At 37.4% G+C, this 144,179-nt stretch overlaps 3 protein-coding genes and 2 long non-coding RNA genes across 9 annotated transcripts; 2 read left to right on the top strand and 3 right to left on the bottom strand.

Annotated features, from left to right (window-relative positions):
• Positions 1-31,218: 31,218 nt before the first annotated feature.
• LOC125489406 lies at positions 31,219-40,066 on the bottom strand. Its single transcript, XR_007266962.1, has 2 exons — positions 40,012-40,066; positions 31,219-31,369 (listed from the first exon to the last, which is right to left on the bottom strand). It is a non-coding gene; the product is annotated as an uncharacterized LOC125489406 (long non-coding RNA).
• Positions 40,067-66,534: 26,468 nt separating this feature from the next.
• LOC125489408 lies at positions 66,535-67,994 on the top strand. The gene is made up of 2 exons (XR_007266967.1): positions 66,535-66,594; positions 67,551-67,994. It is a non-coding gene; the product is annotated as an uncharacterized LOC125489408 (long non-coding RNA).
• A 2,642-nt stretch (positions 67,995-70,636) lies between these two features.
• LOC105389239 lies at positions 70,637-71,663 on the bottom strand. Its single transcript, XM_011560331.3, has one exon. The coding sequence runs from the start codon at positions 71,501-71,503 to the stop codon at positions 70,907-70,909; it is 597 nt and encodes a 198-aa protein (XP_011558633.3). The 5' UTR covers positions 71,504-71,663; the 3' UTR covers positions 70,637-70,906.
• A 4,361-nt stretch (positions 71,664-76,024) lies between these two features.
• On the bottom strand, positions 76,025-114,389 carry LOC105389249 (E3 ubiquitin-protein ligase SH3RF1). 3 transcript variants are annotated; one of them, XM_038120269.2, is made up of 17 exons: positions 114,087-114,389; positions 112,438-112,562; positions 104,710-104,883; positions 97,482-97,570; positions 95,571-95,685; positions 94,858-94,957; positions 94,390-94,516; positions 93,544-93,619; positions 90,632-91,608; positions 89,892-90,040; positions 88,953-89,077; positions 88,508-88,601; positions 88,000-88,067; positions 87,461-87,639; positions 84,351-84,452; positions 78,668-78,772; positions 76,025-77,245 (listed from the first exon to the last, which is right to left on the bottom strand). In XM_038120269.2, exons 2-17 carry the CDS (start codon positions 112,549-112,551, stop codon positions 77,071-77,073), a joined length of 2,769 nt encoding a protein of 922 aa, XP_037976197.2. In that variant the 5' UTR covers positions 112,552-112,562; positions 114,087-114,389; the 3' UTR covers positions 76,025-77,070. The 3 variants fall into 3 exon arrangements, with proteins under 3 accessions (XP_037976197.2, XP_037976196.2, XP_037976198.2); XM_038120268.2 differs by having other exon boundaries at positions 112,438-112,559; positions 114,087-114,388; XM_038120270.2 differs by lacking the exon at positions 84,351-84,452 and having other exon boundaries at positions 112,438-112,559; positions 114,087-114,388.
• A 1,949-nt stretch (positions 114,390-116,338) lies between these two features.
• On the top strand, positions 116,339-133,912 carry LOC105389238 (ataxin-10). Of its 3 annotated transcripts, XM_038120271.2 has the most exons (9): positions 116,340-116,601; positions 121,625-122,490; positions 123,558-123,695; positions 124,288-125,131; positions 127,328-127,430; positions 128,470-128,511; positions 129,041-129,104; positions 132,932-132,993; positions 133,188-133,912. In XM_038120271.2, exons 1-9 carry the CDS (start codon positions 116,444-116,446, stop codon positions 133,311-133,313), a joined length of 2,403 nt encoding a protein of 800 aa, XP_037976199.1. In that variant the 5' UTR covers positions 116,340-116,443; the 3' UTR covers positions 133,314-133,912. The 3 variants fall into 3 exon arrangements, with proteins under 3 accessions (XP_037976200.1, XP_037976199.1, XP_011558632.2); XM_011560330.3 differs by lacking the exon at positions 128,470-128,511 and having other exon boundaries at positions 116,341-116,601; positions 127,328-127,472; XM_038120272.2 differs by lacking the exons at positions 127,328-127,430; positions 128,470-128,511; positions 129,041-129,104; positions 132,932-132,993; positions 133,188-133,912 and adding an exon at positions 127,067-127,187 and having other exon boundaries at positions 116,339-116,601.
• Positions 133,913-144,179: the final 10,267 nt, after the last annotated feature.

The raw sequence follows: 144,179 nt of genomic DNA, 5'->3' as shown, positions 1-144,179 counted from the left end.
TCTGTTATCAATTGTATTTCTTGGACAAATAAGATGGTTACAGACGGATAATTTGGTCAATGTTTTTAGTCAACCAAACATGTACGTGATCGTTTGATTCTTAGAAGGCGACCATATCTGTCATCAATCGTATTTTCTTGGACAATTATTTTTAGCCAACCAAACATGTACGTTATCTTTTGTTTCTTAGAAGGCGGCCATATCTGTCATCAATTGTATTTCTTGGACAAATAAGATGGTTACAGACCGATAATTTGGTAAATGTTTTTAGTCAACCAAACATGTACGTGATCGTTTGTTTCTTAGAAGGCGGCCATATCTGTTATCAATTGTATTTCTTGGACAAATAAGATGGTTACAGACGGATAATTTGGTCAATGTTTTTAGTCAACCAAACATGTACGTGATCGTTTGATTCTTAGAAGGCGACCATATCTGTCATCAATCGTATTTTCTTGGACAATTATTTTTAGCCAACCAAACATGTACGTTATCTTTTGTTTCTTAGAAGGCGGCCATATCTGTCATCAATTGTATTTCTTGGACAAATAAGATGGTTACAGACGGATAATTTGGTCAATGTTTTTAGTCAACCAAACATGTACGTGATCGTTTGTTTCTTAGAAGGTGGCCATATCTGTCATCAATTGTATTTCTTGGACAAATAAGATGGTTACAGACGGATAATTTGGTCAATGTTTTTAGTCAACCAAACATGTACGTGATCGTTTGATTCTTAGAAGGCGACCATATCTGTCATCAATCGTATTTTCTTGGACAATTATTTTTAGCCAACCAAACATGTACGTTATCTTTTGTTTCTTAGAAGGCGGCCATATCTGTCATCAATTGTATTTCTTGGACAAATAAGATGGTTACAGACGGATAATTTGGTCAATGTTTTTAGTCAACCAAACATGTACGTGATCGTTTGTTTCATAGAAGGCGGCCTTATCTGTCAACAATTGTATTTTCTTGGACAATTATTTTTAGCCAACCAAACATGTACGTGATCGTTTGTTTCTTAGAAGGCGGCCATAGCTGTCTATCTGTCATCGATTGTATTTCTTGGACAAATAAGATGGTTACAGACCGATAATCTGGTCAATGTTTTTAGTCAACCAAACATGTACGTGATCGTTTGTTTCTTAGAAGGCGGCCATATCTGTCATCAATTGTATTTATTTGGACAATTATTTTTAGTCAACCAAACATGTACGTGATCGTTTGTTTCTTAGAAGGTGGCCATATCTGTCATGAATTGTATTTTCTTGGACCATTATTTTTAGTTAACCAAACATGTACGGTGGCCTGCGCCTAAAAGTATACAGGCGGAATTTTGAAAATAGCGATCCCCGATGATGAAGGGACCAGCTACATTTGTTATAAATCCGGGGACGTGTTGTGTGTGATGTGTGTAGCAGTGGTGTTTATGTGGATGTGCTTGAGCAGCATGTGAGCTTGAGATCGCTATTTTAAAAACTCCGCCTGTGTACTTTTAGGCGCAGGCCACCGTACGTGATCGTTTGTTTCTTAGAAGGCGGCAATATCTGTCATCAATTGTATTTTCTTGGACAATCATTATTAGCCAACCAAACATGTACGTGATCGTTTCTTTCTTACAAGGCGGCCATATCTGTCATCAATTGTATTTTCTTGGACCATTATTTTTAGTCAACCAAACATGTACGTGATCGTTTGTTTCTTAGAAGGCGGCCATATCTGTCATCAATTGTATTTTCTTGGACCATTATTTTTAGTTAACCAAACATGTACGTGATCGTTTGTTTCTTAGAAGGCGGCAATATCTGTCATCAATTGTATTTCTTGGACAAATAGGATGGTTACAGACCGATAATTTGGTCAATGTTTTTAGTCAACCCAACATGTACGTGATCGTTTGTTTCTTAGAAGGCGGCCATATCTGTCATCAATTGTATTTTCTTGTACCATTATTATTAGCCAACCAAACATGTACGTGATCGTTTGTTTCTTAGAAGGCGGCCATATCTGTCATCAATTGTATTTTCTTGGACCATTATTATTAGCCAACCAAACATGTACGTGATCGTTTGTTTCTTAGAAGGCGGCCATATCTGTCATCAATTGTATTTTCTTGGACCATTATTATTAGCCAACCAAACATGTACGTGATCGTTTGTTTCTTAGAAGGCGGCCATATCTGTCATCAATTGTATTTTCTTGGACCATTATTTTTAGTCAACCAAACATGTACGTGATCGTTTGTTTCTTAGAAGGCGGCAATATCTGTCATCAATTGTATTTTCTTGGACAATCATTATTAGCCAACCAAACATGTACGTGATCGTTTCTTTCTTACAAGGCGGCCATATCTGTCATCAATTGTATTTTCTGGGACCATTATTTTTAGTTAACCAAACATGTACGTGATCGTTTGATTCTTAGAAGGCGGCCATATCTGTCATCAATGGTATTTATTTGGACAATTATTTTTAGTCAACCAAACATGTACGTGATTGTTTGTTTCTTAGAAGGCGGCCATATCTGTCATCAATTGTATTTATTTGGACAATTATTTTTAGTCAACCAAACATGTACGTGATCGTTTGTTTCTTAGAAGGCGGCCATATCGGTCAGTGTGAAGGAAAGGGTGTGCGGGACTTAGATAAATTTTCGATTTTTTTTTTACTTATAAATTTCGGTATTTTAATAATGGGGGGGTTACTTATTATGTTAATACAAACATATTATGTCAAATAAACTTTTCTCTGGAATGCGTATTGTCGACTCTATTGACACTTTACTTTTAAACCACACCAGGGACTCTGACAAATTTTTGAATGTTCTCAAATTTTTACATATTTACTCTTTTATTGATGAGATATGATTAGTTACATCATTTCATGAAATATATGTGAAATAAACTTTTCTCTGAGATTAGTAGTTTGCCTGTTATAATGTTTCAAAGTGTCGCAGGACTTTTTTTGTGATGTCAATAGAGTCGAAAATATGCATTCCAGAGAAAAGTTTATTTGACATTATATGTTTGTATTGACATAATACATAACCCCCCATTATTAAAATATCAAAATTAAAACATTAAAAAAAAATCGAAAATTTTGTCAGAGTCCCTGGGTCAGTTTTACCAGTAAAGTGTGGACTTAGAAAAATTTACGATTTTTTTTTTTTATGTTTTAATTTTGATATTTTAATAATGGGGGGTTATTTATTATGTTAATACAAACATATTATGTCAAATAAACTTTTCTCTGGAATTCGTATTTTCGACTCTATTAACACTTTACTGTTAAGGTAGATCCAGGGACTCTGACAAAATTTTCGATTTTTTTTTAATGTTTTAATTTTGATATTTTAATAATGGGAAGTTACGTATTATGTCAATACAAACATATCATGTCAAATAAAATTTTCTCTTGAATGCGTATTTTCGACTCTATTGACACTTTACTTTTAGACATAACCAGGGAATTTTTTGAATGTTTTCGATTTTTTACATATTTACTCTTTTGTTGATGAGATATGATTAGTTACATCATTTCAAGCAACATTTGTGAAATAAACTTTTCTCTAAAATTAGTAGTTTGGCTGTTATAATTTTTCAAAGTGTCACACACTTAATTTTTTTGAAAAACTACCTACCTATTTTGTTGTCTGATAAACCATTTATTATTATATTGTCAGCTGATTGACGACCTAATTACAAGCAATATTTGTCAAATAAACTTTTCTCTGAGATTAGTATTTTTGAAGATATAATTTTTCAAAGTGGATGAACCCGAAAATTTATCATTAAGATCGTCAGACACTTCGATTATCTCAGGAAAGTTTTACTTTTCATTGAAATACCACAATACTATGACGGCAACTGACAAATAGCATTTAATCAAATAACTATTACCTATAAGTATTTTTTTTTAAGTGGATATTTAACCCACAATTAATTTTATAATATAATTGACGGGAGACACGTCCGCGCTGAGTGCCGGATCGCGCTGGTGTGCCGGCGCTTCTCATACAAAGACTTATGTTTGCGTATGCGTTTAGTATTGTTTGGTGTTTAGGGTTTCTTTTCTTGTCGTTTTTACTGTAGGATTTATTTTGTTTTTAATAGTATTAGGTTTTCTGCTTTCTTTGTTTATATTTTCGTAGTTAGTTTATATTTAGGTACATAGTTAGTAGTAGTAGGCTTAAATAGATAGGTATTTAGTATTTTACTCGTTAGTTTACATTTAGGTAGGTTATATTTAGGTTACGATTAGATAGATAGTTAGGTGTTTAGTTTAGATTTAGGTTTTTGAGTAGGTAATAGGGTTTTATTTAGTTCAAAATGAATCCGTTGGATTTACTTTTAGAACGTAATTTCAACATCTGGAATTTCGGTATGGGAATTCCTAATAATGCTGCAGCAATCGAAGCGGCGAAAGCGTGGTTGTTGATTCCGTCTCGCCCTCCTCGATGCCCTAATTGCAGGGTACGGATGTGTAGAGAGGTAAAAGAAAGTTATAAGCTGGGCTACCGTTGGCGATGCTGGAGATGCACCAGGGCTAGAGACGAGAGGCAGAAGACTCTTTCGCCGCTAGCAAAAACTTTTTTTGCTAGGGGAAAGGTGAGCATGGTGGCGTATTTACGCCTCATGGTTCATTTTTTGCGAAGAGACAAAGTATCTCAAGCGGCGAAAGACGTGGGGGTGGCACGAAAAAGTGCTAGCCAAGTGTACCACTTCCTGCGGGAGGTGTGCGAGGTAGCAGAGGCACATGACCGCGTAAAAATCGGCGGAGTGGACGACGTGGTAGAGGTGGATGAAACGCACCTCTATACGCGGAAATACCACAGAGGCCGACTTCTGCGCAGGCAGACGTGGTCGTTCGGGTGCCTGAGTCGGAAAGACAAACATATTCACGTGGAATTGATCCCGGACAAAACACGTGCCACCCTTGACCCCATTGTGGAGAGCAATGTAGAGCAGGGTTCATTCATAATGTCCGATATGCACCGGGCATATATGGGGATTGATCAAAGGTTAGGGATGCGTGGACATGCTGTGGTCAACCACAGCATCCAATTTGTGAATGGGACAGTGGCCATCCCTGTAGACCCAGCCCTTGGGGACCCCATCCCCGGTACCGCCAACGTCCGTGTAAAGGTGCACACCAATACACTGGAGCGGCAGTGGCTGGAGCTGAAGCGCCACTGCCGCTCGTGCAGAGATGAACGGCGCCTTAAGTGGTACATGGGCGAATTTATGTACCGCAACAATGTTTTGAGAGCTTTGCCCAGTGATGCCGCCAGGTTCCGACGCCTCCTTCGCGACATCCATAGGGTGTACCCAGGATACGAGAGGCGCGGTATTAAAATAAGGCGATGCCGATGCCGCCCCAATTGCCCCCGACAATCATTATTAGCCAACCAAACATGTACGTGATCGTTTTTTTCTTACAAGGCGGCCATATCTGTCATCAATTGTATTTATTTGGAAAATTATTTTTAGTCAACCACACATGTACGTGATCGTTTGTTTCTTAGAAGGCGGCAATATCTGTCATCTATTGTATTTATTTGGACAATTGTTAAGGCCGTAAGGTTGAATTTTGCGTGGAGGATCTTTTGATTGAAAGACGTGCGAACCTTGTAATGATTTTATTTAGACTAAAAATTGCTTTTACCCTATTCGATATTTTAGTGGACTGTAATAGTAATGTATAGCTAGGTACCTATATGAGGTTTTGCGTTTGGACATTCCGCCCACCAAAGGACGCAGTTCTTTAAACAATTTAAATACAAAATCACTAAGTAAACACAAAATATGCAACAAAACTTGAAATATTTAAGTACAATATAAGATACCTAACTCAAGGAATAATAACACAAAAATAACAATTGATATTTATCTTTAACAATAACAACTCAGGTTTATGAACTTATGAGTTTATTATGACACAGGTAAGTATGTAACTAAGATTAATCTTATTTTGTAGGTATACACATTAGTAAGTTAATGTAGCATATAAGCAACAGGTAAGTATTACTCATCTAAGGTAAGTATGAAGGTAAGTACCTACATTAATTATTTTAGTTTATAAGTTCAAAGGTAAGTATTATAATCTAGTATATAAGTAGCTATAGGCACAAAGATTACATAATACTTAGGTAGGTAAAGATAGTTTAAGTAGTTATTTTTATAACTTTATGATATAAATTTACTCGGATAACTAATTATAGTAATTAGGTGCTAAGTTTATTTACAGGTAAGACACATATTTTACTCACAGGTCGTTTAAAGATGCCGTTTTTACACTTGACGGATACAACGCGTGTAATATTATCAGGACCGACATGTTTTTGTACAATTTTGCCTAAAATCCACTTGCTAGGTGGAACATTGTCTTCCTTTAATATAACTACATCATCGATTTCTGGCTCAGCATTCTTTGTGTTCCACTTATATCTTTGATTTAACGTTACCAAATATTCTTTATACCACCTGTTCCAGAAATCGGTGACCATTTTTTGAACTAATCTCCATCTTTCTAGGTGATTTGAATTACATAGTGTATAGTTCTCATCGCTCAAGTTTAATAAAGGTTCACCTATCAGAAAGTGGCCCGGTGTCAAGGGGAGGGGGTCATTCGGGTTGTCACTCAGCACAGTTATTGGCCGCGAATTTAAACAAGCCTCCACTTGGGATAAGACGGTAGCTAGTTCCTCGTACGTAAGTGTAGTGTCTGAGATTACCTTTTTTAGATGCGTCTTGGTACTGCGCACTCCACTCTCCCAAATTCCGCCAAAGTTCGGGGCCCGGGGGGGGATGAAATGCCATGTGGTGCGTTCTAAACTTAGTAACTCTGCTAACACACCTGGAAATGTAGATTTGGCGCTGTTGAACATCTCTCTCAACTGCTTGTCTGCGCCGATAAAGTTGGTGCCATTGTCACTATAGAGGTCATAACAATGGCCTCTTCTTCCAGTGAATCGCCTAAATGCTGCGATAAAGCCCTTTGAAGTCAGGTCCGTGACAGCTTCAAGGTGGATAGCGCGGGTCACCATACACACAAACAAACAGATGTATCCCTTGTAGGATTTCGAACCTCTACCGGGTGAAAACCTAATGTTGATGGGTCCTGCGTAATCGACACCTGCTGACTTGAAGGGTCTGTTGGGTTTCAGTCTCACTTCTGGCAACTGTCCCATCATTTGAGTTGTATTCTTGACAGAATATCGGATGCACGTTACACACTCTCGATAACACTTCTTGGATAGGTCCCTCGCTCTCATAATCCAGAATTTAGACCGCAAATAATTCAGCATTAGTTGGGGTCCTCCGTGCATTGTCTTGTGGTGGGCATCTACAATAATTAGTCTGCTAAGATGACTCGTAGCAGGTAATATTATAGGATGCTGTGTGTCATAGTCCGTATGCGATTGTTGGATACGACCGCCGACTCTTAATATGCCACTTTCATCAAGAAGGGGGCAAAGATTACGGAGTTTACTCTTTTTGGGGACACTTCCTTCAGACTTTAACTGCTTTATCTCGTCTTTGAATTCTATCTTTTGTGCTTGTTTTATACAACTTTCCAACGTTTGTTTTATTTCTTCTGCTGTTATAAATTGTGTATGTTTCTCGCGTTTCTCTTTAGCTTCTTTTAAGTTCAGCCATCTTCTGCAATAAGAAATAACTCTCAACATTCTCTGTAAGTTAGAAAATTTTGTCCAAATTAGCTCATCTTCTGTGTTTATCAAAGCGGTTAAAGTCTTAACTTTCTCTTCTTCTTGAGTATCTTCAATATCTGGTGTGCTGACATTGATGTCGTTTTCAGATAGCCAAGCGGGACCGCTCCACCATAATGACTGACTCGATAATTGTGAAGCTGGTAATCCTCTTGAGGCATAGTCTGCTGGGTTCATGTCTGTAGCAACATGACCCCACTGCTCGTAGTCTAATATGTTGAGTATAGTGGACACTCGGTTGCTCACGAATGTGCTCCATCTACTTGCTCCACCTTTCAACCATGCCAAGACGATGGTTGAGTCTGTCCACGCGTGCAGATTCTCCTTATTGATGTTCAATACCTGCGATACTTCTGAGATTAGTGCAGCTGCCATAGCTGCGCCGCACAACTCTAGTCGAGGAATAGAAATTTGCTTTTCCACAGGCGCAACTTTGGTTTTGGCAGTAATGAGGCTCACGTAAACGTTTTCGTTTTCAACGACTCGGATATAAACCGCTGCTCCATAAGCTGCCTGGGAAGCGTCTGCGAACACATGTAACTCCGTCTTCGACGTAGTGGAGTTGTGTGACCACCTTGGTATCGTGATGTGTTTAATGTTCCTCAAATCGTGTCTGTAAGTTAACCACTCTTCAAGTAGCTCACCCTCTACAGAATCATCCCAGTCTAGGCCTGTCTTCCATAACTTCTGTATGATCATTTTCGCCACAACGACGACAGGCGCAATCCATCCTTCAGGGTCGTACAGTTGGGCTACCTCAGAAAGAATATTACGTTTGGTAATCGGGTGTCTCGGCTCTAACATATTCAATGTGTATTCAAAACTATCTGTGTCCCGATTCCAACACACTCCTAGTATTTTCACCAAACTGTTGACCTTGAGGGGAACTTCTTGATCAGCTCGCTTGTTCTCACTTATGTATTTCATCACGTTCTCATTGTTGCTACTCCATTTTTGAAGGTCGAACCCACCTGCTCTCATTAAGTTATTCATCTCATTGTAGATTGTTAGTGCTTCTTCTTCAGTGTCGCATCCTGTCAAAAGGTCATCGATGTAGAAATCCGTCTTTGTTATCTCCGCAGCGAGTGGAAATTTATGTTTCTCATCGTCTGCTAGCCTTTGTAAAGATTTCACAGCAAGGTAAGGTGCACAAGCAGTCCCGAATGTTAGCCTCAAAAGTCTGTAGTGTTCAATCGGCTTGTCTGGTGCATCTCTCCACAATATTCTCTGGAAGTGAGTATCTTCATCAGCTACGCGTACCATTCGATACATTTTGACAATATCTGCTGTTATACTGATTTTGTGTGTTCTCCAACGCATCAAGATGTGTCGTAAGTCTTGTTGTAATTTAGGACCTACTAGGAGATCATCATTGAGCGACTTGTCATTCACACCTTTACACGATGCGTCGAAAACAACTCGAACTTTTGTTGTGTCTTTGTCATCCCTCAACACAGCATGATGAGGAAGATACACTGCTTTAGGATTGTCGATATCAGCTGCTTGCACCGGAACCATATGCTCTAATTGTATATATTCATCCATTACCTTATGATATTCTTCGCGAAGTTTAGTGTTTTTATTCAGCTTTCTCTCTAAGTACTCGAATCTCTTGGCAGCTACTTCTCTCAATCGACCATTTTGACACTCTGGGTTCTCGCTTTTAAATGGAAGCTTTACTACATACCTTCCTTCCTCGTCTCTAACTGTTGTAGTATTGTAGAACTCTTCACAATTTTCTTCTTCTCTTGACAATCTCTTTTCTATTTTATTAGGCTCGTTTTCTAACTCCCAAAATAGCTTCAGCATCTCATCTTCTTTAACATGAACATGCAAGCTTGTGATATTTCTCTGCGCGGTGATGGATTCTCGAGACATCCTTCCAGATAACACCCAACCTAGAATAGTATTCTGTGCCAGTAAGTTACCTTTTGGATGTTTGATGACGCCGTCCAGTAGAACGTCGCTGTAGATCTCCGCTCCAAGTAGAATGTCGATTCTCCCTGGTGTGGCATACCCTGGGTCAGCTAACTCTAAATTCTCGAAGTTTAACCCGTCAGGTGTGCTAAGTTTAGTAGTGGGTAAAAGTGTTGTAAGTGAACGTAGTACGTACGCTTCTACTCGAACTGATGCTTTGGGATTGTGGCGTGATTTCACGCAAAGTGAGACCATGTGTTTAATTCTCGTTTGCCCGTCTCCCAAGCTTGACACCCAACCACTTACTGATTCTCGTTTAAGATTAAGTAATTGAACGGTCGCCTCTGTGACAAATGATGCCTGTGACCCTTGGTCTAATAAAGCTCTAATCATATATTTGCAACCATTTTTACTCTCAACTATCACATTAGCAGTAGCTAAAAGTACACAGTTAGGTTTCATTTGCTCACTATAAAAATTGGTTACAATGTGTGTATCATTAGACATAGGCTTACCTCTCGACGACGACTCGCTCGAAATACCTGTAGATGTACTCGTAGTTTGACTCTCAGTGGGCTTCTCCGTGTTCTGCTCTCGCTCGAAGTGCAGGAGTGAGTGGTGGCGCCGCCCGCAGCGCCTGCAGCACGCCGCCTGCCGACACCTCAGCACCGAGTGGGACGGCGCGAGGCAGTTGAAGCATAGCTTGTTGGTCTGCACGAAGTTCTGTCTCTCGTTAGTAGGCATCTCTCCGAATTTCTTGCAATTGTAGATGTAGTGCTCTCCGCTGCACATTGCACACTTGATGTCGTGTGTTTTCACGTCTCTGTTCATGTTTGTATGGAAGGTCTTAGGTTTCACAATAGGTTTAGGTTGACTTGTCCTCTGCGTAGTGATCTTATTATTGTCTATCATCTCTAATGATCTGAATCTAGCTTCTAGAAAGTCTCGCAGTTCTGACCAGGTAGGCAATTCAATGCTGCTTCCGCTTAGATGCTGCTCCCACTGTCTCATAGACTCAGTATCCAACTTTGATACGACCAAGTAGACAATCAACAAGTCCCAGGTATCAGTTTGCACTTCCATATTTTTCAAAGCATTCAAACAGGTAGAAAAGGTGTCTACTAAATGTTTAATTAAACTCGCCGACTCCGTGTTAATTGATCTATGTGTAAATAATAACTTCAATAATGCATTGCAATTAAATCTCTTGTTGTTGTATCGCTTCACTAATAGGTTCCACGCCTCGGTATAGTTTGCATTAGTTGTAGTAAAATTGCGTAACATTGCTTCTGGTTCCCCAACTAAGTTACCCTTTAAGTAATGTAACTTTTGTACAGGTGATAAGCGCTTGTGGTTGTGTATGAGTGAAGAAAATAAGTCGTAGAACGTCTGCCATTCTTCATACTTGCCACTGAACTTAGGTATTTCGATCATAGGCAACTTAACTTCATCATCTAATGATTTCTGTACATTACCCATCGGTGTAGAAGTGTGAGGAGGTGGTGAAGAAGGAGTAGATGGCTCCAAGAACGGCTGAAGATGCTCCTTTAAGGTGGCCTTGTATTGTGTGTACAACTCTTCAAAGGTTTCATAGGTATTTTCTTCGAAATATGAATCTTCTCTGTCTTCTTGTTTAGTAATTTTCACAATAATACTCTTATGACCGTCTTTAAAGTCTTTCCACAGCTGTTCTAATGTTTCTAACCTCGTTTCTATGTAACTTCTCTTAATCCTCTCCTTAGGCGTCTTTTTGTAATTAGTTTCAGCTCTTTTTAGGGTCTCCAGAAGCTCGTGCTGACATATAAGTAGATCCTCCATTGTTAACTTGCTTTAAATATAACTTATATAACGCAAAACACTTTGTAAGTATTGTAGGTAAACACCGTATTGTAATAGCGTCGCAGGACACGCAGGTTATAATGTGTGTAGTGATTTAATAGCCGTTAAACCACGATGACTCGCTCAGTTTATTCATTAAAACACTGCAATCCGTTTAGGTACACTAAATTCTCACTCAGTTATAGGTGTTTATGCGTATATAGTTCACTGTAACTGTTTTAATAAAGTTAACAACATGTGTTTCACAAAGTTAATTTGAATGTCCAATAATTTATAACACTTATTTTTGCAATAAAATGTTCGTCTATTCAATCCTTATCTCACGGCTTTTGTTCTCGGCTCACTCGCGACCGGTCGGTGGCTCACACGCATGCGGTTCGGTTAGGACCATAATGTTAAGGCCGTAAGGTTGAATTTTGCGTGGAGGATCTTTTGATTGAAAGACGTGCGAACCTTGTAATGATTTTATTTAGACTAAAAATTGCTTTTACCCTATTCGATATTTTAGTGGACTGTAATAGTAATGTATAGCTAGGTACCTATATGAGGTTTTGCGTTTGGACACAATTATTTTTAGTCAACCAAACATGTACGTGATCGTTTGTTTCTTAGAAGGCGGCCATATCTGTCATGAATTGTATTTTCTTGGACCATTATTTTTAGTTAACCAAACATGTACGTGATCGTTTGTTTCTTAGAAGGCGGCAATATCTGCCATCAATTGTATTTTCTTGGACAATCATTATTAGCCAACCAAACATGTACGTGATCGTTTCTTTCTTACAAGGCGGCCATATCTGTCATCAATTGTATTTATTTGGACAATTATTTTTAGTCAACCAAACATGTACGTGATCGTTTGTTTTTTAGAAGGCGGCCATATCTGTCATCAATTGTATTTTCTGGGACCATTATTTTTAGTTAACCAAACATGTACGTGATCGTTTGTTTCTTAGAAGGCGGCAATATCTGTCATCAATTGTATTTTCTTGGACAATCATTATTAGCCAACCAAACATGTACGTGATCGTTTGTTTCTTAGAAGGCGGCCATATCTGTCATCAATTGTATTTATTTGGACAATTATTTTTAGTCAACCAAACATGTACATGATCGTTTGTTTCTTAGAAGGCGGCCATATCTGTCATCAATTATATTTTCTTGGAACATTATTTTTAACTAACCAAACATGTACGTGATCGTTTGTTTATTAGAAGGCGGCAATATCTGTCATCATTGTAGCCAGAGTAATGGGTCTGCGAATAAACCGACGCAAAACAGTCGATATGCGTATCAAGGCTAAAACCTCGGACGCCTTAACACTCGATGACCAACGCTTGGACTCGGTCGATGCATTTACTTACCTCAGAAGCACGGTCACCCGTCAGGGAGGAGCAGATGAGGATATAGAGAGCAGGATCAAGAAGGCGAAGGCTGCGTTTGCCCAGCTCAAACCTGTTTGGGACTCGAATGTGCTCACAAGGCGGATAAAAATCTCCCTCTTCGACTCCATCGTGAAGTCCGTATTGCTCTTTGGTTGCGAAATGTGGAGAGTGACGAAAGGGCTGACGAACAAACTGCAAGTGTTCGTCAATAAGTCCCTCAGGTCGATCCTACGCGTTTTCTGGCCGAAGACAATACGTAACGAAGATCTGTGGAAGCTGTGCCGACAATCTCCCATCGGCAAGGAAATTGCGAAGCGAAAGTGGAGATGGATTGGGCACACTGTACGGAGAGGAGCTACGAATGCCGCAACTATAGCCTTTGACTGGAGGCCACCAAATGGCAAGCGCTCCCGGGGACGCCCTGTCCAAACATGGCGCCGAAGCGTCGAAAACGAGCTGAGAGCCGCTGGACTAAGCTGGAGTGAGGCCAAAAGTACAGCCGAAGATAGGCGGAAGTGACGGACGTTAGTGGAGACCCTCTGCACCTCTGGGGTGCCATAGGACTGAACAATATCTGTCATCAATTGTATTTTCTTGGACAATCATTATTAGCCAACCAAACATGTACGTGATCGTTTGTTTCTTAGAAGGCGGCCATATCTGTCATCAATTGTATTTATTTGGACAATTATTTTTAGCCAACCAAAGATGTACGTGATCGTTTGTTTCTTAGAAGGCGGCCATATCTGTCATCAATTGTATTTTCTGGGACCATTATTTTTAGTTAACCAAACATGTACGTGATCGTTTGTTTCTTAGAAGGCGGCCATATCTGTCATCAATTGTATTTTCTTGGACCATTATTTTTAGTTAACCAAACATGTACGTGATAGTTTGTTTCTTAGAAGGCGGCAATATCTGTCATCAATTGTATTTTCTTGGACAATCATTATTAACCAACCAAACATGTACGTGATCGTTTCTTTCTTACAAGGCGGCCATATCTGTCATCAATTGTATTTTCTTGGACCATTATTTTTAGTTAACCAAACATGTACGTGATCGTTTGTTTCTTAGAAGGCGGCCATATCTGTCATCAATTGTATTTTCTTGGACCATTATTTTTAGTTAACCAAACATGTACGTGATCGTTTGTTTCTTAGAAGGCGTGTAGGGGAGTATGTGTCTCTTACTTTAATATTAACTTACTATAATAACTAAAACCTATATACCAATGTAATGTACTAACATAGCTATAATGTAAGCTCACTCAGTGTATACGAGTCAGTCTTGGAATATACTCCTAACAATATGGTCGTTGTTTTCATTTAATACTCCAACCTCCTTACATGGCGACCCGTGCCATACAAGTCGAGGTGACGCAGTTCGGTCGGTCGACGCGACGGTAAAAATAATTTATTGTAACACGTGAAATAAAATTAAATAATGGGTAATACTAAGTCAACTCCAAAACAAGAAGAAATAGTGACCCAAATCGGCGCCACAAATAGTTTTTCACAAACCCAAACGAACAACATCAGCTACCACCTGAGTAATTTAAGTGTTACCACAACTATTTTGGCTATTATTGCCTTGTTAGTTTCAATGTGGTTTGTGGGCAGACTAATGAGTAAATGCCTGAATGCAAGAATCGAGCGGCGAGCCAACGCGATTGTCCTAGCGCAGCAGAGGAACAGCAGGAGCGCGGCGTAGACCCGGGCCGGCGCCGGCTCCAGGAGGGGCTGTCCATGACAGTCTCCCGATGTTTCCAGAGTTTGTGTTGTATTTGTGAAAAATAGTGCTTGTGAGAGTGAGCTTACATTATAGCTATGTTAGTACATTACATTGGTATATAGGTTTTAGTTATTATAGTAAGTTAATATTAAAGTAAGAGACACATACTCATGTGATATGTCATCAATTGTATTTTCTTTGACCATTATTTTTAGTTAACAAAACATGTACGTGATCGTTTGTTTCATAGAAGGCAGCAATATCTGTCATCAATTGTATTTTCTTGGACAATCATTATTAGCCAACCAAACATGTACATGATCGTTTGTTTCTTAGAAGGCGGCCATATCTGTCATCAATTATATTTTCTTGGAACATTATTTTTAACTAACCAAACATGTACGTGATCGTTTGTTTATTAGAAGGCGGCAATATCTGTCATCATTGTAGCCAGAGTAATGGGTCTGCGAATAAACCGACGCAAAACAGTCGATATGCGTATCAAGGCTAAAACCTCGGACGCCTTAACACTCGATGACCAACGCTTGGACTCGGTCGATGCATTTACTTACCTCAGAAGCACGGTCACCCGTCAGGGAGGAGCAGATGAGGATATAGAGAGCAGGATCAAGAAGGCGAAGGCTGCGTTTGCCCAGCTCAAACCTGTTTGGGACTCGAATGTGCTCACAAGGCGGATAAAAATCTCCCTCTTCGACTCCATCGTGAAGTCCGTATTGCTCTTTGGTTGCGAAACGTGGAGAGTGACGAAAGGGCTGACGAACAAACTGCAAGTGTTCGTCAATAAGTCCCTCAGGTCGATCCTACGCGTTTTCTGGCCGAAGACAATACGTAACGAAGATCTGTGGAAGCTGTGCCGACAATCTCCCATCGGCAAGGAAATTGCGAAGCGAAAGTGGAGATGGATTGGGCACACTGTACGGAGAGGAGCTACGAATGCCGCAACTATAGCCTTTGACTGGAGGCCACCAAATGGCAAGCGCTCCCGGGGACGCCCTGTCCAAACATGGCGCCGAAGCGTCGAAAACGAGCTGCGAGCCGCTGGACTAAGCTAGAGTGAGGCCAAAAGTACAGCCGAAGATAGGCGGAAGTGACGGACGTTAGTGGAGACCCTCTGCACCTCTGGGGTGCCATAGGACTGAACAATATCTGTCATCAATTGTATTTTCTTGGACAATCATTATTAGCCAACCAAACATGTACGTGATCTTTTGTTTCTTAGAAGGCGGCCATATCTGTCATCAATTGTATTTATTTGGACAATTATTTTTAGCCAACCAAACATGTACGTGATCGTTTGTTTCTTAGAAGGCGGCCATATCTGTCATCAATTGTATTTTCTGGGACCATTATTTTTAGTTAACCAAACATGTACGTGATCGTTTGTTTCTTAGAAGGCGGCCATATCTGTCATCAATTGTATTTAATTGGACAATTATTTTTAGTTAACCAAACATGTACGTGATCGTTTGTTTCTTAGAAGGCGGCCATATCTGTCATCAATTGTATTTTCTTGGACCATTATTTTTAGTTAACCAAACATGTACGTGATCGTTTGTTTCTTAGAAGGCAGTCATATCTGTCATCAATTGTATTTATTTGGACAATTATTTTTAGTCAACCAAACATGTACGTGATCGTTTGTTTCTTAGAAGGCGGCAATATCTGTCATTAATTGTATTTTCTTGGACAATCATTATTAGCCAGCCAAACATGTACGTGATCGTTTGTTTCTTAGAAGGCGGCCATATCAGTCGTCAATTGTATTTTTTTGGACAATTATTTTTAGCCAGCCAAACATGTACGTGATCGTTTGTTTCTTAGAAGGCGGCCATATCTGTCATCAATTGTATTTTCTGGGACCATTATTTTTAGTTAACCAAACATGTACGTGATCGTTTGTTTCTTAGAAGGCGGCCATATCTGTCATCAATTGTATTTTCTTGGACCATTATTTTTAGTTAACCAAACATGTACGTGATCGTTTGTTTCTTAGAAGGCGGCCATATCTGTCATCAATTGTATTTTCTTGGACCATTATTTTTAGTTAACCAAACATGTACGTGATCGTTTGTTTCTTAGAAGGCGGCCATATCTGTCATCAATTGTATTTTCTTGGACCATTATTTTTAGTTAACCAAACATGTACGTGATCGTTTGTTTCTTAGAAGGCAGTCATATCTGTCATCAATTGTATTTATTTGGACAATTATTTTTAGTCAACCAAACATGTACGTGATCGTTTGTTTCTTAGAAGGCGGCAATATCTGTCATTAATTGTATTTTCTTGGACAATCATTATTAGCCAGCCAAACATGTACGTGATCGTTTGTTTCTTAGAAGGCGGCCATATCAGTCGTCAATTGTATTTTTTTGGACAATTATTTTTAGCCAGCCAAACATGTACGTGATCGTTTGTTTCTTAGAAGGCGGCCATATCTGTCATCAATTGTATTTTCTGGGACCATTATTTTTAGTTAACCAAACATGTACGTGATCGTTTGTTTCTTAGAAGGCGGCCATATCTGTCATCAATTGTATTTTCTTGGACCATTATTTTTAGTTAACCAAACATGTACGTGATCGTTTGTTTCTTAGAAGGCGGCCATATCTGTCATCAATTGTATTTTCTTGGACCATTATTTTTAGTTAACCAAACATGTACGTGATCGTTTGTTTCTTAGAAGGCGGCAATATCTGTCATTAATTGTATTTTCTTGGACAATCATTATTAGCCAGCCAAACATGTACGTGATCGTTTGTTTCTTAGAAGGCGGCCATATCAGTCGTCAATTGTATTTTTTTGGACAATTATTTTTAGCCAGCCAAACATGTACGTGATCGTTTGTTTCTTAGAAGGCGGCAATATCTGTCATCAATTGTATTTTCTGGGACCATTATTTTTAGTTAACCAAACATGTACGTGATCGTTTGTTTCTTAGAAGGCGGCCATATCTGTCATCAATTGTATTTTCTTGGACCATTATTTTTAGTTAACCAAACATGTACGTGATCGTTTGTTTCTTAGAAGGCAGTCATATCTGTCATCAATTGTATTTATTTGGACAATTATTTTTAGTCAACCAAACATGTACGTGATCGTTTGTTTCTTAGAAGGCGGCAATATCTGTCATTAATTGTATTTTCTTGGACAATCATTATTAGCCAGCCAAACATGTACGTGATCGTTTGTTTCTTAGAAGGCGGCCATATCTGTCATCAATTGTATTTTCTGGGACCATTATTTTTAGTTAACCAAACATGTACGTGATCGTTTGTTTCTTAGAAGGCGGCCATATCTGTCATCAATTGTATTTTCTTGGACCATTATTTTTAGTTAACCAAACATGTACGTGATCGTTTGTTTCTTAGAAGGCAGTCATATCTGTCATCAATTGTATTTATTTGGACAATTATTTTTAGTCAACCAAACATGTACGTGATCGTTTGTTGCTTAGAAGGCGGCAATATCTGTCATTAATTGTATTTTCTTGGACAATCATTATTAGCCAGCCAAACATGTACGTGATCGTTTGTTTCTTAGAAGGCGGCCATATCTGTCATCAATTGTATTTATTTGGACAATCATTATTAGCCAACCAAACATGTACGTGATCGTTTGTTTCTTAGAAGGCGGCCATATCTGTCATCAATTGTATTTTCTTGGACCATTATTTTTAGTTAACCACACATGTACGTGATCGTTTGTTTCTTAGAAGGCAGCAATATCTGTCATCAATTGTATTTTCTTGGACAATCATTATTAGCCAACCAAACATGTACGTGATCGTTTGTTTCTTAGAAGGCGGCCATATCTGTCATCAATTGTATTTATTTGGACAATTATTTTTAGTCAACCAAACATGTACGTGATCGTTTGTTTCTTAGAAGGCGGCCATATCTGTCATCAAATGTATTTTCTTGGACCATTATTTTTAGTTAACCAAACATGTACGTGATCGTTTGTTTCTTAGAAGGCGGCCATATCTGTCATCAATTGTATTTTCTTGGACCATTATTTTTAGTTAACCAAACATGTACGTGATCGTTTGTTTCTTAGAAGGCGGCCATATCTGTCATCAATTGTATTTTCTTGGACCATTATTTTTAGTTAACCAAACATGTACGTGATCGTTTGTTTCTTAGAAGGCAGTCATATCTGTCATCAATTGTATTTATTTGGACAATTATTTTTAGTCAACCAAACATGTACGTGATCGTTTGTTGCTTAGAAGGCGGCAATATCTGTCATTAATTGTATTTTCTTGGACAATCATTATTAGCCAGCCAAACATGTACGTGATCGTTTGTTTCTTAGAAGGCGGCCATATCTGTCATCAATTGTTTTTATTTGGACAATCATTATTAGCCAACCAAACATGTACGTGATCGTTTGTTTCTTAGAAGGCAGCAATATCTGTCATCAATTGTATTTTCTTGGACAATCATTATTAGCCAACCAAACATGTACGTGATCGTTTGTTTCTTAGAAGGCGGCCATATCTGTCATCAATTGTATTTTCTGGGACCATTATTTTTAGTTAACCAAACATGTACGTGATCGTTTGTTTCTTAGAAGGCGGCCATATCTGTCATCAATTGTATTTTCTTGGACCATTATTTTTAGTTAACCAAACATGTACGTGATCGTTTGTTTCTTAGAAGGCGGCCATATCTGTCATCAATTGTATTTTCTTGGACCATTATTTTTAGTTAACCAAACATGTACGTGATCGTTTGTTTCTTAGAAGGCGGCCATATCTGTCATCAATTGTATTTTCTTGGACCATTATTTTTAGTTAACCAAACATGTACGTGATCGTTTGTTTCTTAGAAGGCAGTCATATCTGTCATCAATTGTATTTATTTGGACAATTATTTTTAGTCAACCAAACATGTACGTGATCGTTTGTTTCTTAGAAGGCGGCAATATCTGTCATTAATTGTATTTTCTTGGACAATCATTATTAGCCAGCCAAACATGTACGTGATCGTTTGTTTCTTAGAAGGCGGCCATATCAGTCGTCAATTGTATTTTTTTGGACAATTATTTTTAGCCAGCCAAACATGTACGTGATCGTTTGTTTCTTAGAAGGCGGCCATATCTGTCATCAATTGTATTTTCTGGGACCATTATTTTTAGTTAACCAAACATGTACGTGATCGTTTGTTTCTTAGAAGGCGGCAATATCTGTCATCAATTGTATTTTCTTGGACAATCATTATTAACCAACCAAACATGTACGTGATCGTTTCTTTCTTACAAGGCGGCCATATCTGTCATCAATTGTATTTATTTGGACAATTATTTTTAGTCAACCAAACATGTACGTGATCGTTTGTTTCTTAGAAGGCGGCCATATCTGTCATCAATTGTATTTTCTTGGACCATTATTTTTAGTTAACCAAACATGTACGTGATCGTTTGTTTCTTAGAAGGCAGTCATATCTGTCATCAATTGTATTTATTTGGACAATTATTTTTAGTCAACCAAACATGTACGTGATCGTTTGTTTCTTAGAAGGCGGCCATATCTGTCATCAATTGAATTTTCTTGGACAATTATTTTTAGTCAACCAAACATGTATGTGATCGTTTGTTTCTTAGAAGGCGGCCATATCTGTCATCAATTGTATTTATTTGGACAATTATTTTTAGTCAACCAAACATGTACGTGATCGTTTGTTTCTTAGAAGGCGGCCATATCTGTCATCTATCGTTTTTTCTTGGACAATTATTTTTAGCCAACCAAACATGTACGTTATCGTTTGTTTCTTAGAAGGCGGCCATATCTGTCATCAATTGTATTTCTTGGACAAATAGGATGGTTACCGACCGATAATTTGGTCAATGTTTTTAGTCAACCAAACATGTACGTGATCGTTTGTTTCTTAGAAGGCGACCATATCTGTCATCAATCGTATTTTCTTAGACAATTATTTTTAGCCAACCAAACATGTACGTGATCGTTTGTTTCTTAGAAGGCGGCCATATCTGTCATGAATTGTATTTTCTTGGACCATTATTTTTAGTTAACCAAACATGTACGGTGGCCTGCGCCTAAAAGTATACAGGCGGAGTTTTTAAAATAGCGATCCCTGATGATGAAGGGACCAGCTACATCTGTTATAAATCCGGGGACGTGTTGTGTGTGATGTGTGTAGCAGTGGTGTTTATGTGGATGTGCTTGAGCAGCATGTGAGCTTCAGATCCCTATTTTAAAAACTCCGCCTGTATAATTTTAGGCGCAGGCCACCGTACGTGATCGTTTGTTTCTTAGAAGGCGGCCATATCTGTCATCAATTGTATTTCTTGGACAATTATTTTTAGCCAACCAAACATGTACGTTATCGTTTGTTTCTTAGAAGACGGGTATATCTGTCATCAATTGTATTTCTTGGACAAATAGGATGGTTATCGACCGATAATTTGGTCAATGTTTTTAGCCAACCAAACATATACGTGATCGTTTGTTTCTTAGAAGGCGGCCATATCTGTCATCAATTGTATTTCTTGGACAAATAAGATGGTTACAGACCGATAATTTGGTCAATGTTTTTAGTTAACCAAACATGTACGTGATCGTTTGTTTCTTAGAAGGCGGCCATATCTGTCATCAATTGTATTTCTTGGACAATTATTTTTAGCCAACCAAACATGTACGTTATCGTTTGTTTCTTAGAAGACGGGTATATCTGTCATCAATTGTATTTCTTGGACAAATAAGATGGTTATCGACCGATAATTTGGTCAATGTTTTTAGCCAACCAAACATATACGTGATCGTTTGTTTCTTAGAAGGCGGCCATATCTGTCATCAATTGTATTTCTTGGACAAATAAGATGGTTACAGACCGATAATTTGGACAATGTTTTTAGTCAACCAAACATGTACGTGATCGTTTGTTTCTTAGAAGGCGGCCATATCTGTCATCAATCATATTTTCTTGGACAATTATTTTTAGCCAACCAAACATGTACGTGATCGTTTGTTTCTTAGAAGACGGCCATATCTGTCATCAATTGTTTTTCTTGGACAAATAAGATGGTTACCGACCGATAATCTGGTCAATGTTTTTAGTCAACCAAACATGTACGTGATGGTTTGTTTCTTAGAAGGCGGCCATATCTGTCATCAATTGTATTTATTTGGACAATTATTTTTAGTCAACCAAACATGTACGTGATCGTTTGTTTCTTAGAAGGCGGCCATATCTGTCATCAATTGTATTTTCTTGGACCAATATTTTTAGTTAACCAAACATGTACGTGATCGTTTGTTTCTTAGAAGGCGGCCATATCTGTCATCAATTGTATTTCTTGGACAAATAGGATGGTTACAGACCGATAATTTGGTCAATGTTTTTAGTCAACCAAACATGTACGTGATCGTTTGTTTCTTAGAAGGCGGCCATATCTGTCATCAATTGTATTTCTTGGACAAATAGGATGGTTACAGACCGATAATTTGGTCAATGTTTTTAGTCAACCAAACATGTACGTGATCGTTTGTTTCTTAGAAGGCGGCCATATCTGTCATCAATTGAATTTTCTTGGACAATTATTTTTAGCCCACCAAACATGTATGTGATCGTTTGTTTCTTAGAAGGCGGCCATATCTGTCATCAATTGTATTTATTTGGACAATTATTTTTAGTCAACCAAACATGTACGTGATCGTTTGTTTCTAAGAAGGCGGCCATATCTGTCATCAATTGTATTTTCTTAAACCATTATTTTTAGTTAACCAAACATGTACGTGATCGTTTGTTTCTTAGAAGGCGGCCATATCTGTCATCAATTGTATTTCTTGGACAAATAGGATGGTTACAGACCGATAATTTGGTCAATGTTTTTAGTCAACCAAACATGTACGTGATCGTTTGTTTCTTAGAAGGCGGCCATATCTGTCATCAATTGTATTTTCTTGGACAATTATTTTTAGCCAACCAAACATGTACGTGATCGTTTGTTTCTTAGAAGGCGGCCATATCTGTCATCAATTGAATTTTCTTGGACAATTATTTTTAGCCCACCAAACATGTATGTGATCGTTTGTTTCTTAGAAGGCGGCCATATCTGTCATCAATTGTATTTATTTGGACAATTATTTTTAGTCAACCAAACATGTACGTGATCGTTTGTTTCTTAGAAGGCGGCCATATCTGTCATCAATTGTATTTTCTTAAACCATCATTTTTAGTTAACCAAACATGTACGTGATCGTTTGTTTCTTAGAAGGCGGCCATATCTGTCATCTATCGTTTTTTCTTGGACAATTATTTTTAGCCAACCAAACATGTACGTTATCGTTTGTTTCTTAGAAGGCGGCCATATCTGTCATCAATTGTATTTCTTGGACAAATAGGATGGTTACAGACCGATAATTTGGTCAATGTTTTTAGTCAACCAAACATGTACGTGATCGTTTGTTTCTTAGAAGACGGCCATATCTGTCATCAATTGTTTTTCTAGGACAAATAAGATGGTTACCGACCGATAATCTGGTCAATGTTTTTAGTCAACCAAACATGTACGTGATCGTTTGTTTCTTAGAAGGCGGCCATATCTGTCATCAATTGTATTTTCTTGGACCATTATTTTTAGTTAACCAAACATGTACGTGATCGTTTGTTTCTTAGAAGGCGGCCATATCTGTCATCTATCGTTTTTTCTTGGACAATTATTTTTAGCCAACCAAACATGTACGTTATCGTTTGTTTCTTAGAAGGCGGCCATATCTGTCATCAATTGAATTTTCTTGGACAATTATTTTTAGCCCACCAAACATGTACGTGATCGTTTGTTTCTTAGAAGGCGGCCATATCTGTCTATCTGTCATCAATTGTATTTCTTGGTCAAATAAGATGGTTACCGACCGATAATTTGGTCAATGTTTTTAGTCAACCAAACATGTACGTGATCGTTTGTTTCTTAGAAGGCGGCCATATCTGTCATCAATCGTATTTTCTTGGACAATTATTTTTAGCCAACCAAACATGTATGTGATCGTTTGTTTCTTAGAAGGCGGCCATATCTGTCATCAATTGTATTTTCTTGGACCATTATTTTTAGTTAACCAAACATGTACGTGATCGTTTGTTTCTTAGAAGGCGGCAATATCTGTCATTAATTGTATTTTCTTGGACAATCATTATTAGCCAGCCAAACATGTACGTGATCGTTTGTTTCTTAGAAGGCGGCCATATCAGTCGTCAATTGTATTTTTTTGGACAATTATTTTTAGCCAGCCAAACATGTACGTGATCGTTTGTTTCTTAGAAGGCGGCAATATCTGTCATCAATTGTATTTTCTGGGACCATTATTTTTAGTTAACCAAACATGTACGTGATCGTTTGTTTCTTAGAAGGCGGCCATATCTGTCATCAATTGTATTTTCTTGGACCATTATTTTTAGTTAACCAAACATGTACGTGATCGTTTGTTTCTTAGAAGGCAGTCATATCTGTCATCAATTGTATTTATTTGGACAATTATTTTTAGTCAACCAAACATGTACGTGATCGTTTGTTTCTTAGAAGGCGGCAATATCTGTCATTAATTGTATTTTCTTGGACAATCATTATTAGCCAGCCAAACATGTACGTGATCGTTTGTTTCTTAGAAGGCGGCCATATCTGTCATCAATTGTATTTTCTGGGACCATTATTTTTAGTTAACCAAACATGTACGTGATCGTTTGTTTCTTAGAAGGCGGCCATATCTGTCATCAATTGTATTTTCTTGGACCATTATTTTTAGTTAACCAAACATGTACGTGATCGTTTGTTTCTTAGAAGGCAGTCATATCTGTCATCAATTGTATTTATTTGGACAATTATTTTTAGTCAACCAAACATGTACGTGATCGTTTGTTGCTTAGAAGGCGGCAATATCTGTCATTAATTGTATTTTCTTGGACAATCATTATTAGCCAGCCAAACATGTACGTGATCGTTTGTTTCTTAGAAGGCGGCCATATCTGTCATCAATTGTATTTATTTGGACAATCATTATTAGCCAACCAAACATGTACGTGATCGTTTGTTTCTTAGAAGGCGGCCATATCTGTCATCAATTGTATTTTCTTGGACCATTATTTTTAGTTAACCACACATGTACGTGATCGTTTGTTTCTTAGAAGGCAGCAATATCTGTCATCAATTGTATTTTCTTGGACAATCATTATTAGCCAACCAAACATGTACGTGATCGTTTGTTTCTTAGAAGGCGGCCATATCTGTCATCAATTGTATTTATTTGGACAATTATTTTTAGTCAACCAAACATGTACGTGATCGTTTGTTTCTTAGAAGGCGGCCATATCTGTCATCAAATGTATTTTCTTGGACCATTATTTTTAGTTAACCAAACATGTACGTGATCGTTTGTTTCTTAGAAGGCGGCCATATCTGTCATCAATTGTATTTTCTTGGACCATTATTTTTAGTTAACCAAACATGTACGTGATCGTTTGTTTCTTAGAAGGCGGCCATATCTGTCATCAATTGTATTTTCTTGGACCATTATTTTTAGTTAACCAAACATGTACGTGATCGTTTGTTTCTTAGAAGGCAGTCATATCTGTCATCAATTGTATTTATTTGGACAATTATTTTTAGTCAACCAAACATGTACGTGATCGTTTGTTGCTTAGAAGGCGGCAATATCTGTCATTAATTGTATTTTCTTGGACAATCATTATTAGCCAGCCAAACATGTACGTGATCGTTTGTTTCTTAGAAGGCGGCCATATCTGTCATCAATTGTTTTTATTTGGACAATCATTATTAGCCAACCAAACATGTACGTGATCGTTTGTTTCTTAGAAGGCAGCAATATCTGTCATCAATTGTATTTTCTTGGACAATCATTATTAGCCAACCAAACATGTACGTGATCGTTTGTTTCTTAGAAGGCGGCCATATCTGTCATCAATTGTATTTTCTGGGACCATTATTTTTAGTTAACCAAACATGTACGTGATCGTTTGTTTCTTAGAAGGCGGCCATATCTGTCATCAATTGTATTTTCTTGGACCATTATTTTTAGTTAACCAAACATGTACGTGATCGTTTGTTTCTTAGAAGGCGGCCATATCTGTCATCAATTGTATTTTCTTGGACCATTATTTTTAGTTAACCAAACATGTACGTGATCGTTTGTTTCTTAGAAGGCGGCCATATCTGTCATCAATTGTATTTTCTTGGACCATTATTTTTAGTTAACCAAACATGTACGTGATCGTTTGTTTCTTAGAAGGCAGTCATATCTGTCATCAATTGTATTTATTTGGACAATTATTTTTAGTCAACCAAACATGTACGTGATCGTTTGTTTCTTAGAAGGCGGCAATATCTGTCATTAATTGTATTTTCTTGGACAATCATTATTAGCCAGCCAAACATGTACGTGATCGTTTGTTTCTTAGAAGGCGGCCATATCAGTCGTCAATTGTATTTTTTTGGACAATTATTTTTAGCCAGCCAAACATGTACGTGATCGTTTGTTTCTTAGAAGGCGGCCATATCTGTCATCAATTGTATTTTCTGGGACCATTATTTTTAGTTAACCAAACATGTACGTGATCGTTTGTTTCTTAGAAGGCGGCAATATCTGTCATCAATTGTATTTTCTTGGACAATCATTATTAACCAACCAAACATGTACGTGATCGTTTCTTTCTTACAAGGCGGCCATATCTGTCATCAATTGTATTTATTTGGACAATTATTTTTAGTCAACCAAACATGTACGTGATCGTTTGTTTCTTAGAAGGCGGCCATATCTGTCATCAATTGTATTTTCTTGGACCATTATTTTTAGTTAACCAAACATGTACGTGATCGTTTGTTTCTTAGAAGGCAGTCATATCTGTCATCAATTGTATTTATTTGGACAATTATTTTTAGTCAACCAAACATGTACGTGATCGTTTGTTTCTTAGAAGGCGGCCATATCTGTCATCAATTGAATTTTCTTGGACAATTATTTTTAGTCAACCAAACATGTATGTGATCGTTTGTTTCTTAGAAGGCGGCCATATCTGTCATCAATTGTATTTATTTGGACAATTATTTTTAGTCAACCAAACATGTACGTGATCGTTTGTTTCTTAGAAGGCGGCCATATCTGTCATCTATCGTTTTTTCTTGGACAATTATTTTTAGCCAACCAAACATGTACGTTATCGTTTGTTTCTTAGAAGGCGGCCATATCTGTCATCAATTGTATTTCTTGGACAAATAGGATGGTTACCGACCGATAATTTGGTCAATGTTTTTAGTCAACCAAACATGTACGTGATCGTTTGTTTCTTAGAAGGCGACCATATCTGTCATCAATCGTATTTTCTTAGACAATTATTTTTAGCCAACCAAACATGTACGTGATCGTTTGTTTCTTAGAAGGCGGCCATATCTGTCATGAATTGTATTTTCTTGGACCATTATTTTTAGTTAACCAAACATGTACGGTGGCCTGCGCCTAAAAGTATACAGGCGGAGTTTTTAAAATAGCGATCCCTGATGATGAAGGGACCAGCTACATCTGTTATAAATCCGGGGACGTGTTGTGTGTGATGTGTGTAGCAGTGGTGTTTATGTGGATGTGCTTGAGCAGCATGTGAGCTTCAGATCCCTATTTTAAAAACTCCGCCTGTATAATTTTAGGCGCAGGCCACCGTACGTGATCGTTTGTTTCTTAGAAGGCGGCCATATCTGTCATCAATTGTATTTCTTGGACAATTATTTTTAGCCAACCAAACATGTACGTTATCGTTTGTTTCTTAGAAGACGGGTATATCTGTCATCAATTGTATTTCTTGGACAAATAGGATGGTTATCGACCGATAATTTGGTCAATGTTTTTAGCCAACCAAACATATACGTGATCGTTTGTTTCTTAGAAGGCGGCCATATCTGTCATCAATTGTATTTCTTGGACAAATAAGATGGTTACAGACCGATAATTTGGTCAATGTTTTTAGTTAACCAAACATGTACGTGATCGTTTGTTTCTTAGAAGGCGGCCATATCTGTCATCAATTGTATTTCTTGGACAATTATTTTTAGCCAACCAAACATGTACGTTATCGTTTGTTTCTTAGAAGACGGGTATATCTGTCATCAATTGTATTTCTTGGACAAATAAGATGGTTATCGACCGATAATTTGGTCAATGTTTTTAGCCAACCAAACATATACGTGATCGTTTGTTTCTTAGAAGGCGGCCATATCTGTCATCAATTGTATTTCTTGGACAAATAAGATGGTTACAGACCGATAATTTGGACAATGTTTTTAGTCAACCAAACATGTACGTGATCGTTTGTTTCTTAGAAGGCGGCCATATCTGTCATCAATCATATTTTCTTGGACAATTATTTTTAGCCAACCAAACATGTACGTGATCGTTTGTTTCTTAGAAGACGGCCATATCTGTCATCAATTGTTTTTCTTGGACAAATAAGATGGTTACCGACCGATAATCTGGTCAATGTTTTTAGTCAACCAAACATGTACGTGATGGTTTGTTTCTTAGAAGGCGGCCATATCTGTCATCAATTGTATTTATTTGGACAATTATTTTTAGTCAACCAAACATGTACGTGATCGTTTGTTTCTTAGAAGGCGGCCATATCTGTCATCAATTGTATTTTCTTGGACCAATATTTTTAGTTAACCAAACATGTACGTGATCGTTTGTTTCTTAGAAGGCGGCCATATCTGTCATCAATTGTATTTCTTGGACAAATAGGATGGTTACAGACCGATAATTTGGTCAATGTTTTTAGTCAACCAAACATGTACGTGATCGTTTGTTTCTTAGAAGGCGGCCATATCTGTCATCAATTGTATTTCTTGGACAAATAGGATGGTTACAGACCGATAATTTGGTCAATGTTTTTAGTCAACCAAACATGTACGTGATCGTTTGTTTCTTAGAAGGCGGCCATATCTGTCATCAATTGAATTTTCTTGGACAATTATTTTTAGCCCACCAAACATGTATGTGATCGTTTGTTTCTTAGAAGGCGGCCATATCTGTCATCAATTGTATTTATTTGGACAATTATTTTTAGTCAACCAAACATGTACGTGATCGTTTGTTTCTAAGAAGGCGGCCATATCTGTCATCAATTGTATTTTCTTAAACCATTATTTTTAGTTAACCAAACATGTACGTGATCGTTTGTTTCTTAGAAGGCGGCCATATCTGTCATCAATTGTATTTCTTGGACAAATAGGATGGTTACAGACCGATAATTTGGTCAATGTTTTTAGTCAACCAAACATGTACGTGATCGTTTGTTTCTTAGAAGGCGGCCATATCTGTCATCAATTGTATTTTCTTGGACAATTATTTTTAGCCAACCAAACATGTACGTGATCGTTTGTTTCTTAGAAGGCGGCCATATCTGTCATCAATTGAATTTTCTTGGACAATTATTTTTAGCCCACCAAACATGTATGTGATCGTTTGTTTCTTAGAAGGCGGCCATATCTGTCATCAATTGTATTTATTTGGACAATTATTTTTAGTCAACCAAACATGTACGTGATCGTTTGTTTCTTAGAAGGCGGCCATATCTGTCATCAATTGTATTTTCTTAAACCATCATTTTTAGTTAACCAAACATGTACGTGATCGTTTGTTTCTTAGAAGGCGGCCATATCTGTCATCTATCGTTTTTTCTTGGACAATTATTTTTAGCCAACCAAACATGTACGTTATCGTTTGTTTCTTAGAAGGCGGCCATATCTGTCATCAATTGTATTTCTTGGACAAATAGGATGGTTACAGACCGATAATTTGGTCAATGTTTTTAGTCAACCAAACATGTACGTGATCGTTTGTTTCTTAGAAGACGGCCATATCTGTCATCAATTGTTTTTCTAGGACAAATAAGATGGTTACCGACCGATAATCTGGTCAATGTTTTTAGTCAACCAAACATGTACGTGATCGTTTGTTTCTTAGAAGGCGGCCATATCTGTCATCAATTGTATTTTCTTGGACCATTATTTTTAGTTAACCAAACATGTACGTGATCGTTTGTTTCTTAGAAGGCGGCCATATCTGTCATCTATCGTTTTTTCTTGGACAATTATTTTTAGCCAACCAAACATGTACGTTATCGTTTGTTTCTTAGAAGGCGGCCATATCTGTCATCAATTGAATTTTCTTGGACAATTATTTTTAGCCCACCAAACATGTACGTGATCGTTTGTTTCTTAGAAGGCGGCCATATCTGTCTATCTGTCATCAATTGTATTTCTTGGTCAAATAAGATGGTTACCGACCGATAATTTGGTCAATGTTTTTAGTCAACCAAACATGTACGTGATCGTTTGTTTCTTAGAAGGCGGCCATATCTGTCATCAATCGTATTTTCTTGGACAATTATTTTTAGCCAACCAAACATGTATGTGATCGTTTGTTTCTTAGAAGGCGGCCATATCTGTCATCAATTGTATTTTCTTGGACCATTATTTTTAGTTAACCAAACATGTACGTGATCGTTTGTTTCTTAGAAGGCGGCCATATCTGTCATCTATCGTTTTTTCTTGGACAATTATTTTTAGCCAACCAAACATGTACGTTATCGTTTGTTTCTTAGAAGGCGGCCATATCTGTCATCAATTGAATTTTCTTGGACAATTATTTTTAGCCCACCAAACATGTACGTGATCGTTTGTTTCTTAGAAGGCGGCCATATCTGTCTATCTGTCATCAATTGTATTTCTTGGACAAATAAGATGGTTACCGACCGATAATTTGGTCAATGTTTTTAGTCAACCAAACATGTACGTGATCGTTTGTTTCTTAGAAGGCGGCCATATCTGTCATCAATTGTATTTATTTGGACAATTATTTTTAGTCAACCAAACATGTACGTGATCGTTTGTTTCTTAGAAGGCGGCCATATCTGTCATCAATCGTATTTTCTTGGACAATTATTTTTAGCCAACCAAACATGTATGTGATCGTTTGTTTCTTAGAAGGCGGCCATATCTGTCATCAATTGTATTTTCTTGGACCATTATTTTTAGTTAACCAAACATGTACGTGATCGTTTGTTTCTTAGAAGGCGGCCATATCTGTCATCTATCGTTTTTTCTTGGACAATTATTTTTAGCCAACCAAACATGTACGTTATCGTTTGTTTCTTAGAAGGCGGCCATATCTGTCATCAATTGAATTTTCTTGGACAATTATTTTTAGCCCACCAAACATGTACGTGATCGTTTGTTTCTTAGAAGGCGGCCATATCTGTCTATCTGTCATCAATTGTATTTCTTGGACAAATAAGATGGTTACCGACCGATAATTTGGTCAATGTTTTTAGTCAACCAAACATGTACGTGATCGTTTGTTTCTTAGAAGGCGGCCATATCTGTCATCAATTGTATTTATTTGGACAATTATTTTTAGTCAACCAAACATGTACGTGATCGTTTGTTTCTTAGAAGGCGGCCATATCTGTCATCAATTGTATTTTCTTGGACCATTATTTTTAGTCAACCAAACATGTACGTGATTGTTTGTTTCTTAGAAGGCGGCCATATCTGTCATCAATTGTATTTATTTGGACAATTATTTTTAGTCAACCAAACATGTACGTGATCGTTTGTTTCTTAGAAGGCGGCAATATCTGTCATCAATTGTATTATCTTGGACAATCATTATTAGCCAACCAAACATGTACGTGATCGTTTTTTTCTTACAAGGCGGCCATATCTGTCATCAGATAGATAGATAGATAGATAGAATATTCTTTATTTGTACACAAGAATAAATTATACAAAGCTTAAATATTAACACATAGGTACAAAAAAGGCGGTCTTATCACTAAAAGCGATTTTTTCAAGACAACCTTTAGGTGGAAGAATATTTATGTTCAGATAGGGTCAAGTGTACTAAAGAATTTTTTAATTAACTATAAATACCTACAAACTAAACAATATACTTACGTGAAATTATACTTATATACCCATAACAATCATATATATCATATAATAAACTACATATACCTACATAAATATAATTATCAGATTTTATAGGATTATATTAATTCTTGTCTGAGCTCCGATAATAAGACAACGGAAAAAAAAAACTACCTAAACACTAAGAAAAATGATCCTTTACCATTCTTTTAAAAGAAGCCAATGACGGCGCTTTACGTATGTGTAGTGGGAGATCATTCCATAAGGTGATGGCTTGTATGGTAAAGGAATCACCGTAAAATTTTGTTGAATGGGGAGGGATATTGAGGCGAAGATTATGTGATGAGCGAAGTGTCCGAGTATGAGATTCGTACCGAAAGTTAAAGCGCTCTTTAAGGTACGCAGGGTATGCTGGGTTAAACAGTATTGAATGCAATAGTGAAAGGATGTGGGTATTCCGGCGGAGGCGAATAGGGAGCCACTTGAGCTTGGTGCGAAATTCAGAAACATGGTCATATTTGCGTAAACCAAATATGAACCTTATACAGACATTTTGGAGGCGCTCAAGTTTGTTAAGTTGCTCCTCGGTAAGATCGGTGTAACAAGAGTCGGCATAATCTAGAATAGGAAGAAGTAAGGATTGAGAAAGATCAATTTTGGTGGCCGTGGGTAGGAAATTCCGCAATCTCCGGAGTGAGCCTACAGAAGCGAACACCTTCCGGCTCACCTCGTCGAGCTGATTCTTCCAAGTCATAGCGCTGTCCATGAAAACCCCTAGATTCTTCACACATTTACTCCAACGTATGTGAACTCCATTGAAAACTATTGGAGTCAGGGCATTTAGGTCGACAAGAGAGGTAAATCTAGGGCTGCCTAAAACTATGACCTGCGTTTTGGTGGGGTTAACTCTCAGACCGTGATCTTTACTCCATGAGAGTATATGCTCAAGGTCAATATTCGTCATTCATCAATTGTATTTATTTGGACAATTATTTTTAGTCAACCAAACATGTACGTGATCGTTTGTTTCTTAGAAGGCGGCCATATCTGTCATCAATTGTATTTTCTTGGACCATTATTTTTAGTCAACCAAACATGTACGTGATCGTTTGTTTCTTAGAAGGCGGCCATATCTGTCATCAATTGTATTTATTTGGACAATTATTTTTAGTCAACCAAACATGTACGTGATCGTTTGTTTCTTAGAAGGCGGCCATATCTGTCATCAATTGTATTTTCTTGGACAATCATTATTAGCCAACCAAACATGTACGTGATCGTTTCTTTCGTACAAGGCGGCCATATCTGTCATCAATTGTATTTTCTTGGACAATCATTATTAGCCAACCAAACATGTACGTGATCGTTTCTTTCGTACAAGGCGGCCATATCTGTCATCAATTGTATTTATTTGGACAATTATTTTTAGTCAACCAAACATGTACGTGATCGTTTGTTTCTTAGAAGGCGGCCATATCTGCCATCAATTGTATTTATTTGGACAATTATTTTTAGTCAACCAAACATTTACGTGATCGTTTGTTTCTTAGAAGGCGGCCATATCTGTCATCAATTGTATTTTCTTGGACAATTATTTTTAGTCAACCAAACATGTACGTGATCGTTTGTTTCTTAGAAGGCGGCCATATCTGTCATCAATTGTATTTATTTGGACAATTATTTTTAGTCAACCAAACATGTACATGTATTTTTGAATGTTCTCAAATTTTTACATATTTACTCTTTTATTGATGAGATATGATTAGTTACATCATTTCATGAAATATATGTGAAATAAACTTTTCTCTGAGATTAGTAGTTTGCCTGTTATAATGTTTCAAAGTGTCGCAGGACTTTTTTTGTGATTTCAATAGAGTCGAAAATATGCATTCCAGAGAAAAGTTTATTTGACATTATATGTTTGTATTGACATAATACATAACCCCCCATTATTAAAATATCAAAATTAAAACATTAAAAAAAAATCGAAAATTTTGTCAGAGTCCCTGGGTCAGTTTTACCAGTAAAGTGTGGACTTAGAAAAAATTTCGATTTTTTTTATGTTTTAATTTTGATATTTTAATAATGGGGGGTTATTTATTATGTTAATACAAACATATTATGTCAAATAAACTTTTCTCTGGAATTCGTATTTTCGACTCTATTAACACTTTACTGTTAAGGTAGATCCAGGGACTCTGACAAAATTTTCGATTTTTTTTTAATGTTTTAATTTTGATATTTTAATAATGGGAAGTTACGTATTATGTCAATACAAACATATCATGTCAAATAAAATTTTCTCTGGAATGCGTATTTTCGACTCTATTGACACTTTACTTTTAGACATAACCAGGGAATTTTTTGAATGTTTTCGATTTTTTACATATTTACTCTTTTGTTGATGAGATATGATTAGTTACATCATTTCAAGCAACATTTGTGAAATAAACTTTTCTCTAAAATTAGTAGTTTGGCTGTTATAATTTTTCAAAGTGTCACAGACTTAATTTTTTCGAAAAACTACCTACCTATTTTGTTGTCTGATAAACCATTTATTATTATATTGTCAGCTGATTGACGACCTAATTACAAGCAATATTTGTCAAATAAACTTTTCTCTGAGATTAGTATTTTTGAAGTTATAATTTTTCAAAGTGGATGAACCCGAAAATTTATCATTAAGATCGTCAGACACTTCGATATCTCAGGAAAGTTTTACTTTTCATTGAAATACCACAATACTATGACGGCAACTGACAAATAGCATTTAATCAAATAACTATTATCTATAAGTATTTTTTTTAAGTGGATATTTAACCCACAATTAATTTTATAATATAATTGACGGGAGACACGTCCGCGCTGAGTGCCGGATCGCGCTGGTGTACCGGCGCGGCATGGTGTTTTACACGCTAACATTATCCTGCGTATAGGAAAAAGTTGATGTAAGCGTCTGAGATTTGGAAAATTTCTCATACAAAGACTTATGTTTGCGTATGCGTTTAGTATTGTTTGGTGTTTAGGGTTTCTTTTCTTGTCGTTTTTACTGTATGATTTATTTTGTTTTTAATAGTATTAGGTTTTCTGCTTTCTTTGTTTATATTTTCGTAGTTAGTTTATATTTAGGTACATAGTTAGTAGTAGTAGGCTTAAATAGATAGGTATTTAGTATTTTACTCGTTAGTTTACATTTAGGTAGGTTATATTTAGGTTACGATTAGATAGATAGTTAGGTGTTTAGTTTAGATTTAGGTTTTTGAGTAGGTAATAGGGTTTTATTTAGTTCAAAATGAATCCAATGGATTTACTTTTAGAACGTAATTTCAACATCTGGAATTTCGGTATGGGAATTCCTAATAATGCTGCAGCAATCGAAGCGGCGAAAGCGTGGTTGTTGATTCCGTCTCGCCCTCCTCGATGCCCTAATTGCAGGGTACGGATGTGTAGAGAGGTAAAAGAAAGTTATAAGCTGGGCTACCGTTGGCGATGCTGGAGATGCACCAGGGCTAGAGACGAGAGGCAGAAGACTCTTCCGCCGCTAGCAAAAATTTTTTTGCTAGGGGAAAGGTGAGCATGGTGGCGTATTTACGCCTCATGGTTCATTTTTTGCGACGAGACAAAGTGTCTCAAGCGGCGAAAGACGTGGGGGTGGCACGAAAAAGTGCTAGCCAAGTGTACCACTTCCTGCGGGAGGTGTGCGAGGTAGCAGAGGCACATGACCGCGTAAAAATCGGCGGAGTGGACGACGTGGTAGAGGTGGATGAAACGCACCTCTATACGCGGAAATACCACAGAGGCCGACTTCTGCGCAGGCAGACGTGGTCGTTCGGGTGCCTGAGTCGGAAAGACAAACATATTCACGTGGAATTGATCCCGGACAAAACACGTGCCACCCTTGACCCCATTGTGGAGAGCAATGTAGAGCAGGGTTCATTCATAATGTCCGATATGCACCGGGCATATATGGGGATTGATCAAAGGTTAGGGATGCGTGGACATGCTGTGGTCAACCACAGCATCCAATTTGTGAATGGGACAGTGGCCATCCCTGTAGACCCAGCCCTTGGGGACCCCATCCCCGATACCGCCAACGTCCGTGTAAAGGTGCACACCAATACACTGGAGCGGCAGTGGCTGGAGCTGAAGCGCCACTGCCGCTCGTGCAGAGATGAACGGCGCCTTAAGTGGTACATGGGCGAATATATGTACCGCAACAATGTTTTGAGAGCTTTGCCCAGTGATGCCGCCAGGTCCCGACGCCTCCTTCGCGACATCCATAGGGTGTACCCAGGATACGAGAGGCGCGGTATTAAAATAAGGCGATGCCGATGCCGCCCCAATTGCCCCCGACAATCATTATTAGCCAACCAAACATGTACGTGATCGTTTTTTTCTTACAAGGCGGCCATATCTGTCATCAATTGTATTTATTTGGACAATTATTTTTAGTCAACCAAACATGTACGTGATCGTTTGTTTCTTAGAAGGCGGCAATATCTGTCATCAATTGTATTTTCTGGGACCATTATTTTTAGTTAACCAAACATGTACGTGATCGTTTGTTTCTTAGAAGGCGGCCATATCTGTCTATCTGTCATCAATTGTATTTCTTGGACAAATAAGATGGTTACAGACCGATAATTTGGTCAATGTTTTTAGTCAACCAAACATGTACGTGATCATTTGTTTCTTAGAAGGCGGCCATATCTGTCATCAATTGTATTTATTTGGACAGTTATTTTTAGTCAACCAAACATGTACGTGATCGTTTGTTGCTTAGAAGGCGGCAATATCTGTCATCAATTGTATTTTCTTGGACCATTATTTTTAGTCAACCAAACATGTACGTGATCGTTTCTTTCTTACAAGGCGGCCATATCTGTCATCAATTGTATTTATTTGGACAATTATTTTTAGTCAACCAAACATGTACGTGATCGTTTGTTTCTTAGAAGGCGGCAATATCTGTCATCAATTGTATTTTCTGGGACCATTATTTTTAGTTAACCAAACATGTACGTGATCGTTTGTTTCTTAGAAGGCGGCCATATCTGTCTATCTGTCATCAATTGTATTTCTTGGACAAATAAGATGGTTACAGACCGATAATTTGGTCAATGTTTTTAGTCAACCAAACATGTACGTGATCATTTGTTTCTTAGAAGGCGGCCATATCTGTCATCAATTGTATTTATTTGGACAGTTATTTTTAGTCAACCAAACATGTACGTGATCGTTTGTTGCTTAGAAGGCGGCAATATCTGTCATTAATTGTATTTTCTTGGACAATCATTATTAGCCAGCCAAACATGTACGTGATCGTTTGTTTCTTAGAAGGCGGCCATATCTGTCATCAATTGTATTTTCTGGGACCATTATTTTTAGTTAACCAAACATGTACGTGATCGTTTGTTTCTTAGAAGGCGGCAATATCTGTCATCAATTGTATTTTCTTGGACAATCATTATTAACCAACCAAACATGTACGTGATCGTTTCTTTCTTACAAGGCGGCCATATCTGTCATCAATTGTATTTATTTGGACAATTATTTTTAGTCAACCAAACATGTACGTGATCGTTTGTTTCTTAGAAGGCGGCCATATCTGTCATCAATTGTATTTTCTTGGACCATTATTTTTAGTTAACCAAACATGTACGTGATCGTTTGTTTCTTAGAAGGCGGCCATATCTGTCATCAATTGTATTTTCTTGGACCATTATTTTTAGTTAACCAAACATGTACGTGATCGTTTGTTTCTTAGAAGGCGGCCATATCTGTCATCAATTGTATTTATTTGGACAATTATTTTTAGTCAACCAAACATGTACGTGATCGTTTGTTTCTTAGAAGGCGGCCATATCTGTCATCAATTGTATTTTCTTGGACCATTATTTTTAATTAACCAAACATGTACGTGATCGTTTGTTTCTTAGAAGGCGGCCATATCTGTCATCAATTGTATTTATTTGGACAATTATTTTTAGTCAACCAAACATGTACGTGATCGTTTGTTTCTTAGAAGGCGGCCATATCTGTCATCAATTGTATTTTCTTGGACCATTATTTTTAACTAACCAAACATGTACGTGATCGTTTGTTTCTTAGAAGGCGGCCATATCTGTCATCAATTGTATTTTCTTGGACCATTATTTTTAATTAACCAAACATGTACGTGATCGTTTGTTCCTTAGAAGGCGGCCATACCTGTCATCAATTGTATTTATTTGGACAATTATTTTTAGTCAAGCAAACATGTACGTGATCGTTTGTTTCTTAGAAGGCGGCAATATCTGTCATCAATTGTATTTTCTTGGACAATCATTATTAGCCAACCAAACATGTACGTGATCGTTTGTTTCTTAGAAGGCGGCCATATCTGTCATCAATTGTATTTTCTTAGACCATTATTTTTAGTCAACCAAACATGTACGTGATCGTTTGTTTCTTAGAAGGCGGCCATATCTGTCATCAATTGTATTTTCTTGGACCATTATTTTTAGTTAACCAAACATGTACATGATCGTTTGTTTCTTAGAAGGCGGCCATATCTGTCATCAATTGTATTTTCTTGGACCATTATTTTTAGTCAACCAAACATGTACGTGATCGTTTCTTTCTTACAAGGCAGCCATATCTGTCATCAATTGTATTTATTTGGACAATTATTTTTAGTCAACCAAACATGTACGTGATCGTTTGTTTCTTAGAAGGCGGCAATATCTGTCATCAATTGTATTTTCTGGGACCATTATTTTTAGTTAACCAAACATGTACGTGATCGTTTGTTTCTTAGAAGGCGGCCATATCTGTCTATCTGTCATCAATTGTATTTCTTGGACAAATAAGATGGTTACAGACCGATAATTTGGTCAATGTTTTTAGTCAACCAAACATGTACGTGATCATTTGTTTCTTAGAAGGCGGCCATATCTGTCATCAATTGTATTTATTTGGACAGTTATTTTTAGTCAACCAAACATGTACGTGATCGTTTGTTGCTTAGAAGGCGGCAATATCTGTCATCAATTGTATTTTCTTGGACCATTATTTTTAGTCAACCAAACATGTACGTGATCGTTTCTTTCTTACAAGGCGGCCATATCTGTCATCAATTGTATTTATTTGGACAATTATTTTTAGTCAACCAAACATGTACGTGATCGTTTGTTTCTTAGAAGGCGGCAATATCTGTCATCAATTGTATTTTCTGGGACCATTATTTTTAGTTAACCAAACATGTACGTGATCGTTTGTTTCTTAGAAGGCGGCCATATCTGTCTATCTGTCATCAATTGTATTTCTTGGACAAATAAGATGGTTACAGACCGATAATTTGGTCAATGTTTTTAGTCAACCAAACATGTACGTGATCATTTGTTTCTTAGAAGGCGGCCATATCTGTCATCAATTGTATTTATTTGGACAGTTATTTTTAGTCAACCAAACATGTACGTGATCGTTTGTTGCTTAGAAGGCGGCAATATCTGTCATTAATTGTATTTTCTTGGACAATCATTATTAGCCAGCCAAACATGTACGTGATCGTTTGTTTCTTAGAAGGCGGCCATATCTGTCATCAATTGTATTTTCTGGGACCATTATTTTTAGTTAACCAAACATGTACGTGATCGTTTGTTTCTTAGAAGGCGGCAATATCTGTCATCAATTGTATTTTCTTGGACAATCATTATTAACCAACCAAACATGTACGTGATCGTTTCTTTCTTACAAGGCGGCCATATCTGTCATCAATTGTATTTATTTGGACAATTATTTTTAGTCAACCAAACATGTACGTGATCGTTTGTTTCTTAGAAGGCGGCCATATCTGTCATCAATTGTATTTTCTTGGACCATTATTTTTAGTTAACCAAACATGTACGTGATCGTTTGTTTCTTAGAAGGCGGCCATATCTGTCATCAATTGTATTTTCTTGGACCATTATTTTTAGTTAACCAAACATGTACGTGATCGTTTGTTTCTTAGAAGGCGGCCATATCTGTCATCAATTGTATTTATTTGGACAATTATTTTTAGTCAACCAAACATGTACGTGATCGTTTGTTTCTTAGAAGGCGGCCATATCTGTCATCAATTGTATTTTCTTGGACCATTATTTTTAATTAACCAAACATGTACGTGATCGTTTGTTTCTTAGAAGGCGGCCATATCTGTCATCAATTGTATTTATTTGGACAATTATTTTTAGTCAACCAAACATGTACGTGATCGTTTGTTTCTTAGAAGGCGGCCATATCTGTCATCAATTGTATTTTCTTGGACCATTATTTTTAACTAACCAAACATGTACGTGATCGTTTGTTTCTTAGAAGGCGGCCATATCTGTCATCAATTGTATTTTCTTGGACCATCATTTTTAATTAACCAAACATGTACGTGATCGTTTGTTCCTTAGAAGGCGGCCATACCTGTCATCAATTGTATTTATTTGGACAATTATTTTTAGTCAAGCAAACATGTACGTGATCGTTTGTTTCTTAGAAGGCGGCAATATCTGTCATCAATTGTATTTTCTTGGACAATCATTATTAGCCAACCAAACATGTACGTGATCGTTTGTTTCTTAGAAGGCGGCCATATCTGTCATCAATTGTATTTTCTTAGACCATTATTTTTAGTCAACCAAACATGTACGTGATCGTTTGTTTCTTAGAAGGCGGCCATATCTGTCATCAATTGTATTTTCTTGGACCATTATTTTTAGTTAACCAAACATGTACATGATCGTTTGTTTCTTAGAAGGCGGCCATATCTGTCATCAATTGTATTTTCTTGGACCATTATTTTTAGTCAACCAAACATGTACGTGATCGTTTCTTTCTTACAAGGCAGCCATATCTGTCATCAATTGTATTTATTTGGACAATTATTTTTAGTCAACCAAACATGTACGTGATCGTTTGTTTCTTAGAAGGCGGCAATATCTGTCATCAATTGTATTTTCTGGGACCATTATTTTTAGTTAACCAAACATGTACGTGATCGTTTGTTTCTTAGAAGGCGGCCATATCTGTCTATCTGTCATCAATTGTATTTCTTGGACAAATAAGATGGTTACAGACCGATGTACGTGATCGTTTGTTTCTTAGAAGGCGGCCATATCTGTCTATCTGTCATCAATTGTATTTCTTGGACAAATAAGATGGTTACAGACCGATAATTTGGTCAATGTTTTTAGTCAACCAAACATGTACGTGATCATTTGTTTCTTAGAAGGCGGCCATATCTGTCATCAATTGTATTTATTTGGACAGTTATTTTTAGTCAACCAAACATGTACGTGATCGTTTGTTGCTTAGAAGGCGGCAATATCTGTCATCAATTGTATTTTCTTGGACCATTATTTTTAGTCAACCAAACATGTACGTGATCGTTTCTTTCTTACAAGGCGGCCATATCTGTCATCAATTGTATTTATTTGGACAATTATTTTTAGTCAACCAAACATGTACGTGATCGTTTGTTTCTTAGAAGGCGGCAATATCTGTCATCAATTGTATTTTCTGGGACCATTATTTTTAGTTAACCAAACATGTACGTGATCGTTTGTTTCTTAGAAGGCGGCCATATCTGTCTATCTGTCATCAATTGTATTTCTTGGACAAATAAGATGGTTACAGACCGATAATTTGGTCAATGTTTTTAGTCAACCAAACATGTACGTGATCATTTGTTTCTTAGAAGGCGGCCATATCTGTCATCAATTGTATTTATTTGGACAGTTATTTTTAGTCAACCAAACATGTACGTGATCGTTTGTTTCTTAGAAGGCGGCCATATCTGTCATCAATTGTATTTTCTTGGACCATTATTTTTAGTTAACCAAACATGTACGTGATCGTTTGTTTCTTAGAAGGCGGCCATATCTGTCATCAATTGTATTTATTTGGACAATTATTTTTAGTCAACCAAACATGTACGTGATCGTTTGTTTCTTAGAAGGCGGCCATATCTGTCATCAATTGTATTTTCTTGGACCATTATTTTTAATTAACCAAACATGTACGTGATCGTTTGTTTCTTAGAAGGCGGCCATATCTGTCATCAATTGTATTTATTTGGACAATTATTTTTAGTCAACCAAACATGTACGTGATCGTTTGTTTCTTAGAAGGCGGCCATATCTGTCATCAATTGTATTTTCTTGGACCATTATTTTTAACTAACCAAACATGTACGTGATCGTTTGTTTCTTAGAAGGCGGCCATATCTGTCATCAATTGTATTTTCTTGGACCATTATTTTTAATTAACCAAACATGTACGTGATCGTTTGTTTCTTAGAAGGCGGCCATATCTGTCATCAATTGTATTTATTTGGAAAATTATTTTTAGTCAACCAAACATGTACGTGATCGTTTGTTTCTTAGAAGGCGGCCATATCTGTTATCAATTGTATTTTCTTGGACCATTATTTTTAGTCAACCAAACATGTACGTGATCGTTTGTTTCTTAAAAGGCGGCCATATCTGTCATCAATCGTATTTATTTGGACAATTATTTTTAGTCAACCAAACATGTATGGTGGCCTGCGCCTAAAAGTAATCAGGCGAATTGCAAACAGTAATGCCATCTAGTAACCAGCTTGTAAATATAAGTTGCGGGGCGGTGGTGGTAATAATAACTGATAGCATATTTAGACAACGCAATCATGGTCGGTGATAGTCTGATTGGTTAAGCATTCATCAATTGATGCGGCGGCATAAGGTCCCTGGGTTCAAGTCCTCCACTAAATAGTACTATTAGTTTTTATTTTTAAATGCCTTTTAACATTCTTGATATCAGTAGTAAGCACCGATAAGTAATATTTAGTAGCCAAAGCGATTTATAAAACGTTGAGTGGAACGTAAGTGTTGTATTGTCTCAAAGAAGCGTTGGGAGTCATGATCACATATAATATATTGTATAGTTCTACCCTCAATCTTATGACAACTCAATAAATAAAAAGAAGAAGTTTTAGTTGGTCGTCCGCTACATTGCACCTGACTGCTACTAACTATTGTTGATTATTGATCCCTATCAAGTGTTATTGATAAACAATCAGCTTTGAAATTTTATTTTGTTTCGCAATGCATCATTTAACGGTGATTATGAAGGCAAGGATCATTGTTTTGCATGAAGAAAATGTGAGCATTAGTGAGATAGCTCGCCGATTGCTAATAACAGTATGTCCAATGTTTTAGTCATCCAAATACTATACTGTGACTTCTAATGACACAGTAGGCGAAAATAATTAAAGTCCTTATGCTTAATTTATGTTTTTTTTACAGAGGAAAACCGTCCAATTATGGATAAGGCGGTATGCTTCTACAGGGGAGATAGATAATTTAAAACGTGGTCGGAAATCTATCACGTATACCGAAGCTAATGCCCGCCACCGAGATATTATAGCAGCTCATACAGCAAATCCATTTGCCACGACTCGTTCGACTGCCCTTCAGCATGGAGTATCCATGGATGTGGTGCGCCGACATCTGCATGCAGGCGGCATTCATTGTTATCGACCAGCGAAGAAAATAGCGCTATCACCAGCCCATCGTCAAGCAAGAATAGAATTCGCTCGCCAATATTTACTGACGAAAAATATTTTAAATCAGACAAAGATGGTAGAATTTTTTTGTGGAGAACAACAGGAACACGTTACAATGAAGTTAACACGCTTCCATGCAGAACCAGCGGCAGGATTACTCTCGGCTACTGGGGCTGGATGTCCTCGATGGGTCCCGGCGAGTTGGTTGAAGTAGGTGGCCGTATGACTGGTCTCAAATATTTAGAATTGTTACGAGATGTAATGTTACCCTCGGTGCGCAATGTGTATCCTGAACCACATCACATTTACTTCGTGCATGATAACTGTGCAGTTCACCGTGCTCAAGTTGTTCGTGACTGGTTAAGGACACAATCAAATATTACTATTATTGACTGGCCCTCTAAAAGCCCCGATATCAATCCCATTGAAAATTTGTGGGGCCAAATGGTGCTTAACTGGGACCCATCCGAAGTAAGAACTAAGATAAACTTAGAAAAACTAGTGACGTCAACGTGGGAGTCATATCGCGGCCGTGATATGTGCTGGAATATGGTGACAGGCATGTCGAGACGGCTGCAAGAAGTCATGAACCAGGAGGGTGCAGCAACTCGCTATTAAGCATTTAATTATTATTATTCTTCTATTTATTCTCCTATTTACTTTATTTTGCGTTAAGTTCGTTGGGTTTCGTTTGGTTATAGAAAGTGAGTGATGTTATTGTTACAATATGTAACATGTTGATTCACTTCACTTAACTATATGAGTATATATGAACCATGTTATCTCTGCACAAGTTATAAATCGGCCATACTCAAATTATTGATTAGGTAACTCAATAAGTATACAATATTATTGTCATGTGTAGTAAATTGTTAATTGCACAGGCGGAAGGGTGGTAAAGATTGTGAAAAACCTAACTGACTTGTTTTTATATGCTACGTTTTGTCATTCACCGTGACATTTTCAAATATGGAAAAGAACATAGTCTAAATGTTAATCTCATAGTTGTCAATTTCAATAAATATTATATTAATCAGTATTTCAATCTAAACATTTTTTTAGTAGTTTTTATTTTGTAGCAGAGTAATTGTGGTTCGATTATAGTTAGTATTTATATTTAACTCAAGCATGTTAATTAAAGTCAACTAAGTAATATTCATGTTTTAATATTTTAATAAAAACTTTTTTAAAATTTGGTTTTAAATAATAACAAACCCTTAATCGAATTTAAAAATTAAAAAAGAAAGTAAAGGAAACTTCTATCATATGATCTTTAAAGTCACAAAAAACAATAACAGGATGCGAAGTAAGTATCAACAAATTCGTAATAACTCATGCGGCACCGCCGCGGCACGCCTTAACAACTACGCCACAGTGACTATGACGAAATTGTATGAAATTAACTACCTAATATACACAGTAGTAAAAACAGCGAATATAAACCATATCGTACTGCTCAAACACTCTCTTATAGAACAACAACATGCACTCATCAAAACACACGTCCAATACGTTGTAGTTACAAGGTTTTTACTAGATGGCATCACTGTGCGGACCGTGCCTGCATACTTTTAGGCGCAGGCCACTGTACGTGATCGTTTGTTTTTTAGAAGGCGGCCATATCTGTCATCAATTGTATTTTCTTGGACCATTATTTTTAGTTAACCAAACATGTACGTGATCGTTTGTTTCTTAGAAGGCGGCCATATCTGTCATCAATTGTATTTATTTGGACAATTATTTTTAGTCAACCAAACATGTACGTGATCGTTTGTTTCTTAGAAGGCGGCCATATCTGTCTATCTGTCATCAATTGTATTTCTTGGACAAATAAGATGGTTACAGACCGATAATTTGGTCAATGTTTTTAGTCAACCAAACATGTACGTGATCATTTGTTTCTTAGAAGGCGGCCATATCTGTCATTAATTGTATTTATTTGGACAGTTATTTTTAGTCAACCAAACATGTACGTGATCGTTTGTTGCTTAGAAGGCGGCAATATCTGTCATCAATTGTATTTTCTTGGACCATTATTTTTAGTCAACCAAACATGTACGTGATCGTTTCTTTCTTACAAGGCGGCCATATCTGTCATCAATTGTATTTTCTGGGACCATTATTTTTAGTTAACCAAACATGTACGTGATCGTTTGTTTCTTAGAAGGCGGCAATATCTGTCATCAATTGTATTTTCTTGGACAATCATTATTAACCAACCAAACATGTACGTGATCGTTTCTTTCTTACAAGGCGGCCATATCTGTCATCAATTGTATTTATTTGGACAATTATTTTTAGTCAACCAAACATGTACGTGATCGTTTGTTTCTTAGAAGGCGGCCATATCTGTCATCAATTGTATTTCTTGGACCATTATTTTTAGTTAACCAAACATGTACGTGATCGTTTGTTTCTTAGAAGGCGGCCATATCTGTCATCAATTGTATTTTCTTGGACCATTATTTTTAGTTAACCAAACATGTACATGATCGTTTGTTTCTTAGAAGGCGGCCATATCTGTCATCAATTATATTTTCTTGGACCATTATTTTTAGTTAACCAAACATGTACGTGATCGTTTGTTTCTTAGAAGGCGGCCATATCTGTCATCAATTGTATTTCTTGGACAAATAGGATGGTTACCGACCGATAATTTGGTCAATGTTTTTAGTCAACCAAACATGTATGTGATCGTTTGTTTCTTAGAAGGCGGCCATATCTGTCATCAATTGTATTTATTTGGACAATTATTTTTAGCCAACCAAACATGTACGTGATCGTTTGTTTCTTAGAAGGCGGCCATATCTGTCATCAATTGTATTTTCTTGGACCATTATTTTTAGTTAACCAAACATGTACGTGATCGTTTGTTTCTTAGAAGGCGGCCATATCTGTCATCAATTGTATTTTCTGGGACCATTATTTTTAGTTAACCAAACATGTACGTGATCGTTTGTTTCTTAGAAGGCGGCCATATCTGTCATCAATTGTATTTATTTGGACAATTATTTTTAGTCAACCAAACATGTACGTGATCGTTTGTTTCTTAGAAGGCGGCCATATCTGTCATCAATTGTATTTTCTTGGACCATTATTTTTAGTTAACCAAACATGTACGTGATCGTTTGTTTCTTAGAAGGCGGCCATATCTGTCATCAATTGTATTTTCTTGGACCATTATTTTTAGTTAACCAAACATGTACGTGATCGTTTGTTTCTTAGAAGGCGGCCATATCTGTCATCAATTGTATTTTCTGGGACCATTATTTTTAGTTAACCAAACATGTACGTGATCGTTTGTTTCTTAGAAGGCGGCCATATCTGTCATCAATTGTATTTATTTGGACAATTATTTTTAGTCAACCAAACATGTACGTGATCGTTTGTTTCTTAGAAGGCGGCCATATCTGTCATCAATTGTATTTATTTGGACAATTATTTTTAGTCAACCAAACATGTACGTGATCGTTTGTTTCTTAGAAGGCGGCCATATCTGTCATCAATTGTATTTATTTGGACAATTATTTTTAGTCAACCAAACATGTACGTGATCGTTTGTTTCTTAGAAGGCGGCCATATCTGTCATCAATTGTATTTTCTTGGACCATTATTTTTAGTTAACCAAACATGTACGTGATCGTTTGTTTCTTAGAAGGCGGCCATATCTGTCATCAATTGTATTTTCTGGGACCATTATTTTTAGTCAACCAAACATGTACGTGATCGTTTGTTTCTTAGAAGGCGGCCATATCTGTCATCAATTGTATTTTCTTGGACCATTATTTTTAGTTAACCAAACATGTACGTGATCGTTTGTTTCTTAGAAGGCGGCCATATCTGTCATCAATTGTATTTTCTGGGACCATTATTTTTAGTCAACCAAACATGTATGTGATCGTTTGTTTCTTAGAAGGCGGCCATATCTGTCATCAATTGTATTTATTTGGACAATTATTTTTAGCCAACCAAACATGTACGTGATCGTTTGTTTCTTAGAAGGCGGCCATATCTGTCTTCAATTGTATTTTCTGGGACCATTATTTTTAGTTAACCAAACATGTATGTGATCGTTTGTTTCTTAGAAGGCGGCCATATCTGTCATCAATTGTATTTATTTGGACAATTATTTTTAGTCAACCAAACATGTACGTGATCGTTTGTTTCTTAGGTCATCAATTGTATTTATTTGGACAATTATTTTTAGCCAACCAAACATGTACGTGATCGTTTGTTTCTTAGGAGGCGGTCATATCTGTCATCAATTGTATTTATTTGGACAATTATTTTTAGTCAACCAAACATGTACGAGATCGTTTTATTTCTTAGAAGGCGGCCATATCTGTCATCAATTGTATTTTCTTGGACCATTATTTTTAGTTAACCAAACATGTACGTGATCGTTTGTTTCATAGAAGGCGGCCATATCTGTCATCAATTGTATTTTCTTGGACCATTATTTTTAGTTAACCAAACATGTACGTGATCGTTTGTTTCTTAGAAGGCGGCCATATCTGTCTTCAATTGTATTTTCTGGGACCATTATTTTTAGTCAACCAAACATGTATGTGATCGTTTGTTTCTTAGAAGGCGGCCATATCTGTCATCAATTGTATTTATTTGGACAATTATTTTTAGTTAACCAAACATGTACGTGATCGTTTGTTTCTTAGAAGGCGGCCATATCTGTCATCAATTGTATTTTCTTGGGCCATTATTTTTAGTTAACCACACATGTACGTGATCGTTTGTTTCTTAGAAGGCGGCCATATCTGTCATCAATTGTATTTTCTTGGACAATCATTATTAGCCAACCAAACATGTACGTGATCGTTTGTTTCTTAGAAGGAAGCTATATCTGTCATCAATTGTATTTATTTGGACAATTATTTTTAGTCAACCAAACATGTACGTGATCGTTTGTTTCTTAGAAGGCGGCCATATCTGTCATCAATTGTATTTATTTGGACAATTATTTTTAGTCAACCAAACATGTACGTGATCGTTTGTTTCTTAGAAGGCGGCCATATCTGTCATCAATTGTATTTTCTTGGACAATCATTATTAGCCAACCAAACATGTACGTGATCGTTTGTTTCTTAGAAGGCGGCCATATCTGTCATCAATTGTATTTTCTTGGACCATTATTTTTAGTTAACCAAACATGTACGTGATCGTTTGTTTCTTAGAAGGCGGCCATATCTGTCATCAATTGTATTTTCTTGGGCCATTATTTTTAGTTAACCACACATGTACGTGATCGTTTGTTTCTTAGAAGGCGGCCATATCTGTCATCAATTGTATTTTCTGGGACCATTATCTTTAGTTAACCAAACATGTATGTGATCGTTTGTTTCTTAGAAGGCGGCCATATCTGTCATCAATTGTATTTATTTGGACAATTATTTTTAGTCAACCAAACATGTACGTGATCGTTTGTTTCTTGAAGGCGGCCATATCTGTCATCAATTGTATTTTCTTGGGCCATTATTTTTAGTTAACCACACATGTACGTGATCGTTTGTTTCTTAGAAGGCGGCCATATCTGTCATCAATTGTATTTTCTTGGACAATCATTATTAGCCAACCAAACATGTACGTGATCGTTTGTTTCTTAGAAGGAAGCTATATCTGTCATCAATTGTATTTATTTGGACAATTATTTTTAGTCAACCAAACATGTACGTGATCGTTTGTTTCTTAGAAGGCGGCCATATCTGTCATCAATTGTATTTTCTTGGACCATTATTTTTAGTTAACCAAACATGTACGTGATCGTTTGTTTCTTAGAAGGCGGCCATATCTGTCATCAATTGTATTTTCTGGGACCATTATCTTTAGTTAACCAAACATGTATGTGATCGTTTGTTTCTTAGAAGGCGGCCATATCTGTCATCAATTGTATTTATTTGGACAATTATTTTTAGTCAACCAAACATGTACGTGATCGTTTGTTTCTTAGAAGGCGGCAATATCTGTCATCAATTGTATTTCTTGGACAAATAGGATGGTTACCGACCGATAATTTGGTCAATGTTTTTAGTCAACCAAACATGTATGTAATCGTTTGTTTCTTAGAAGGCGGCCATATCTGTCATCAATTGTATTTATTTGGACAATTATTTTTAGTCAACCAAACATGTACGAGATCGTTTGTTTCTTAGAAGGCGGCCATATCTGTCATCAATTGTATTTTCTTGGACCATTATTTTTAGTTAACCAAACATGTACGTGATCGTTTGTTTCTTAGAAGGCGGCCATATCTGTCATCAATTGTATTTTCTGGGACCATTATTTTTAGTTAACCAAACATGTACGTGATCGTTTGTTTCTTAGAAGGCGGCCATATCTGTCATCAATTGTATTTATTTGGACAATTATTTTTAGTCAACCAAACATGTACGTGATCGTTTGTTTCTTAGAAGGCGGCAATATCTGTCATCAATTGTATTTCTTGGACCATTATTTTTAGTTAACCAAACATGTACGTGATCGTTTGTTTCTTAGAAGGCGGCCATATCTGTCATCAATTGTATTTTCTTGGACCATTATTTTTAGTTAACCAAACATGTACATGATCGTTTGTTTCTTAGAAGGCGGCCATATCTGTCATCAATTATATTTTCTTGGACCATTATTTTTAGTTAACCAAACATGTACGTGATCGTTTGTTTCTTAGAAGGCGGCCATATCTGTCATCAATTGTATTTCTTGGACAAATAGGATGGTTACCGACCGATAATTTGGTCAATGTTTTTAGTCAACCAAACATGTATGTGATCGTTTGTTTCTTAGAAGGCGGCCATATCTGTCATCAATTGTATTTATTTGGACAATTATTTTTAGCCAACCAAACATGTACGTGATCGTTTGTTTCTTAGAAGGCGGCCATATCTGTCATCAATTGTATTTTCTTGGACCATTATTTTTAGTTAACCAAACATGTACGTGATCGTTTGTTTCTTAGAAGGCGGCCATATCTGTCATCAATTGTATTTTCTGGGACCATTATTTTTAGTTAACCAAACATGTACGTGATCGTTTGTTTCTTAGAAGGCGGCCATATCTGTCATCAATTGTATTTATTTGGACAATTATTTTTAGTCAACCAAACATGTACGTGATCGTTTGTTTCTTAGAAGGCGGCCATATCTGTCATCAATTGTATTTTCTTGGACCATTATTTTTAGTTAACCAAACATGTACGTGATCGTTTGTTTCTTAGAAGGCGGCCATATCTGTCATCAATTGTATTTTCTTGGACCATTATTTTTAGTTAACCAAACATGTACGTGATCGTTTGTTTCTTAGAAGGCGGCCATATCTGTCATCAATTGTATTTTCTGGGACCATTATTTTTAGTTAACCAAACATGTACGTGATCGTTTGTTTCTTAGAAGGCGGCCATATCTGTCATCAATTGTATTTATTTGGACAATTATTTTTAGTCAACCAAACATGTACGTGATCGTTTGTTTCTTAGAAGGCGGCCATATCTGTCATCAATTGTATTTATTTGGACAATTATTTTTAGTCAACCAAACATGTACGTGATCGTTTGTTTCTTAGAAGGCGGCCATATCTGTCATCAATTGTATTTATTTGGACAATTATTTTTAGTCAACCAAACATGTACGTGATCGTTTGTTTCTTAGAAGGCGGCCATATCTGTCATCAATTGTATTTTCTTGGACCATTATTTTTAGTTAACCAAACATGTACGTGATCGTTTGTTTCTTAGAAGGCGGCCATATCTGTCATCAATTGTATTTTCTGGGACCATTATTTTTAGTCAACCAAACATGTACGTGATCGTTTGTTTCTTAGAAGGCGGCCATATCTGTCATCAATTGTATTTTCTTGGACCATTATTTTTAGTTAACCAAACATGTACGTGATCGTTTGTTTCTTAGAAGGCGGCCATATCTGTCATCAATTGTATTTTCTGGGACCATTATTTTTAGTCAACCAAACATGTATGTGATCGTTTGTTTCTTAGAAGGCGGCCATATCTGTCATCAATTGTATTTATTTGGACAATTATTTTTAGCCAACCAAACATGTACGTGATCGTTTGTTTCTTAGAAGGCGGCCATATCTGTCTTCAATTGTATTTTCTGGGACCATTATTTTTAGTTAACCAAACATGTATGTGATCGTTTGTTTCTTAGAAGGCGGCCATATCTGTCATCAATTGTATTTATTTGGACAATTATTTTTAGTCAACCAAACATGTACGTGATCGTTTGTTTCTTAGGTCATCAATTGTATTTATTTGGACAATTATTTTTAGCCAACCAAACATGTACGTGATCGTTTGTTTCTTAGGAGGCGGTCATATCTGTCATCAATTGTATTTATTTGGACAATTATTTTTAGTCAACCAAACATGTACGAGATCGTTTTATTTCTTAGAAGGCGGCCATATCTGTCATCAATTGTATTTTCTTGGACCATTATTTTTAGTTAACCAAACATGTACGTGATCGTTTGTTTCATAGAAGGCGGCCATATCTGTCATCAATTGTATTTTCTTGGACCATTATTTTTAGTTAACCAAACATGTACGTGATCGTTTGTTTCTTAGAAGGCGGCCATATCTGTCTTCAATTGTATTTTCTGGGACCATTATTTTTAGTCAACCAAACATGTATGTGATCGTTTGTTTCTTAGAAGGCGGCCATATCTGTCATCAATTGTATTTATTTGGACAATTATTTTTAGTTAACCAAACATGTACGTGATCGTTTGTTTCTTAGAAGGCGGCCATATCTGTCATCAATTGTATTTTCTTGGGCCATTATTTTTAGTTAACCACACATGTACGTGATCGTTTGTTTCTTAGAAGGCGGCCATATCTGTCATCAATTGTATTTTCTTGGACAATCATTATTAGCCAACCAAACATGTACGTGATCGTTTGTTTCTTAGAAGGAAGCTATATCTGTCATCAATTGTATTTATTTGGACAATTATTTTTAGTCAACCAAACATGTACGTGATCGTTTGTTTCTTAGAAGGCGGCCATATCTGTCATCAATTGTATTTATTTGGACAATTATTTTTAGTCAACCAAACATGTACGTGATCGTTTGTTTCTTAGAAGGCGGCCATATCTGTCATCAATTGTATTTTCTTGGACAATCATTATTAGCCAACCAAACATGTACGTGATCGTTTGTTTCTTAGAAGGCGGCCATATCTGTCATCAATTGTATTTTCTTGGACCATTATTTTTAGTTAACCAAACATGTACGTGATCGTTTGTTTCTTAGAAGGCGGCCATATCTGTCATCAATTGTATTTTCTTGGGCCATTATTTTTAGTTAACCACACATGTACGTGATCGTTTGTTTCTTAGAAGGCGGCCATATCTGTCATCAATTGTATTTTCTGGGACCATTATCTTTAGTTAACCAAACATGTATGTGATCGTTTGTTTCTTAGAAGGCGGCCATATCTGTCATCAATTGTATTTATTTGGACAATTATTTTTAGTCAACCAAACATGTACGTGATCGTTTGTTTCTTGAAGGCGGCCATATCTGTCATCAATTGTATTTTCTTGGGCCATTATTTTTAGTTAACCACACATGTACGTGATCGTTTGTTTCTTAGAAGGCGGCCATATCTGTCATCAATTGTATTTTCTTGGACAATCATTATTAGCCAACCAAACATGTACGTGATCGTTTGTTTCTTAGAAGGAAGCTATATCTGTCATCAATTGTATTTATTTGGACAATTATTTTTAGTCAACCAAACATGTACGTGATCGTTTGTTTCTTAGAAGGCGGCCATATCTGTCATCAATTGTATTTTCTTGGACCATTATTTTTAGTTAACCAAACATGTACGTGATCGTTTGTTTCTTAGAAGGCGGCCATATCTGTCATCAATTGTATTTTCTGGGACCATTATCTTTAGTTAACCAAACATGTATGTGATCGTTTGTTTCTTAGAAGGCGGCCATATCTGTCATCAATTGTATTTATTTGGACAATTATTTTTAGTCAACCAAACATGTACGTGATCGTTTGTTTCTTAGAAGGCGGCAATATCTGTCATCAATTGTATTTCTTGGACAAATAGGATGGTTACCGACCGATAATTTGGTCAATGTTTTTAGTCAACCAAACATGTATGTAATCGTTTGTTTCTTAGAAGGCGGCCATATCTGTCATCAATTGTATTTATTTGGACAATTATTTTTAGTCAACCAAACATGTACGAGATCGTTTGTTTCTTAGAAGGCGGCCATATCTGTCATCAATTGTATTTTCTTGGACCATTATTTTTAGTTAACCAAACATGTACGTGATCGTTTGTTTCTTAGAAGGCGGCCATATCTGTCATCAATTGTATTTTCTGGGACCATTATTTTTAGTTAACCAAACATGTACGTGATCGTTTGTTTCTTAGAAGGCGGCCATATCTGTCATCAATTGTATTTATTTGGACAATTATTTTTAGTCAACCAAACATGTACGTGATCGTTTGTTTCTTAGAAGGCGGCAATATCTGTCATCAATTGTATTTTCTTGGACAATCATTATTAGCCAACCAAACATGTACGTGATCGTTTCTTTCTTAGAAGGCGGCCATATCTGTCATCAATTGTATTTATTTGGACAATTATTTTTAGTCAACCAAACATGTACGTGATCGTTTGTTTCTTAGAAGGCGGCCATATCTGTCATCAATTGTATTTTCTTGGACCGTTATTTTTAGTTAACCAAACATGTACGTGATCGTTTGTTTCTTAGAAGGCGGCCATATCTGTCATCAATTGTATTTTCTTGGGCCATTATTTTTAGTTAACCACACATGTACGTGATCGTTTGTTTCTTAGAAGGCGGCCATATCTGTCATCAATTGTATTTTCTGGGACCATTATCTTTAGTTAACCAAACATGTATGTGATCGTTTGTTTCTTAGAAGGCGGCCATATCTGTCATCAATTGTATTTATTTGGACAATTATTTTTAGTCAACCAAACATGTACGTGATCGTTTGTTTCTTGAAGGCGGCCATATCTGTCATCAATTGTATTTTCTTGGGCCATTATTTTTAGTTAACCACACATGTACGTGATCGTTTGTTTCTTAGAAGGCGGCCATATCTGTCATCAATTGTATTTTCTTGGACAATCATTATTAGCCAACCAAACATGTACGTGATCGTTTGTTTCTTAGAAGGAAGCTATATCTGTCATCAATTGTATTTATTTGGACAATTATTTTTAGTCAACCAAACATGTACGTGATCGTTTGTTTCTTAGAAGGCGGCCATATCTGTCATCAATTGTATTTTCTTGGACCATTATTTTTAGTTAACCAAACATGTACGTGATCGTTTGTTTCTTAGAAGGCGGCCATATCTGTCATCAATTGTATTTTCTGGGACCATTATCTTTAGTTAACCAAACATGTATGTGATCGTTTGTTTCTTAGAAGGCGGCCATATCTGTCATCAATTGTATTTATTTGGACAATTATTTTTAGTCAACCAAACATGTACGTGATCGTTTGTTTCTTAGAAGGCGGCAATATCTGTCATCAATTGTATTTCTTGGACAAATAGGATGGTTACCGACCGATAATTTGGTCAATGTTTTTAGTCAACCAAACATGTATGTAATCGTTTGTTTCTTAGATGGCGGCCATATCTGTCATCAATTGTATTTATTTGGACAATTATTTTTAGTCAACCAAACATGTACGAGATCGTTTGTTTCTTAGAAGGCGGCCATATCTGTCATCAATTGTATTTTCTTGGACCATTATTTTTAGTTAACCAAACATGTACGTGGACTAGGCCTAAAACCCTTCCTTCATTGGAAGGAGACCCGTGCCCCAGCAGTGGGGACGTAATGGGTCGTGATGATGATGAAACATGTACGTGATCGTTTGTTTCTTAGAAGGCGGCCATAAGGCATATCTGTCATCAATTGTATTTATTTGGACAATTATTTTTAGTCAACCAAACATGTACGTGATCGTTTGTTTCTTAGAAGGCGGCAATATCTGTCATCAATTGTATTTTCTTGGACAATCATTATTAGCCAACCAAACATGTACGTGATCGTTTCTTTCTTAGAAGGCGGCCATATCTGTCATCAATTGTATTTATTTGGACAATTATTTTTAGTCAACCAAACATGTACGTGATCGTTTGTTTCTTAGAAGGCGGCCATATCTGTCATCAATTGTATTTCTTGGACAAATAGGATGGTTACCGACCGATAATTTGGTCAATGTTTTTAGTCAACCAAACATGTATGTAATCGTTTGTTTCTTAGAAGGCGGCCATATCTGTCATAAATTGTATTTTCTGTAAAACTCAGTAGTATGCGATGGGAAATCTAAGCTGACGCTGTGATCTCATCATACTACGAATGAACCTTCGGCATCGTTGCTGACATCGCGGTCGCTACTAGGTATATACGTAAACTGAGTTAGATAATCCTGGGTAAATAGCATTATAGTATGCATACGTAAGCATTGCGTAAGTATGTTTATGTTAAGGCTAAGTAGGTTAGGTCATGTTAACATTCAGTCAGTATCTTGCGAAGCATCAAAGTTGTTCAAAGTAAATACATTTAAACTTTTCAATTCTTCATTACATGGGAAACTACCAAGACAAAGCTGAAGTAATTGTCGCTCAAGACCAATCGTCTGGCAGAGTTATAGAACAGTATAACTGGTTAATTACGTGGAAGCTGGTTATTGCTGGTTTACTAGCATATAATTATAATTTATACCTAGACTTGCTAGAGCATTAAAAGTTGGTTGCGTTACCAATTTCCCGAACTGCCGTTACATAGGGCACAGTTTCCCCAGCAGCAAGTGAACAAGCCTACGCACGCCAGTAACCACGCGACCCCTGCTGAAACCATGGCTTCTGCAACATCACATGTAGAAGTATAGTTAACTAGTTGCGAAGTTGCAGTTATGTTTTAATTAGGTTAGGCGAGCGCATAGTTTTAGTGAGTTTAGTCAGTGCTAAAGTGTCGTACAAAGTGAAAGTGAAGCCAATTGGTGAATTCAGTGAATAAAACGTATTAAGACCACCGTATTCCTTTGTTAAACTTAGTTATCAACTACCCAACTTGTAAGTGATTATTTGTTTCTTAGAAGGCCGCCATATGTCATCGATTATTTTCATGGACAATCATCACTTTTGAAAAATGATTATATTTATTAGTAATAGAAAAAGGACAAAACAGTTATTATGACACGCAAATTGGTCATTTAAACCAATGTATACGTTCGTGACACAAACATCATCATCCCTACATCTGCCAGCTACAGAAGTTCGAAAAAAACATGTACCTATTAGATAAAAAATTGAATATTTTTACGACGAATAAAATATTATGACTAAGACAAAAACAAACCGTGTGACTTGCATTCGTGAACTGTGAGACTGTATTAAAATTTGTAAGTACGCAGACGAATGCCAGGTTAGGTCTACCAGAAGATGACAAAAAGTTTGCGATTCCTACAGTCTCTTCTGCGACTTTGTAAAGACTTTGAGAATTATTACCAATTAGAGAATTACCAAGGCGTCCTTGGCGGGTAGAGCCGTCAGCGCGTCACGAGGCATCCGGAGCCCGACTGGTCTGTCCTGGTACTCGCATAGCAATCCAGGTTGGCCGTTGCTTAAGTAAGCAGATACGGAGGGATTTCTTTAAGCATTTTTGATCCTCATTATCATCAGTCTTCTGTCGCTCACTGTTGGGTGTAGGATTGTAATAGTGCGCCGCGGGTGGACTCAAGCGGATTAGATTCTTTTTTTTTACGGAGCCCCGCCAGAACAGGCGGTGGTATCTAACGTACTCCTTAATTACTTAATGGATACTAGCAGGGGCGTATTTACCCTAGGGCTAAAAGGGCTACAGCCCGGGGCGGCAGGCGGCGAAGGGCGGCCCAGGGGCGGCCGGTAGGCCGCCCTTGGATTTTAGGTTGGAGGATTAAAAAGTACAGAACAATATTTTAGGACGTAAGCCTAGAACGGCCCTGAGCCATCTTGCCAAATGTTGATTTCATGTCTTAAGAAATATGATTTAAAGTATGAAAGCCGCCTAAGTTCTTTTCTGAACCGGTGGAATAGTCTAATTTTTTTTCCGCCTTGGTAGGTATTTTCTTGAAGGAAATCTAAAGTTCTAAACCTCGGCTTTTTTTGCCTAACTCAGTCGCCCGCCCTGCACAAGTTTATTTCTAAACGTTCTAAAATGTACGTACAGTAAAGAGTTAAATAAATAAATATCATTATGTATGCAAATCTATCACTACAATGTTCCTATATATATATGTACTCTACACTTCTTCTTCTTTCGTGTCAGTGAACATGCGATTTTTTTAATTTGTCTAGACCAAAACGAACTTGATAGCATTCTGGTTGGCCTGGAGTAAGTCTTCCCGTGTGCAGGTGGAAGGCACAAGGGTCAGGAGAGTACATGCTCCATAGTCAGGGGGGCGGTACCACAGTCGCATAGGTAGGTTGGTACCAACGGTATAGCCCCACTTGCAAATATTGTCCTTGCAGCAGCCTAACTCTGCCCGCAACCGATTTAGAGTCTTCCAAATGTGCCAGGGGAGACTGATACCAGGAGCAAGTTTTTCCTCAAGAGGTAGGAAAGGATCCTGGGGCTGCTTTTCCTACCAGAGCCTTAGCCTTGCGTTTTGTGGGTTTTCATCCGTTAAGGACACCTGACTATTTAGAAACACTTTGCGGCTCTTAAGTCAGGAAGGTGCGGCAGTATGTGAGTAATGTGTATGTCTGGAGTCGCATTCTTGTTTGCCTTTCTCAACAGAACATGCCAATTTTCGCCGTATGCTAGGGGGTGCTACTGCTATCCCAGCCAGAGAATAGGCCTTGTAGAGCGGTGTCGCTTTGTGGCATCCCGTTACTATACGAGCAAACTATATCGTTAAGAGCAAAATCTACTTTTCTAGCACGCGCGGAGCTTGCCCATATCATCATCAGCCAATAATCATCCACTGCTGGACATAAGCCTCTCCCAAGGAACGCCACAACACTCGGTCCTCGGCCTTCCTCATCCAACCACTACCGGCTCTACCCGCCTAAGGTCGTCAGTCCAGCGGGCAGGAGGGCGTCCCACGCTGCGTTTGCCTGTTCGTGGTCTCCACTCGAGTAGTCGTCTACCCCAACGGTTATCGGTTCTTCGGCAGATATGACCAGCCCACTACCACTTCAGCTTGCATATTTTGACAGCTATGTCGGTAACCTTAGTCCTCTGACGGAAAACCTCATTTCTGATACGATCCAACAGAGAAACCCCAAGCATAGCTCACTCCATACCAAGCTGAGCGACTTTAAATCGGTGGACCAGTCCTACCGTCAGTATCAGGACGCACTGGTAGAAGACTTTTGTCTTCTGGCTCTGAGGAATGGGAATCTTGCCCATATGGGGCAGGCAAATTCGGCTAAGAAGCAGAGTGCTAAGCTACTTGTTCGTAGAACTTGCGGAGAGGCCAGCTGGTAGAAGAAAGCCGTCGCAGAAGTTTGTTTCGGGAGCTGACTTTCTTCTTGGTGTTTTGGCAGTGGGTTTTGTACGTGAGGGTCACTCCGAAATATTTTGGTGACGAGCAGTGCTGGATTTTTTAAGTATGAAAGCCAACTTTATTATTTTTTAAACCGGTCGAGAAGTCTATTTTTTTCGCCAATGTATTCTTTAAGGAAATCTAATCTAGTCGCCAAAGTTTATTTCTAAACATTCTAAAATGTACTCGTCTATCCAGAAAAATATTGTTTTGTTTGGAAGATATTATTATCTATGCAAATCTATCACCACAATGTTCTTATTATACATAATGTAGGTCGATAGGTACTATGCACTGACTGCTCTTTTTGTTTTCTTTCATTTCTTTTATGGGGCGGAAAACTACAGGAGCCCGGGGCGCGCAATCTTTAAATACGCCCCTGGATACTAGGCTATCAGCGTTCTTGGAACACACAATCTTAAAATTCAATCAGCTATCCCATTGAAGGTTTCTTTGTTGTAAATACTGGATTCCTGTTACCATAGCGTGAAATATGGTGACAGAAATCTAGGTTTACCTACACTTGGATTTATTTTTACAGTAATATACCGTGTTCTTCGACCATACAATTCTTAGGATTTAATCAGCTGTCTCATTGAAGTAACAGATTTGTTTTTTTGTGGTTAATACCAGATTCCTGTTATCATAGCGTGAAATATGGTGACAGAAATCTAGGTATACCTACACTTAGATTTAATTTTACTGTAATATACTGTGTTCTTCGACCACACAATTCTTAACAAGCGTCCAAAACAAGAGAAGAAGCAACAGCATTGCATGCATTTACAAAAGACAATAAATCCTAAACAAGAAATTGACCCTGATACTAAGAAACCAGTCATAATAATGGAGTATAATAAGACAAAGGGTAGGGTTGATGAAGTTGACAAAAAATGTTCAATCTATTCCCGTAGCCGCCGCACTCGCAGATTGCCTTTAGCGTTTTTTTGCAGATTGCTAGATTTGAGCGGAGTGAATGCCTTTGTACTAAAAGGCAGAGTGCGGACGTATCAGATATACCAACAGGGCGATTCTTACAGGATCTTGCCTGCACCTTGCACCTAGTGCAAACTTGGCTGGCAAAAGTACCGCAGTGGTACTTGATTTAATGAAGGATCGACTGCATAGGGGATACTGCCTAACGATGGATATTTTTTATAATAATTGTCCAGCGTTGGCCAGTCAAAGATGAATCTTATGTATGTTTCTAGAGAACTCGGATTCGTCTATTGCTAGTGGCGAAAATACAAGCAGCATCAGTGATTAGGAGACACTTCAAGTACCTTAACAATAAAGATGCAAACTAGAGCTTTAATGCTTAAGCAATAATTTTTAAAAAAAAACTAAAATACAACCCCTATTTGCCTAGCTCTTCCCCTGTGGAGCGACTCTTCTCCTTTCGGGGTATGATCATGACTTCATGAGGCCTCATCAAAGGAAGATGAACGACAGAACGTTTGAGGACTTCGTTTAACTCAAATCTCTACTATAAAATAAGGTTTAAAATTGAGACTATTACGCATATCTTGCATAAATTGTCTAATAAGTAGTAGTTTAAATTGTTTTCTTGAATACATAAACGTAAGTTCAATAAAATGTTGTTTCCTTACAAAAGTGTTTTATCTTTAAAAAGTAGGTACTTTTAAAGAGGTATTTTCTATCTTGTATTTAATATACCTTTTTAGGAAACTGATTGTATCTGTATCTGAAATACTTTTCTGTAAAGTATCTTAGTTCTTGTATTTACATCACTGGACCTTAAAAGTCAAGTAACTAAGAGACAATAATATTATAAAGTGGAGACACAACGCACATTCAAATATTTATCTAGATTCAATTTGTATTAAGTACACACAAACATTTTTTCAATACACCTGCCCCTGTACTTTGTAACTTTTTGGGTGTTAGCAACGGATGATAATTGGTATCAACTTGGAGTTATCAACCGAATACACAACAAATCTTAATGAAAAAAATATGAAAGTAGCCTAATAACATATCCTTACATTCAACATAAACGTTTTTGAAATCAGATTACTCAGAAAAAAGTTATTATTTGATAATGCTCTAAGTTGACAGCCATTTTATAACAACCAACCCCACTCAGAGTTACAAAATGCGGTGGCTGTTAAGTATATTATTTATGTACTGCTAATTGGTAAACAGTTATCCTAATCATGTTAACCAAAATGTTATTGCATAGTCATTCTATAGAATATATGGATAATAATTTATTCAATTGTTCAATACATTGCATGCATATATTGTATATATACATTTAGTGCATATATTGTGGTATATAATAATAACATGAAAAGTGTTATTATTTGAATCATACAGATTGCTGACAACAAATAAATTGTTCCTTAATAACCAGGTAACTCAAAACCCTTGTAAGTTTAAACCATCATAATCATAGGAGTAGGAGCGGGATAGGTCAATGTAAAAGAAATCAGAAGATCTCAATTAAGTTTAAGCCATTAACATTTACCAAGCAGAATAATCTACTGGTCCTATAAGCTGTACCTACTATAACTGCTGTAACAAGACAAAGGTAATAAGGACAGACTTGGTACAAAAAAAATCTAAACTAGCCAGCCCTTCCTTAGAGAAACTAGACTATGCAGGCAGAGAGATGCAGGGATGTATCATGCCATTAAATTTCAATTGCCACTCCTTCTATAAGGTTGCCTTAGCCATGTTAGAAACCAAGCTTTATACTCAGTATAAAAGGAGGACACTACCACCATTTTCAACAAATGGATTCACACACCGGTGGATCCCAAGTGAGATCAGAGACCAATGCCTTGGATGGAAGACTCACTTCTTGGAATTTGGTAACTTACACATATACATACACTCTAAGGAATTCTGTGATTGGAGAACTAAAACTGCTTATGTTCGGATTCCTAGAACATTGATTTAACATCACACTAGCTTTTCCTAACCCAAAATTTAGATTCATAGTGATATATGAATTCATGTTAATTTCCTCTCAGCATATAAAATAAAAAGGACACGAAAAATAAAACTTTACCAAGCGGAATAATCCACTGATCTTACATTGTTCATGAAACTGAGAAGATGAAAATAATTAGTTTTGGTCAAAACACCATGAATCATCTAGGAACTTGACAGTACCAATGGAATGAGTCGTTTGTCATATGGAGAAGAATACAGACAATAAAGAGACTAACCGATATGTCTTGCTGGGAAGATTTTAATGTTAGGCGCAAAATAACAGATCCTGTCCATTGCAAATTGCAAGGCGTGCCTTATATTGATTATTGATCTAAGCGAATCTAACGCCACACCGCAACGGTCCAAAAACGAGCTAAACAACCGTACTCACTTGTATAATCTAAATCGTCTGCTGAATATAGGACAGAGATTTCACAAATGCGAAAATCCAATAAAGAACAAGAGGAGGAACTAGACTAGAGACTCTAGAGAGGTGATTAATTTGATGTCCACTGAGCAGCAAATAAACTACGTGCGTGCACTAACTACGTGATCGTGATGTCAAATTTCAATCAATAAGTTCGTGATGTCAAATTCAAAGATGGGGCGTAGTCAAGCAGTCTGTGGCAACTTATAACTTCAAACACAAATGTATGGAGTTTGGATAGTTTTGTTTATGGTGGAGTCATTCTATCTCACTCACTTCCTCTAACCTTTCATGTCTCATAAAATTACCTATAGTGCGACAAACTTATCTGTTCCGGTGAGAGCGAACTAAATTGATCCATATCTCATTACTTACTAATGAATTGTAAATTGTAAAAGATTAGATGGGTTTATTAAGACCGCAAGAGCGAATTAACAATACGAGCAAACTTAAAATCTTAGAGAAATAAGAAATATTAGTCATTTATGTGAGCTGTCACCGGAACAGATAAGTTTGTGGCACTGTACTCTGTATAAAATGTCATCTGTCATTTACCTACTCTGTTCTATATTACCTACTCTGTGGTCTGTGTCACTCACTGCTGTCAGTCGTTTTGGTCAATGTCGGTTATATTTAAATTTTCAATTTGTTATAAGTACAATAATACCATGTTAATGAAAAAGTGGATAGAAGCAACGTATCTTCCTCGATATAAAGGGATATTTCTGTAAGAAAACATTATTTGCTCCGTTTCATTTCAAAATATAGTGTTGGGATGAGACAATTTTAAAACTATCGATATTTTTCTCAGGTGTAAAAAATAAGTAATAGCTACGGGCTAGGAAGATTTAGCATATGTTCCCATTGAAAAACTGCACCAGCTAAAATTTATATGTGGAAATCACTTCAATGCTAGAGATTTTAATACGAAAAAGAGTCGGTTGATAAAAACTGCGGTTCCAAGGCTAAGACTAACTCTAAAGCCACTCTCTGATGAAATACTAAAAGAATTTCCTTTGAAACTTATGAAAGAAGAGTAGGTATTGTTAGTAGATTTTATAATACACATTATGTACACCCAGGGGCAGAGAAACCTAACCCCTCCCAGAAGCATTGTTAATATGTGAGGGGGACTGTACAATTACAATTGAATTTGTTCCATTGAGTGGCATTTACCTATGTTTTTCTAACTATTGATTATTTTACAGAACAAGGTGCATCATGTTCTACAGATAATAATATGACCAATATTCCACCAGTACAATGTGCTGTAGAAGTACACACGACACGACAGGAATTTGCTGAAATCAAGGGGATATGTACAAAGGTTCCACTCGAGAGAGCCACGTACAGGATCTTCACCCCCTACCAGAATAGAATAGACATCAACGTACAGGCCAAACGGCTCAAGCTACAATGATGAGACTTGGCAAGTAGGTTCCTTAGGTAGTGTAGGTGAGCACTAAGAAAGAAATTTCCGAAATTCCCACGGGAACGGAAATTAGCGGGATAATATTTTTGTATGAAAAATCTAAACCAAATCTAAGTAAGACGCTTGAAATTTGGCATGCAGGTACCTTAGTAAACTTAAAGCTTAGTTACAATAGGATATTGCTAAATTTCAACAGGAATGGGAGTTAGCAGGAAAAATATTTCCCACGGGAAAATCTTTCAAGGTGAAGCAAAGCTCGCGGGAAATGCTAGTACATATGTATAAATGTATATATATTGTTAAATAAAAAAATGATTTTGTTTATATCAAATCTTTTACTGATCAAAAACTGTTTTACTTTTTTATTAACTTGTAATTTATAAGGGGATTGATGACATACATACTAAAACAAGTCGTATAGGTACTGCATAGTAGTTAAACAAAAAGAAAAGCATTTAAAAACTGACTAGCTTTAGCCATATACAAAAAGAGAAATCGTTACGGCCAGACTACATAGTTCTAAGAGCACCGATAATTCGTTGTAAATATGTTAATGTACAGTTTTATAACATACATGCTACGAGTTATCGATACAATTCGAACTATGCAGAATGATCGTAACGATTTCTTGTAGTGTATACCTACGTCAACCATTACAAGAGGCGTCGATTATCGATATGAAATAATACCTAGGTACATCACTATTTTGGTACATCACTATTTTGTGTTTGTAATGTTGGCAGCACTGACTGGTTTAAGTGACACAGGTTGGTAATGATTCATTATCCAAACTTTGTGTTTTTATTCTAAGGAAGTCCGGTCTCTTACTACTATATTACCTACTCTGTGTAGTCAAGTGTTCTTTTCTCTATGGATGGGGCAGCGTCAGCCTACTACAACTACACTGACATCACAGAGTACATTATTCAGTACAGTGTACAGAGTAGGTAAGATGAAATGTGCTAAAAAGACTGTAAATGGGTAGGTAGCTCAGGTAGGTAGGTAAGCTAAAATTGAACCCCTTACTGCATGGATTTTTGTTTTGGATGAAAAAATATATATTATACTTAACATACCATCCAAAAAGTCGACAAAAAATTGTTTACTGAAAACTAAAAATGACAAATATGGCATTGTATCATTGACAAAGGAATAAAGACTTTATTCCTTTGTCATTGCATTGTATGCAGTTTTGGGTTAATTCCAAATATGTCATTGTACTTATTAAATGCACTCAGGAATACGAAATTATGTAGGTACTTACACAACTCTTATATATCCAATATAATTAAATAGAGTGGGAAATAAAAATTGCCTCACACCCTTATTTTGTTACACTGATTTATAATAAATTCCATACCTGAACATTCCAGCTGTAGATTCATCATCTTCTATGCCATCTGCGGTGTTTAAAATTTGCATTTAATTATTCTTGTCATTATTAACTATTAATAAATTAGTTATAAGAAAAAATAAGATTATTGTTAAAACAGCCCAGCAAACAATAAAATATTGTAGACATATTCAAAAAGTTCTTCCTATGCATGCAATACCATTTTTGATTTATCGTGTTTCTGCATACAATCCCATATTTGCCAAATACTTTTGGGCGCAACTGCATACTATCCCATATTTGGCCACTACATTCGACAGCTAAAATATTAGAAATCTTTCATTCAAATTCAGTGGGAGATTTTCAACCATAGACAACATCCAGACAAAAACCGATTATAGATGGCGCTAGTAAAACTTCATACTCAACAGCACTGCATATTTTTTTAGCCGGCATGGATTCTTGTCCTTTCAGCCAATACAAAACTAGCTGTTATATTATGCATAATATTAAGTATTAACTAGTTTAAGACAGCTTTGTACCATTTATGACATCTTCCGTCCCCTCAGAAGAATGCAGCTCATAAAAACGACAGGCCGAATGCCATCTATTGGTCGACGGTCTAATTTGTTGCTAGACGGTCGAATGGCGTAGTGGTTAGTGACCCTGACTGCTATGCCGAAGGTCCCGGGTTCGATTCCCGGCTGGGGCAGATATTTGTTTAATCACAGATATTTGTACTCGGGTCTTGGGTGTTGATATTTATATTTAATATGTATCTATCTATGTATTTGTGTAGATATATCAGCTGTCCGATACCCATAACACAGGCTCTGCCTATCTTGGGGTCGGATGGCCGTGTGTGAGATGTCCCCACATATTATTTATTATTTATTTTTATTTATTATTATTGGTCGATTTTGGAACTTGTAAACGTCAAAAAAAATCTCCCAATTTTATTTAGCTTACGGCCGGTTTCGATATCCTACCCTCAGTTATAGATAGATAGCTATCTCGGATAAAAAGTAAACTTTTATCTATCTGTTACTGCCGTTTCTATAACAAAATGTCACTATGCCTATCTAGGATTAACGGTAGATAATGCTGTAATGTAACCTGTAACCTCAGGTGTTATTTCAGCCCTCCCAAACGTTTTATTTTTGCCCTCCCGGGAATTCATGGCATAGTTTGATATCGTAATCACATATCAAAACAATATCTTCATTAACTATATTTGGAATTTAAACTAAATATAAAGCTTGAATGTAATGATATCAGTAAAAAAAACTTTTTTACTCAGACTTCTACACTTTTAATACCTACTTTAGATTTTAACATATGCAGCTTTAGGAATATCAAAACGCAAACTTTGATAACAAGCGTGACAGTGACAATTTATTGACAAGCACAGAACAACCAACGCGCGTCAAATCAAAACTAAACGAAATGACAATGGGCAGATTGGGACCACCCTCCAATAGCATTAAGACTAACATCGTTGGATAGGTCTTTTCAATAGGAATAACTTTTGCTATGACAGCTTTGTTGTCACAGTTGTCCGTTCAGAGATATTTGACTTATAAGTTCCGATACTCGTCAGTTCATCTTACTGCTATTGGAGGGTGGTCCCAGCTCCCATATATTTTTGCCCATCCTCTTTTACGAAATAAATTTGAATATTTTGTTTTGTTTCAAGTGCTAGTTCGTGTATATTTATAAATAAATATGACTGAAATGAATGTAAGTATAGTGAAATATGTGTTTCCTGATTTTGATTTATTATCAATCATGCTTCATCAATATTTTTTTTTTTTTTTTTTTTTATGTAGCCGATTCAGTTTCCCACTCCTGGGCAAAGGCCTCCCCATGTTTACTCCACACGTCTCTGCTGTCGACCACCTGACGCCAATCCGGCAAAAATCTGTCCAGGTCATCCCGCCATCTCCGCCTAGGTCTACCTGGGCGCCTGCGTCCGTCGCTTGGCACCCACTCGGTTATAATTTTTGCCCACCGGTCCGGGTGCATTCGCATGACGTGGCCTGCCCAGGCCCACTTCAGCTTAGTGGTCTGTGCACCTACGTCTTTTATGCGAGTGGCGGAGCGCAGTATCGTATTTCTGACGCGGTCTAACCTGGTCACACCCAGTATACTGCGCTCCATCGCTCGTTGGCAAACCTTCAGCTTGGACTTCTGATGTTCCGTCAAAGACCAAGTCTGAGCGCCGTAGGTTAGGACGGGCAGGATACACATGTCGAGGAGCTTCCGCTTGAGCGATAATGGTAGCTCTCCCTTCATTAAAGATTTCATAGACCAGAAGCTTTTCCAGGCGTTTTCAATCCGTCTTTCGACTTCTTTGTCTTGCCGGTTATGAAATGAAGCTATCTGGCCTAGATAAAGGTACTCCTCGACATACTGTATCTCCTGACCGTCTACCTCGACCCTACGTTTTGCACTGTTACTCATGACTTTAGTCTTTGACCGGTTCATCTTCAGTCCAACCTCAAGGCTCGCCGTGCTAAGGTCTTCTAGCATTGTTTGAAGTATTGGTGCAGAAGTGGCGAACAGGACTATGTCATCAGCGAAGCGAAGGTTTGTGAGCCTTCTGCCACCGATGTCAATGCCTTTGTCCGTCCACGTGTGTCCAAGCTTTGTGGACGGACAAAGGCTTCATCAATACCATTTTAAAATTGTTTCAGATGAAAGCCAGGGCTCTCGGAAAAGATGAGATTGTGTGGTTCCTTGATTTGATATTGAAACACAAAGTCATTGCAACAAAAGCGACAATTGCCTCAAATAATAAAGATGATGCCTGGAAATCCATAGCGCAGGAGTTCAGTCGCGTCCTGAGAAACTTTGAGTGAAGAACGCTGCAAGACAGCGTAATGCTGACAATGACGTAAGACAAAACAATCTAAAGGCTGAAGGGGGAAAGTTCCACATATCACCTGATAAAGTCCTTTACCATGTAGCAGTTATATTGGGGGCACATGTAGTACTACTGTCTTTACGGTTCAGTTTGGTGGTGATGGTGATGCAGAGAATGATACTTTCACCTGTATACTTTTTTTGTTTTATTCTTGCAGCCTGTGTTAATGGTTTTATATATGTACATTGTATTAAGATTGATAAAATTAATTCATCCTAAGTATTTACTATTATTATTTCTCATAAAAGGGTAGAATTTATGGAAAGGTAAATTGAAATAGCAAATAATATATATTTAAGCAGAAAATTGTAGAACAAAGGTATTAATTAGGCATCATCATCATCTCAGCCATAGGACGTCCACTGCTGAACATAGGCCTCCCCCAATGATTTCCGCCTTGTCCGATCGGCGGCGGCCCGCATCCAGTGCTTCCCCGCGGACTTGACTATATCGTCCTTCCATCTCGCGGGGGGCCGCCCAACGCTGCGCTTGCCGGTACGTGGTCTCCACTCGAGAACCCTTCTGCTCCACCGATCATCAGTCCTTCGAGCAATGTGTCCAATGAATTAGGCATAAACATCCATAAACTTAAAACATTGTTTCATCATCAGCCAACAAGCGTCTGGACATCATCATCATAAAAATCCATCACTGAAATCCTCCATTATTTTTGCGTTTTATCCCTTTATCCTTCGATTATCCGTAAATATTGGGAGATCAACAAAACTTTGACAGCTGGTAATTTCAACTATCTATAGTAAGCGGTCACAATGTTATAGAAACGCAACTTACGTTATTTACATACAAAATGCTACCACGGATAAGCAGTTGACCCTCCCAAAGATAGATAGCCACCGGGGATAAGTCAACTTGACAGATGGTAGGTTATTGAAACGCAAAAGTCTATCGAAAGATAGAAATTTTAACTTTAGTAAGCAAAACCACAGATAGATAGGTTATTGAAAACGGCAGTTAATGTCTTGTCAATAGATTAATTTTGAATGTGAAAGGACAAAGGCAGGGTTCTAAGGACGTTTTGTACCACTATGGAAATGACGGGTTCCGTAATGAAAGTACCATGATTAGAGAGACACTGTACAGGTACACAAGTCAATTAATTACTAGATTTTTAGAAGCTGGGAGAAAAAAGAAAAACGGAAAAAAAGAATCTTTAAAATGTAGTCGCAATGGAACGTAAACATTCATACAGGAAGAATGGAACGTCAAGTGAAGTAATGTTTATGCAAAGTACTCTGTGGTTTACGTCATAAATGTCTAGGTTGGATCTCAGTATAATGATAAAAATTGACAAACCAGAGCAGAAAAATTGAAATGATAAAAAAATGTGTCATGTCAACACTTGAACAACACAAGACGATCAACGTGAATAATAATTTGATAATAATATGTTAGGTATATCAGGTTATATGTTTACGTTTAAATAAATACGGGACGTGCAACGTACATAATAAATATAATGATTTTATTAATATTATCGACTAGATCAGGCTACTACTTTCATCATGGAATAATGTTATACTTATCCAACTTCTGAAGTTTTAAATTGCCATTCCGCAACAGGGATCTGCTCTTTGATTATATACAACATTATATTTGACATGACAGGAGGGAATGACAGTACAGTCACGCACAAAAGTAATAAAATATTGGCCTGTTTACAATGTAGGCGATGTATGGGATGAGTCCGTCTAGGGTTGTAAATGGTCGAAGGATCTGCTATGCCATTTCGAAATGCTATATGTAAAGGTTCTACTATATGGGTATGCATTTGGCGAGTAATGTAATGAAATAAAATATACTGTTTAAAAGATCATTGTTTTATTTACATAAACATAATTTACCTGGAATCAACTTTAGGAATTTTATGTTCCTATTACCTACTCTATTCTATTCTCTGTTGGGGTGTAAGTACCTGCACCTGGCTCTCTAGATGTGCTAAATCTAGATAGTTATGCAGGTTTCCTTCACTGTAAGTGTGATGGTATACATTTTAATTAAATTCAAAGAACACATTGGTACATGTCAGCGCCGGGATTCGAACTGCAGAACGCAGTTGCTCTTTTCATATTTTACTTAGGTATTTATCATCCTATGGTTCATAGAAAATATTGTCAGGATTTTGCGTGTTCTTGTTCTGCTGCTTCTGCAGGTTCCTGATGAAGAAGTGGGACGGGAGCCTGCCGGGGAGGTGGAACAGGAACCGGGTCTGGTTCTCCCCTTTGTCACATTTGTTCTATATCTTCAGCAGTTTCAGCGGTATTCAAAATATTAAATAATTAGGTTAGGTAATGGAAAATGAAATAACAACTACTATGACAAGATTGACAAGCAAGATTCAGTGTTAATAGATTTAAATATTCAAAAAATATCGATTATAGTGAATCGAATAAAGAGAAAAAGAAAATGGTTTACTATGGATAAAAGTCTTCAAGACTTAAATATAATGATATTTTATAAACCAAATGTACTAGTTGTGGCACAAATAGTACCAGAACATGTAATTTATTGATAAATAAAATATCTTTTGTATTTAAGAATGTATCGATATTTCTATTCGATTACTTTTTTGCTCGGATTTGCTGGTAATATTCCGAGGTCTGGCACCACTGTTGTTACGTTCCGTTCTCTATATGTTTGTTTTTACGTTCCATTATCCTTAGATTTAAATATTCTTCATTTATCATTTTTTCTTTTCCCCCGACTTCTAAAAATATTGTAATTACTGAAAATATCTTATCTACACTGTATTAATAAATGGTGAAAACATGGTTCTGAAACGCTCCAAAAAAAAGGCGGTACGCCCACTGCCGTTCTCCTTTAAGTAAGTAATATCAATTTATGAAAGAAAACCATAGGAAACTTTCTTCTTCTCAACCCCTATGAAACAAACTGACATAACGAATCACCCCCTTTTGACTTAAGTACTAGGTAGGTATAGTTTCTTACTTAAGTAGGTAGGTACTAACAAATTTTTCAAAACCTGTATGTTATACTTACCATAGAATAACGAGTATACTAGACTAGTACCTACTACTGTGCTTGTTATTCTATGGTTATACGCAACGAGAGGTAGAATAAAAACCAATAAGTAAGTAAGTACCTAATTTATAGTTCGTCTTTAAGCAATTGTAATATTTCATCGTCATGTTCAGTCCAATCGTCCGTATAAGCGTCAGCCGATGCCATCTGTCCGAGGGCTTTCATCCTCCTATCCATAGTCACTTTGTCGAGAATATGTTCCATTTTCATATGCATACAGTCATTAAACATGGATGCATACTCGCAAATCTCAAATATGTCGAATACCACCTCTTCGCATTCAATTATGGCTGTCTTCAGGCGGGCCATGACCTCGCTGTCGTCTCCATACACTGCCCGATTAACTTCTATGAGGCTTTCCTTCTGTATTTTGTTGTTTTTTATCAACTCGTTTCTTTTGAGAATGCACGCGACGAAGCATTTCCCTTGAGCAGTTGACTGTGGTATTCTTTTCAGGAAATCCTCCACATCTGTCGCTTTCGCTTTGACCTGGTGTGCGCAATCGGTGAGATTCTTGCGGAATGGTTCCACTTCTTCGTTCATTTTCTTGATCCTTGTCAACTGCTCTTCCTTGGAAAATGGTTGGAAGGGTGAAACTTCAGGTAAGTTCATGATTTTCGTGAGGAATAAAAGTAAGGTCTGGGAGATAATGTAACGCAACATTACGTTTCGATATTGTTTATGACTGTAATGTTCTGCTGTTTTCAGACTGGGTTTATGTATGGAACAGTTTTAAGAGTTGTTAACCAATGCATACCTTCAGATAGGTAAAATCCAATTAAGTACTCAACTCAACTAATTGGTCGTTAGCACAGTTATGCAATAGTAACGTAGTGTTAATTATCTCAATTATCTGTGGTAGTAACCAATGACGTGTTCAGTGTGGGTACAGTGCGACAAAGTTATCTGTTACGGTGAGAGCGAACAAATTGATCCATATCTCATTATTTACTAATGAATTATATTATACTAGCTGTTCCCGCGCGCTTCGCTTCGCCCTAAATAGTTTCCCCGGATAGTGGGAATTCCGGGATAATAAGTAGCCTATGTTTTTTCCCAGGGTCTAGACCGTATGTATACCAAATTTCATTCAGATCCGTTCAGTAGTTTTGGCGTGAAACAGTAACAGACAGACAGACACAGTTACTTTCGCATTTATAATATTATATAGTAAGGATTGATAAAGGTAGATTAGATGGGTTTATTGAAACCACAAGAGCGAATTATCACTATTGGCAAACTTAAAATTAGTTACACATTTATTTACGGGGTGCGTATTGCGACGTATAAAAACGAAATGTATAATTTCACATTAATAACGTTCACAACATATAATGAACGTTACGTATAACAACAAAATCTATATTTTCATAAGGTATAAGATTCAATTGGTATATCGTACATTTCATATAATATCAAAATAACTAACACTCACGAGGACTAATATCGATTCGTATAACATACATTACGTATATCAATTAAAATATATACTATAATTTTGTATAAAGTTCTTCTCATATCGCATAATCTGTGTTTAATTACCCAACGCCGTCAAACCCCCTAGCACCAAAACCTAAAGATAGGTGCGACGACGAGCAAAGCGAGGAGGAGCGTGTTAGGTGCACATGTTCGTCGAAACCAAAGCGGAGCGCAGCGAAGCGGAGCGGAGCGTCTCCCAACATAGCTTCAATAATAATAATGCTGTGAAAATCCCTAGTACCAAAACCTAAAGATAGGTGCGACGACGAGCATAGCGAGGAGGAGCGTGTTAGGTGCACATGTTCGTCGAAACCAAAGCGGAGCGCAGCGAAGCGGAGCGGAGCGTCTCCCAACATAGCTTCAATAATAATAATGCTGTGAAAACCCCTAGTACCAAAACCTAAAGATAGGTGCGACGACGAGCAAAGCGAGGAGGAGCGTGTTAGGTGCACATGTTCGTTAAAAGCAAAGCGGAGCGCAGCGAAGCGGAGCGGAGCGTCTCCCAACATAGCTCCAATAATAATATATTTTTTTGTTCATTATACATAATGTTATTATATACGGTGAACAATATATGTTATAAACGTTATATATTTTAATCGATATATCAATTGAAATTATACTTTTTGAACGTTATTCTTTACAAAATTATGTATTTAGTAATTATGCCTTTCGTTTGTTATGCACAGTGATCGTTATACTTAATAAATTTATATCATATGGGCGTATACCTTGTGAATGTTATACCATGCGTTTTTATACCTCGTATTACTTACCCTTATTTACGTGAGCTGTCACCGGAACAGATAAGTTTGTGGCACTGTACAAAGCTTATGGGTCCCCGAGACGATCAAGTCGACTTGACAAGTCTACGTGCTTGAAGTTGGCTTGAAGTGAATATTGATCGTTTACAGCGTTGACTTGACAAGTCCCGTCAATATCTACGGACTTGACCACACTTGACAAAAAAATTGATTGACGGCACTTGCGCTTTATGCGACTTGACAAGTTATATACATTTGCGTTAATTTTTGGGTCCGCGAGACGATGAAGTCGACTTGACAAGTCTACATGCTTGACGGTTTCACTTGACGGCACCGTCAAGTCGCGTCAAGTCTCCCGTCAAGTGAAACCGTCAAGCACGTAGACTTGTCAAGCCGACTTGATCGTATCGGACCGGACCCATTAGAACTGCTTAAGGCTTGCCCTCGTGTTCACTAAAACACACACACACGTTAGTTGCACATGGGATATTGTTAAAAGCGTAATAGTAGTCCAAGCTTAAGGGGGTGATACATCATACAATAACCTCACGACTTATACCCTAGCCTAGTACTACCACGTTACAAATATTAATTTTAATTAGATATATCTTCTTCTGTACTAGTGATTTGTTGTGTATTTAAATTGAATGTAAGTGGAACAAAAGAGCGCTTTAACTGAGATGCTTAAAAAATAAAAACCAACAATTTAAGGAAGAAACTTTTATTTCTTTTTAAAATCATTTACTTAATTTAAGTTTTCGATATGATTTCCTTAGAATTACACTAGACAGAAGCATAGTACCCAACGTCATGAGAAGACGAAAGTAAAGACACGTAGGTAATTTTTTTATAAAGAGACGAAAAGACAGACGGGTGTAGTAAAAGTTTATAACTATTTTAAACTTAGGTAGGTTTGTAGATATTGTAGGATATACCTACCTATGCCAAAAAATATAGAATCTCATAACTCAGATTGCTGAAAAATACACTCGCTCCCCATCTATCTTTTCCATACTGTATAGTTTGAATTGAAGATAAATACTTGAAGAAAACCAATCGAACCTAAAGTAGATATTCAGCTATTTTAGGCTCCGGCTGCCGATACCGATTATACAATTTTGCCTACAGTTACTAATAAACAATATAATTTAATTTAATTTTGGTCGCTGAGTGATGCATAAAATGACTTGCCCGGGTATTAAGCAAATATAATATATGCTATTATATATTTCGTTGCGTAAAATTGTTACAATATGGGCATAATACCTATAGATTACGGTATTATTTGTAAAGATACTGAAAAATTTGTTGTAAGTATAAAAGTCAGTTCTTTCCAAATTATAGGTAATTAACTATGTAATTATAGGAGTAACCTTATCATAAAAATTCAAACTGAAATTTTGGATGTCAATCGTACGCTAGAACTTATTTAGATGAATGCATTTGTACATTTTGTTAAGCAAGCAACGATTCCAAATATTCTGAGCAACATACAATACCTACAACCTTATGTGGAAGTTGTAAATCATTATTACCTGATTTTATCGTTATGCTTGGTTTTTCTCAACAAGAAGATAGGTAAACAAAGGTAACAAAAGTTGTACACAAGACCTAGCACGGGGCACAAGACGCGCATGTCAAGACGTGACAAAAGAGGCCACGCGATGTGAGTGAACGTGACACAAACGCCCCGTGGCAGGTCTTTTCAACAACTTTTATTCTTCGACTTTTGTATTCTAGTTCTTTTGATTTGATTTTTACTCTGATTGCGCCTATATAGAACGACTGACAAGACGGGTGTTTATATGTATTAATTTTATTACTAAAGATCAGTAAAAAACAAATAAGGATCACTTTTATCAAATTAATATTTATCTAAAAGAGTGTATACTTGGGCTAGAATATTACAAATAGATTAGATAACATTATGCTTCTCTGCTTCTACATAAATTGTCAACAAAGTCCAATAACAAATTTGATATTTTAAGACAATAATAATAGTTCGGAATAAGTTGCAATAAAATTTAGATTCATTTTAAATATACATTAAATACTTACAATATTTACTTAGTACAGTCTTATAATTTCTAAAATTCATACAATTTCTTACAAAAAAATATTTATAAATAGTACCTACGCAATTGAAATGAAATGCTACAATACAGTGTTAGTAATTATGTCACTAGCTTATTGTAAAAGTGTGATGATGAGTAAGGACCGGCCCACACTCACCGCGCACGCCACACGGTCCATTGACCCCCACTTTCCGTTGGTCCACTATTTACGGGAAAAGCATTAATTTTCAACTATTTATTATTATTATTAGTATTAATTTTGCTGTAATTATCGACCGCTTGTTTGATAACCACCAGCAACATTGTCACCGAGAACTAATGGCCCGAGACAAATTCAAAAATCTGTAGTGACACTCTTCACACGTGGCCACTGTGTGACTATATGTTGACGATGTCATATGGTTGTGCGATGTGTGGGTCGGCCCTAAGTAATTCAAAAACTATACAAATGTCATGTGTTTCGCGAATGGCTTCACTAGATTGTGCATAATTTAGTAATACATATTATTTAATGCGCTTGCCCCCGGCAGTTGGATTTTAACTGCTGCATTGCAAAATAAGTTCACATAGCTATGATAGGATACAATTTTTGTATTTTTTTTAAATAAATTATGGAGGCTATACATAACTACTTTAGTAAAGTAAAATAATTTTCAAGTTAACACCTTGAAATATTAAAACAATATGGCAGTCCAACGAAATAATATTTTTAAATCTTAATAAGCGTATTCAAATTATAGCTAAAACTTGAGAACAATACTTAATTCACAGAAAAAATATTAAGAGTACGTAAATTATCATTTTATACAAAATATTTTACTAACCTACCACGTACATACAAGGAAAATATTATTACCTATTTTTTAAAGTTATATTTAAAATCTAAATATTAAAAATAGAATATGTTTTGTTTATAACTATTATGTATAACTTACGAAATAAAAGTGTCTATTTTTATTGCTTCAAAAGGTTTCAAATTATGAAAATACTTTGTTTCCTGGATACTTGGCCCACTAGGTTTTTTTATGAAATGAATCAAAATGAAGAATGGCAAAGAACTCACTATGGTGACATCTGCCTGACGGCATTATCTACTGTATGCCTTCCCTTAACCGTCTCGATATTATGGCCTCAATTTGAGATCGTATTCTACGATAAAAAAAACAAATACGATTCCACGTCAAGGTTAGGGCAAAATTCAGTCCCCATTACAGGTTAATAAGCCGCCAGTCAAAGTTAGAAATTAAACACAAAATAAACCTAGTTTCAAGAAAAATACTCTTCTATCCCTGAAATGTCTTGTTAATACTAGAGATCCTGACTCGATATTTTATGGAAATTACTAAACATTACCGCCTACTATTTATATTTTATACATACTTACGTAGGTATCGCACCTACTGTTATGATCTCTTGCTTATGGTAATATTGTGATTTCTGATGTGTTAAATGGAGACATATTTTCATATATTATGTATTTATCAAGGTAATCACACAGTACCTTAGCCAAATAATTTAAAAAAGTAGTAAGTAGCTCAAAGCATGAAACGTTAAACACATACCCATTAGGATCGCGAACTCATTTCATCATCGGATCCTTAGAAAATGTGTGTCTTTGAAATGCCTATGAAAATTTTGAATTTAAAATGACTTTGACACTAATTATGTACCTACTTCCTAAATGTTCAATCGTTTTAAGTTGTCGATAGGCCTTGTTCGAATATTTTTGTGAGTGTTAAATATTCAAAATAAAATGTAAGTGAAAAACCTGTTTTTTTCCTTCGTAATCCCATAAGAAACACACCGCCGCATACTTAAACAGTCCATGCAAACGTTAAATTCAATAAAATACGAATAAGTCAGACAGACTGTCAGGCTTCTTGTGCACTGTCACGAGGTCGCCCGTGTGACGTCACTCCGGGCAGCTCTGCACGAAGGAGGCGGGGAACAGCCCCGAGCGGCCCGTGCGCTGGTGGGTGCCGCGCAGCCAGCCGTCGGCGCGCTTCTTGTGCACTATCACGATGTCGTCTAGTTGTAACTCGAGCTCGTATTCAGAGTTGGGCGGGTACGGGACTATGCAGCGGTATCTGGGGACAATGGGCGCCGTTGTACACTGAGTTGCACAAAGGAACGTAAAGCTAATGAAGAAATCGCTTTAAGCGATAAGGCCGCCATTTGTACATATGTGTTAGATTAAGTTTTTTTTGTAATTTTTGTTCATGTTTTTGTGTACAAATATGTTCTTAGCCCTACACATTACTGTTTTTAACAGCATGCGGATTTCAGCACGCGGGATTACCCAGCACGCGTTCATACAAGTACAAAGTATATTCATTGTAACGCGTGGAATATGCACGCGAGACGCGGGAAAATGGCGTGCCATCCCGTGTGCGTGATGAAATTCGCATGCTGCTAAAACAGACTAGCTAAGGGACTAAGGTGTACGATCCATTCGGGAACTTGTTTACCGGTCATAGGTCCAATATTTAAATATTTAGCAGTGGAGCTTACGGGCTGCTGATGATGATGATGAACATGATTTACTTCATCATCAGCTAATAATCATCCATTGCTGGACATAGGCCTCTCCCAAGGAGCGCCACAACACTCGGTCCTCGGCCGTCCTCATCCAGTCACTACCGGCGACCCGCCTATGGTCGTAGGTCCAGCGGATATTAACGTATTTAGTTACTAATATTCTGATACGTATTTCAAAATATACTTCAATATTGCAGATACGCCATCTTTTTGTTATTAGTCATTACGCTAGTCTTTTCCGTTCAGAAGTAATTTGGTGCTATTGTTTTCATTGCTTGCGAGTGTAAATATAAACTATAACAAGTACCTCTCCTTGACGGTCTGCTTAGATATAACATGCTGCACTAGTATACTAACCCTTAGTCTACCCTTTTTGCAACACCCTGTATATACATATAACAAGTACCTCTCCTTGACGGTCTGCGAGTGGTGTCGCTCGCGGCGCGCGGCGCTCGCGTCCAGCGATTGCGACTTGCGGTGCTGCGCCTGCCACGGACTGTCGCCCGACCGGCTGCGGACACGGCCGGTGACAAGTTAGACAAAGCTGACGTTACGATACACGAGGCTAGTGTTCAAACTAAAGTCTGTTTTTAATCTTCTGAGACTAAGCACACAGATATTGAACGGTTCATCAACAGTCGATTGACCCGTGATTGAGTGACGTATCGTTTTATTGGCAGGACAACCGACTGTTGATGAACCGTTCAAAATCTATGAATTTAGTATCTGAGATTAAAAAACCAGCTTTCGTTTGAAAAAGTGGCCTCGTGTAACCGAGAAGCGAAAGCTTTGACTAACGAACACACTGCACGTGTGTAGCGGCCGCAGCCGCACATAATCTCCACTGAATATTGGACCGATAACCAAGGTCACGAATGAGCGGCACGAGCGTAGCGTGCGAATGATGATATTCTGAATGATTTTATACAATGCCGGGTTATGTAACATATGTATATACATAAAATAAGTACCTCTCCTTGACGGTCTGCGAGTGGTGTCGCTCGCGGCGCGCGGCGCTCGCGTCCAGCGACTGCGACTTGCGGTGCTGCGCCTGCCACGGACTGTCGCCCGACCGGCTGCGGACACAATGTACGGTTTGTAAAAGCGGAAAAATATACAGTGCTACCACAAAAAACTTTAAACACTGTTTAACAAGTGTTTAAAACGAAATTTGACAGATTTTGTAGGCATTTGACAGCGGTAAACATCTGTTAAACACTGCCTAAGTTTTTGTAATATGGGTACCTATGCATTACCTGAAATAAATGACTATTTATTTATTATTATTATTATTTTGTGGTAAGGCCCATATTATTTACTTGTTATGACGCTATCGGTTTCATACATTAAGGGCTGATTTTTTAATGGTCAGATAAGGGTTATCTGGGGAATAATTATGATGGTGTCGCGACTAAACGCCATCTAACTCTGTCAATATCAGAAATATGCGATAGATAAACTCAGTAATTCAGGATGGCTAGCTTGTACGCTAGTATACTTCTACTTAGTAGAAATTTAGACGGTTTTGTCTTCTCATAGCCATTGCTAGCTTTCGCTGCTGCATGAATCATGTAACGGTCTCGTATATCCCAAAAAATTGGTTCACATACGCAAAGAAGGGCTTTTTCAAGTGTCAGTTAAAAATAACTGACTAAAAAGTTAAATTAATATAAGAAATAACCGAAATGTTATACAGTTAATTTGGCCATGCTGGACACAATAATAGTAGTAGGTATGAGATGTAAAAAAACAAAAAACACAATGCATGCACAAGTAAACCAATTCAGTGGCAGGCATACACAAGTACATAAACGGACATAGCACAAACACTAGGAACCAAGTAAAATTAAAGATAGTTCTTGTTTGGAACCGGTGATAGAATAGAATAGAATAGAATATTGCTTTATTGAACACCACATAAATCAGACATACAAAAAAAAAAACATACTTATAGACTAGAACTAATGTACAATAGGCGGCCTTATCGCTGAGGGCGATCTCTTACAGGCAACCTTATATATAGCGGAAACAAAGTGACAATTTAGAGGGCGGTGTACCAACAATAACAAAATAATAATATAACTAACTATGTACCTACTTATAGCCTAATATAAACCTATAATACTGTGATAGTCCAGAGATTTCATAGTAAATAACTAAACTACAGTCGTCGAAAAGGCCCGTTTGGACAGTTACACAAATTGGCCTTTTACTCTTGATTTATTTGATAAAATACATAAAAAGACACCCATAATCTGGCTTATTATTTAACGGTCGAAAGGAAAAAAACAAATATCCCGACGAATTGAGAACCTCCTCCTTTTTTTGAAGTCGGTTAAAAAGAGCTTTGGATGCACCAAAAGTTACTTATTGTTAAATTTTTAAGGGCCCGTACAGGGTGACGTGCCGCGCCAATTTTGGGTTTTCAATGCTCTTCACACAGCACACGCAGTGACACGCTCACATGTAAGTTTGCACAGTGGGTCGATAAACTTTTACTCGCCAACTTTATTGACAATTATGTTCAAGTACATTTATGGGTAAGTAAGTTCTTACTTACACTGGTAGGCACCAGGAAAGAGTAGAAATTAATAGGGGTGCCACTTTACTCTATACTCGGAACCCGATTAGCTTTCTCAAACAAATGTGGTATTTACTTGTAGAAAGGTAACTACAAGTATTAAAGTGTAGATAATAAGTTTCGGGCATCCTCCAGCCAACTGAACCCCGACGACAAAGCAAAGTAAATACATAGTGTCGCAAAAGGGCTATACTAAGCCAAAAGGGGATGACTCAAGGGGTCATTCTGAACAACTTTTGTTCTACGCGATTTGCAAATTCGCGAAAAAAAATATTCGTTTTCCATGGTAAAAAGTATCTATGAAAAAGGTTTTTTTTTGTTAATTTCGAAAACTCGTAGAGCAAAAGTTCAGAATGACCCCCTGTCTTACTCCTTTTTACCCGACTGCCGAAGGAGGAGGGTAAAGTTTTTTGATTGTATGTTTGTCTGTTTCTTTGTTCCCTCCTGTAGCCTAAACGGCTTGATAGATTTTGATGTATGAGGTATTGTTAGAAGCGTATTGATGGCGCGATGGTTATAGATAGGCTATGTGACGTTCCATTAAAATGTACATTGCGCTCTCAAGAGGACATAACGTGATGATCGAAAAAATAATAATTCAACTTTGCCGTGTAAGGTATCAAATGAAAGGGCTTGATTTTCACATTACAAAAATATGCATATTGAAGGTATTTAAATAACAAGTTAACAACACCAAAATAATTGAAATAAAAAATGATCATGAACTACTGATGTAAAATTTCATAAAATTAAAACAACTAAAAAGTTACAAATAAAAAAATACAATTATAAACAAACGAAAAACCCGACTGTTCGCTAAAAACATGAAAACAAGTCCCAATGTTAATGGAAAGTATCGCAGGCGGGGACCAACTTGACCGCCACTCAAGGCCGTTTTCTAAGTAACATTCAGCTAAATGGTGAACCCTCTGCTGGTCCCCGCCTACGATACTTTCCATTAACATTGGGACTTGTTTTCATCTTTTTAGCGTGCAGTCGGGTTTTTTGTTTGTTTATAATTTGTTTAGTACTATATACCGCTTTTTCAATACCTGTAAGTACATTTTTTGGTAGCAGCATAATATTTTTACTTAATTTTAGGGTTTCGAACGTCAAAAGAAAAAAAGCAACCGTTATAGGATCTCTTTGTTGTCCGTCTGTCTGACTGACTGTCTGTCACCGCCCTTTTTCTCAGAAACGGGTAAAGATATCAAGCTGATATTTCGCATAGATGGAGAGTACCCCAAAAAAAAATTATGGTACTCCCTGTCCCACACAAATAAATTGGGGCTTATATTTTTTCCAGTTATTTTGATGTGTATCCTTTTTTTTCTTTGTTGTTTTGTATAAGTATGTGTTTCTTTTCTTTAAATCTGTATTTTTTTTGTTGTTGCTGTCTATGTGTCGAATAAATGTATCTTTATCTTCAAATCACGCCATCTATCGTTTGTTTTTTTTGTGGCTACTGTCTATAGAAGAAATTCCGTAATTGTCAATTTTACGTTACGAATTTATTTTTATTTATTTTATTTTTATTTTTACATTTTCGTGGAGAACCAACAGCATTTTGTTAATAAATAATTATTACTTATGAACACATAACAACTTGATGCCATTAACAGAATGAACTTAGTAAACCCAGTAAACCTAACACATCCAGAGGAAAAATAAAATCTCTTTCTCTCTCTCTGAAAAACATACTTAATAGCCTAAACTAGATGCTTTTAGCTATTACTCGTAACATCTTTGAAATAAAATTGAGCCACCACCGTGTTACTGCCCTCATCAGATCCTCACGAGACCATACCTCAACCAGCACCAAGAGACTGTATTTTTGATCCCTAACCTAATGTTCGTGCGGGGTACACTACATAAATCCGAATTACTTTTTTACGAATATGAAAATAACGATTTTTAAAATTACGAATTTCATAATTCCGAATAATTCACAATCCCGAATTTTAAGTTTCCGAATAACGAAAATCCCGAATAGTTAATAAACGAAATTTCAAACAACATATTTATTAAAATGACGAAAGTAAATTTTCCGAATATTATTATTTCGATGTTTTAAAAGTACCACTTTTTATTATATCGAATTGTTAAAATTACGAATCCCGAAGTTTTAATATTCCGAAAATACAAATTCCCGAATGTATCTTAGTTAACAAGAAATAGTTATTAAGAATAGTGTGTTTATTAACAGCATAATCCGTATACAATTTAACAATATTTTTTAATCTATATTATTTAAGACGCTCCGCTCCGCTTCGCTGCGCTCCGCTTTGTTTTCGATATCTATGTGCACCTAACACGCTCCTCCTCGCTTTGCTCGTCGTCGCACCTATCTTTAGATTTAGGTCCTAAGGTTTTTAAGGTTAAACACCGTAAAAATCCGAGCAATTTTATTGCTTTGTTATGTTACTTAACAACAAATACTACAAATAGTTTTCTATTTTCATTTATTTAATATTTTAACCCTATATTTGAAACGCTCCGCTCCGCTTCGCTGCGCTCCGCTTTGTTTTTCAATATCTATGTGCACCTAACACGCTCCTCCTCGCTTTGCTCGTCGGCGGACCTATCTTTAGGTTTAGGTCCTAAGGTTTTTAAGGTTAAACACCATAAAATTCCGAGCAATTGTTTTGCTCTATATATGAAACGCTCCGCTTTGTTTTTCGATATCTATGTGCACCTAACACGCTCCTCCTCGCTTTACTCGTCGTCGCACCTATCTTTAGGTTTTAGGTCTAAGGTTTTTAAGACGTTTATGGTTTTTCTGTCAAAATCACGAATTATCACATTTTCGATCGGGATTTGAATTTTTCGTGATTATAATAAATCGGTATTTTATTTTTCGTAAGCTTAAGTAGTCGTATTTTTTAAGGTTCGTGTATTTGACAATCGTAATAACAAATCTTCGTGATTATAATATTCGAAATTATAATTTACGTGATTTTTAGAATTCGGCATTTTAAAAAATCGGTATTGCAATATTTCGTAAATTACATATTCGGTGTTTTCAAATTCGGAAAAAAGTTTTTCGGAATATTTGGGTGTTCCCGTTCGTGCGTATTGTCATCACTTAGATCCATTCGCTATATTCCTGCTCCTCATCAGACCTTTACGAGACTGTAATGTCACGAGAATATTGCACACTATCTAATTTAATTTAATGTATTGAATATACTGGAAGAATTATGCTTCCTCAATTTCAAATCAAATTATGTTGGTGTCATAAAAGTTGAAAAAGTGCAATGACAACCAATGTGCAGTGATTTTGTATCTGTACACGATAAGATCGCGAGCTGTCAGTGCTGCCTAAACCGACGTGACCCTTCTTTGGAGGCCAGCGGCCAACTGAGTCAAACGTCACTTGTGTTTATGATTTTATAACACAGAAAGCCGCCATAGATATTTGTATGAAGATTTGAGGGAAAAAAATTGCTCAAGTTTGGGATTAATTTACACAAAATAAGTTTGTGTTTATTAAAAAACAAGGTATTTAGCGCCTAGTCCAAGCCTTTAACTTTATAATATGATAAAAATCATATGAAAATTCTTAATAATTACGACACAGTTGTTACAATACGGGAGTGTGATTTTCTGGTTTTTCGTCATATTCTGAATTTTATTTACAGTTATCCATAATCATTTACTTGAATTCGAATCATTCAGCACCTAGCTAGACTCTTCGGCTACCTGTGTGATTTTTTTCAAGGCTGTAGAGCATCATTTACTACATAATTCTATGACAATGCCAACCCTCGATTCCCTATTGCTGACCCTTAATGATTTTGATTTGACACTAGTTGTCATCCCATACATTTTGTAGCTGTCCAAACGGGCCTCGAGGCTATAAGATCTTATATTTTGACGACTGTAGAGCAATATTTAGGCCCTGTTTCACAATGTCTGGTTAGTGGCTACCTGTAAGATAAAATACATGCTGTTACTCTCTGTTATTTTTTTTTGACAGTGACAGCATGTATTTTATCTCACAGGTAGCCACTAACCAGACATTGTGAAACAGTCCCTTAGTCTTCGTTTTATAACAAGGGAGGTTACGTTACCTGTGCTGCGGCAGCACGGAGGCTCGCTCGCGAACGCGCACGCGATGGCTGTGCGGACGCTCCGCCGGCGCGCCCAGCAGCTGCGACGGACACGAGCCCGCCCTGCGCGGTCACACACGGGGTCAGACACACACACATAGCATGAACAATTGAGCAGGCAGTAAGAGTTAGGTGTACAACTGTACAGTCAGCTGCATAAGTAGCTATCCCGCCCTGCGCGGTGCCAACACACGGGGTCAGACACACACACAAACATAGCATGGACAGGCAACAAGAGACATTAGTGAACCACCCCAGCCCATTTTCAGTTGATACGTGACATGAAAAATCTTTAATATAATATATATACAGGGTGGCCCAAAGAGTGACGTCCAAAGGAAAATGTCTGATACCTTAGGTCAAGGGGTACCCAAATCACCCCCATGTATGTTCAGCAATTCTTAGTAGTTTAGGAGTTATGATTTTTTTTCCAAATTTTCTACGAAAGTCGACCTCAGTGGATTAATTATGTTTTATTATTTTTTTGGATAACTTTTTTAAAGTATTTTTTATTTTTTTGTCATCCTCTTGAGTTGTGCTTTTAACCATAAAAGTTTCAGCTTCCTAGCTGTAATGTAAGTTAGCTATTTTTATATCGAAAGTTCAAATTATATCATCGAGCTAGACTGCTCTGAATTTTCAACTTGAAATTAAAAATTGAAAAAGATATTCTCATGGTCCCTTATTAATTTTAAAAACTCCGCAAGGTTCCAAAATTACATAAAAATAAAAATAAACTATTGCTTAATGGGGTATTATTTGCAGAAAAAAGCCTTCAAAGGTACCTGTGTGGAAATTACCTACTTAGTAAATTGTTTCAGAAAGTTGAAATATTCCTGTAATGTCATTACCATAGGTCTAATTAAGTTAGAAAATGTATCAAATTAAAGGGAAAATTAAATAATTTACTTTTTTTTTTTATTGAAGTTACATTTTTGAATGTAAATTCTTAGAAAAATGTTTTAGTCTGAGTAGTAAGATTTATGAGATAATTTTATTATTAATAATAAGTAAATAAACTCTAATAATTTTTACACATTTACTCACAATAAATTTTTAAAATGGCGACCTCCCACAGCAATACACAACCTACATCTACGCAAGAAATTTTCTTTAAGTCGCCTATACGCTTCTCTGTTTTATTCAGATGTCACTTTTTGACAGATGTCACATTTTTGAGAAAAGTTACTTTTTGACAGGTTTAACTTTTTGACAGATGTCATATTTTTTACATTTGTCACTTTTTTGACTTAAAGAAAATTTCTTGCGTAGATGTAGGTAGTTTATTGCTGTGGGAGGTCGCCATTTTGAAAATTGATTGTGAGTAAATGTGTAAAAATTATTAGAGTTTATTTACTTATTATTAATAATAAAATTATCTCATAAATCTTACTACTCAGACTAAAACATTTTTCTAAGAATTTACATTCAAAAATGTAACTTCAATAAAAAAAAAAGTAAATTATTTAATTTTCCCTTTGATTTGATACATTTTCTAAATTAATTAGACCTATGGTAATGACATAACAGGAATATTTCAACTTTCTGAAACAATTTACTAATTAGGTAATTTCCACACAGGTACCTTTGAAGGCTTTTTTCTGCAAATAATACCCCATTAAGCAATAGTTTATTTTTATTTTTATGTAATTTTGGAACCTTGCGGAGTTTTTAAAATTAATAAGGGACCATGAGAATATCTTTTTCAATTTTTAATTTTAAGTTGAAAATTCAGAGCAGTCTAGCTCGATGATATAATTTGAACTTTCGATATAAAAATAACTAACTTACATTACAGCTAGGAAGCTGAAAGTTTTATGGTTAAAAGAGCAACTCAAGAGGATGACAAAAAAATAAAAAATACTTTAAAAAAGTTATCCAAAAAAATAATAAAACATAATTAATCCACTGAGGTCGACTTTCGTAGAAAATTTGGAAAAAAAATCATAACTCCTAAACTACTAAGAATTGCTGAACATACATGGGGGTGATTTGGGTACCCCTTGACCTAAGGTATCAAACATTTTCCTTTGGACGTCACTCTTTGGGCCACCCTGTATTATAGAGATGTTTGAATGTATCGATAAATTTTTATATGATTTACTATATATAGATAATTTTTTATATTATACATAATGTATGTGAGCGGTGGGACGGGGAGGCGGGGGCGCTTGGACTTAGTAGTAACTGACATTGACAACAAGCGCCCCCGCCTCCCCGTCCCACCGCTCAAGGCGCGGCCAGCTAGTTCCGCGCTCACTATAGCCCTGCTGATTTAGTTGACACGTGACATTAAAAAACCTTAACATAATATTTAATATATTATAGAGATGTTTGAATGTATCGATAAATTTGTATATGATTCATACATACATAACGCGCGACTGTAATGTCTGTAATCCCCGAAGGGTTAGTCAAAGCCGCTTTTCGCTTTACATTTGTATTCACGTGATAGGTCGCGAGCCGTATCGACGTTTTTTAATGTGTACAGTACACTTAAGGTTTACATCTAGAATCTTGATCGAGAATTCACGAATCATCATCTTCTAGATTCTAGATGGCCTGAGACTCTTTGGTTAAAGATATGAATCATATAAGTTTTTAACGATATTTCCAAACAATCTCTATTATTTTATGTATTTTTCACGTATCAAGCATCAGCTGGGGTGGCCAATAGTAGTAAGGGACACACAAAAGCTATACAGATAGACAATATTGTCAGTGTTAAGGTCACACAGTGAACATAGGCTTATTCATATTAATGTATCAGAGAATACCATAGACCTTTATTAGCAGCAAACATATAATTTATTGTGATACAAACTGTGCAAGTTAGGTAAGTTAAACAAACGAACACGCACAAACAACGAGCTTTCAAGCATAGTTATTTTGACAGAGGGCTTGTGGCCATGACTTTGACTTCAAAATGAGTATGATATTATGTAAGGAATTTCCAATTCATATTAAAACGATGGTTTATGACATCGAATGGAACGTTTGCAACGTTTTCTAGTAGTAGATTAATGTACACTGGGTTGTTCAATAACTTCGTAAGCTTACAATACACTCACCTGACATGTACAGGGTGATGCGTGGCCACCACGGAGGTGCCGGGCGAGTCCTCGAACACGGGGTTGTCCATGCTGTAGCCGGCGGGAGGCGGCGACTTGCACTTCTTCATCGCCGCCAGTCGCTTCATGAGACTCACGCCCGTTGAAGTGGATTTTTCGGGTTTCGACTTGTCTTTGGACTGGGGAGGAGACGGTTGTTGGTTATGATTGGGTATTAGGTTATTTATAATACTTTTTTTGTAGAATTTACAAAGAGTTTCACAGACACTTTACAGTCAGGGGAAATTAATACTCAATATAATAATAATAATTCTCTACCTCAACTAAATATCGATTGATAATCGACAACACATATCATCTCAGAAAGAGATCGTAACCGTATCAACTCTAGCTGTTCAGTATTCTTTGTATGAAACTCTACTTCAACGCACACAAATGAAAATCGTAACGTAATCGCCTCTGGACCAGCTCGGGTTATAGGCGATACGGTGACGATCCGTTTACGTTACGTTTTTGTGTGATGTGACCTTAAGACTGACCTTGTCAGACTTGGGCGTGCTCTGCAGAGGCTGCGCCGACGGAGTCCACGGGTACGACGCTGGTTGGACTGAAAATGTATTAAAAATGTCAATTAGAAACATACATCGAGTCGCTTAACAACTAACTAGGGTAAACCCATTCTGCTTTAGGCTGCCTGACCACCAGAGCGGAACCAACTAGCAGAGCGGTGAGCGAGGTAAAAAACTTTCCAATGAGATTGCATAAAAACTTCGCTCATTGTATTAGCGCTCCGCTCATTGGATGATTTTTGCATCGCACACCGCTTCGCACTGGCGAACAGGCACCCTTACATTAGGGAAGATTTTTCAATAGTACGTTAAATGTTATGTAAGGCATAAAAATTGCATTCTGGCAGCAGTAACAGCCTTAAACAAATAATATCTGCCCCAGACGGGTATCGACCCGGGACCTTCGACATAGCAGCCAGGGAAGCTAACCACTACGCCATTCGGTTGTATAAACTTGACAGGCTGTAGCTCTCATTACCAGTGTTAGCGACGGGGCTCGCGGCGCGCGGCGGCGCGGGCGGCACGGTGGCTGCCGCCGGTGTCTTCACTGCCGCCGCTTGCGGCTGTGCCACCTGGAAAATTGCAATGAAATATTTGTTTATGTTTTTTTATACAATGAAATATTTGTTTGTAAGTATGTTTGTCTTTGTTTAGCTATTTATTGTAACAAATAAAAAATCCATCTAGAATGTAGATGTGTATTTTTCTCACGTAGTTTTGCTTCAAATTCCTCATTTAATTTGTAAAGAATTTATAGGAGCATAGCAGGATTCGAGCTCACGGCCCCACGAATGAAAAGCGAGACCTTATCCTTTAAGCCACCACGACTTTATGTATTACAGCGCCCCCCGCGCTCCGAGCGCCCCTTGTACCAGCCGCCCCGCCCCCGTGTGTGTCTGTGACAGTTGGCGCCCCCTACGTACCGGCGCGGCGTGGTGCTGGGGGCGCGGCGCCACGTAGTTGCCGGGGAACACTCCGCAGCGCCCCCCGCGCTCCGAGCGCCCCTTGTACCAGCCGTCGCGGCACCGCTCCACCACCACGTATATGCCTGGAAACATAAAGATAAGAAATATTTATTAAATGCCTGGAAATATAAAGATTTTTTTAAATTCTGTGGCGAATCTCACACTTCGAAAACAAATTAAAATAAAATAGGAACTTTTAATGAAAGAATACTTAAGTACTTATAGACCGAACTATGGTTGGGGTGTAGTTGTCCAGCATCGAAAGGGCCCGCGCCTCAACCTACGCGTCTAAGAGAAAGTCAAACATTTTTATTGGACAGAGGACTAAAGTTCTACACAGGTTGAAACACACCAAGCACCTCGGACTTAACCAAGAAAATTTACGAATTTTAAATGGCATGTGCCAGCGTTGACCGACGCGTGTTCATATATTTTTCCGCGCGGGTTATTATCCCCGTCAAGCGCCGGTAAGTGCTTATAACATTCCAGCCTTCTCTCTGTATACGGCCTATGTCCAGTCTGGATCTCCGCCTCGTGGCTGTGTGTGCGTGGTCGCTGCGGCCTATGTGCGGTCCTACCTCCCTTGCGCAGCGGCAGCTCGTCGGGCCGCTGTGGGCAGGTCTCCGCCTCGTGGCTGTGTGTGCGTGGTCGCCGCGGCCTATGTGCGGTCCTACCTAATCCTAATTAATATACCTCGCGTTCGTGACTGAGGTCACAACACTAAGGGCCAGCTGAAAACCAGCGCTGGTGCCTTTTTGACGCTCTGGACAGCAACCTTGTTTCTTTGTATTATTTTCTGGTTTTTTTTTCACAGAATTTTTTTTGTATTATTCTTTTTGATTCTGTTTTTTATTGTTCAGTGTGTCAAATAAATGTTTCTTTCTTTTCTTTCTTTACCTCCCTTGCGCAGCGGCAGCTCGTCGGGCCGCTGTGGGCTGTACGCGTGCAGCGCGAGGTAGGCCGCGGGCAGGCGCTCGGCGCTGTGCGAGCGGGAGCCGCGCGGCGAGTGAGACAGCAGACTGGTTGCCAGGATCTCCGCTGAATGCCTGCGGGTCAGATAGTTTTAGTTAAGTAGATTTTTTGTTGCAAAAATGGGATAAGCATGTCTGATTGAAAAGAAGATGTATTACGATATAATGTTTGCTCTAGAAATAGGACACTTAAAAAACTTTTTCTTGAGCATTTGAAAATTTACCGCATAATTTAATGGTCGTGTTGTATTTTGTAGCTACAGAAATACTCAAATCATTGTTATCTTGAAATTATGTATATTATTAGATCTATAGAAACTTTATAAAAGTGTATACTATACACGTTTCTGTACAAGCTTTTAAGTAAAGCAGCTTTCTACTAAAAAGTTTTAAATAAAACAGGGTTTTCTGGTATAGTTTGACAAGGCACAAAAGTGTATAAATGTTTGTAGCGATGACTGTAGAGTGGCACAAGGATCATTTTGAGCATGGAATCAAATTGGTATGAGGATGAGGTTATCCCAGTTATAACGCATCCAACCCATATAGGCCATCAATAATAAAGAGTCTTCAAGAGGTTATAATACTTATTTCTAAAAGCATAGGTCCGCCTACGATTCGATTCCAACTACTTAGACTATACCTAATAATAAAAAAACTACTTACCTATTCTGAGAATGATTCGCGTTGAGATGCGTGGAGGGCGTCAAACTGTGCCTCTTATCCCTGTGGTTATGTTCCCTGTGCGCTCTCGTCATATAATTCTTATCCTTCCCGTGACACGGCGACAACGCCGCTTGCAACCCAAGACCGAAGCTCAACAACGAATCGGGGCCGCTCGATCGATTCTGATTCTTAGACGTCGACGGAACATTCAGACTTGTAGGCTCTTTGCTAGCACTTTCGGCCGACTCATTCGCCGATTCAGCCGGTAAACTAACATTCAGAGACGTATTGGTCGCCGTGGAGCTCTCGTTCAAACTGAGAACGCCCATTGATTGGTTCACGTCTGCCGTTTCTGTGCTTTCGTCTTGCGTTGTGTTCTGGGAAGTGTTTGGTGTAGTGGTAGCATTTCTCTCGGCGTTGTCCGGTGAGCTAGGCACGCTAGGCTCAGCGCTTTCGCACGAGCTAGTATTGGAGCTAGTATTAGGCGTGGTAGTCGAACTGACCCCGACAGACGGCGTGTTTGCGCTCGAACTTGAATCCGACGAGTTGTTAGTATTAAACGTGGCTACAGAAACCGGCACGCGTACGTTTTGATATGTCGTTTCCGTTTTGTGGTGAACCGGGGTTGAATTGTAGCTGTCATATTTAACAGTTCGGAGTCTATCGAAGCCGTCGTTTATTCTCGAGACGCTCTGCAGCCCCATAGTTGTCAGATGGCTCTTATTGTGCATGTTGGTCATGTGTATTAGCTCCAAATGTTTGGTGTTGTTTGGTTCCATGATGTTTCTGGGCACGGCGGTGGTGGTGACGAGGCCGTGGCCGAGGTGGCTGATCTGTGTGGGGAGCAGGATCTGGGAGGTTGGGGCCAACATTGGCTGCTGGAAGGTGGGGTGCGACTGGCTCATGGCAGCCACGTTCTGGTAGGTGGCCTGTGAGGAGGGTGTCGATAGCGACATCGGCTGGTAGCGGTGCGGGTGCTGCAACAATGGGTGGGCTTAATAACTTCCAAGGATATTTATAGGATTTTTTAATGTACATAACACTGAATAAATAAATTTAAGTACCTTTTAAAAAACATTCTTATTTGTATATTGCGACATCAATTAATTATGCGCCATGATGGCTTTATACACACGTCGATAAAGAGTGAATTTCCAGCCTACCAAGACGAGCTACGAGGGCTACACCGAAAAGATCGGGAATAGAATACTTAGGAATAAATTAGAGTGAAACCTTTTTGGTGTATCAAATGTAGTGTTTTTTCAAACATAATTCCATTTTCGAATTTTAAAAAAAGTAAAAAATAAAAGAGTATTGACCATTAGAATTTGACAGGTCGGTGTAAAAAATGGAGCTTACGCGGGAACATTTCCGTGCAATAATTTTTCACAACTTTCGTCGAGGTTTATCTCAAGAACAATGTCTCGCCGAGCTTGTTTCTATTTATAAACTTGAAGCACCAAGTAAAACAACTATATATCGTTGGTATTCTGAGTTTCGCCGTGGACGTTCCTCTCTTACCACAGTCCCTTCTACTGGTCGGCCAAAAACAGCGGTAACACAAGATAACATCGATGCTGTACGCCAGTAAATAAAAGAAGATAGACATGTGACATACGAGCAGATTCGGGTTTCTCTCAGCATTGGTATGACAGCCATTCAAACCATTTTACATGAAGAACTGGGTGTCAAGAAGTTAGTTTCGCGCTGGGTGCCCCACCGTTTGACCGAGGAACAAAAGTCGGCTCGTGTTAATTGGTGTCGATCTGCTCTGCAACGGTTTAATGGAGGCAGTTCAAATGCTGTCTACAATATCGTCTCTGGTGATGAATCGTGGATTTATTCATATGAGCCCGAAAGAAAACATCAATCGGCAGTTTGGGTCTTCGAAGGTGAGGTCAAGCCAACAAAAGTTATTCGCTCACGCAGCGTGTCGAAAAAAATTGTCGCTTCGTTTGTATCGAAAACTGGCCATGTGGCTACGATTCCATTACAAGAACAAAGGACGGTTACTGCTGATTGGTACACAACAGTTTGTTTGCCGGAAGTCGTAAGAGAACTTCGTAAAACTAACCCGAATCGTCGTATAATCCTTCACCACGATAATGCAAGCTCTCATACCGCTCGCAAAACAAGAACGTTTTTAAATATGGAAAACGTGGAGTTGATGGACCATCCTCCGTATAGCCCTGATCTGAGCCCCAATGATTATTTTACATTCCCAATAATTAAAGATATGCTACGTGGTCAACGGTTTAGCGGCCCAGAAGAGGCGGTCGAAGCTTACAAATCAGCTGTTTTGATAGTATCCACTTCAGACTGGAATTACTGTTTCAATGATTGGTTTAATCGAATGAAAAAGTGCATTGAATGTCACGGAGACTACTTTGAAAAACAATAAAAGTAAATAATATTATGATATCTTTGTACTTTTTTCTATTCCCGATCATTTCGGTATCGCCCTCGTATCAAAGTAGTCCTCATTAAAAAAGGTGGTCCCATAGTTACCGCTTTTACGGTGAAGGAAAACATCATGAGGAAACTTGCATATCTTTAGCATTAAGTCCACCTAATTGTACATAATTACTTTTGTATATTGTGCAATGAAGAATAAATAAATAAATAAATATCTAGATTTGTGAACCCACCATCCCGCAGTGGACCAGCGTGGCGGGAAATGGTCCGAGGTTAGGAAGGGAGTTTAGACCTTGGGTACTTATGCATTGTGCACAAAGCTTTCATTAGAGAGAGCCAGGTGCACTTTTGTACCTTGTGAATCTGAAACCGCCTATCAATTCATTGAAACTTGGACGGTTCGTCAGTTTGACAAGGTACAGGTAAGGCAAGGTACAAGATATAGCTACCTATGCAGCTGACCGTACCTGCACCCCCATAGAGAATATAATAGTTACCTGCGTGTGGTGTCGATGCTCGGGGTGCGGCGCGCGGCCGTCGGGCAGCGGCGGCACCGCGCGGTTCAGAGGGGGGCTGGAATTACAACAAAATATAACATTTATTGGAAACATCTAATACAGTGCTGCAAAAGTGGTGTACTAAGCTGAGAGGGGGCAACTCACGGGTTCAATCTGAACAACTTTGGTTTTTTTTATATAAATTTATAAAAATAAATTTGCTTCTCCATAGCAAAAATCACGTGACCATCTAAAGTTCGATGGAGACGCAATTATGTTTTTCGGGAATTTAAGACGAGTCGCAATTAAGACGTGAAAAAGTTTAGCATCGCGCTCACTGACATCGCGCAGCCTAAAGAGCGAGAGCAACGAAGAACTTTTGTCACGTCTTAATTGCGCCCCGTGCTAGGCCTTCTGTAAGACTGCTGCAAACTCACGTGTTCATCAGCTGTCTGGCCGCGGAGTTGAACTCGACGAAAGCAATCGGGAATATGCCGAGTTGCCGACGCTATTATCTTACTGAATGTACCATAAGCTGATGGCCACTATTTTAGTCTAGACTCTTGTTATAGTTCATACTTGACAGTTGATCATTTTGTTGACTTTTCTTTATGAATTTGACACAAGTTGAAGTAACTAAAGTCAGTTTTTTAATCTCGTATACTAAATTTACATATTCTGGACGGTTCATCAAAAATAGACTGTCGCGCGATTAAGTGACGTATCGTTCTATTGGCGGGACAATCGACTCAAGACACATCTCAGCATCTGAGATAGAAAAACAGACGGTATAAAGTCTGTTTTAAATCTTTCATTGATTATTCTGATTACTTCTTGTGAACTCACGTGTTCATCAGCTGTCTGGCCGCGGAGTTGAGCTCGACGAACGCGATCGGGAATATCCCGACGCGCTCCTCCAGCCGCCCCTCCGCCCAGTTCTCGTCCACTCGGCGGTGCACCGTGATTATTGCCCCTGTGGGTGTAGAGATAGGGGTGTTAGTTGGTTGCTAGGAATAAGCACATCATAAGTAGGTGCATTAAGGCGGTATACATATTATTACATATACGCAGACCTAACGTTTGCAGGCGTTTTTCCTAAAACTGCCAAGGCCATCTCCCTCGTCATGCTAATTCAAACTTTTAGAACCTACGTCCTAATCCTTGCCGAAGATATCGCCAAAAACGGCCGTCTTTATCGATTTTAGATTAACTTCCAGATTCCAAGCACAAGGGATTAGGAGGTATTTTCTAAGTGGAACTCTTTAATTTCTTGCCAGTGTATTGATTCATATTTTGTACATAATCAAACAGTACCTTTATCAAACGCCAAACACCCCTCCTCATCAGGAGCGGACATTTTGAAGTCATAGAGCGCCTTGCACAGCGCCGTCGGGACCGGCAGCGGGTATAGCACCTGGAAATAACAAATATAAACTGTTTGAGGATGAGATTCACACTTAAATTCATAGACATACTTGTTGTAAATTTACAACAAGGTTAAAATTTACTTTGAAACACACGAGTTTCGACTCTTTACATCAGTCAAAAAGTTGAAATTCGTATATCGCAACGCCAATTTTAAACCTATTTTTAAGTGATCGGAGGATACTGTTAGACAATATTGAAGTAAAAACTAAAATATTGTGATAATTTTTTTAGTAGGTATAGTAAAAAAAGAGGCCAACGAAGTGTCCACATTTTGTAGGTGGAACTTTTTCATTGGTCGCGAGTGTATGTGTATACAGGGTGTGGCACAAATGGTAAGGAAGGATTTTTTTTCTTCAATTTTCAAAACTCATTGTTTATAATTACCCCCCGAGTCACCCCCTTTCCGCTTAGTATACCCCTTTTTCAACACCCTATAGAAAAAACACTCGTTGCTAACTAGCAACTCCTATCTATGTGGTTGTCTGGAAGAGTACTTTTAATAATAAAGCCACCGATTGTATTATTTTTATTTTATATGTTTGTGAAACTGTCTCTGTTTGTGTGCAATAAAGAGTATTTTATCTTATCTCGTTGCATACCTGTACAAAGGTAATGGGGAAGACCCCCGTCCGGCCGCCGCTCTCGCCCTGATACCAAAACGGGTCCAGCCGCTTTTGCAGGAGTATCGTCTCGCCCTTCTTGAACGACAGGTCGCTGAAACAGAATACGGATGGTGGTAAGTTATACAGAATGTTGCAAAACTGAGGGCCTATCACAAGCTAACGTGGCAATTCGATAGTATTTTCGATACTACACAATCTTATATATAAAAATGAATTGCTGTTCGTTAGTCTCGCTAAAACTCGAGAACGGCTGAACCAATTTGGCTAATTTTCAATAATACACATAATAGTCTTGAAATATTCGTGGAAGTCCAGGGCAGGTTTAAAATGTAAGAAAGGTAGGGTAGGGATAGTGTAGTGTAGTGTAGTGTAGGGTAGTGTAGGGTAGTGTGGGGTAGTGTAGGGTAGTGTAGGGTAGTGTAGAATAGTGTAGGATAAGGTAGGGTAGTTTAGGATAGTGTAGGGTAGTGTCCGGTAGATACGGTAGTGTACGGTAGTGTAGTGTAGCGTAGGGTAGTGTAGGGTAGTGTAGGGTAGTGTAGGGTTGTGTAGGGTAGTGGAGATTCGAAAATCTTGTAACTAATCTCTGCACTGGGGTGACTGCGACAGTCATTCTGAAGGGCTAGCACGGGGCGCAATTAATACGTGACAAATAATACGCGCTCGTTCTTGAGGCGCGATGTGAGTGAGCGCGATGCAGAACTTTTGTCACTTCTTAAATGCGCCCCGTGCTTCTGAACCAATTTGGTGGCGAGAGAACATAATAAATATTGTGTACCTACTACATAGTAAATTCACGTGACCGTCAAAGTTTCTACGGTAATAGTATTTTTTTGATATTTTGGTATAAAGAATCGCCTATACCTTCAATATCACCCAGCAATCCACACATCCTCTAAAATAGTCTATAATATGCAATACAGTATTGTAGTGTATAATTAATTAATTCTCAAATGTCAATCAAAACAATTCATAGACGCACGTCCGCTGTATGAGAATTTGTATAAGAAGTCACGCAAAGTCTTGTTATCAATAATGAATTAATGAACACGCACGCACGCAAAATTAACTACATATAATGTTCTTACCCAAGTTTCTAATTTAGTGTGCGGCCGAATAAATTAATACAATAGCGCAGTATGGGTATAAAAAACTATAGTGCTAGTATTGCAAAAATCATGTTTGCTTTTGTCTAGGGCTAAGTTTTTACTACATCACCCTACTATGTACAGTCCAACTAAAAAGTCATGACAATAAAGAGTGCGATTTTTGAAGGACTTTTGATAAAAATCATTGTCAGTTATTTACTTACCTACATTATAAAAATAAAATACCGATTGATAATGGCTTTTCAATGGATTTTTGAATAAATAATAAACACTCACATCTTGTACTAATGTACTCCCTTGCGGGGTAGGCAGAGGTGCATTGCTGCACCCACTTTTCGCCAGAGTGTTATGTTAGTCCCAATGTAATAGGGGACGGGCCTATTGCCATTTTACGGGCACATCCAAGACCCGAGAACAAATATCTGCCCCAGCCGGGAATCGAACCCGGGACCTTCGGCTCAATAGTCAGGGTCACTAACCACTACGCCATTCGGTGTCCAATAAATTTGATAGTTTAATAGATCGATTAAATACAGTCTTTATATATTTGTTAGGATCCCCTTCCGTTTTCAGGACTTCATAGTTGGGCTTGACTGAGCTTTATTATTTACTGCCAGTTTCAATAGCTTTATCTACCGATGACTGGTAGTTACTTTCATACTATTTTGACACATTAAAATTACGGCCAGTCAAAATCGTATGAAATTAACTACCAGTGATCGGTAGATAGAGTTATTGAAACTGGCAGTTACTGTAGGTAGTAACACTAGTAACATACCCGGCTTCCTTAGAGATGTAGTCATAGAGGGCGCGCGCGTGCGGCGGCGGCTGCTTGGCGCTTTGGAAGTGGCCCGAAGCAGGCTGGCCCTGCAAACAAGTTGCATTATTGTTAAATAATAGTACATATTATATACATAACACAGGGGTATAAACAATGATTTTCAAAAGGAAGGATGCGCCCGTCAGAACATGTTGTCTAAAGAAAATGACACCCGCGCGCTGGTCCTAATTCGAACAAATTATGACAGATATATGGGATTTTAGGGCCTACGCGAGGGTGCCATTTTCTAGAGCGGTTGGGCCTGTCCTTACGCTAGTAATAATTATAAGTCAATGGGTATAAATGTATAAGATGTATGAGGCGTCTGACAGCTCCAAGACTATAAAAGTGTAGGTCACCGCACATAATAAACGAAACGTAAACGGATCGGCTCTTTTTCTTCTGTCTACCAGTAGAACAAGCTCGTAAACGCCTGGTTGACAAAAGAAAAAAAGGCGATCCGTTTACGTTACGCTTATAATGTGCTTAGACCCTTAAGCAGCATAAGGTGTCTGACAACTCCAATACCATAAAAGTGTAGACCACGTTTAAAGCTTGTTTTGACGTGTAATTTGACAAGACACATAAGACGATTGACAGCGCTTAACATGTGTTTAACGTGTACAAGAGATCCAATCGCTTACTATAAGCTTTTGACTACACTACATAATACACCTAAAAACATAATACTTCTACATACTTACATAACTACATACATCATGCATGTATTGTTCATGTTTATACTCTATTAGATTAAATTTATCATTATGAAAGGTAAACAGTCTCAGTGTAGTCATCTAATTGAATAGATAATTGCTCTGATATAATACCGCCAAGTACTTGCAACCGCCTCAGCCATCGGATAAATCTATCAATTAATTTTTGCTTCTATTATAAAATGCATAAAGCCCTATCTTATATGCAATCTCAGGTAAATAAGGTTTTCTCACTACATATTATTATTCATTGACATTAGTCATGGTCATGAGTTCACGACATTCGTGGAACAAAGCACATGCTAAGGTAACCTGTTACTCAAGAAATATGCATAGGTAATAGGTATTGTGTGCAATAAATGCAAAAGCAAAATTTGAAATTGTATCACCATACCTATAGGTCATAGTTTATTACGATAGCTTTAATTGATCAATAATTTTCAATTTGTTTATAATGTGAAATCAAAAAACTGGCGACAGTTTTGTGACATGAATAAAATTTAATATTATAATACATATAGGCAAGTGATCTGTTCCTACAAGTTTAATAAAATATAAGTTGAACTTTGATAAATAATTAACCTTTAAACATAGATGAAAGCTCGACTAACCAACTGGAAGGAATATACGAAGGTTCTATACGAAGAGCTTATGGCTATGCAATGCATATATTATTATACGGTAAAGTGCAATGAAAGCTTTAATACGTAGGTATGGCAATATAATCGGACACATTTTAAAGCTGGATGCATATTTGTCAAATTTGAATAAAAGATTGGCATGTCCCTAATGTTTACTGTAAACATGATTTTGCTATAGTTAGAAGAGGCTTTCTCCAATTTCGTACAAAAACTAGGTACATGAAAATAATTGTTAAATGACCTTTAGGTACACAAATATTAATTTTTAGCCTTGAGAGACATGCAAATATTAATAAACACGATCAGATAACAAACTGAAGGTACTCAAAGAAATTATACGCATAAATATAGATAAGATTAGAGATATTGGAATCAATCAATATCCTACATATTTTTAGGTCAAGATCACGACAATACGATTATTTATGTAGGTATGTTTTATTTCCCAGAGGTATTAGTAATTAAGGGGATCCCTAAAGCTAAAATGCTAAAGTCGGCTTGATACTTGATTAGATTGGAAAAACGGTGGCTTCTATCACATTGATAAAAATATATTTTGTAGCAGAGGGTATACTGAACGTGTTAGTTGCTTATAAATTGGTGCAGGATTATAATAAGTATGTTAAAAAAAATTGCAAACACACCATGTCTTTTGCCATTTTTTGACTTATTATGAAAAAACCCTCGAAATCAGAGGGCCCATTTTCATGGAATCTTATATGTATGTGTAGGTAATTAAATTCTTAACAAAGTTACCTTAAAGAGTTGGATTTAATGGACCAGAAGTCAACTTTTTTTGCAAAAAACTAATAAATTCCGGTTTAAAAATGATGACACCGTGACAGATTTCAGATTTCTTCAGTCGTCGCCCTGGTGGCGGCCTGTTAGGAGCGATACCCACGCCATTTTATTTTTTATCAAATATTTCACAAAAACTGATAAAATCAACAAATTATGACTACAAGTATTATAATACATATGCATTTGCTATGGAAAGTTAATTTTCTAATCATTTTAGATGCAGAAAAGCCGAAAATTCTTAGAAAACATTTCGCCTTTTCGATTTGTTTACATTTTTTACTATAGAGTTACAGATGCATAGATAAAGGTAAACATTGCACATAATGACACTTATTAGATTCTCCGAATAAGAACTATACGGTCAATGCAGTATGCCAAAGCGCGAGCCTGTTTATATTCTGAGGGGTAATTTATTTTATTTTAACGGTTGTGTATGGTAGGTAAGCTACACAATATACAGGGTGTTGAAAAGTAAGTTCATAATTTGTTTTATTTGAAACCAAAAACCGTAGTTAATTAAAAATATATATATTTTAAGATGTGGTAGTCTGTACACTACAGGTTGTTAAAAATAAGTAAGTATTTTTAAAAATTGAAGATCTAAAATTTACATAATTTTTTAAATCTATTTAACAAGCTTTGCAAAAAGCGGTTAAGTGCGACTGTATCTCGCCATGAAAAAAATGAAATGTTTACTGTAGCTATGAATTTTATGCGTTACAAGTGGAATAAAATACCGCATAATATTATGTACAACTATGTAAGAGCCTAGTTTTAAAAAAAAAACTCATAAGAAAATATTAAATACACAGGTTTTTTAACCCCTGAAGGAAATAGAGGGGTGTTATAAGTTTAAAGTAAGGGCTGAATTTTTTTTTTTAATTAGGGTGATAGGTAATGTATATTTTTAATGATTTTTTCAAATAGATAAATGTTATACCATTTTTAAATTGCCATAAAATTACCTATAGTTATAGTTATAGAAAAGGGCAGGGCTACCAGTGCCCATTCGCCACTGCAACCTAAAAGATCTATAAATTATGACTCCCCATGCCGAGTCTCACTCTACAGGCCCAGGTCTTTTATAAACCTGATATTACCTATACAGGATGTTGCAAAAAGGGTATACTGTGCCGAAAGGGTTTGACTCAGGGGTTATTCTGAACAACTTTTGTTCTCCAAGTTTTGGAAATTCTCGAAAAATAAATTCGGTCTCTATAGTAAAAAGTCACGTGATCGAATAAGTTTCTATGTAAAAGGTTTTGTTACGTGAATTTTCAAAATTGTAGAAGAAAAGTGGATCAGAATGGCACCTAAATCCACTTTTGGCTAAGCTTTATACCCTTTTTTCAATACCTTGTATAAAATATCGTCAGCGTCACCTTAGATCGTAATCATCGTAACTCCTCGTGACCAAATTTTAGAGGAGACAAAAATACTGTTTTATTTGTAGTTCTAGTTGGCATACTACCCACCTAAAGTTTTTTTTAACTAGCCTAAAAATGATTTGTTTAGACAGTCTATCTTCCTGTTCAACCGCAGCCTGAGTGCCAGTGACTCAATGACTGAACGGAGGCCATTAGTGCTCCTAAATAAATAAAGCAGGCCTATAGATTATCTTTCAGTGTACCGACACATCTGATTGCTGTAAGAGCCTGATAAGCTCTTCGAACGAGTCATACCTCTGTGGTGGTACGGTTTCGACCTTTCGGACAGTCAGTTTGGCATCCGAAATGCGGATTCGAATAGTGGGTACAATACTTTGCGTTCGTTCACTGTCGGAGCAGGATAAGAACCACGGGCGAGTTGTTGCGCTGGCTGTTTGCTTAAAAATAGTAACCGCGTTCAACTCTATCCCCTAGAGGGCGAACCTTCCATCTATACCATCACTTGTCTTCTTATCTGCAGAAAATTGACAGAGGTCATACGTGTCTAACAAGTACATTAAGGATGCGAAAAGAGAGGGTTTGTTTTCACTGAAGAAGTTCAGTTGCGGAGTTCCACAGCGGTAGGTCTTGGACCCCTCTGCTGTGGAACTTGGCATACAACGCGGTCCTGCAAATCAAGCTCGCAAACGGCGTTAGCACAGTGCATTTTTCTAATGTCACACAGGTCGTGAGGTAGGCTGAGAGCCTCCTTCGGGGATGACATCCCAATGATTCATTACGAAAAAATTGCTGCAGCTGTGCTCGCCATGCAGTGCATGGGCTACTTCCGAATCTGGGGGGCTGTTGCAAAGGAGTCCGTTGCCTCTATACGGTACGGGTTCCGTGCGATCTATGATCCTTCCGGGAGCACCTGTCTTGTCAAGTCGAAGAGAATGGCTCGTATTCGACGCAACCTGCAGTACTGGTGGGATTGGTTGGAGGACAGGACAGCAGGAAGCTGCAGCAGCCGTCATGCTGTGATTCGACGCATAGATGCAAAAAAAAGTTGAAAGTAACTTCATGTTAATAAAATATTAGATCTTAATTTAACAACATAACATTGCAAAAGAAAAATTAACATTGTTGAGTATGTTATTGTAATTTACTAAAGTAGTAATAAAAACAAAGGCTTATTGCATAGTTTTCTTTCACGTTCGCCTACATCGCACGTTGTAAAGGGTTTTTCAATAAGGGCGGGTAGATTTTGAAACGAAATTAAACAAGCTGCGTATGAGGTATCAACAATTTTTTTTATTTATTTAAAAGGCCCATATATGCCATTAAGTATGGAAGATGACATCATTCAAATGCCCGCCTCGGCTTCTCACAGTGGCACGGATCCGAGTGGTCCAATTTTCAATGACTTTTCCGCATAGATCGACTGCCTCGGGTTCTGCTGTACACTTTGACGGACCGCCGCGATGTTCTTGGCTGATCTTGTGTTTCTTGAACGTACAGGTGTGGGTTGATCGATTAACGAACCGGTTGTTTCAAATTTGGCCACCAAACGCTGAAGAGTCGACTGTGAAGGGCCACCACGTCTACCGTAAAATGGGCGCAATGCACGCAACGTTTGCACTAACACTTATTTTGAAAATAAAGTTGTATCATTTGTACGCGCTGTTCAATCGTGTAACCTGCCATGGTGATTTGGCATAAGCAACTGAATAATAAGCAAAAGATTTGACAATTGTCACCAAAACAAAATGGCCGCCACGGGCCGCCAAAATCTACCCGCGCCAATTGAAAAACCCTTTATATGAGAATAAAGGGTATAATTACTAAGTTTTCTTGTTTAAAAATCACGGTTTGGGGTTTAGAGGAAAACAAATGGTAAAATGCGGAATACAGTTTTTTTTTTCGAATAAAGAGGAAAACATGTGAATTCAAAAAACGTTTCTATTGACACCAAAGAGTACTTTTCGCCGAGAAAAGTGGAGTTACAATGTTTGCGATCTAAAGTGATGATAGAACTAGAACTTATTTTTTCAGTTCACCTGCTGTTGAGTGAAATCGTAATTAGGTAAATGACTCCTTGACATGAAAATAACTTTTTTTTTATAATCGTTATAACAAAACCGTTTTTTTTAATACAGCAATATTTGTAGGTGTACTTACAGTGAGCAAAAGAGCGCAAATTTTTTGGTTTTTAAGAAACAAAAATATTATTTCTATCATATCCCAAATACACATAAGTACTTAAAAAAAAAATACACACTCTCGCCTTGTACTAATGTACCCCCTTGCGGGGGTACTTACATGTTATTATTTTTCTGGTGACCTCCCCATATCCCTTTGCCAGCTACGTAACCTTTTGTGACACCCTGTATATGCAGAGTTCTGCAAACTACTGTTCTGCTTTTGAAACACCAAAAAAAAACAGGTCGTCTAACTAAAAGATCACGTGACCAAAAAAAAATTATATGAAGAAGCGTTTTTTTCATGAATATAAAAAATTACGTAGGATAAAAGTTTTTCAGAGTGACGCCTGAGTAACGCCCTTTCGGCTAACTATACTTTTTTTATTACACGGGGGCAGAGTTTAATACAACACCCTGAACTATTAAACTCTGATAATATTTTCGCGATTTTTTACATTCTGATTTCATTTCCTGGCTTAGAAATAACATCAATAACATGCTGCACACGTAGGTTTCGGCATAGTATTAAACCCTTTTTGCAACAACCTGTATAAATATCGGCACGGGTACGACTTTATATATAATTAATTATTAATTATTAAAAATACTTTCAAATAAAAATAAATATTTTCGTATCACAAAACAATATTACTTACTTAGTATATTTTTAACAAAGTGGCATGTCTTCACTTTTATGTTTTCGAGTACTATGTTAAAATTTCATGTCATTGTCCGTAGAACGCCCCGCATACCTCAACCCCCCCTCACTAGATTTGACAGATTCTGATTTTCTTCCAGCTTTAGTGACAGCCTTAATCAGAAATCTCTATTTGTACCTGTGTTTCTATTTATGTCTGTGGCTTAGCTTAGCTCATAGCGAAAAATGCATTGAATTCAATTGGGAACTACAGATTCAGATATTACCTCGGCATGTTCAAATATGTATTGGTCTTACATTTTGTATTGTATTAAGAACCTACCCATATTAATATTGTATCGTACCTTTAGATACCTACATAATACTTACCTACTAACTATGAATGGCAACCATGAGTGATGAGTGCCCATTCAAACCTTAATAGGTTTAAGAGCACTGCATGTATTATTAAGAAATGTTATAAATAAATGAACAATAAACAATATAAAGAAACAATGTTACGAATATAACGTAACTTTTGACTGTGGAGAAGCAATTTTTTTTTCGCGAATTTCTAAAATTCATTGTACAAGTAGTGTAGACTGACACCCTGAATATAAATTAGGGGTTTGAAAAATATGAATTCACGGATGTGGTACATTGATTAAATTAAAAGGAAAACTATCTCAGGTAGGTAAATAGACTTGTTACGGAACCCTCTGTCCCAACACCTGCACCCGGTAAGACCCCCTCAGGGCCAATCAGACGGGGTCCACTGGGCCGCGGAAGTGTGACAGTTGCCATCGACTCGAAAGAAGCTTACCTGGTGTGAATGGGCGGCGCGCTGCCGGGCGGCGGGCGCGGGCTTGCGGGGCGCGTTCCTCATGCCCTCCAGGATCCTCATGAGGAGCACGTTCGGCGGCAGCTCGTCCACGCGCGCCTCCACCAGCACGCGGCACTCCGGGCAGCGGAGCTCCTTGTGCGATTCCACTATCACCTGCAATGGATACAAATGATCAATGTTTACTTGTTAAACAGTTTTCCCATGGGAATTCAGGGATAAAAAGTAGCCTATGTTCTTTCCCAGGGTCTAGACAGTAGGTATACCAAATTTCATTCAAATCCGTTCAGTAGTTTTGGCGTGAAAGAGTAACAGACAGACGGACACAGTTACTTTCGCATTTATAATATTAGTTAGGATAATATTAGTTAGGATATACTAGCTGTTCAAGCTTTGCTTCGCCTTAAAAAGTGTTCCTATGTGTTAATCCAGGTTGTCAGGTAACTCCATACCAAATTTCATTAAAATCGGTTTGGCCGTTTTGATGTGACGATCTAACAAACATACACACTCACTCAGACACATACTCACAACCTTTCGCCTTTATAATAGTAGTAGGATTCTATTCTTATTGCTCTTAGCCATCTCTCGCCAGATCCAGATATAAAATTTTGAGGGAAGACAAGGTACTATAAAAGCCTACGGATCATAGCAACGGATAAATAAAGTGAATAATGATGATTATTTTTGAACCACTAAACGGGGACAATATCATGATTCGTCCAAATGAATGAAAGAACGTAAGCCGACGTAGCAAGGATATTTGTTCCCTGCGTCAGAGCATTTTAAGTCCATAGTTCATTTGAAACAGAGGATCATATCAAAGGATGAAGACGATCGTTTATTGAAGCAAACCGCTATTAATTTAGCCAATTACGTCATGACTCATATTTAACGAATAAAATCACTTAATTTATACCCCGAGCTTAAAAACTTACAGGGTGTTTACAATGTATTAGGTATGGATCTGCTAAATCACGGTGTTTCTTATTTGAAGGGGAATTTGACAGGTTTTTTATAAAAGACTTCTTACATTGACTTATATGTATATTCCTTTTGAAATCATTGACTTCTTAGTTCATACGAATCCCTCCAAGGGTTCATCATCTTTTTTACACAGACGCCGTCCAAAATTAAATACAGGGAATGAAACTATAAATTTAAATTATCTCTTGAACACATACAAAGATCCCCTACTGACCCGATAAAATTACCCATCCAGAGCATAAATGCAGTGTGATGATGATGAGTAAGAGTAAGGATAATAATAGTACCAAGCGTCACTTAGTAGAATTGAATCCCTATAGGCTTACGAAATTGGGCCATGTCCACATCAGATGCCTAGGGAATTGATAGACCTTAGTTCAATCTAAGAGTCAGAGGTAAACTCGGTCAGCCGAGTAGCTATACAAGTGTTTAAAATGATCGATTAAGTAGAAGATTTCACTTTTTACTTCACTTAGGTAGTAGATAGTGTTTAAAAGTAATGTAATGCAACTCCGCTTACTGTACTTGCGTTTTTTATGCCCTGATATTATATTATAGTATAGCCAGTCGCACTGATTACAAGAAAACGTTTCCAACATGATGTCACGCTCCCGACATGGCAATTCTTCTCATTGTCTTACTTTTTTTTTACATACATAATATAAATATCTGCACAAGTCACAAGTGTCGAGTTGACGGCCATAACAGGTATCATGACAAACTGATGATCTTTAGTATTTATCCTTATAAATATTCCTAATACATTTTTTTAAATCTAACATCGTTTTCACTGCAACTACTCCAATCAATCTCATATTTAATGATAATTAATATCAGCCAATAAGAAGGTACACAAGGTTACAACGAATAACTTTCTTTACCATCCATGCCTATTGTTTTATTACTCATTCGTGCACCAGCAGATAAGATTATTTATCAATAGGCAAGGCCATTTCCAGTGCGTGAGAATGTCAACTTTACTCATATATCCGACTGTTTTATTCTTTACCCTTATAAAGTATTCTATTACTAAATCAGAACACACAACACTCGTGAATTTATAATCGCTCCTCTTCCCGTTTCAAGTATTTATAGATATTTATTTTTCAACGACTGTCGCTGTCGACTGTCGTGGTCGTGACATACCATTTGGGGTGACTTATACGTTGTTTTAAATATGTATACACACGCGAGCAATGAAAAAGTTCACTCTCACTTTTTTAAACATCTCATTTAAAATTTTAACATAATATTTACCTTTTTAGTTGATAATATTCTGAATCGCTATAAATATATCGCGTTAAATGTAGGTACTTCCATATTGCAGACGGCAGCATCATTAATCTAGGCTTTTCCGTTTAGGACTAATTTGTCATCGCTCACTAATGTTATTTCTTTTTATTAAGGCTGTCACTAAAGCTGGAAGAAAATCAGAATCTGTCAAATCTAGTGAGGGGGGGTTGAGGTATGCGGGGCGTTCTACGGACAATGACATGAAATTTTAACATAGTACTCGAAAACATAAAAGTGAAGACATGCCACTTTGTTAAAAATATACTAAGTAAGTAATATTGTTTTGTGATACGAAAATATTTATTTTTATTTGAAAGTATTTTTAATATTTAATAATTAATTATATATAAAGTCGTACCCGTGCCGATATTTATACAGGTTGTTGCAAAAAGGGTTTAATACTATGCCGAAACCTACGTGTGCAGCATGTTATTGATGTTATTTCTAAGCCAGGAAATGAAATCAGAATGTAAAAAATCGCGAAAATATTATCAGAGTTTAATAGTTCAGGGTGTTGTATTAAACTCTGCCCCCGTGTAATAAAAAAAGTATAGTTAGCCGAAAGGGCGTTACTCAGGCGTCACTCTGAAAAACTTTTATCCTACATAATTTTTTATATTCATGAAAATCAGTTTTTGTGAAATATTTGATAAAAAATAAAATGGCGTGGGTATCGCTCCTAACAGGCCGCCACCAGGGCGACGACTGAAGAAATCTGAAATCTGTCACGGTGTCATCATTTTTAAACCGGAATTTATTAGTTTTTTGCAAAAAAAGTTGACTTCTGGTCCATTAAATCCAACTCTTTAAGGTAACTTTGTTAAGAATTTAATTACCTACACATACATATAAGATTCCATGAAAATGGGCCCTCTGATTTCGAGGGTTTTTTCATAATAAGTCAAAAAATGGCAAAAGACATGGTGTGTTTGCAATTTTTTTTAACATACTTATTATAATCCTGCACCAATTTATAAGCAACTAACATGTTCAGTATACCCTCTGCTACAAAATATATTTTTATCAATGTGATAGAAGCCACCGTTTTTCCAATCTAATCAAGTATATCAAGCCGACTTTAGCATTTTAGCTTTAGGGATCCCCTTAAACAAGGACATCTTTTATATTCTTCAATATTTATAACGTGTCCCCAGAAGATGATGGTTAAAATCACACCCGCAGTACTTAGGTATATCTTACCTTTATCTTCAACTAGGTAATAACAGTTCTACTCTTGTCAGATATGGGTAAATAATGGCCCATTATTAGAGCAATGTTCCAATATTTAGATAAACCTTATGCTTGATACACAGGAAACTTATACGGTTATACTAAATATTAGAATGATAATGAACTGTAAGAGCGCGAGTTTCGGTGTGTCGATTTAGCTACTTTTTTTTAATAAAGCCACAAATCTTCTAACCGAACTAATTCAAAATAAGAGTGGTTGAAGTGTGGTGTTATTTGTCGAGACGTTTGTTTTGCACCGACACTCCATCTAGTTCGTATCGTATTAAAACTTATTATCTATTATAACCACTATAACTTATGATATTATGTTCTGCACACCGACGCCGGTATAACAAAATAATAATGGAAACCGTATTTGCTGAAGGTTACATAAAACTATTTAATAGACATCATTATCAGAGTAGATGAGTGATCTAGTTGCGATTCACCTTCATTCATTGAATGAGGCTTTTTGTACACTATACAGGGTGGGTTAACATAAAAGGGTGATACAGAAGGATGCCTTTTCCATCACCCTGTTTCGGTACCATTAGCAAAAGTAATTTTAGCCTCTTTATTATTTTATTGCTGAGCCATAGTTATTTTGCTAACGAAAGATTTATTGCAGAAAAGTCACTTGCTAGCAATGAATAAGGTCCATAAGTGGATCTTTTTCATCGCTCGCAACCTCTCGAGTGAATCAAGAGATATTTTTTTTGTAATCGCTACGGCGTATCTCCATATTTACGGATGTATTTTTTCTGTAAAGAATGATAGACTTTTAATAGCACAATAATTAAAATGTATTATCTCAGTATCGGCTACTATTATTATTATTACAGCACATTCTCATTTTCTTAATTGAAACACAACACTGAAACCGGGTTTTCGGGTAGGTATTTCATCGTGTTCAGTGAAACAGATATTTCGTTGTAGAGCAATCAACAAATTGTATCGGGGTTTCTAGGACGCCCTACCAGCGGCATGCGGCAGGGGCGGCTTATACAAACTGACACAAATCTCTGCTTTCCAATAAATGCAAAAAAAAGAAGAAGACTTATGACTTGGGATTGGAGGGATTCAACTCATAGAACAACGCGGACTCGGGTGTACCGATTCAACTCCAAAGGAAAAATTTAGTTATTGTAACTTAAAACGTTTGACGTAAGTTTGTACTTGTGTATGTATGTATAGTGCCACAAACTTATCTGTTCCGGTGAGAGCGAACTAAATTGGTCCATATAATCTATGTCAATATGAAATTCATTAGTACAGTAAGTAATGAGGTATGGACCAATTTAGTTCGCTCTCACCGGAACAGATAAGTTTGTGGCACTATATTTGTAATTTTATGTACAGTCAGCTGCATAAGTAGCTATACACTTTTGAACCTTGTCAATCTGAAACCGCCTATCCGTTCATTGAAATATTGACGGTTCAGGTTAAAGGTTGACAAGGTACAGAAGTATATAACGATTTATGCAGCAAGTCAAATGTTTCATAATAGTTCCCGCTAGAGGCGACACTTCGTATGCGAGAAAACGTAAACTTTTATAGTTTTGAACAAACTATCAAATCTGTAATCAAATCTGTCTGTACTGAAATACGAGTGCGTATCGAAATTGCCCGAGCGTCATTCATGAATCTGAAAAAAGTTCTGTGTTGTCGACAACTTTCTATAAAACTCCGTACCAAGATTCTGAAGTGCTACGTGTGGCCCATCGTCCTTTATGGGTGCGAGTCATGGACCATAAAGGAAAACTTCAAGAAAAAACTTGAAGCTTTCGAGATGTGGTGTTACCGACGCATGCTTCGAATCAGTTGGACCGATAAAGTCACCAATGTCGAAGTTCTGAAACGAATGCATAAGCAAGTGGAACTCGTGCGTACCATTAAGCAGCGCAAAGTAGCCTACTTAGGACACGTTTTGCGTAATAAACGATACCAGCTGCTACATACCATAATAATGGGCAAAGTGGAAGGAAAGAGAAGGCCTGGAAGGAGAAAATTGACGTGGCTGTGCAACATCAAAGAGTGGACCGGTGTAAAAACCGTGGAAGAATTATTTAAAACAGCCAGGAATAGAGAGCGCTGCAAAGAGCTGACTGCCAACCTTCAATGATGGAGAGGCACTATAAGAAGAAGATCAAATCTGTACTAGACGTACTGTATCGATGCATCGCAGCTCCCAAACAGCTCACAATGATTATTTTTAAGTATTTGCTGTGTTGTTTTTAAGCTCCATAGTAAATTTACTGTATTATAAAAAATATTATGTCACCTCCTTAGTGTAATAAAGTCTGGACGATGTCTGAGCGAGTTAACTGGTGACTCATAATAACGAGGAGACACAATTGAATGGTCCTTTTTCATTGAGCAAATTGAACGAGCTCTATGCAAGCATCAGTTGTGTGAGATTAGCTATACTAGTAGTCATTCCCGACTAGCCTCACAGCGATATGCAGACTACTAAGTAGTATAAGTCTTATAATTTTATTGTAGAAAGAATTATACTAAATTTTTTCATATTTATCATTTAAAAGAAAACTATTTCTTAAAACTTAAAGTAAAGGGCTTTATTGCAAAAGTAAAGTAACCATTTGTGCTAATATTAATTTCATTGGTGTAGGTATTATTTTTTACAGTATAAAGTAAACATACATAATTAGTATTCAAATATACAAATACAAGTAAGAGTTCCCGATCCCGGAATGCACAGACAAAAATAAACGAAAAAAAGTTACACAAAACTGTAACCAAACACCACATTCATACAATAACCTGCTCTATTTTTGTACAGAATATGTCAGTACATTTACTCCCCACGAACAAACTGGGACAGTCATTAACGATCAATAATACTACTTATTCACTACCGAATGGGGTGGTCCGGTAGTCCTTAGCACATTCAAATAAAGCTGGTATTAGCTTGTGGGGACGAAATATTAAGTTGGTCTTAAGGTTAGTGGGGGTCAACATCTTAGATATATGCACACTATAAGCAATGAATCGTTGCTAAGATCCAGAATAGAAAGTCAAATGCAGATTTTTTAATTCATTTGAACAACCCAGCATGGTTAGATAATTTACGAATGTTGTGTACACCTTTAATAGGCTTCTACAACGAAATTATAATTTTAAGAACTGTTTTATCAATGTTACTTGTTTAAGCTGCTGGTGTTCCAGTTTAAATAAATAAATACCTAAATGGTTGCCTTAAACCAGATGTACAGTCCCTTGCAGACTGTACATCTGGTTTAAGCCCACCTATGCACAATATTAAGATCCAATGATGAATAGCAGAGTACATACTAGATTGGCTGATGATGATGATATTAGATAGTTTTAAGTAATATATACTTGACTGATTTGCTATTTTACGCAGTTTTGCGATCAATATTTTAATACCTATGAAATTGATCATTATAAAATCATTATTCATCATTTCATAGAGCTCTAGCTGGCGGGGGATGACTTTACCACTAAATTGAATATTTCAGTTAAATGATGCTGATGTTCTAAATATTGTTGCAAATACAAAAAGAAGATTATGGCACCCATGTAATGTATGTTGAATAAAAAACTTCACTCATATTCCCATTTCCTGAGCACAAGTGCCCTCCATACCGTATTAACTTCCTGTCACACAACGGCCGGCCTTTTATATCGTAAACAAACTGTATCTCATCTAATCTATGATATTTGTTTAGTGTGTCTATTACGAGACACAAGTACTAGCTTTGAATCATTCATTTCATTAGAATAGTCTCATTGACTCATGCTGAAATAATTAGTGGCGTTAAGAGGATCATGATATATTAAAACACTCGAGATTGTTAATCATTGATATGCAGATTATGCAGAATGCATTTCATAATGTTAAATACATAATAATTCGAAGAGCATTCTGTTTACTAAACCTAAGGTAAGGGAGTGAAGCCTTATGTATTGTTCATCATATTGATATATTTGTTATATTGTTTAATAATATATTATTATTTAGATTTAGCTTTTTTAAAATAACTTTTGTAACCTAAATAAATGTTTTTTTATGTTTGCTTAAATAAATATATAAATAAAAACATAAAAGAATACCCCATACTTTGTCAAAATTAACTTTTAATGTATAGCGTTTTAAAAATGTGTCAATTTTACTTCATGACGAATGTACAACAACTTCATAACATAACGATACTTTACCTTCAAACATTTCAAGCAGAACGTGTGTTGGCATGGTAGCACTCTGGAGGATGTGTCGAGTCGCTCGAGACACACCGAGCACTCCAGCAGGTCGTTCAGCAGACCCTCGTCCATGCTGCCACCTGCCGACAAATCAGCATAGATATGTAGATAGAATACTCTTTATTTGTACACCAAAAAATAAATAAATAATAAAGTATAAGTTACATACAAGATAGAAGATAAGTTACAATTAGGTACAAAAGGCATATCACTTAAAGCAATCTCTGACAGACAACCTTAATTTGAATGGAATAAGAGATTGAGATTGGGTGCAGTACATATTTAAAATAAAATGAAGTTTATCTGTTAGTGTAAGTGGATGACTGGTTAAACAATATTGTGGCTACATTTATAGCATGTAAACGGTTTGCCCATTACAAGGTGTGCATAATGCTGAAACTAGCCAACTTGTTCCGTTGGCAGCAAACTGTTTGCCTACTGGGAATGTCTAATATTTAGCACTACAACTATGCAATCAATACTGTTTGACTGTTTCAATAAATATAAAATGAAAAGAACCTGACCAAGAGATAAAGAATGGATCTTGCTAGTTGTAGATTAATCTAAACATTAAGATTGAAAGAAAAATATGAACTGAAGCACTGACCTTTCAAATAAATATAGCTGAATATGAATAATGTTAGTTCTTGGCTAGGTTTAGTCTGGTAGCTAGGTAGGTGATCTTGTTATTGCCAAGAGGATTAAAATAGATATTAGTGTAATGTTCTAATTTATTACCTACTAGGCTATTATTAAGTACTTCCTTATCAAAGTATAAAGGCAGAATGTTGAGTTGAGACACTTTTAGCTCAATTTACTATATTACAATTATTTTAAAATAAATGGAAAACTTACCTAATACAAAAGAGTACCTACTCATTGGGATAGACAAGTTCATGTGGAGGACAACAAACAGGTAATCGCAGCAAGGGACATGATGGCATTCAGTGGTATTATGATGGTTGGACAAGAATAGAGTGACACATCTTGGGATCTTGTATGTAGAAGGCTCACAAGCCCAGCCCATAACATTTAAGTATGAAGGTACCTACCTACAATGCAAAGAAGGCAAATTGACAAATATTTTGGATTTGGGTGGGTATTTTGGGTTGGTTGGCAATGAGCCTGGAGTATTTAGGATCTCATGACTTATTTTAATATTCCTAAAACTTTTGAACATAGAAACCTGGTTTTAAACAAGTCTAGACTTGTTGAGGATATGATATAAAGGGCTGATAATCTGTAGTCTGATGCATGGTAGCTTGCCATTCAGTAATTTACTTATGTCCACAAGCCCCAGCAGGTTTTGGATGACTGGTGGCATCAGAAACAGGAGTCAAACTTTCAAATCAACATGCCAATGTTTGCATCAGAAATGCCACAGGTTAAAATAATTGTTTACTGGCTTCGGAAACTAACTACTTACTGAGTTAACGATTCATAGGACTTGCTTACATTCTAAACCCAGCGGGGAAGATGAAACATCGTGGGCTATCCGGTGGAATGTACAGACAAACGTTGCCTATTTAAGGCTCTTCTAACACTACTTTTGTTGTTTTACTAAGTCTAGCAGGACGTTTCTTCTCGAAATGCAGCTGATGACTCACCAAATGTTTTAAATTCCAACGATGTGAGCGGGAAGTCGGTCCATTACGATGGACAAAATCTACAAGGATCACCACCCTATCACTCACAAATTTTTAGGGAACCAAGCACTCGTAAAAAACACATATCAACACTGTATTTTGCCATATAATTACACAAACAGGATAGAAATGTTCGTTTAGAGTTGATATTTTATTGAAATATGCACCTGTTCACACAAAAAACGAGTTAATTTCACGCAAAATACCACTCTCACCGCCACTTCGACCAACGGCGATGAAACAAAAGACGACGCGGGGGAGGGCGGGGGGCAGAGGGTGGCGCGGAGCGGCTATTGCCAATGTTGCTAGGAATAAATATAAAATTAACTACCACAAACCACAAAACCATATTACAACTGTTACTTTTTGTATCTCCCATTAAATTTTCTATGTATTCATTTCTAGCTGCAGTAGCTATATGTTTTGTTTAGAGTTCTTAGCCGTTAGCCGAATGGGAAAGGTATAAGTCCCGTACAATGCACTGCACTAACACGTACGCCTGGTAACGCCTGGCATTAGTCCTGAAGTGACTGTTACTAGAATCGCTATACCTACGCCTACGAATCCTACGATACACGATGGCGGGTGATCCGGACAACCAGCCAGGTTCCCCTCACCTGGCCTAATCTTCGTTGCCCTAAACTCGTTTCGCATAACTCGTAAGGTCTAAAGTTTTTGGTAGAATCATCACTTCGCCAAGTCTTATGTGGCATAAGACTCGTTTCGTCTAAAACTCTTTTGGCACAAACTTGAAACACCTAAGTCTCGTTTGCTCAAATTGTTCGTATTGGTATAATCTTGATTCTCCTAATATTATCTTAATAAATACTAGGTGTATTAAGTATGTTGTAAATGTACAAATTGTGGTATTTTTCTCCTACATCCGAAAATCACGATATTGAATGATCAAAATATCGAAAGTGAATGACCATTTTAATGATTACAAACGCCATTAAACCCCATGGGATCGAAACCTAAAGATAGGTGCGACGACGAGCAAAGCGAGGAGGAGCGTGTTAGGTGCACATAATCGTCAAAAGCAAAGCGGAGCGCAGCGAAGCGGAGCGGAGCGTTTCCCACATACCGGCCACAATACAAGGCACCAGTTTGCGCTATGTAGGGAGACGCTCCATCAAAGTTAAAGCCAAACGAATGTTATAACTTTATATAACCTATGCCATATCATTATTAGACTATTCAAGATTTGGCTATACCATTATTAGGCTAAACAAGATTATGCGAAATAACTTTTTACTAAAAGAGATTTATGACATACGATTTTCGGCGAAACGAGATTTTGACCAAACGTTACTATGCAATACGAGATTAGGCAAATAAATCTTAGGCCTAGAAAGTATTTTAGATTAAGATATTGTTATGTTGTTGTTTGAGCAAAAGAGACATAATTTATTTTTAATTTTTGTTAATTTTTTTAGTTTAAATTGTTCATTTCTATTTCTATTTGAGATTTCTTATTTTAAACTGTTTTTGATTACATAAATTATGGTACCCCAAGATACGGGCAAAGCCTAGTTTGGGGACCACTTTATTAACTAAGATTATAACTTAAATAAGACATGTGCAAATTATAGTGTAATATTAGTGTACCTAACGGAAAATGTATGTACCTAAACTGTTTTTTGTGCAATAAAATTTCTTTTCATTTATTATTTACTTTAGGTGCAACAGCATTTCATTCACGGGGCTCACCCTTATCACATCCACCAGTCATTCTTAGTTAAGATAGTTAAGGTACTTACATTTTTTTTTACTTACTTTTATATTTTCATATTTACTTAAAATATTGAGGGACATAAAAAGCATAGTGCGGGTATTTCATACTGCGACTCCCTCGCACTCGCACTTTTCGGTAACTAATAACAATCTATGTATTTGTTATGAAAGTGATAGAATGATTTTACAAGTCATTACCTATTTACACAAGTGCTCTCTCTGTGTAGTATTCACCCAATAAGTACCCAAGCAGTAAAGTCACAAGCCGTATCAAAATATGCAAAATATAAACCTAAGATACGTTTTTTTTTATTATATTTTATAGCTTTTGGGTAGAAAGTTTATTAAGTAATGATTAAGTAGTAGTTAGTTACTTTTAATATTATTTGTCTATGGAAATTCAAGATTCAAGAATCTTATTATTATTCTGAGTTTGAATTTTGTACACCACAGAATATGAGAAAAAAATGACATTGTCAGAAATCAGCTGTTTGGATGAGGTTTGGATTGGAGGCATGCGGTGCAAAACGTAAAGAAAAATTCACAATAATAATAAGGCTTTTAAAAGAAGGGAGAATTGAAGAATGTCTCGAGATAAAAGCGTATGGTTTGCCGAGGAGATCCTGCTAGACGCCAAGCTGATAAACTTTCAACTGGAGTCGGGAGAATGGGACGCTGTGGAAGAAATGCTACGCGCCGAGGCACAACTATCGAGAGACGCAGAAACTGGTAGATTGCGACCGTAAGTTCCTTCTTTCTTTCATACAAAGGTTGTCTGGTAGACATTACTATGTATAGTGCAATAATGCCTCCGTTTTGTACTATTTTTGCTGCAAATAAAGTGTATTGTAATGTTTTGTAGGTACATGTAACTCCATGCATGGCTTAATTTACTTACTTACAGTAAGCCTCTGCATGCGAAGTTACGAAGGTACTTAAGTAAAAATTCAGATCTGAAATAAAATTTATTTTGATTTTCATGTAATAAGAGCACTTTTCTTGTAAGTAATAAGTAAATAATTCATATTATGTGCAGATTTATATTCATAGAATCATTACGTTCATCTGCATGCTATCACAAAAAAACCTTATCTATCATTCTACACTCACAAGCAATGAAAAAGTATAAGTTCTACTTACAAAATGTTAACATCAAACCTTTCAACATTTAATTTAGAATATGTATGCATTTTTAGTTGGTAATATTCTCATGTGCTGTTAAATTTACTTCAATACTGCAGGTGGCATCATTAAGCTTGTTTTTTCTGTTTAGGAGTAATTTTGTAATATGGCCATTGGAACTTTTTCATTGCTAGTGAGTGTTTTTTTTTTTTGTTTTTTTGATTTTTCTAACATGTGATCAGTTGTTGGACCATATGCAGTTCTTTTGAGTGGTAGAGTGACTTGCAGAACTGGCCTCTCCATTGATAGGCTGTCCTTCATTAAAGGACAAAGGCAGGGTTCTAAGGACGTTTTGTACCACTATGGAAATGACGGGTTCCGTAATGAAAGTACCATGATTAGAGAGACACTGTACAGGTACACAAGTCAATTAATTACTAGATTTTTAGAAGCTGGGAGAAAAGAGAAAAACGGAAAAAAAGAATCTTTAAAATGTAGTCGCAATGGAACGTAAACATTCATACAGGAACACAGGGGTATAATCGTGACAGTTCTGACATTGCGAAAAAGAGACGCTTAGCTACATTAAGCGTAAGAAAGAAACGTTAAGCTGCAAATGTTTTTTGTCCTTTTTGCTGTGGCGCCTGTTTACGTCAGTTCTCTGTGCCAAACAATGAAACAAATGAAAAATCTGTGCCAAACAAAGGCTGACAGTTACAACAAAATTTTCTAAATGCTATTTATTTTCGATTTGCTAGTGATTTGTGGGTGTTTATTAAGTTTATTAGACTATTATCATCACTTAACGAGTGTGTGACATGGGTGGGTGGATTTTGTTCGGTTGTTTAGAGCATATTGAACGAAAACACGATGGAATGATGGATGAGATATATTTTCACATGTAAGTAGATACTATCAAGTTTAACAAGCTTACATTCATCATAGTACTATCTATTGGCTCGATTTTAATATAAAACGATACTAATTTTAATACTGTAAGGTCTTTTAGTATCAGTTTTAAGTAAAAATTACGAGGTACCATATCATAACAAATCACATGGTGTTGCAAGTTATTGAAAATTTATTTTACCCACAAATATTATAGTATGCAAAGAAAATACTAGAAATTGTAACGGACTCGGGTTGGGTTTACAAATGGGGCGCACGAATTCGGTTTTTGTGAAGATTGTATTTTGTAGAAGTCATTCTCCTGTTTCAAATGAGGTGCCTCTCATTGTGAGGAAACGTTCGTTTCGTTTTTTTCTTCTATGTGTGATTTCTTCTGTATAATATAAAGTTTATTGTATTGATACGAAATACATGTTTCCTTTAAAAAAAACCCCATCACATATTTGGCCCACGATTATAATGCTCATGCTCATCCATTTATCTCTTTCATAGGTTTCCGACAGAAAAAAAAATATCAAGAAAATGGATAGACATTACCGGTCGCACAAATTGGGAACCAAGGAAACATACAAAAATTGTGTTAGGCACATTTTGAAGAGGATTGTTTCGATTGGACGAAGACAATGAATTATACAATCCACTCAGTTTGTGTATATTAAATAATTATATTGAAATCAAATAAGTATGAGTAAAGTTTTTTTTCTTATATCGTCGGTTGACAGGAAAAACTCAATAAGGCAGATTTTTCAATATTCAGATAAATGTTATCTGGGTAATACAAACATTGAGAAACATTGAGACTATTTGAGACGCAACAGCATCAAAATTATTTCCTAGCAAAACTTTTGTCTGGCTATTGAAAAATTAGCCTTTAGTGTCTTTTTCCTATCAACCGACGATATACTCAAGTTTTGTTTTTGTTATTATGATAAGTTAAATTTCCCCATATTTAGGTTTTATTTTTTTGTCGGCAACATCTATGGTTTGAGTGAGAAAGAGAATAGTGCACACGGCGATTGCGAATCTATTTGTAGTTGATCTGAGTACAGGAAGAATGGAACGTCAAGTGAAGTAATGTTTATGCCAAGTACTCTGTGATTTACGTCATAAATGTCTAGGTTGGATCTCAGTATAATGATAAAAATTGACAAACCAGAGCAGAAAAATTGAAATGATAAAAAAATGTGTCATGTCAACAACTAAACGTCAACACCATGTCAACACTTGAACAACACAAGACGAACAACGTGAATAATAATTTGATAATAATATGTTAGGTATATCAAGTTATATGTTTACGTTTAAATAAATACGGGACGTGCAACGTACATAATAAATATAATGATTTTATTAATATTATCGACTAGATCAGGCTACTACTTTCATCATGGAATAATGTTATACTTTTCCAAACTTCTGAAGTTTTAAATTGCCATTCTGCAACAGGGATCTGCTATGCCATTTCGAAATGCTATATGTAAAGGTTCTACTATATGGGTATGCATTTGGCGAGTAATGTAATGAAATAAAATATACTGTTTAAAAGATCATTGTTTTATTTACATAACATAATTTGCGTGGAATCAACTTTAGGAATTTTATGTTCCTATTACCTACTCTATTCTATTCTCTGTTGGGGTGTAAGTACCTGCACCTGGCTCTCTAGATGTGCTAAATCTAGATAGGTATGCAGGTTTCCTTCACTGTAAGTGTGATGGTATACATTTTAATTAAATTCAAAGAACACATTGGTACATGTCAGCGCCGGGATTCGAACTGCAGAACGCAGTTGCTCTTCTCATATTTGACTCTCGTATTTATCATCCTATGGTTTATAGAAAATATTGTCAGGATTTTGCGTGTTCTTGTTCTGCTGCTTCTGCGGGTTCCTGATGAAGAAGTGGGACGGGAGCCTGCCGGGGAGGTGGAACAGGAACCGGGTCTGGTTCTCCCCTTTGTCACATTTGTTCTATATCTTCAGCAGTTTCAGCGGTATTCAAAATATTAAATAATTAGGTTAGGTAATGGAAAATGAAATAACAACTACTATGTCAAGATTGACAAGCAAGATTCAGTGTTATTAGATTTAAATATTCAAAAAATATCGATTATAGTGAATCGAATAAAGAGAAAAAGAAAATGGTTTACTATGAATAAAAGTCTTCAAGACTTAAATATAATGATATTTTATAAACCAAATGTACTAGTTTTGGCACAAATAGTACCAGAACATGTAATTTATTGATAAATAAAATATCTTTTGTATTTAAGAATGTATCGATATTTCTATTCGATTACTTTTTTGCTCGGATTTGCTGGTAATATTCCGAGGTCTGGCACCACTGTTGTTACGTTCCGTTCTCTATATGTTTGTTTTTACGTTCCATTATCCTTAGATTTAAATATTCTTCATTTATCATTTTTTCTTTTCCCCCGACTTCTAAAAATATTATAATTACTGAAAATACCTTATCTACACTGTATTAATAAATGGTGAAAACATGGTTCTGAAACGCTCCAAAAAAAAGGCGGTACGCCCACTGCCGTTCTCCTTTCTTCAGTGTTATTCAATTGAATAATTGTCCCAGATGTGGCTTCGTTTCAGGCGACGGGTCATTTCTGTCTGTGTTAGACATCGCGCCAGTTCATTTTCATGATTTGTTACCCTGTCTCTGTAGGCTTTTGTGAGATGCTTAACTTCCTCTTTCGCAGTAGGAATTTCTAGCTAGTGAGTGTATTTTTATTTATTTATTTCTTCTTAATTGCCACATTTCTATGAATTAATTTTACTCTTATGTTTCTTCTGCCAGAGCCATATCCAACTATCCATGTCAGATTTACCATCAGCCCTCTATCTATCTGCAGGGCTATCACAGGGCGCATTTAAGATGTGACAAAAGTTTTGCATCAGAGAATGGAGAACTTTTGACACATCTAAATGCGCCCTGTGCTAGTAGCCCTCCTGTCGGGTATAGGCCTCCTTATGTGTATGTATGCTAGTGGGTCTGAATTAGCGAGCCTCAAGTTTTGAGCTGATAAGAAAGCACCACTGATTTACGTCACATTCACAAAATAATTGACTATCTCTACTACAACCTGCAGAATCTACTAATATAACTAATATTTTAAGGTTCCTCTCATTGAACCAATTCCATTTCTAATGATTTATAAATTTCATCATAATTATATATCAATAACAACAAAATATTGTTGTGTAATATGAACTAAAATGTATATTCTAAAACTTCAGTGTCTAAAATTAATAAATGAATCAAATTTTTTTTTTCTTTACTCTAACTATTACTATAAGATATTCTATCTTTTTTTTTAGGAAAACATTGAATTTGTTTCACTGAGAATGTTTAATATGTTGAATGAATTCTAAGCAAGGCTTACCTATTAGCCAATAAAGTCAATCCATTTTCGTTAATTAATAATAACACCTAGTTACTATATGTACTTCTAACTTTGCAAAAATAATTATTTTTTGTAATGCTTTTGTATACAATTAAGTTATTATAAAAACTCCTAATATTATAAATTCGAAAGTTTGTGTGGTCGTCAAAATGGCTGAACCGATTGTAATGAAATTTGGTATAGAGTTAGCTGACACCCTGGATTAACACATAGGCTACTTTTTATCGCGGAATTCCCACGGGAAATTAAGCCAAAGCGAAGCTCGCGGTAACAGCTATCTAAATAAGTAAATAACATTCCCCATCTTTCCACCGCAGAAAGAAGGCGTCAGAATACACGCTCCGCCTCATCGCCGAAGTCCTCCACATCATGAGGCTGGACGTGGAACAGGCGTCCTACAACCGCAGCACTCTGGCTGTAGCCGAGCAGTGCCTGCGCCTGGTCCGCTCCTGCGCCGCCGCCGGCACCAAGATGCAGACCTACATCTCTAAGGAGCTCTCCATACTTGAGTCCATGTTTATATTAGCCACCGAATACCAGCAACCCAGCGTTGAGTTTGTTAATGAAGAACTGCAAAAGAAGTATGAATCTTGCATGACGGTGTTGATACAAACGCTTGGAAATTTAGTCGTGAACAACCCTTTTAATCAGATCATGATATGGAATAAGTTTGATACGATTATATTGAATGGATTGATCGGACAGAATGATAAAATAGCATCCGGGGCCGCTATGATCGTGTATAACATACTGCTGGGACAACCCAATGTGCTGCCTGATGATGTTTCGCTACTGAATTCGCTGGCCTACATGTACAACAATGGCAACTCTGAGTATCCACATCTAATCATTGAATACTTGATAGGTGTTGAGAATACGTACATAGAAAAGCTGTACTCCAAACTCGACCCCGAATGCCGAATGCTGGTTCTGAACCTTGCGTATAACATTCTCATGTCTACAGAGTCGCAAGATATAAATGTGTCGGTGAACTTCGTCAAGTTTATGGCGCATGAGTTTAAGAATAAGTCGGATTGTATATTGAAGACGGTGGATACGTATGTCAACGGTATTGAGCCGCAAGAAGTGGTGTTTCTATTGGAGATCGTGGCCACAGCTTCCAGCATGGACGCCTACATGGATTGCCTTCAAAGCGACACTTCCCTGTTTATTAACTGTGCTTGTAAGTATATTTAAAATAAGGGCCTGTTTCAATGTCTGGATAATGACTACCTGCGGCATAAAAGACAATATGCTGTCACTCTCTTTAATTATGATTTAGACAGTGACAGCATGTCTTTTATCCCACATGTAGCCATTATCCAGACATTGCGTAACAGGCCCTAAGTATATTAAGCTTAAATTCGAGAATTTCTAAAAGTCATAGAACAAAAGTTGACAGACACAGATTGACCCCCTTTCCATTGGTTGACTAATTACGGGACACCATGTATAGTGTGTATAGCCGGCTCACTGCCTCTTCAGTAGGTAACTTGTATTCTTCTTTTAGTTCTGTAGTTTACTTTACAAGGCGCCTCTGTTAGACTGTAAGGATCTTGTAAATTAAATAAACACACTGGGGCATGCTGAAAAACAGCGTCGATCGAAGACAAGTTTTCCGTCGACTTAGGCTGAGCATGTCACCATTTGCCAAAAGAAAATTTTAATTTATTGAAGTACTTGTTTTAACTAAAATAGTATAATGTAACTTAGTCATAATTAGTTATAATGTAGAATAAGTTATGTAAGGTCATTTTTATTTTGGCAATAAAGCATATTTTACTTTTACTTTTACTTTACTTACGCAGAGGTGCTTTAAGGATCATTATGAGCTAATAGTCATCCCCGGCTGGACAAAGGCCTCTCTATTCTGTTCTATTACCAGCTGCCGCTACACGGGTTCGTAATCGACAAAGCTAAACGTCACTATATCTCGATTCGGCATAAATACGGCGCTGTAATTGGTGGAACGCGAATTAAACGAGTTTATCGACGTCGATAATGAACCCATGTAGGGGCCTTAAGTCTACCTACACTGCCTAAACTTATGTAATATTATAATATGCTACTTGTTATGTTCTACCTCTCTAGATGCGTACAGACCGGCCAAACGAACGCTAACGAACGGGTTTCGTTGACCTTCGTTGCTGCAATCTGCCCTGTATTATGTATGATAAATATCCATCGTTGGGCATTCGTTGGGCCGGTCTGTACGCGGCTTCTATGACATGTCATATCATCTTTCCATAGTCCTCCTCCGCGCCATCCACAAGCTCGGCAAGGAGAGCGCCAACTTCTTCTCGTCACTCAACAAGCTGTACGAGGCCGCCGGGAAGACGCTAGTCAACGATGAACACATCGCTAGCAACAACGCCACGCCACCTGAAAGTAAGTTAAGGCCTAGTTTCACCATACTCTGTTAGATCATTAACACCCCTGTTACATTATAACAAGGGATTAGTTGTTGACTTTTGACACATCGGCTGTCAAGGATTCAATATGCAAATTTTATTTTAGATGACACAATGTAACAGGGGTGTTTATGATCTAACAGACTATGGTGAACCTAGGCACCACATAATAATAACTAGTCGTTAAAAAATCGAAACCAATGATTTGATTTTTATTCGTTGTAAAAAGGCATTTTATATTCTCTTTAGGTACTTACCTTGGGGGTCCTTTCACTATTACATTATTTAAGTAAACTGCTTTTAGATCATAACGTTTTTACATCGGGTATCCCGTAAATACTGGACCAACGAACTTTTGTTCAATGACTATGGAGATTCGAGGAAAAATTATGATAAAAATAAATAGTAAAAAGTCAAAGGAGAAGCAAATTATTTTTTCGCGAAAGTCCAAAGTCATAGAACAAAAGTTACATTATTTACGGGGACAACCTGCATATTAAATGTTAGGGAATTAAAATTTGGTATGTTATACTTACCTAATTACTTACCCATGATCCCATGTTTTCCAGATCCTCTCACCAAAAACGATTCAGCCGACAATATGCTATCCTGCAACGAAACAACATCCGAATGCACAGAGTCCGAAAGCAGTGAACAATACTTCGAATGCACTGAAAACCCACCTTTCCTTGACCGAATAGAACCCCTAAACACTGTAGACAGCTTACAACCTAACCTCCAATTCGTTGACTCTATACCCGACAAAAACACTCCTTTAGATCGCAACAGCGCTGAAAGAAATCCCAACGTCAAAATCGATAACGACTTAACCAGAGTGGCGTTTAAGCGAAGCAGCTCAGTACCCAAAGCAGAAGACAGAGTGCCACTGCCAATCAGAAGGATAAGCTTAGAGCACAAAATAGACATAGGAGACGACATTGAACCACCACTCATCATAGACTCGACATCACCAACGGCCAGTATGAACACGATAGCCGAAGTAATACCGGTCGCTCTTCAACCTAAACTGGACTTACAGCCATCTAGCGTCCCTGACTCGCAAGGGAGTACACCAAACGATCCGCCAACAGAAATTCATTTGGCTAAAGAAGAGTTGAAAGAGTTAAAAGCGTCTCCCAGTGAGATTTCGCCGCCGCTGTCAGAGCAAGTACAAGACGCTGACAAGCAGTCTCCAGGGACGCCTAAAGAGGTGAAGAGAAGCCAGAATTTGTCAACAGAATTCGATTTGAGTGAGCAGTTGCAGAAGATTCTGGGTATATCGGCGGAGAAGACTCGCGGGGAGAGTAGTTCTGATAGGAAAAGTGAAGTAACGAAAGAGGTGAAAATGGCAGAGGATAGCGTGATGAAAGTGCCGTCCGTGAAGATCGACTCGCCGGATAGCCAGAAAACTAGGTTCGTTAATTTTTTCATAGTTTCCTAACCTAACCTGCCCTACCCTACCTTACCTTACCTTACCTTAAATAAATAAATAAGCCATTTATTTCCAAATGCTTACAATGTAGTTTACACTTGATTTAAACTAAATAAAACATAAATTTCAAATAAGTAATCAATTCACTAATGGTAATAGTAATATCACAATGAGATTAAATAATTATTATATAATTAAATGTTCTATTAATAATAACTAATTAAATAACATTTACATGCATTCTTACATAAATAATTTTAAAATTGTATTGTGCATGCATAATATAATATCAAATAAAATAAGTGTATAATTATTAAACTAATGATTATTTTTCATTTGGGCACCCAAAATTGGGTAAAGGCCTCCTCCATGTCAAGCCATTCTTTTCGGTTTTGTGCAAGTCTTGTCCATGTGTGGCCGGCTACAGAGACGATGTCGTCATGCCAGCGTCTCCTTGGGCGACCAGGCATCCTGTGTCCGTCTCTTGGGTACCAGTGTAAGACTCGTTCGCTCCATCTCCCATCAGTTACCCTTGCGATGTGACCGGCCCATTTCCATTTAAGTTTACAGAGCATAACTACTGCATCCGTCACTTTTGTAATCTCTCTAATGTCTGAGTTTTTAACCCTGTCTCTTAGTTTCAGTCCCAGCATGGATCTTTCAGTTGCTCGTTGGAAGGTGGTAATTTTGCGTATGACAGTTTTAGTTAAGGCCCAGCATTGACAGCCATACAATAAAGTTGGTAGTATGGTGTTGTCCATGATCTTCTTTTTCAGGTGGATAGGTAGGTCACTTTTAAATACGTCTTTATTAGCCCAGTATTTTTTTTTCCATACCTTACCTTACCTTACCCTAACCTTCTTACCTTTTAAATCTTCCCTGGACAGCCAAATCGGTTCAGCTGTTGTCGAGTTTAAAACAGCCTTACGAACATCAATTCATTTTTATTTATACAGGGTGTTGCAAAAAGGGTATACAGGGTGAGTCTTTCGTAGGTGCATATCCGAAAGTATGTTAAAGAGCTCTTGATTCTGAACAACTTTTGTTATAATGACCTTGGGATATTCTCGAAAAAAAAATACACGGTGTCACGTAAACAAACAATTTTTGTATGGGGAAGCATCTTTTTTTTTCGTTATATCACAAGCTCATTATAACAAAAGTTGTTCAGAATGAATGAGCTCTGTAACAAACTTCCGGATATACACCTACGAAAGAATCAACCTGTATTAAGCCGAAACCTACACACAGATTTTATTTTCGGGTTTAGATATACCATGCTGCACATGTAGGTTCCGGCTTAGTATACCCTTTTTGCAACACCCTGTATAGATAGATAGATTATTAAGCGAAGACATCGAGGTATCAGAAGTACTAGGTCTACAGGAACTACTCTCTAAGATCTGTATATCTACTACTTGTACAGTCTGGAGGGCTAGCACGGGGCGCATTTAAGACGTGACAAAAGTTCTCAGTCGCACTCATTCTTGAGGCTGCACGATGTGAGAGAGCGCGATGCAAAACTTTTGTTACGTCTTAATTGCGCCTCGGGCTAGCCCTTCAGACTGTACTAGTAGTAGATGATTCAGATGTAGGTCTAGATTTTACAGTACAGAGTATCTCCTGGAGACCTAGTACTTCTGATAGCTTCCGGGCCCTTCTAGAGCAAAGATACCCATAATTTGTTCAGTCCAACTATAAAGTCGTAATACGGAAGTGGATCCTAACTTATTGTTTAAGATCGGATTTAATCGGTCTTTTATATTTATTAAAGGGCAAATCCGTTAAAAGTCCATAATCAATCGGTATTTTATTTTTAAAAGTAAAAGTAAGTAAAAAAGTCTTAGCAAAATCGCACTCTTTGATGTCAGGACTTTATAGTTTGACTGTAATTGTAATTACTTACCACTGTCCAGACTGGGAGCGGTGGACCCCAGCACGGCCCAAAGATCTAGATCTAGGGCTGTTTTTAACAGCATGCGGATTTGTACACGCACGCGTTCATACAAGTATTCATTGTAACGCGTGGAATATGCACGCGAGACGCGGGGAAATGGCGTGCCATCCCGCGTGCGTGATGAAATCCGCATGCTGTTAAAAACAGCCTAAATCTGTATCTATTTCTAGTACAGTTTGGAGCAAAGATACCTATAATTTATTAATATACCACTGTCCAGACTGGGAGCGGTGGACCCTACCACCGCCAAGCGGTTCGAGACGACGGTGGAATCTGTGGAGCGACACGTGGCGTTCGGACTGAAGGCCGCTCTAGTAAGGGTACTCGCCAACCTGTGCTGGAAGAACCAGGCCAACAAGAGACAGGTATGCAGAACTTTCACTACATTGTTTACTGTGATTCTCACTAGATGGCGCTGCCGGATGGATTCTACATCGCGGTATGGTTGTGTTTATTGACCAAGGTATAATACTTCCTATAAGTACTACGTCAAGCGGTTCGAGACGACGGTGGAATCTGTGGCAGCGTTGCCAGAATGTTACAAAAGTAACATTTTACGTTACTTTTGACCCTCTTATGTTACCTTCATGTTACACGACTCCATATGTTATATTTGTGTTACTTTTTAGATTTTCCAGGATTTTTTTTTAATGAAACGCCTCCAAGAATGATAATTTTTTTTGTTTGTTACGTTTTCTTGTACTTGACTAACGGTGTGAAAATCTTTCAACTTCGTCTTGCCGCATATTCACTCACTCGCGTGAGTCGAGTGTATTTCGCAATCTTCCATCCCGGTTTCTTGGAGTGCGAACAAGTAAGTCGAGTGAGGTTCACTCTAAGTTCTGTCTGACTCTGACTAGCAGCGAATCGATAAGTCGGTACTTTTTTCGAAGTACCTATGTGTCGTTATTTTTTTGTAATTTGCGTTGACTACGTTTTTATGGAATCAGTAATTTAATAACAAGTCGTGTTTGCAAGTGTATTTTTTCCTCAGTGTTTGCAACTGAAATAAATTTTGACTGACATTGACTATAAGTTTTTTGCTTTTTTAAATTTTACCTGTGCTTCTTTCGGCCATTGAGGAACGGTGGTCATTATCTAAGGAGGCCTTTGCCCAGCAGTGGGAAACGAACGAGGCTACATAAAAAAGATTACCGAATAGGATAGGAAAAATATTTTACTTTTTTATAATAAACTGCCATAATAAGTATTATGTCGGTATCCATATTTAAAAAGGTCATGTTACTTTTCTCGGGAAAATGTTACTTTTTGATCTGATTCGTGTTATATTTGACTATCTGCTACTGGCAACACTGATCTGTGGAGCGACACGTGGCGTTCGGACTGAAGGCGGCTCTAGTGCTCGCCAACCTGTGCTGGAAGAACCAGGCCAACAAGAGACAGGTACGAAGCACTATAAAGAATTAGTTTACTGTGATTCTCACTAGATGGCGCTACCAGACGGATTCTACATCGCGGTAGCGTTGTGTTTATTGACCAAGGTATAGTTATTATAATTTGTACGTCCATTAAAATTACCGATTTATATTTCTTACAAGAAAGAAAAGTGTGGTCTGAAAGAAGATGTAGTGACAAGAGTTGAGAAAGGAATGCTTCGGTGGTTTGGACATGTGGAAAGAATGAATGATGAAAGAGTGATAAAGGAAATATATAGAGCAGAAGTGAGTGGAAGAGTCGGGAGGGGTCGCCCTAGACGAAAGTATGTCGACCAGATAGGTGACATACTGAAAAAGGGCCAATTTAAGAGTACCCGTAACCGACGAGCATGTATACGCAGATGTATGAATGTGGAAGAAGCGAAAGAGATGTGTCAGAATCGTGCCCAGTGGAAATCTGTAATCTCTGCCTACCCCTCTGGGAGACAGGCGTGAGCGTGTGTGTATTTGTTACATACAGTGTTGTTTGTTTTCAGATGCGGGAACTTGACGTCATTCCGGTGTTGCTCGACTCTTGCAATATCGACGCCAGAAATCCATGTATCCTTTGCATAACACATTAATCCAACATTCATGATTTAATTTATTTTCATTTTTTTTCATTTTCATTTTAATTTACGGGCTTAGATATAACACTCTGTACATCATCATCATCATAATCAGCCTATGTCAACCCACTGCAGGGTATAGGCCTCCTCCATGTTATGCCAAGTCCCACGGTCCTGTGCTACACTCATCCAGTTTGGTCCAGTCACTCTCCTATTGTCATCGAACCAACGGGTCGGCGGTCTACCGACTGATCGCCGTCCCTCCCTTGGCCACCACTCCGACACTGCCTTGGTCCATCTTCCGTCTTCCCGTCTTGCCAGATGCCCTGCCCATCTCCACTCTGTACATATGAAATCTTCATTATTATTTCATCATTATGTTTTCTTTCATCGTGAGATCATCCCTTCGGAGATTACGCATGAGAAATATATATAAATATAAACACTCACACCTTGTACTTATGTACTCCATTGCAATAATAATATGAACATGACGGACTGAATCATACTAAATTCTGTTTTTTAATCTCAGATACTGTGCCAATTTCACCATTCTCTGTTAGAGCATAACCAGGGAGTAGTGGTTAACTTTTGACACATCTGTCATGAATTTTATATGGAGATGACGTTTAATTTATAAATCAATCCCTGTCGGTTAGATAACCGAGAATGGTGAAATTGGCACTAAATTGACAGATTCTGAACGGTTCATCAACAGCCTATTGTCCCGCCAATAGAACGATACGTCACTTAAGGGCCCGTACAGGGTGACGTGCCGCGCCAATTTTGGGTTTTCAATGCTCTTCACACAGCACACGCAGTGACACGCACACATGTAAGTTTGCACAGTGGGTCGATAAACTTTTACTCGCCAACTTTATTGACAATTATTTTCAAGTAGTGATTTGAGGGTAAGTTTAATTTTTAATTACACTGGTAAGCACCAGGAAAGAGTAGAAATTAATAGGGGTGCCACTTTTCTCCATACTCGGAACCCGATTAGATTTCTAAACAAATGTGGTATTTACTTGTAGAAAGGTAACTACAGGTATTAAAGTGTAGATAATAAGTTATACTATACTAAGCCGAAAGGGGATGACTCAAGGGGTCATTCTGAACAACTTTAGTTCTACGAGTTTTGCAAAAACGCGAAAAAAAAAATCGTTTTCCATGGTAAAAAGTCACGTGTCAACAAAGTTTCTATGATAAAGGTTTTTTTTGGTTAATTTTTAAAACTCGTAGAACAAAAGTTCAGAATCAGTCTCACTTGTTTTAACCCGACTGCCGAAGGAGGAGAGTAATGTTTTTTGATTGTATGTATGTATGTTTGTAAGTATATTTTTTGGTGGCAGAATAATATTTTTTCATATTTTTAGAGTTTCGTACCTCAAAAGGAAAAAAGCAACCGTTATAAGATCTCTTTGTTGTCCGTCTGTCTGACTGACTGTCTGTCACTGCCCTTTTTCTCAGAAACGGGTAAAGATATCAAGCTGATATTTCGCATAGATATGAGGAGTACCCAAAAAAAATTGGGGTTGATATTTTTTCCGGTTATTTTGATGGTGTAGGTAGGGTATCGTTGAATAGGTCTTTTAATATAATAGGTATAAAAAAAGGTTAAAATATAATTATTTGGCTTTTACCCTTAAATTTGGGGACCACACCATAGACAAATCCTAATTTAAAAAATGATTTCAATAGATGGCGTGATTTTATGTTGGGTAACTCAGAATAAGAAGTGATGATATCTCAGAATAATAATGGTTAATGGTGCTATTCCGCTGAGCATCGAAACCGGTGGGACGCTAATGAAAAGTGGTCATGGAAATGCACCAGGGTAGACCCTGCTCCTAGAACAAGGCATGAGTTTGTGATTTGTGTGCGTGAAAAGCGAGGATGGAAACTTTGAATATTTTCTTGATTTTTTTATTATTGATGCAATAACATATAATTAGTATTATTCTGAGTTACCCACCGAAGTCACCCCGTGGCAGGTTGACTAGATAGGTACTTTTGCAAATCACGCCATATATCGTTGTTTTTATTAGTGGCTACTGTCTATAGAAGAAATTCCGTCATTGACAATTTTACGTTACGAATGAATTTAGTAAACCCAGTAAACCTAACTAATCCAGAGGAAACCTAAAATATCTTTCTCTCTCTCTTTGAAAAACATACTTAATAGCCCAAACTCGATTCTATTCTATTCTCTGTGGGGGTGTAAGTACCTGCACCTGGCTCTCTCAAGTGGAACCTTTGTGCATATCCCCAAGGTCTAAACTGCCTTCCTAAGCTTGAACCATTTCCCACCACGCTGGTCCACTGCGGGTTGGTGGGTTCACATATCTAGATGTGCTAAATCTAGATATGCAGGTTTCCTCACGATGTTTTCCTTCACCGTTAGAGCGATGGTATACATTGTACTTAAGTTAAAAGAACTCATTGGTACATGTCAGCGCCGTGATTCGAACCCGCATCTCTTGCGTGAGAAGCGGGCGCTTACCCGACTGAGCTACCACCGCGCCCAAACTCGATGCTTTTAGCTATTAAATCTTTGAAATAAAATTCAGTCACCTCCGTGTTACTGCCCTCATCAGATCCTCACGAGACCATGCCTCAACCAGCACCATGAGACTGTGTTTTTGAATCCTAACCTAATCTTCCTACGTATTGTCATCACTTAGATCCATTCACTATATTCCTGCTCCTCATCCCAGGGCCGTGGGGAGGCACGTCAGCTTTTTAAAGACATCAGCAGCAGACTAATAGAAGTCTCAAGGGACCCTAGGGCTGGCACTTACCTATCACAAAGGCTAAGCATCGCTATATAGCGGGGTAACGCGGCCAGCGTCTTGGGTACCCTACCCGACAGTGGCAGCGATCTGGCCAGCATCTTCTTTTTAGTTTAATTTTAATTTTATATTAGTGAGTTTTAGTTAGGCATTAATAATTATAATTTAATCAAGAAGTACCATGGACTTAACTAATAAAAAACATTATCATTTAATTTATTGAATATAGTATAAGAATTATGCTTCCTCAATTTCAAATCAAATTACGTTGGTGTCATAAAAGTTGAAAAAGTGCAATGACAACCAATGTGCAGTGATTTTGTGTCTGTACACAATTAGATCGCGAGCTGTCAGTGCCGCCTAAACCGACGTGACCCTTCTTTGGAGGCCACCGGCCGACTGAGTCAAACGTCGCTTGTGTTTATGATTTTATAACACAGAAAGCCGCCATAGATATTTGTATGAAGATTTGAGGGAAAAAAATTGCTCAAGTTTGGGATTAATTTACACAAAATAGGTGAGTGTTTATTAAAAAACAAGGTATTTAGCGCCTAGTCCAAGCATTTATCTTTATAATTTGATAAGAATCATATGAAAATTCTTGATAATTACGACACAGTTGTTACAATACGGGAGTGTGATTTACTGGTTTTTCGTAATTAATTTACAGTTATCCATAAGTATTTACTTAAATTCGAATGATTCAGCACCTAGCTAGACTCTTCGGCTACCTGTGTGATTTTTTTCAAGGCTGTAGAGCATCATTTACTACATAATTCTATGACAATGCCAACCCTCGATTGCCTATTGCGGACCCTTAATCGCGGGACAATCGGCTGTTGATGAACCGTTCAGAATCTGTCAAATTAGTATCTGAGATTAAAAAACAGACCTTAACTCGCTCAAATCGTAGGATTTTTGATACTTTTTCCAACTCCCTGTTATGTTGTTTCATTTATTCATGGGCATTATACCACTTATACCGCTTTGAACACAGCCTAATAATTTTGTCCTTATCGATATTCAGTAATAATGCAATGGGTGATATTTGCAATAAGAAACCTCTGCGAAAACTGTCCAGAAAATCAGGTATAAACTGCTAATAATAAGTAATTTAAGTAAACAAATATAAAACTTTTTAAAATATATAATTTAATATAAAAAATAATCGCTCTTAGCGATGAGGCCGCCTATTGTTAATTGTTCCTAGTTTATAAGTACTTTCTGTATGTATAACTATTTGTGGTGACCAATAAACAAATATTCTATTCTATATTTTACAGGAAGTGATAGCAAAGCTGACTCTTCAGGGGCCTGTGGACAACGAAGTGCTTAAAGACATGGGGCTGACGCTCCACGTGGACGCATTGGGCAACTCCATCTCCGTGGCACCTCTGTCCAGGACATGAACTCTGTGGACCAGCAAAATACAACAAAATACAGGGTGTTGCAAAAAAGGTATACTAAGCCGAAATGGGGTGACTCGAGGGGTCATTGTAAAAAACGTTCTGCAAGTGTTGAAAATTCACAAATAAAAACCATTTTACTTAGTATATATTATTATATACCCTTTTTGCAACATTCTGTATAATGATATCGGTTCTGAAGACGTAAATTCTAATTTTAGAGCTGTCGAAACCTGGAAATCTTTGTTTAAAATTCGTCTCTATGAGTGTTCCCGTAAAACTATTTTTTTCCTTGTTAGAATTTATTTAGCCTTCAGAATCGAGATCAATGTATCAGTGACTTAGGCCTAGTTTCACCATAGTCTGTTACATCAATGGGAACAATTTGGTCCAAAACCTTACATATTTCAACTGACCCATTTCAACTCCTGCAATATTTCCCTAAGTTACTAATCAGTCAGTATAGTTTATGTTATGTACCTACTGATACTAAAAAAACATTAATAATGTTGAATAAATACGATTATGCTACAGTAACAGTAAAAATATAGAGTCCTGAAAACGCAAGTGGATTCTAACTAAATGTTACGGACCGCATTTAATCGATGTTTTATTACTATCAAACACTTTATTTAATAAGATTATGAATATGAGTGGATGAATATCAAACTGCCATATGTCCACCTACCCGAAAAATTGACTTTTTGATTTGGTCGTGTTCTCCGTTAAAATGTCAGTTTGCCTATGCCCTTCAAGTTCCAATAAGTGCAAGCATCCTTGAGAAAAAAGCCGTTAAAAAAGTAAGTTTTTTTCAAATCCTTTTAAGTCTAACCGTTTCGCATTACAAATCCAGTCCATTCCGGCCAATCACAGAGCGTAATTTTTTCAAATCCGAGATTCTACGACCGAATGGCGTAGTGGTTAGTGACCCTGACTACTGAGCCGATGGTCCCGGGTTCCATTCCCGGCTGGGGCAGATATTTGTTTAAACACAGATATTTGTTCTCGGGTCTTGGATGTGCCCGTAAAATGGCAATAGGCCCGCCCCCTATTACATTGGGACTAACATACACTCTGGCGAAAAGTGGGTGCAGCACTGCACCTCTGCCTACCCCGCAAGGGAGTACATTAGTACAAGGCGTGAGTGCGTGTTTTTTTTTTAAATTTTTTCAACATGGCGTCAGTCTTGGTGAGACTTTCGAGGCTGTGGTGTGTGCTCCCAGTATTTTATAACGAATATGAATGAAAATGTTGAGTAAATTGTGATTGTGGACCCTGATAAAGCTCGGAAAAGGAACAGATTGAAGATTCTAGCAAAAAAAACGACAGAAAACTATGGCGAAGTAAGTTTAAAACCCCTTTTTTTCCAACCCACGAGTCAATCACAAAGCATTTTCGTAGAAAACACAGGGCCGTATGGGCTAGAATATAATACGGTAGGTAGGTACTTTTCTACCGATAAATTTTGGTTTATTAACTTCATTGTATTTAATAGAATATAGACTATATTAGTCTTACTGAGTCCGGCCCATGATATTAGTATTTTTCAAACAACTATAAGTCCTTATGACTCATATCAAAACAGCATAAGTATTGTATGGGCACATCAAACTGCTATAAGTCCAAACTGTTAATTAACTTTTACGCCTTTCTATGAGTGTTATAATGGATTTGTTTATTAAAATACATTCTTAAGGTCATAAGTCAACTGATTAAATCACGGGGAACGTTCTATGACCATTAAATAATAGAGAAAACAGAAACCTCCATTTCCCAAATTTTGCGTGGACGTGACAAATGGCAGTTTAATATTCATCCACTCATATATAAGAGTGGATGAATATCAAACTGCCGTATGTCCACCTACCCGAAAAATTTACTTTTCGATTTGGTCGTGTTCTCCGTTTAAATGTCAGTTTGCCTATTCCCTTCAAAATCCACTAAGTGCAAGGCATTCATGAGAAAAAAGCCGTTAAAAAGTATGTTTTTTCAAATACTAACAAGTCCATTGCGGCCAATCACAGAGCGTAATTTTTTCAACATGGCGTCTGTCTTGCTGGGAATTTCGAGGTTGTGGTTTGCGCTTTAGTATTTTTTAACTAAAATGAATGAAAATGTGGATCAATTTGTTATTATTGAGCTCGCAATAGAAACAGGTTGAAAACTATAGCGAAGAAAGAAAGGAAAGCTATGGCGAAGTAAGTTTAAAACCCCTTTTTTCCCAACTCACGTAGCATTTTCGTAGTAAACACAGGGCATTATCGGGTAGAATATACAGTAGGTACCTACATTTTGGACAGGTTTTATTTTTATCTACCTCTATTACCTATATACCTTCTATTTTGTATAACTTTTGAAGGCCCAGTTGATTTTGTAAAATAAAAAGTTAAAAAATATTAATCGGTATTTTTCAAGCAACTATAAGTCCTTAAGATTCATATCAAATCAGCATAAGTCCTGTATGGGCATATCAAACTGCTTTAAGTCCAAACTGTTTTTTAACTTTTCCGCGTTTCTATGAGTGTTATAATGGATTTGTTTATTAAAATACATTGTTAGGGTCACAAGTCAACTGATTAAATCACGGGGCAAGTTCTATGACCATTAAATAATAGAGAAAACAAAAACCTTCATTTCCCAAATTTTGCGTGGATGTGACTTAAGGCAATTTGATATTCATCCACTATTATAACTAATACAATTTAACACAAAACTTCATCATCATCAGCCAATAATCATCCACTGCTGGACATAGGCCTCTCCCAAGGAGCGCCACAACACTCGGTCCTCGGCCTTCCTCATCCAACCACTACCCGCCACCCGCCTAAGGTCGTCAGTCCAGCGGGCAGGAGGGCGTCCCACGCTGCGTTTGCCTGTTCGTGGTCTCCACTCGAGAACTCGTCTACCCTAACGGTTATCGGTTCTTCGGCAGATATGACCAGCCCACTGCCACTTCAGCTTGCATATTTTGACAGCTATGTCTGTAACCTTAGTCCTCTGACAGATAATCTCATTTCTGATACGAACCATCAGAGAAACCCTGTTTCTCTATGTTAAAGGCGCCGGACGACTGAAAGCTCAAGGTTACGTCCGCGAATAATGGGTCCACGAGACGATCAAGTCGACTTGACAAGTCTACGTGCTTGAAGTGAATATTGATCGTTTACAGCGTTGACTTGACAAGTCCCGCCAATATCTACGGGCTTGACCATACTTGACAAAAATTTATATTGACGGCACTTGCGCTTGATGCGACTTGACAAGTTTTATACATTTGCGTTCATTTTTGGGTCCGCGAGACGATCAAGTCGGCTTGACAAGTCTACGCGCTTGACGGGGACCCATTACGTAGCGTAGATACCCTTAAGTAGCGGCTGACAGCCGCGTCCGCTAGTGTGTCGGCGCCTTTATGGTTATGGTTACGATATGAGGCCGTTATTATTATGAGCTAAAATACATGGTGGCATGGCAACACCGAAAGACCACAGACTACTTAGAGAAAATCACTGACAGATGACAGAACGTGTTTTCAGAGAGTACGTTGGTTCATTGATTGGTTTTTGTTTTCATTTGTTTGCTAGGTTTAGGCGTGCGACTGTTTTAATTTTGTACTTTTTTGGTGTATTGAGTTATCTTCGAATTTGGAGAGTTATTGCACTGATAAATTTGACTAATATTATGTTTCTGTACAATCGTGTTGTGTTGAAATTCACGTGTTCCTAATAGATAAAATTTTAGGTTATTGTGGTCTTATCGAATCCAAGTTCTTTATTTTGTTGTGGGAATTTAAAGGGGGTTTAATCGATAGTGTTCGAGCGTCAGTCTCAGTAAATTTTTATTGCACTTGTTCTTGGTACACCTATGTTGGTGTGGTTCGATTCCAAATTTGTTTTTTTTGATGATATCCTATGTTACCCCCGTCGTATGTAGATCACCGTCAATTATAACACGCTATGTGCCCACAGAATGACTGTGTCTGCGTAGGCTTCCTCGTGGTTTCCACTCAAATATAATACGGCCAGTATTCGAGTGAATCAATTAAATCTGTGTAGATGCAATATAGCACTGGACGAACACTGAACCCTGTGGGACTGATGCTTGAATCTCATACAATTGGACGTAGTTACGCAGAAAGGACTCAACCCACACAAACCTAGTTCTGAGATATAGACGTTTAAAGTTCTAATCGGTATTCTTCAGCAATGAAAAGCATCTTATATGTGTAAATTATCTTAAATTATGCATATTTATTGTTATTTTACTATTGCAAATCATGGTGTAGCTATAACGAATATTTATTGAGTTAATAATGAAAATATGCACTTGGATCCTTTCTCCTAAATTGCTTTTTCTATGCAAGCAGGGAAATTCAACGTTTCGCAGAAAGGATCCAACCAAATATTTATTTTTATAAAATATTTTTTGTAACAACAATATGGTTTTTAAAGTAAAATATTTATATTGTAGACACAAGACATTACTTTTTTACACACAATACAAAATATATATCAAAAGTAAACCTATTATTAAATATTTTATATTGAAATGTAATCTGAAACAACATTTCACATCTATATAAAAATCTAACCGGAACTGTATTCTCAAGCGCAAAACTCTGGATCAACTTAACCGATTTTGATATTTTTTTTACAAATAGAAGCCTACGTTTTTAGTGAGTATCTACGACCCGTTTGCATCCCATAATTTTCAGGATATAGCAATATGAACATAAGCAAACCTCAAAGGATAAAGTTGGACATAAATAAAATTCTCTTTTACTCTAACTTCACTTCATCATCCTCGGGTATATTGCAACTATCCTCCTTTTTATGCCTCCGTAGGATATCCGTCGTTCCCTGTATCAACTTTTCACCGATCGTATGGTCCGTATCACTTCGACTTTACTTTGGGGTTGGATATTAAAATTTATGTCAAGATGCAGAATAATTATAAATCTCATAATCATTAACCACCATCACGACCCGTCACATCTCCACTGCCGGGGCATGGGTCTCCTTCCAATGAAGGAAGGGGTTAGGCCTAGTCCACTACTCTGTCCCAGTGTGGGTTAGTGGACCCCAACACAAGCAAGCTTGTGCTGACAGAATTGACGGGTAATTGGGCAACCCGACTGTCAGATGTTTTCAAGCCGCCCGAAGGTCTCTGACTAGACTTAACGACTGCTATCGATTTTATTATAATCAAAATGATTACGATTATGCTTCTTGACATATGTACATCAAGATCTGGATATACAAGATGCTCCTGGTTTATTGAATCTGCATCTAACTCCTCAGATGCAGACTGGTTTAGATCTTTAAAAACTTCGGCAATGTGTTCATACCATCTTACAAGTCGGTCTTCCATAGTAACAAGGAGATATCCTGGGGTTTGTTGCAAAGTTTATTTGATTCTTTCTATAGATCCTTCATGGCAGCCGCTGTTTGTTTTCTCCAAGATATAGAATCAGATTAACAGCGTTGGTCCTTTTTTAAATTACGTCTTGATCTTTGTTCACCCAGAAAATACTCGTACGCAACTCGTGCTTCTTTAGTCTAGTTCGATGTTAAGTCTACCTTGGAGAGTTGATCATATACCATGTTCCTTTAGACATCCATTCTTTCTTTAAGTGTTGCTTGTGCCTTATTATTTCTTCGCAACTTTTTTAAAACATGTCTTTAATGCCAGTGCAATCTTTGATTGAGGCGCGTCGCCCACACTTAGTAGGTTGATGGTATTTGTTGTGGATCTTGATACTAAGTTATCTTCTGATTTCTGGGTCCTGCAACTCCTGCAGCTTATTTACAGCAACATCTTTGGCAGATCTTGTGGCCTGCTTCTGAGCTCCCGCTATCGTCAAGCAGATTTTTCCAACGACTAAGTGGTGATCACTCTTGACTTTAGCAACCTTAAGTACTTAAGTATTTCTAACATCTAGAAGTGAATGTCTTCATTTTCGAATAATCAAAATCTGGTCGATTTGGTTCCCGGTCCGACAGTCGTGTGAGAACCAAGTCACCTTGTGACATTCCTTTGGAAGTTACCACCACCGAAAATTAGCCATTAACAATCCTTAGGCATTGTCGCTCGCTTATCAAATCGGGCGTAACTTGTATGAATCTGATAGATGTTTGAGAGTCGAGCGACGCTGCTTATGGATTGTTGATTGCTAATGTGACTTGCCCACACTAACATACGGTGCCAATACATGGACGATGACCAACGAAACTGTGCACCGAATCAGAGTTCCACAAAGAGCTATAGAGCGAGCCATGTTAAGTATTTAGCTTAGACGTATTCCCAACGTGGTGATCCGTCAAAAGAGGAAAGTGTTCAACGACGGTATGTGGGTCGCCGAACTGAAATGGGAGTGGCAGGACACTTGGCTCGTGGGGGGACGGAAGGTGGAAAAATGCGGTGACAGAATAGTGGCCAAGAGACGGAACAAAAACAGTTTGAATCCTTTCTGCCAAATAAAATTTGAACTGTTTTATTAAAAACTTATATTCTATGAAACAACTCAGACAGTTTGAGTCCTTTCTGCTAAATACAAATTGAATTCTTTCAATCAAAAAGTATTTCGCTAAAACGACTCAAGACGGTTTGAGTCCTTTCTGCTAAATACAAATTGTCTTTTTTCAATGAATAAGTATTTCTCTAAAACGACTCAGACGGGTTGAGTCCTTTCTGCTAAATACAAATTGTCTTTTTTTAATGAATACGTATTTCTCTAAAACGACTCAGATCGTTTGAGTCTTTTATGCAAAACTAAATTTTTCATGGTTTAATAGGAAATGGGTTTCTCTGAAAGGACTCAAACAGTTTGAGTCCTTTATGTGAAACAAAAAAATGTGTGTTTCATACAATGTGGGTTGGTCCCCCACATCAAAAAAGTATGTTGTAGTTGGTTTTTTACTGTGTTTGTTTTCTTGACAGGTAGACCCTACATTAAATAGCATGTTCTAGTATATAACTCAATTTTGACCAAGTTGTGGATTGAGGCCTTTCTGCGTAACTACGTCCAATTTTGAGGTGGTTTCTCAAATTTATACTTGAAATTTTCTACCTTGTAAGTAGGATTTCAGCACCATGTATTAGGTATACCAGATTTTTTTGTTTAAATATGAGACCCTTGTGCCACACTTTATTGAAGGCTTGTTGAATGCAGAGCAGTAATTTTTTTTAATATCTTGGTTGTACAGCATTGTTTCTGCACGTGCACATGATCATGGCTAAGCTCGTAAATTGGAATGAACACTAATCTTTTTACTACTACTATTACTAAAGTTTGGTCTTTGTGCAGCAATGGCACTGGAAACTCGATGAATGATCCGACAAACTGTTGCCTTGCAGACATTTGCTGTCTCCAATGATGGCCTGAAAGCTGCCAGTGGCAGAATACCGAAATGCTATAAGCAACTGAAGGATTGGCTAAATGCAGTCCCACCTTTGGATCCTGAATATTCATTTAGATTTAATCTTGTTAAAGATGAATCTAACAGATTCTTTGGAGAACCAAAATCGGTCCTTACACACTTACACTGCTCTTCTTTTCTTGGGACGAAAAATAATAGCACTAATTCTTTAACTCTTTATTTTAGTGACTAATTACAGGATCTTAGTCTGGTATTAAGGCTACGTGGGACTAGGGTTCATCTACTATGACTTTATTTAAAAATATTGGTGGTGAATTGAACCCTTCACGAATCGCATACTCTAAATACCAGATTATTTAGGTAATGTATGCCCATCTTTCCCCTATTCATATGCAATAATGTTGAATAATATTATTGTCGTCGTTTTTAAAACTATTAAACAGTGGGAGTTCTAACAATGAGACAAACTCGTCCATGGACATAATATGTTGTGTAGTGTTGAATGTCGGGATTGTGGCTTTGTAGGAGTTGTCTTTCAGGGCAAGCATTTTTCAAGTTATTGGCATCTTCAGCAGTGCCAAACCCCACCGCCTCTCGGTTTCGTCCAAAACGTTTTACTTCATCGCGAACAATGTTATTATAATTATAGTTTAAATATAGTTTTTTTTTAATGGGGGATCTGACCAAATTTTTATGGTTTTAATTTTATTGAGATGATGGAGGCTGGGTGGGATTACCGCGAGTTACGTAGACGAGAAATGGTCCTGCATCTTGATTATTATTTTATGGATTTTACTATCTGAAATAAATGAATTATTTATTTATTATTATTGTCGGTAGCAAATAAGGACGAGAGAGTGAAGATTGTATGGATGCAGATGCAACATCTGGGTTCGTTATGGCCGTCTGAATTTCATTCTCCTTAGTAATATGTGCTATGTAGGTATGTGCTTTCGGCTAATTTTGGCATAAGCCTCTTGGTATGCTGGACCTCTAATTTCTAGCCTTTTCTGTTCCGATACAATTCTGCTCTGTCTCCGGGAGAGTTTATTTTGATATGAGTACAATCTACCGCTCCAATGGCTCTTGGAGATCCGGCCAAATTGTAGGATCCTGGGGCGAATTGCTTGCAAGCAATACATTGCTGTCACAATCTATCGACAGGTGTTTTTCATCGATTGCAAATTCGGTTCGATATGGCATTGATGATTTCATGTTTATGAAATATTTCAGATTTTGCAGACAACTGTTTGTGTCTTTTTCGCAATTAGCCCCTACGGAATGCGCCGATGTCAATTTATTTATCAAGAGCGATTTGTACGCAGCTTGAAAGGCGACAGCAGTTGGCACCACTGCACGACTCCTGCTCTAGAAACCCAAGACCACAGTCTCTGCAGAAACACGAGGCGGCTCTGCAAAAGAATCTGCTCGGTATTTGGCGTACTCCAGCTGCCTACAGCATTCCTTTAGCTCGTTCCAATCTTTGACATTTGTCAGAGCAAGCTGACTCGTTCGGCTCCATCCTTCGCTACCTCGGTAGCGACACGTCCTTTGACACTCTATGCCTTCTCGTTTTATGTCTGGAGTTGGCTCAGCGATAAGTTGGTCAGCCTCTCGTACGTTGGAGGTGAAATCTAATTCTACTGACGCATTGAACGCATCGTGGCTTGGAATATTCGGAAAAGGGTCTACAGCTGGTGGTTTCCATGAACCTTCATTATCAGATTCCGAAAAATCTTCTGAACCTTCTACAGATCCGGCAGTAGAACTAGGCCGACCATCAAACTTTTTCAAAAGCAGCGAGAACATATTGTCAATTTTTGCTCTAAAGCATCCAATCTGCTATCTTGCGAAGTAGAAGGTGATGGATATACTCTTCTCCTCTTTGCTCGAGAATCATCTGTGGCTATAGAACCGCTGCGGCGTCGACGATTGGTCTCCTCAGAACCAGACGGGTTTCCCGAGAGGATTCTGTCAGTTTCCTCCCGAGTATGAAGAAGAGGTCTTATCGATTCGGTAGACGGTTTGAATAGCTCAGTGCGAGTCCCTAACTCGATTGGCGATAGCTGGTGGGCCCAGTATTAAAGCTCGCGCAAAGGCCCAGTGGCTCGCGGAGATAAAAAAAATACTTTGTGAGATCATATTTATATTTTACCTTATAACAAAAGTAGGTAACAAAAAAAATTATATATATATATATATATTCTTCTTTCAAATCAACAAAAAAAGTTCCAACAAATACGTAAAAATAAAATTATGCTAAAATTTTCAAAATTTTTTCCTTTTTTATCTCTCTTTGAACGAGTTATCTATTGTGTAGAGTTTGTTGACCATTACTGTGCATCTTCTTCGGCTAAACTAAGAACTTAAAACTAAGGCTATTATTGGTTGACGCTATCTAGTCCAAGGCTTTTTTTTATAACAAGGCCGTCATATTTTTTGTATCGTTTAGTACCAGGCTTGGGTTTGTAGTTGCGAGGCATTCTGAAAAACATTGAAAAATATCATTATTTTATTATGAATGAAGAAAAAAGGAAATAAAACTGTTTTTTTTTGTAACGGCGAGGCGTTCACTTATTGTATGGTTTACTTAATTAGGTACTTACACTTATTATAGGTAGGTACTTATTACTAAATTGGGATATCAAAGAATGAACTTGCAACGGAATGCATCAATGCAATATCTGACTCTATTCTGGCTTTCAGTCCCCGATGAGGTTAATATGATTTCGCTTAGGAGTAAAACCTCAACGGCCTTTGCAGTGATGAGAGAAACTTGTGAGCCTGATTCTATAATACCACACATTGCTGTTGACTTTCACAGACAAGGCTGTGACGAGAGCCTTCGACTGTTTTTCATGTTTTATCTGTTTTTCATGATCAGTAAGTATTCTTCTTTTCTGTGCTGTGTTCAGTTACGTGAATAATGTCCCGGACGTTTGCACCTGAAGCACTAGATTTGTTTCCTAGTGACGAGGGCAGTCACTCCATCTTGTTTATCTTCTCTTCTCTGAGTCTCTTGTAATAACTTGGCAGATACATGCTCAGTTGCCTGAATTTTCAATGGCTATAATCAACGGATCATAGTCTTAAGTCTAATGGCCCCACTACACGTCCGCGGATGCTTCCGGAGACGTACGCGGATGCATCTGCAGACGAATCTCTGCAAGCGACCACACGTCTGTTGATCGGTCAGTCTGAGTTGAATATCGGCAGACGCTACTAGTAAACATCGACATCGAAACGGCAGCCGCCGCAGCTATTTATTTGTTTAGTACTTTTAAATACTATTTGAGTGTGCATCGCAGTTTATTGTATAAGTACTTACTTACAACATTTTTATTTTTATGATGTTTGTTCTTTGGATTCCACAAGCCATTTTCTGCTTGATATAATTCAATAAACTGAAAAGTTTCTTCGATTGTACTATAATACTCGCCATTTTACCTACTAGCACGCCGGCTTTAGCTTCTGCGGTTTCTCAATGACTGAT

This window comes from Plutella xylostella, chromosome 14 (genome assembly GCF_932276165.1).
Source record: "Plutella xylostella chromosome 14, ilPluXylo3.1, whole genome shotgun sequence".
NCBI lineage: Eukaryota > Metazoa > Arthropoda > Insecta > Lepidoptera > Plutellidae > Plutella > Plutella xylostella.
This window is presented reverse-complemented; position numbering and strand designations above follow the sequence as displayed.

What these genes read in the sequence shown, in the direction of transcription:
- LOC105389239 (XM_011560331.3), bottom strand. Translation starts at nt 71,503, where the DNA reads ATGTTGCGTTACATTATCTCCCAGACCTTACTTTTATTCCTCACGAAA.
- LOC105389249 (XM_038120269.2), bottom strand. Translation starts at nt 112,551, where the DNA reads ATGGACGAGGGTCTGCTGAACGACCTGCTGGAGTGCTCGGTGTGTCTC. An exon ending in GCGAATCATTCTCAGAATAG is followed by an intron (nt 90,041 to 90,631) that starts GTAAGTAGTTTT and finishes TCTGACCCGCAG; the next exon opens with GCATTCAGCGGAGATCCTGG. An exon ending in GAGCCCCGTCGCTAACACTG is followed by an intron (nt 88,068 to 88,507) that starts GTAATGAGAGCT and finishes ATACATTTTCAG; the next exon opens with TCCAACCAGCGTCGTACCCG.
- LOC105389238 (XM_038120271.2), top strand. Translation starts at nt 116,444, where the DNA reads ATGTCTCGAGATAAAAGCGTATGGTTTGCCGAGGAGATCCTGCTAGAC. An exon ending in CCGGATAGCCAGAAAACTAG is followed by an intron (nt 125,132 to 127,327) that starts GTTCGTTAATTT and finishes ACCACTGTCCAG; the next exon opens with ACTGGGAGCGGTGGACCCTA. An exon ending in TATCGACGCCAGAAATCCAT is followed by an intron (nt 129,105 to 132,931) that starts GTATCCTTTGCA and finishes ATCGATATTCAG; the next exon opens with TAATAATGCAATGGGTGATA.